General features: G+C 35.4%; 6 protein-coding genes and 1 non-coding gene across 9 annotated transcripts; 3 read left to right on the top strand and 4 right to left on the bottom strand.

Annotated features, from left to right (window-relative positions):
* Positions 1 to 514: 514 nt before the first annotated feature.
* On the bottom strand, positions 515 to 17,007 carry LOC146148659 (potassium voltage-gated channel protein Shal-like). The gene is made up of 7 exons (XM_083386464.1): positions 16,811 to 17,007; positions 9,978 to 11,073; positions 8,981 to 9,143; positions 5,771 to 5,872; positions 5,620 to 5,712; positions 5,247 to 5,521; positions 515 to 2,015 (listed from the first exon to the last, which is right to left on the bottom strand). Exons 1-7 carry the CDS (start codon positions 16,860 to 16,862, stop codon positions 1,283 to 1,285), a joined length of 2,514 nt encoding a protein of 837 aa, XP_083242590.1. The 5' UTR covers positions 16,863 to 17,007; the 3' UTR covers positions 515 to 1,282.
* A 7,364-nt stretch (positions 17,008 to 24,371) lies between these two features.
* LOC146148657 (phosphatidylinositol N-acetylglucosaminyltransferase subunit P-like) lies at positions 24,372 to 32,000 on the top strand. Of its 2 annotated transcripts, none has more exons than XM_083386352.1 (4): positions 24,372 to 24,485; positions 29,898 to 29,970; positions 30,039 to 30,139; positions 31,837 to 32,000. In XM_083386352.1, exons 1-4 carry the CDS (start codon positions 24,374 to 24,376, stop codon positions 31,998 to 32,000), a joined length of 450 nt encoding a protein of 149 aa, XP_083242478.1. In that variant the 5' UTR covers positions 24,372 to 24,373. The 2 variants fall into 2 exon arrangements, with proteins under 2 accessions (XP_083242478.1, XP_083242479.1); XM_083386353.1 differs by lacking the exon at positions 24,372 to 24,485 and adding an exon at positions 28,109 to 28,298.
* Positions 24,647 to 24,721, top strand: Trnaa-ggc (transfer RNA alanine (anticodon GGC)). Its single transcript has one exon. It is a non-coding gene; the product is annotated as a tRNA-Ala (tRNA).
* A 2-nt stretch (positions 32,001 to 32,002) lies between the features above and the next one.
* On the top strand, positions 32,003 to 44,854 carry LOC146148656 (cytosolic endo-beta-N-acetylglucosaminidase-like). The gene is made up of 6 exons (XM_083386350.1): positions 32,003 to 32,274; positions 33,636 to 33,821; positions 39,318 to 39,435; positions 41,916 to 42,064; positions 42,549 to 42,731; positions 42,853 to 44,854. Exons 1-6 carry the CDS (start codon positions 32,003 to 32,005, stop codon positions 43,904 to 43,906), a joined length of 1,962 nt encoding a protein of 653 aa, XP_083242476.1. The 3' UTR covers positions 43,907 to 44,854.
* An 858-nt stretch (positions 44,855 to 45,712) lies between these two features.
* LOC146148655 (creatine kinase M-type-like) lies at positions 45,713 to 52,645 on the bottom strand. The gene is made up of 9 exons (XM_083386351.1): positions 52,603 to 52,645; positions 52,384 to 52,504; positions 51,210 to 51,344; positions 49,959 to 50,163; positions 49,764 to 49,888; positions 49,040 to 49,178; positions 48,273 to 48,437; positions 48,017 to 48,118; positions 45,713 to 46,335 (listed from the first exon to the last, which is right to left on the bottom strand). Exons 1-9 carry the CDS (start codon positions 52,618 to 52,620, stop codon positions 46,218 to 46,220), a joined length of 1,128 nt encoding a protein of 375 aa, XP_083242477.1. The 5' UTR covers positions 52,621 to 52,645; the 3' UTR covers positions 45,713 to 46,217.
* Positions 52,646 to 55,060: 2,415 nt separating this feature from the next.
* LOC146148654 (creatine kinase M-type-like) lies at positions 55,061 to 66,427 on the bottom strand. The gene is made up of 14 exons (XM_083388086.1): positions 64,623 to 66,427; positions 64,470 to 64,491; positions 64,170 to 64,306; positions 63,473 to 63,595; positions 62,804 to 62,961; positions 62,543 to 62,736; positions 62,225 to 62,465; positions 61,914 to 62,041; positions 58,921 to 59,006; positions 58,681 to 58,863; positions 58,241 to 58,358; positions 57,645 to 57,748; positions 55,777 to 55,886; positions 55,061 to 55,207 (listed from the first exon to the last, which is right to left on the bottom strand). The coding sequence occupies exons 1-14, from the start codon at positions 64,645 to 64,647 to the stop codon at positions 55,061 to 55,063; spliced, it is 1,776 nt and encodes a 591-aa protein (XP_083244212.1). The 5' UTR covers positions 64,648 to 66,427.
* An 18,231-nt stretch (positions 66,428 to 84,658) lies between these two features.
* LOC146148653 (L-gulonolactone oxidase-like) lies at positions 84,659 to 100,656 on the bottom strand. 2 transcript variants are annotated; one of them, XM_083387044.1, is made up of 10 exons: positions 100,477 to 100,656; positions 92,400 to 92,529; positions 92,153 to 92,335; positions 91,991 to 92,091; positions 91,803 to 91,926; positions 89,954 to 90,130; positions 89,528 to 89,679; positions 86,765 to 86,865; positions 86,302 to 86,401; positions 84,659 to 85,372 (listed from the first exon to the last, which is right to left on the bottom strand). In XM_083387044.1, the coding sequence occupies exons 1-10, from the start codon at positions 100,612 to 100,614 to the stop codon at positions 85,253 to 85,255; spliced, it is 1,326 nt and encodes a 441-aa protein (XP_083243170.1). In that variant the 5' UTR covers positions 100,615 to 100,656; the 3' UTR covers positions 84,659 to 85,252. The 2 variants fall into 2 exon arrangements, 1 of the variants encoding a protein (XP_083243170.1); XR_014494782.1 differs by having other exon boundaries at positions 85,329 to 85,372; positions 86,302 to 86,450.
* Positions 100,657 to 102,064: the final 1,408 nt, after the last annotated feature.

Genomic DNA, 102,064 nt, shown 5'->3' with positions numbered 1-102,064 from the left:
TCCACGTTTTGAGATTTAGCGCAAATTATATTATATCCCAACCGGAACTTTAGGAACCGGCTTTGAAATAGCGATGGTCGAACCGGAGCTGACAAGGAACTTTTAAATTCCTCCGAACCGAAACCGGAACTGAACAGGATTTCGAATAAATCCTTGAACCCGAACCGAACCTGAACCGGAAAAGTCAAATGGTTCGACTCCCTGCGATACACCTAGTTCTGTAGAGACTTTGATATTTATACCACTATTTCTTGTTTTAAAACGTGTTTTTGATAATTTTTGAGAAAAATTGTTGCATTTATGCAATGTTTTTAAGCCAAACGATGTCAAACAAAAAAAATTTTGCATGTTGTACATTAGTGCTGCATAGCCAATCAAAGATATAATTACCAAACATTTAAGAAAACTACTTTAACCTTGATTTATTACCAATCTCTGTTTTATTTGTACATCTTGTATTATTCGAAAGATATTTCAATAAGTTAACATTTTCACAAAATAATTTCTTCGCACAGTAACGTAATTATGAAAACTACCACCTTGTAATTCAACAAATGTCATAAAACACAAGATTGTGACGAATCCGAAATCCAGCCGAACATTTCGTGTGTAAAATAAATCCAAGAGTTGGTTAAGTAAGACGAGGCATCACGCGAAGAATTATATGAAGAAATATATGAGGAAATAATATTAGTCAGAACATTGCTCTTACTGGTACATACCCAGGGTATCTTGATTTACATACTCAATAGCGCGCTTTAACTTAACAACGTTGATACAAATATTGCACTTATATGTACTCTATTATAGGGTACAACCAACTATCCGGTAAAAACAAGCATATCGACGAACAATCCGTCACTATTATCGATGTCTAGTTTCTAGAAAGAGAGAACAAAGAAAGAGCCACAGTAAGATACTGTGACAACACAAAACACGATTAGTAGTGAATTAAGTTGTTTAGGGAGGTGGCTCTCAAACAGGGGAGTACGGAGTACTTAGGGTCCGCAAAAATATTTAGAATTAATTTTTTACATGTAGCATATCCTTCTCGCAGAGATAATTAAAGATAAACCTTTTCATTATAATAACTAATTTGACAGCTTGTGTCGATTTATAGAAAAATGTTTTGAGAACCACCGATTTAGGGTATTCACTGGTATTGTATTTTCATGATTATTTTTATATGAATTTGTTGAGATATTATAACGTTTTTTTTTCCACAAATGAATATAAGTTCAATGCATGAAAAAATACTTCACAGTTGTGCTTGCTTTAAACATCACAGCGACGATATTTTAACAATCTTAGAGTTCGTTGTATCCGTGTTTATCTCAATGCATTCACCTGGTGGGAAGCTGTTTGCTTTCGTAATGCATTCATTTGATCGCTTTTCAACCTTTTGTTCTACATAGGGCAATTTAGTCGACAACGAGCCTATTGCGGAGGAAGGAAGCTCTCTGGCCTCGACGTATCCAGGTGGTTGTTTGTTCGCGTAATTTCCACTATCGGTAAATGGTTTCGGCAAATCATGATCCAATTTATACATGTCGTTGTATGTTGCACTTTCCTTGCAATCAATTTGATGAGGAAACAAAACATCGTCATCACTTCCTATGAATCTATAGTAGTCGGAGGAGGTAGTTCCACCACTAACACCAGATGTCGATGAAGTAGCATCGGATGACCCCAATGGCGTCATCGGGACACTTAAAGTGCTTACCGGCCCGGTCCTGCTAACGGTTTGGGTTTTGAAATCATACTGAGCCCTTTTGCGGTCTGAACCTAAAGAAGTATTTAGTGAAAGACAATCGCTAGCGACATGAATTGCATTTGCTGGAATCTCGGACGAAAGCTGTTGACGCAGCTCTTCGTCGCTGTCGATGGCCTCATTCATTGAAATATCTTTAGACGAGCTGGTTGTAAATACTATTGACGTGGGGTTTGGATTGTATTCTTGATGATTTGTCTTCCAAGGATGTGGTAAGATACCCAAGGTAACAGGTTGAACATTGCTGTAAAACAGTTAAACATGTGTGCTGTTATCTTTTTTAAAGCGAATTTTATACTCTTATTGTTTTGACTTGTTGCCCTAAATACGTATCCACGGAATCAGGGATGTCACAGTGTATAGCAAAGCGTTGTTTATAGACAGGGAAGTTTCCCTTCCATTGAGGGTAAAAATGTATTAAAATAAAAGGGCCATGATGTTTAAATAGGTTTTACTAGATAATTGTTTAATCAAAATTCCATAGTCTAACCCAGGGTTTCTCAACCGTGGCCCTCGGCCCCCCTGGGGGGCCACGAGCATAAGTCTGTAGCAATGTCGTGGTGTTGCAAAACCCGTGTAATTGTTTTTAATTTTTTTAGCTTGTAGTGTTAAACTTTCTTTGACTAATTGTAACGCATTTCTCTTACACGTTACTACTTGCTATTCGTGATAAGTTTTGCAACAGTCTACGTTAAGCTTGCTATTGTTTATCTGCTCGCCTAATTGCCAATCATTGTTACGTCACATACAACAACATTTGTGTTTTTCTAGTTTACTCAGTTTTTCTTTGTAACGTTTAACCAGCATTTTATGAGTTTGTAAACGACAAGTTGGAATGATAGCAAAATTAATACAAGCAAGTTGAACATTTTTTTCACAAAACGATTGTTGTTGTTCCATTGATTAAATTTGTGGCAAAATTAATTGTGTTAAGTGGTCGAACGAAGGATAGTTGAATTGCATATACTTCCAGAGAAGTGTAGTAATGAAAATACGTTTTTACACGAAGCTTAAACAAGGTTTTGTGTTATTAAATGTCGAAAATACGTCTCTTTTGGCTTAACAAAAGTTAGACGAGACGGTCATGATTGTGTGCAGTGTCTGCAGTGCACTGCTCGCTGGTGATGTCAAATGCGTCATTACGACCCTTAAAACCTAAAAATCGTTGTGATTAAAAGTCAAAGCAAAATACGGTACCCAAACAAAACATGATGCCGCCGATGTTATTTCTGCCAAAATAATACGATTCGACCAGAAGCGACGTTACCTTATTTTGGGGGGCCGAGGGGATCAAAAAGCCTTTCGAAGGGGGCCACGAGGCATGAAAGGTTGAGAACCACTGGTCTAACCAATCTTTCAGTTGAAAATGGGAAACCTCGACCTTTTATTGTTCGTAATTCTCTTTAAACATTTTTTCTTTGTACGGGATTTTGTGTAAGGCGATTCGTTTGGCAGTATGACAGGGCTACCATATTTTCAACACCCAAAAAGAGGACATGTTTTTGCCCGCAAGTAAAACGACAGTAGAATGGTTACGTTTGAGAAAATTGTGCCATATTCACAAGCATTCAGCTTCGAAATTAATACGTCCCTTTCTGAAACAAGAATACTTCTGGCGTATCTCATCAGTAAACAGAGTTTTTTCTCTTCGGCATTATAATTTATAGCTTTGTTTGCTTTATGGTTGTCTATATTTAAAGAATAATAAAGAATAATGAAAGCATCTGCTGAAAACCACCTGTATGCTATATACCAGTGATCCTTTACCTTTTTCAGCCGCGCCCCCTTTGGCAATTTTCCCCTCCCCCATGTGAACCTACGAAAAGCAATTTGGCATTTTCAATTAAACATTACTGAGAAAAATTGAAAATAGTAAAGTTTGTTGTCGGTAAAAAAATTGAGTTTAAATGAGTGAATTGGCGCTAAACTGTAAATTCAGCAGGCTTTTTGCATTGGGCACACAACAAATTGCTCGTGCACGAGCTGATTTTGACAAACGTATTGTGAGGGTATTTACTCCACAGTTGTAAGGCTGTGATGTCGAGTGCAAATAAAAATGTTAAGCGCAAAAATTAAACATTGCGTTATCGTGTTTCAAAATATGTGACGAATGACGACACACAATACAACGGCAATATTGCAAAAACATTATCGATTCGCGCAAAAAAGTTTAAGCCCCCCAGTTGCTAGTCTGTTATCATATATAAAATATGGATAAAAATAGTTCGAACGGTGGATGAAGTTTATCGTTTATCTATAAGTTAGCAAAATTGTAATTAAATATGGCCGTTATACCTCCGACGATATGAAAACACGCAATGGCACTCAAAGAGACTTTGTGCTAAAAAAGTTAGCAAACGTAGAAAACACAAGATTCGCGCGAAGCAGGAAAATTTTTTGCAGTTTCAATATTAAAGTTGGCAAAAAAGAGTTTGTACAGCGCTGTAGGAGTGGTGTACAACCCAAACGAAACCATAGAATCATTGCATAAAATTTAACTTAGAGCTCGCGGCCCCTAAGAATTGCTTGGCACAACACTGATGATATAGGATAGGCTAAGCCTACAAAACTCATAACTTTGCTTTATTAATGGGCGTTTTTAGATGTGAGGTTCTGTTGTCATTTTTCTGGCGCAATGTTTGCAATAACAATTAAGAAGGTAGGGCTGGTAGGGCAATTTGTTGGAAAACCTATTTTAAACCAGCAATTCAGCATATTTCATGGCTACAGTATTTTTTGGAATTAAATACAACGTCTCACCTAAAAGTCTTGTTACAAGTATAGGTAAGTAACTCGAGGACATTTGGACATTTTTAAAGAGGACATATCAATTGAACGTGCTTTATTGTAAAAACTAACTCAGTAACAGATTGAAACAAGATATGTCCCGAAAATAAATTTTCGGCCCATATAACTAAAAATACCAATGTTATAAGTTCTGTGTAAATTAATTATAATAAATCTTTTGAGGTAGTCTACTCGGCTCGATCAGGTAACGAGTATTCTGGTAATCAAGCTCGATCACTTTACCAGTGCTGATTGTATTTGTTAATAGAATGTTGCCTTTGCCAACACTTGCAACTCGTGTTGCTGTGGTTAAATAGATATTAAACTCAAATGTAAACAAATATATTTGATGAATATACTGTTGCTGCCAGGCATTATATAATTATAAAGGGGTTCTTCTGACAATTATTGTGTTTAGCGTCGACGTTCGCGTTCTCCAGTTATTCACGCCTTCCTTTTTTCGCCTCGTTTTGCCACCTTGTGTTTTTGTCTTTTGTTTTTTGTCTTTTGACTCACTTTATATAAACCCTTCTGTATAGTTACTAGTCTTTTGCCCTGAAGAAGATTACCCATTTCGGTAATCGAAAACGTCGGCGTTTAACACAATAATTGTCAGAAGAATCCCTTCATAAATATATTTTGTAACCAAGGCTGCAGTTTTATCTTTCAAATTACATACAGATATTACCAACTGCTGTTGCTTGAATTATTGTTTTTGCTGCGCTCCTGCTCGATATTTTTTGGATGATGGTGAGATTGATTGGCCGTGTTAGAAAGTATCGCCATTGGTGTTTGGTGGTGTTCATCTATCGCCTTCTGGTGGTAAATTCTTTCCAATGTAACCGGCTGATGAGATGAGGCAGATCGTGCTGACATGAGAGAACCAGTTTCGTGGTCGTTGCTCAGACCAACTGGCATTGCAGCGATAGTATTGGACGGGTCGTTTTCGACAATTGCATGGTTCTAATGCAACAGAAAACCAAAAAAGGTAATAAAAAGGTCCTTTAAATACGAGCTTTAACATATGTTTTCTTGTGCGTAAATAGTTAATAAATGTTTACCGTTGTTTTTTCCAAACAGTTAAGAAGATGGAAATGACCTTTCTCAAAACCGTTATTATTGGAATTTCCTGATGTGCTTGTTCCTGTGTCACTCTGCAAAAAATCGATAGTTAAAATTGAATAATAAAAAAATGGTATGTTATGTGTTTACATATTGATTTGGTCGATTCTCGAAGTTTCTATCCACCTTTCTTTGGTAGTATGTGCTATCGCCAGAGTGCTTGCCAGCTTTGATTCGGGCCAATCGTGCTCTCTGTGGAAATAGAATGGGTTATAGAATCACATGCCTTTACCGCGTTGCAGTTTCACATAGATTTTCAAAGGGACAACGATAATTTAAAAAATATGCAGGTTAAAAACATTGCAGAAAAGCACACCAGATATATTTATATGCTCAAAAATGGGGGAATGTGCTCGACATCGACTTAGTTAAATAGCCACAAGGAATTTTTTTTTAAATAAGTATAATAGTAACAATAACGAATAATTGTGGTAATTTATGAAGTTTTGCTCGAGTTTTGTTGAAATCGTGAAATTGACATCGTTACGCAAATCAATAGAACAATCAATTCTACACATGGTAATTAGACCTTGGTTAGTCGTAACCGACCGCCTCGTTTTCCCTTAACAACCATTCCCAAGATCTTCATTTGGTATAAACTTGCTAATGTAAAAAAAGAAATGCCGTATTGACCATTTACTAAGCGACCACATTCTGGTTGTGGTCAATATACTTTGATGTAGAAATAACAATGGAATAATTTGATATCAAGTACCATGTAAAATTTGTCATATTTGATATAAGTCGCCGTGTGGTATTTGTTATACGAAAAATAGACAAGAAAAAACAAAATAAACTAAGAATTTAGCAAAAAAGGGGCAAGAACAACCGTCAGTTTAACAATTGTGTGAATGAAATTTCCTTTAGTGAACCAGTCGTGTTTATGAAGGCACCATTCATAGCTTTAGTCGATCCCGTGTAACATAATATAGAACGTAGGCCATTCGACCACCAAAAACTCATCTTGCAATACTCGACAAACCTCTGTGTAACAACATTTATATAGAATTGAATTTTAATTAACAACATTTTTTTTTCTACAAAACCGAGATAGTATAAAAACAAACATAAAATTACTGCTATAAAATGTCTTGCTAATCTATGATGAGATTAGTTTTTTATTCTTGATAAAATGGGCATTATTCTTGATAAAATGAATTAAATTAATTATTTTGGTTTTTTTCAAGTTACATTGTCAATTTTGTATTGTTTCGTCATTAGCGCAATATACATATTCTTTGGGAAAAAGTCGTAAGGGCGTAAATAACCGTGCGCCTTTAATTTTAAGGGAAACAAAAGCGAGTCACGTAGGCCGACTTATTTTGCAACGCTTACAATGTAAGCGTTTTCAAAGACCCTCGGGTTAGTACCGATTTATCTGTGCGATTTACGTTGTTCAGTACGCCTCTTGAAGAAGTAGATAAAAACGTGAATTAAATTTAGCAATTTATCGAAATTTGCAATTTGCCCTTGCACAATTCTTTAGCGTGTGGAAATTACTTGCGCAACATTCTTGATCTAGAGTAGACTATGATAAGCGAAAGTAATACCCAACACGACATATTTTTGATATATATTACGCAAGTGTTTTGTGGTGAAGCTTTAGTAGAAAACAGAAGCAAACTGTCCATAAAACAAAACATGATCTAAAATAGTACGCTACGAGTATTTTTGCTAATTTGTGGCTTTTCCAAGAAAGTTGCGTTATGGTATGACACCATTTTTTGTAGCCGTAAGAGTAAACTATTATATTTGAGCCATACAGGTTATCCCATGATTAACTATTTGTACAACATCAAGGCTTTCGTCTTTTCGCTGAAAACCGTAAAAGTTTTGTATTTACTTTATTGGTCGCCGGACCAAATTAATTTTGTATTTATTTTCCCAGGTTCAGTATAGCTAAATCAAAGAGAATATATTTAGTACCAAACTAAATGGAATAATAAGAAAAAGATAAAAAATAAAATAAAACGGGAATTAACAAATGGTAAACATGTGAACGTCAAAAATAGTTGAAAACATGTGGTGACCTTTTCTAATCAAGCAGATGAGTTTTCAACTATAAATCAAGCACGGCGACAGCGGCTGTTCCCGTTGGTACCGATAATTCACTAGTAATCGCCCATCGAGACTAGATGTTCGTTAAAGTCGTTAAAAGCATCGTGGAAATTTAATAATGCAAAAGCTTTGTCACGTTCTCCATCTCCGTTCGCTCAATGCAGTCTCCCTCTGCGACCTTCAATTACTTCTAGACGATAGACTATTGCGACATTTTCACGCTAATGAATAAATACGAAGAAACGATTTTGTTCAGACAATACGCATTAAGTCATGGCAAGTTAAGTATTTATTAAATGCCTCAAGCTTACATGATTTGTGCTAATTTGAAATACACCGAGATAGTTTGCATCAGATACAAACAAAGAATACAACAGTTGACAAAACTCAACAAGTTGATCAAACTGAAACAAAAACTACTTGTTGACTTGAACACGTTTTTACAGTTGACCGATGCGTTTTTTAACCGGGGAAAAAATCTGTTTTACTTTGCAGAAACAAGTCAGGGGAGAGTACAACATACTATAAATCCTAAACAAACAACTCAAAGTGAGATAAAAAAGAGAAAAAATGACCTAAATAAATACCCTATTTATAATTGGTCACAAAAACCACTCATAAAAATTAAGACCAAAGAAATATCCATGGCAAAATATACAATAACCGCAACCGCGTCAGTTCCGTATTCTTATTGTACTTATCAGCTTTAAATATTATTTTTAAACATCTTTTGGTGGTTGCATTTGTATGGCTATTTCTATAGATATTTATTTGCTGTAATTTATGTACAGTAGGCCTATATATGTTGTAGATATACCCCAAATATGGATGTCCGATAATATTAGATGGAGCCGATGCCTGATGGTAAGTGGTAGTATCGTACTTGTTCGATATTAATGTGGTTTTAATGCGGATCATATACCAAATTAATATGGAAATTTTAGCCAAGATTTGCGATCAAACGCAGCAAATCACCTTGAAAGTTAAATTTATCAAACAATTGTAGGTTAATAACTTGAGTTAACTTGAAACTCTTTAACGCTAAAGAAATTAACTTAATAACACGAAAAAATCGACTTTAAACTTTTCAATTTTGTCAATTTGTGTTGGCATATTAGCTTAATAATAACGTAATTTGGTATCGGATAGGAGGGCGATCGTTTTTGTCCAAAATAGCGGGTATTGTCATCAAAATAAAATGGCAAGTATCCCTAATCGCAAAGTATTACAAATAAAAGTTACCTTTTGAGCTCGCCGCTTGTCTTGTCGTTGACTTTGGCTGTATATACGACCAAAGTTACTCACAATAACTGGTACAGGTAGTGCAATCACAAGCACTCCGCTCAGGGAGCAAACGCTTCCAAAAATTTTGCCAGCAATAGTTGATGGTACCATGTCTCCATATCTACATTAATTGCATCAGTAAATTATTTATTTTTAATGGTAAAGTTACGTAGCTAGTATATCTAGATATTTTGACAGGGGGACCGGTTGGTGTAGATTCGGTGGTTCCCAATCTTTTTGTTCTTGCGACACCCTTTTCGGTTTAAAAAACTTTCGGGACCTCCATTACTGTATTAAGCCACATATAAACAAGAGTAATTATTAATTCTAAAATTGACAAAAAAACTAAACATTTTTGTACGGATTGTTGCAATTTTCATAAAAATCAAAGGGTGTTTCAGTATTATGCACGACATACTAAAGTTGCGGTTAAGGTCTTCATTCGGGAATTTAAATTTCCCTTAAGTAACATGAACGAAAAATAAAGATTTATTTTCTTCATATTAGTGCTAAGTCAAAAACAAAAGATGTCATTATCTGCTTGTAGTGTTGGCACCACTGGGGTTGCGGTCCACCAGATCTCGTCAACGATTAATAACGATAACTTGAGTCGACATTCCATCAACCGTATTTACCACGAAAAACATTTATTTAAGTATCTTTAAATGCTTATATAAAAATTAATTTGACCGAATGTTGTATGTTCATGTTCGAATTCCCAACGTGTAAAAAAGCATCGATCGTTGACCACACAAGGTTTTAAGTAATTAGCCGGTAATACTTGAATTTGTGGTAGAGACCTCCTAAATGACGCTCTATGACGTAATTTTCGAAAATATAAGCAAGGTATTAAATAGACTCTATTACACATCATGGTAAATGTCGTTAATGTAGTTCTAATATAAAAGAACCATAATGTCATATTTCAATATGGCTATTTTTATACTTATCTCACCCCAGCGTAGTCATAGTTACGATGGTGTACCAGAAAGCTGAAGGGATGCTGATGAAAGTCGTGTTTTCAAGGCCTTTTTCAGCATAAAACATGACTGTAGCAAATATAATAATGGCCATGGTAAGTGAGAAGAGAAGAAAGCCAAGTTCACTGGCACAGCTCTTAAGTGTGTACCCCAAAATGCGTAAACCTTGTGAGTGCCGGGAAAACTTAAATATGCGAAAGACTCGAAATACACGCAGTGTCACAAACGCACCGCTAACATCCTCATTATCAGTTATTATAAGTCCGATATAGTAGGGCAAAATGGCTACCACGTCAATAATGCTCATGACAGAGCGAAGAAATTTGCAGCGGTTTGGTGCTGCAAACAATCTTAAAAAGTATTCGACGGTAAAGATCATCACACAAGCTGTATCTAGACAAAAGAATATTAGCTGATATCGTTCACCACATGGCAATTCCTCCAATGAACCATCTTGCTTTCCACAAGGTACAGTCTCTACAATATTGGCAAAAACTGACACTGCAATAAAGAAGCCTGTTACGTAGTAAAACACGAGAGCCGGAGTACTGGTGTGTGGATTTTCGAAAGCTCGCCACATTCTCTTACGAAGTGATGTCGAAGGTGTGGGGATTAGTTTGCCAGCTGCAGCCAATGTATTACCAGAAGCACCTCCGGGTTCTTGAGCGACAGAATCGTCGAGGAGTCGCTCGTCGTGTTCTCTTTTACGATCCCGATAATCCTCATAGCAACAATCGGCGATCATTTCAGGCATTATACCAAAAAACGACAGTTCGTCTTCAATGGTAGTTATGCATTCAGTTCGAGGAAAGTGCATTTTTCCGGTTCGATAAAAGCATAAAATATGACGAAAGACCTCCGGGTCGCGATCAAAGAAATATTCTTTCTTTTCTTCATTGTAGAAAAAATCCTTCTCTTTTCCGCCAAGCATAGTTTCCGGAAATTTTTCAAGAGTATTCTTCCACGCTTGAAACCTGCGTCCACTGACGTTCAACGTAACGACTTCATCTTTAGTTTTACGGTGACTGAATGGCATCGGAGGTAAGTCATTTGTGGCGACTGGAACCCAGCCTGCAAATTAATAATCACGTTTTTTTTTAAGAAAAGGGTAGCTTTACTGTACTTAGTAATCTAAGAAAGACAAGTTTTCAAGTAATACCACTCGGGGGTTATTTGTTTTAGTAATCACCCTGTGAAGACTTAATGATTGTATACGATTACCTTTAGGTTTCATTGAAAGTTAGTAAAAGTATTGCAAATTTGATATTATTACAGATGCAGTAAGTTTTACTTTCGAGTTAATAATAAAGTGAAAACTTTTTTAAGAGTTTTTTAATTGTTTTTTTGGCTTTCGTAAACACAAGTGAACTTGGGGAACATGGTTTTGAACTTTAAGCTATAGTTAGTGGTTTAAACAGTGTAGTTTTACCTCGAAATCCGGTATCTGACATTAAAAACTTGGATATTGTAATTTTTAAATCTCCCTGTGGAAAACAAAGACTACAACGTATGGTATAAAAGAGGTATGCACAAACTTTTAGCTGTTGACAGCCGCATTGACAATCTTTATTTTTTTTTACGGCAGCCAGTAGATTTATTTTAGATGACGACAGAAAGTTAAGTCACACCGTGACGTCATAAAACAATTAATGTTAAAAAGGTATGTTGTTCTCTAACGTACTCGTGCGCAAATATGCAACTTCAATGTAGTATAAAAAAAACCCAATATTTTTTTAATCGGGTTTAAATTGGCAAGGCGTTTAATTCAAACGAAAAGGGCTTAAACCAGACAGGGGCAACATACGGCCCACGGCTTAATTTTGCTAAAATGTATAAAAGCAAAAACAAGGGCGAGTTTCTACACGTTTGGTCGTACGGTATCTTAAACACTCTTTCCAGACCCTTTCCCGCAAAACTCTTTAGACCATTTTAAATACTAAAAGGGAAATTATTTTCGCGCTCCACGCGAATTTTTTTTTTCTTTGCAGACAAAAAGCGTCCTCCGCATTAGGGTGCTCTCCCCATCGAAAGTTTAACAAACTTATCCTAATATTTATTTATTTTTGCGCTTCGGTCGAATGTATTCCGTCTTTAAATTATGAACTAAATACCAGCCGTTTTCTAAACTCTGAAACATACCGATTTACATGTTGTCAGCCTAATTTAGTTAATGAACCCGATTAATACCGTCTTTGCAATATGGCCGTTTTACCGCAAGTAACCCATCGGTAACTTAAAGCCTCAAAAAGCCAAAAAAAAACATTGAAGTTTTTTGTGAGAAATTTTTATGTGTTTTAATCTTAACTTTTGGGTCAATGCACACCACAACTTGATAAATATCAACATATCAACAAGATACTTAGTCTTTATTTTTATCTGTGCTCAATGCGTCCAGCCCCCTATAAATCTAAATTAAAGTTGGCATTTTTAAACAAATATAGTCGCAATTATTTCTCGCTTTGTGCGACGTCTTCTTTAAATTAAACTTAAATTGCAAATTTTAGCACAACTACAAACGTAATAACAAGTTCGTTAGCTTATTTGTAGAGTATGACCTCATATTGCGTGTATTTGAGATCTTATTTTTGACCTGAACCGCCACAGCATTTTAAGTTTCTCTTGCGACCGGGTTTAAAAATAATTGCCCACCCCTGGCTTAAACACATAAAAATAATCGCCTATTGTTACAAATATGGCAGTTATATTCTAATTTAACAGAAATTGGACTTTAACGATTTTGTTACTCGCTGCTTAACATGCTATAATATGCAAATATCGCTTTAATATAAACTTACTTAAAACGGTTTAAAACCCAATAAAGACAGATAGAAGTTCGCGCGAAGGGCGAAACAAAATTGTATTTACGCATAGTAAAAGTTGGCAAAAAACGTAGCCTAGTTGTTTTGTAGGGTTTATGGCCAGGTGATCCGCCCCTGCTCACAATGCTCTTAAGCAATTGGAGACTGATGTCGGCCTGGCCAATAACATAAAAATCTTGACTAATTATAATCCTGTTTCAAAATCCAATTGCTGCATTAGGTGGACACAAGTTTGTATCAACATACGGCCGCCAACACTTAAATACGTGCAGGCCGTATGTTGATACAAACTTGTGTCCACCTAATGCAGAAATTGGATTTTGAAACGTTCTTAAATACGTGCAGGCCGCAAAACTGTGGCTAAGGTTGTGCGCCCTTGCTATAAAATGAAACTCGTATAGATAGGGATGTTCAAAGTAGAATCATAAAGCATTCTTGAATAATAGGTTTTGATTCTAGAATAACTAATCCCGAATATGGAAAAGTATATATTTAATTAATTAATTATTTACCTTGATTTTTTGGGGTTGATTATTCATATTCCTTTAGTGACGAAAGAGCAATTAATCGCGAAACTATTTGCTAACATACTGTATCAATATCGAAATTTTTACAAATAATTAACGCTCTAAACAACTGATATTTAAAGCATTTGTTCAAATTGTAATGCACAACCACAACAAAACAAAACAAAACATAAAACATGATAGAAACACCTAGCTGTTTCCCAAATTTATATTTTTAGCCATATGAGTGCAATGCAACATAAAGCGATTCAGACCATTTATAAAACTTTGGTGAGTTTTAGTTATACTTTACTAGACACGTGATCTGTTAAAACAGTCAAATAATATGCTACATACGAAAATACAAAGTTATCACTGTCAGTGATGCATTGCTATTACAAGACAGTTATAATTATACGCTGCAACGTAAGCCCGCTGAATATTGACCTACAGTTGACTTTAGTAACCCCCGCAATGTGCTTTGCGCGTTTTACGGCACGAACATGTTAACCGCTCGCACAAAACATTTGATTGACACTTAATGAATTAGGCCAGTGGTTTTCAACCTTTTTTAACGGCGAAACAAATACTGATCGTAATTTTTACACTACAGCGTAGCTTTGGCGACCTAATTATCTTCACTGATATTTTGCAAGCCTAAAGTGAACAAAAGAGAAATAAGACAGCAGCACTAATAAATTTGAATTTAATAAACATGAGTCATGTCTTTGTATTGCTTTCGCAATTTTCTAGAACCAAATATCAATCAATCTAACAATGTAAACTGCAGTTTTAAAAAGGCTCCAAATTCTTTCGACCCAATTTTCGGTCACGACTATACGCTCGAGTAACCGATCGAGTACCAAATGAAGTCATTACCATGCTCAAGCAAAATAGATGAACCTGCAACATTTAAATGTATTTTTTCAGGTCATTACGCCCAAATGGACATAGTGGTTAAGAATAAGGTAAGAGAACCATGTTTTGCATGCTGTACTTTATTCGCCATATAAACATGATGTTCTTGATACGTCTAAACTTTTTATCAAACAAAACCTGTTTTGTATCGCCATGTAACGTTTAAACACAAGGGATGATACCATTGCAGCTGACTTCGTGCAGTTGATAGTAATACTGTCAACGCCTACCCAATTACATTCATAATGTATGTTAAACCAGCGTGGTCCACCTATATTTCGTTGTGGGTCATCGGAAGCAATTAGTTTCATATAGCAAACAAAACAAAAAAATGCATCTTTTAGGTTTCAGTTGGCAAGATGTTTACCTTAAAGGTGTGCTTGACGCATTGGCCGCATATCAAGATTAGCACTTCTTATTTCCACACCTGAATGGCTGCACCGAAATTACGTACGATTTTCGCATAAAAAAGAATACCTTGGTTTTTCTTGATTTTAAAGTTGAATAGGTGTTACTCACGATACAATGGCCATACTGCAAAGCTGTATGAAAAATTACAAGCGGAAATTTGCATTTTGCAGGAAGGGAATTATTTCACATAGCGATTGACTTTGGAAACATAGAAAAGTAGAAAATATTACGGCGCGTATTCATTGGCATGCCATTATGCAAACCATACTAATAGCGCAGAAAATTTGCGCGTATAGTGTGAAAAAAATGTCGTAAAGGAAATAAATGCTGCAATGTGTGGCCTTTTGATTTCATTGTAGGCCAATAAAAAAATTAGCGGGCCAAATTTGTCCCGTGGGCATGTAATTGGACCACGCTGTGTTAAACAATAGTTCCCAAACTATTTTCCAGGTGACTTTGTGCTTTACGCCGTGCAATGTGCGAACTGTAATCATCATAGACATGCGAGATTTGATTAAACTGACCTTATGCTTACAAAAAAGCAATATATTTTTTACAGCAACTACTGTAAATAATGTTTGTTGCTTTTCATGGAATATTATTATTCGGTGTGTTACTACGGCAAAGTCAACATTGTACAGATTACAACTACAAATTTGACTATACTATGATTTCAAAATATCCAAACTTATCTCCAAAGAAATTAATCCGATCCCCGCAAAATCATTTCAAATAGCATTTTTTTCATGCTGAGTTTTACATTGCATGATACAGCATTTAAATGTAATTATGTAGCTTACATTATATTTTGGGTTATTTAGATTTTTGTAACTAAAAAAGTACTTTTTTGTGTGTTTCAAATAAAGGTACAGCCTTTAAAATGCATTCGTAATGCGGCGGAAGCTATAACAAGTAAATGTTTGACCACTTCCATAATGCGTCTTTTTTAAATATGTCTGTTTAGGGTTATTATCTAATTTCTGCATAAATCTGAGACCACAAAAAATAATAAGATGGAATAAAAACAACCGCTTGACGATTGTCGCAAAAATACAAAATTTTAGTAGTTTTACTGGTAAACTGTTAGCGGGATGGCCTTAACAAATCAACGACAAGGTTTTGCTGGCCCTATGTGACTTTTGGAGAAATGTTCCATGTTTTCTCGGTTTGTACGTTTTGTGGTTTCGTTCTGTAGCAATCCCTCCGATTTGAAAACGTTTAAACTTGGATATCCGCAGGGCCTACTCGAGGTTGAGTAGCCTGTTCATTTTTCTATGCACTTTGTAGACCACACTGTTGTTGTAATTAAATATTTATTTGGTTAGTGATGTTATGGTATGACAAGACTTGAATCCTATGGAGGCATATACCAAAATGCAGGTCCCGCCATTATGCAGGTCCCGCCTCAGAGTACGACAGTTTAATTAGCGACCAAGGTTCCTTAAACTTCTATATACGAAGTTATTCAAAAGGACAAACAATTAAACAATCTTCTGTCAGTTATTGCATATTTAGGATTTGAGTAAAAAGCCGAGCTTATGTAAACATTTGCCACGAAACGCAGCAATCGATCTCAAGAAACACGTACTATCACAAACCATTGTTCAATGCACTAAATTATTTAACAATGCTTTAAACCTAATTTCAAGGAACGTTGGCGACACAGTTCTGGCTTTGGAATTGGCTGTATGAGTGAAATATCCTTGCAGTGTATTTTCGATACTATGAAATAGATAACTCAATCACAAAACGGTGTCGAAATGTTATAAACATTGGCTCTCAGCGTTTCCCTGTCAACGAGCCGGGACAATGGCAGAAAAGTTCACGCTATACCAAAGGAGAAGTAATGAATTATTCAAGGTTAATCGACAGCTTAAACGACCTGGGTCGGTCCAAGCGGCAGTGATAATGCGAACTACCTGTACTGTACAAGACATATAGGCCAACATGTACTACATTGGTACAGTAGCCTGTACTGGGCTTTTTTGCAATACATATGATTCCAAAACAACAGAAAGATCTCCACAGTAAACAAGTAAACATAACGCGATTACGCTGGTTTAGAGCAAGCAAAATAAACTCATACCATGCCGGAATTGTGTATTGCTTTTCGTTAATTGTGAAAATATTTCGGAACCAAAGAAAAGCACTTACCGATGGCAGCAGCTCTTGCAAAGGGAAGCCACGCAGCAACTGTAGCACTCATGTTGCCCCTGAGATTTGCAACTGTGTAAAATCGATTTTTCAAGATGCAATTCGATTGATAGACAATACGGGAATGTTTGTAATGACCCAGTTTCTAACGAACGAAACTTAACATCTTCAAGTTACCTAACAAGAATGAGCATAATTGCAACACGTTTCTATGCTAAAAACCGTAAAAATCAGATAAACATCATACATAGAAATGAATTAAATATCACTGTTCTTACTGCAACTTAAAATGTTGAGCAAACGTTCTTGTTTACGAATGTTTTTCTTACTCCGTACTAAAATGTGTAATAAGTATAAAACGCTTTCCCAAATACTAGGCCTACTGTTTCACTCTGCAGCAAAACCTCGGTTGTTCAACAGTTACAAAGCCACACTGCACTCCTCAGTAACTAAGTTTTTGTGAAGGGCTGGAATTTACAAAACGTCGATGGGATTTAATTAGGTTATAATTAGTTCTTTAATAACCTTGGTATCGTTATAAGTAACGTAGTTTCCACCAGTCGCTAGGTTGCATTGCCATTGATCCGAAAAAATTAAAGCGTTTTACAAACTTTGACTTGTTTGTTACTATAGGACAGTCTTTCCCAATGTCTATTAACAACTTGCTTCTTTAACTTTTCTTTGAATTTATAATAAAAGTGGTACAATGTTGTTAGAAGATAATAATAAACAATAATAACAATATTCAAAACGTAAAAAGTTGTTTTATATTGGTAGTATTCTACAAACTAATTAGAAAGTATATTATTATTTTAAAACTGGAAACAAAAACTTGATATGAAATCGTAAAATTGTAAATAACAACTATCTCCGAAATGCAAGTTTAGGAACAATACGTGGAACAAAACGTAAATTGATATTCAATTTTTAAATTATTGACAATCGTTTCTTATCACGACGATATTTTCATTTCTAGTCTAGACGAGTCACATTGTTTCTAAGCGACATACGGCAATTGAAGTAAAAACGAACATCGATTTTATTTTTTAAACTTTTGTTGCACATCGATATTTTTACCTAATTGCCATGATTAGTAAGTAAGCAACTACCAAATTATCAGAAATTATGACTGAAACTTTTCATTACGTTGTCTTCGTCTCTTACTGTCGAAAACATAATGGACGTCGAACTAATCGCACCCTATCGTCTCATTCACAAGTCAATAGTCAAAAAGCATAGCTTGCAGCGGCTGCAATAATAATTCCTCAATCTTTGCGATCGATCGTCGGGGAACGAGCACACGGCCATTCGAACGATCAATGTTGATTGAAATCAAAGAGAGTACCGCTGTTAGAATCATAATGTAAAACACTGTAGACCAAGTGTTTGTGGTTCTCTTATTTTACTAAGAACGACTAAACATAAAACGCGACCTAAACAGTTAACTGCAACTGACCGAGACGTAAAATTTAGAAAAGCCTCTCAGACTAACCGTTACTAAAATCTTTCGCGCTCTAGACGTTGCTAAAATCACACTCCTAGGCACTAATGCCCTACGTACGCCGAGCAACAGGAGGGACGTCTGTCAACTGCGGGGCGCCTGTGCGCGATCAAGCGCTAAGAAGAAAAACGCTCTTTGGCAAACGGTAGACGGCTGCCACACGTGTGCGCACTGATCCTGAACACAATTGCTTGGTTTACTACATATTCACGTTGCTCCCAATTAACTTGATAAAAATCAGAAAAACGCTTTAACATGTTAAAGTTTATACTTTATGTTGGTGCAACAACTCGCAAGCCTACGACCGTCACGCATCCGACTTTTTTTTTAAGTAAACGCTGGTAAAGTTAGACCTCGCAGCAGTCTTAACAATATTTTGAGATCGTAAGGAAGTAAAATTTAATGCAAAGTCGTACTTGAGGCGGAAATTTCAATATTTCAATTAAATTGGGTAGCCGTTTTTTACTTTAAGGGTTACAGCGATTTGTTTTGGGGACACCATTGACGATATAGATTAAGTAATTAATAAATAATAAGTAGGGCGAATATTTTTTGACAAATTTTGACCTTTATTAAAAATACATAATTTGAACAACAAATTGTTGTTTTAAGTATCACTGTATTAGTGTCTTGGCGTCGTAAACCACACATTTTTGTTGTTTACTGACTACCGGTCGAACACAAATCAGTTATTATTTCGGGTTTATGCAAAACTAATGGAAATGCTTTTAGTTGATATTTTAAAAAGATAAAATAGCTATAAAAAGAAAACAAGACGCTAGTTATTGTACAAAGGTGTTTTGTAAACAGTTGAAATACAACATAAAAATTATTGCAGAAAACTAACAATTAAAAGATCTCGAAATAGGAAATGGGATAATTGATAATCACAAGCGCAAACATAGAGCAAATACTGTTCAATGCATTTGTCCAAATCAGAAATACACAACTACAGTATATCAAGCAAAAACGTTGAAAAAGTTCGAGCTGAACCTCATGCGATAGACCAGATCAGGGGTGTCCAACCTTTTAGCTCTTGACGGCCGCATTGACAGTCTTATTTTCCTCACGGCCGCAAGTTAAACTTTTCTAGCAGTGGTTCTCAACCTTTTTTTCACTGCGTACCACCTCGAGCTTCTATGATTTTGGTGCGTACCAACAAATTGTCGAAAAACTTAACTTTAATAAATTTGCATAGATGTTCCGGAAAGATAATAGTTCCTATCGTTAAAGAAGCATAAAACATTTAACTATACAATCATTATAATGAATGTATAGTTTATTACAATAAAAATGCTTAACCTTTTGGTAAAACTGTAATTTTACTTAAAAACATACTGCGTACAGCGTACCACCCAAAATGACTTCGCGTTCCACTAGTGGTACGCGTACCACAGGTTGAGAACCACTGTTTTATAGGGATGAATCAAAAAGTTGTCCGGCATAACATTATTAATCTTAAAAAGACGTTTAGTTGTCTAACGAACTCGTGGAAATAATATTAAACGTAAATGCAGCTTAATCACGCGAAGCGCGAAATAAAATGCGTTTATTAGGGTTTAGATTTGGCTAAACTTTTAATCCAATCGAAATGGGCTTAGGCACATAAAATAATCGCATATTGTTATAAACACAAGCATTTATGTAAGAATTGGATTTTATTAGTAATGCGGCGCAATATGCCATGATATAAATAACACTTTTGATATTAACATATTTACTTCAAAGGGACTAAAATACAATAAAACAGATAGAAGAAGTTCGCGCAAAGTGCGAAAAAAGTGTGTTTGCATTGAATTTTGCCAAAAATAATATTTTTTTGGGGCATGGCCAGGTGCCCCCTCTGGATCCACCCCTGCTCTAATGCTCTTAGCCAATCTAATGACCAGCAATGGTAGACGAATGTCTGGCTGGCCTATAACATAAAAACTTCGTCTAATTTTAGACCTGTCTCAAAGTTCCAAATTCAGCATTTTTTTTTCTATACTCGCATTTGTTTTAAATTTCGTGCAAGTTTTTATTACATTGCAAAAAATAAAAAATAAAAAATAAAAATATATGGCCAATATTTTTGAATACGATTTCCGTTTGTCCGCAACCCATTTGTCAGCCTTCCACTGTTCAACGGTAAAAAAGCGCTGAACTAGTTCAAAAGACAGCCTCAAACCGTAAACGAAGCGGACGTACAAATATCATTCGCGCGAAGCGCGAAAAATTGTACGCACTTACCTATAGTTAGAATATTCAAAAAGTATTTGTAATGGACTCGTGTCTAGTTTGTCCAAAGAGGCCGCGGGCCGGATGAATTACATTGGCGAGCCGATGCGGTCCACGGGCCGTAGGTTGCCTACCCCTGTCAAACATTCATTTCTTTGTGCATCAATCAATCAATGAAATCAAGTTTTTTTAGCGCACCTGCGTGGGAATTCTGTTCACTGAAAATGTAACGAAAGAGCTTAGCTCACTGATTTAACTGCAGTCCCTTAAGTCGTAAAAATTCTAATCTGCATTTAGCATATATGAACTATTAACGCATGCCAGAACGGTCACGGCCGCCAACACATGCTTATTAAAATACGTGTTAACGGCGGCACAATTTTTCATCGACGGCCGTAGGTTGGACACCGTTGGACTAGATAGACCCATTGCTCTAATAAAGATATAATACAGTTTACACTTTAGAATGAAATGTCGTTGAATAAAATTCAAAACTAAAGTTGTATGATCAAATTTTAAGTGAACTCTGACTTGAAAATTTCTTTAAGTGAACTTTGACTTGAAATAATTTTGACAAAATTTTGCCTTTTTTTAGCAGGTACGGAAATAATCTATGTGTATGGCCCCGTGCGTCCAGAAAACTCACGAGGCCATACCATACACTCCCCAAACAATATGTTTACCAACTTTATCTAACTAAATCGGTGGTTCTCGGCCTTGGGGTCTTAAGAGTTTTCAAGGGGCACCGTGTACTATTTGTCAATACAAAAATTGACAAGAAAAAATATAAACTAAATATTTAGCAGTACAATTAGTAAGAACCACCGTCAATCTAACAATTGTACCAATTTTCCTTATTAAATCATTTGTGTTTATGACGTCACAATTACTCTTGTATTCAATAAATGGCCTAAGCTCAAGTTGAATTGCCTTTTCTAATATAAACAAGAACTGTGGTCATTCTTACAGGGGTGCCGCAATCTATTTACGATTTCTGAGGGGTGAATTTAGCCATAAAAGGTTGAGAAACACTGAAAATAGTCTATGTATGAATTTATTTCATCGCTATTTGCGCAAATAAATTGCCTCTTTTAAATATGACCTACCGGTAATATGGAAAGTGTACCGGACCTATTCAGATTACAATAAAAAGCAAACAAAAAACTTTTTAAAAAAATGTGACGTTTACCGTATTTTTATTACAGATTTTTTATGACTATGGATCCTCGTGTACTTTTTCAAAAATACAATTTTAACGTATTTAATAAGGCCATGGCTACGTAATTAATCCTTCTTCAACTGTTCTTTTTTATTTGTGCTTCGCGCCCACTCTGTACGGGATTTCTTTTCAGCCATAATCAAAATCGTCTTGATGTATGCCACTTTATCGAAAAATGTGCACATCTTTGTTTGCACAATACGTCCCCTGCTAAATTAATTGACGGTTCTACACTAAGCCAAAACAAACACGTTTTATTTTTTCCTGTTTTTTTTGAATAATGAAATTTTGTCAATTGCATAAAAATCCACGGTCAATTCCGGGTTTGTAATAAATTTGTTTTGACTCACCAGACCTTATTGAGCTTGGTTTTGTCCCGGCACCGAAAAGCTCTGGTTGTCTATCCTTCCCGCAATTAAGTGATTTTATTAGTGTAATACAAAAACAAACACAAAGCTTTCACTTGCAGTACATTACTAATAACGAACTTGTTTGGATTTCGTTTTGCACTATGCTATGTGCAAGTGGATTGCACTATGCTATGTGCAAGGTTGGATTCAGGACAACTTATTAAAATGGGCCATGGATGCAAACTTTTAGGGATGGCGTCAATTACGTTTTTACGTCACAAAGCAATTGATCATAAAATTACCTGCTGTTCTTAAACAAACCCGCGTGCAAATATAGCTGAAATGAAGCCTAACAAATTGTGTTTTTTGTATTTAAATTGACAAAAATTTTAAACTAAAACAAGGGTGTCAAATTCAAGTCTAACAGTCCGGCGACATGAGCTAATTTGAGTACGTCTAAAAAAATAAACTACCAGCGTTTTATATTCAATAGTGTTATTGAATCCACGCTGTGTTTATTTACATTGTGTTTATTTTACAATATCTTCACGTGGTCTGTGACGCAGCGCAATAATTAGAAATATTACTAAAAACTATTTTTTACTTCTTGCCCCCACTATATACGGGTGCTCATCTAAAGTGGTTTGACAAACCAATTAAATTTAAACAGCAACTTATACTTTCAGTTGGCAGCAATTATATTATACACCAAGAGTTTAATTAAAAACTATATTTTAAGCGATTTGTCCAGAGGCTTTTGACACCTTTTTTGTCGACAATTTTTGGTATGTCTGTCTGAAATGTCTGTGCAGTTCGTATTTTAATCCGAGATGACAAAAGTTGATCAGTCAGCCTTGATCTCTAAGAAGTTTTGGTCAATTTCTTTAAACACACAAATATTCAAGGGTGTAAAAAAACATAAATTATTTTCTAAAATTTTGGTTTTTTTTTTTTTTTTTTTTTTTTTTTTTCTTACAGTTTTACATGTAGGAAAAAGAACCATATGTTCATTCAAAAAATGTGACCAAACCTCAAGTACATGCGTAAATACAACAAGTAAAAACATTTTACTAAATTTCGTATTAATTAACATCTGGACCAGGGGCGGGCAACTTCTTCAGTCGGCGGCCCTGATCTTTGGAGAAGTACTTGGCTGGCCGGATTCCTGATCGGTGTATTAATTGTAGGCCTACTGTCATAGCCTACATGTTTTGTCGCATTGGCGGCTAATGTTGTACTTCTTAAACACGGCAACACTTTCATTGCACAGAAACCATATGGCTTTCCTGCCGACTTGAGTGACAAAGTCTTGGGCATCCTTGGGCATCCAATCCTTCTAAAATTTGCAACTTTACGTTTCTTGGCAAAATCCTAGGGAAAATGTTGATTGTAAATTCTAAATCTAATTTGGGTTCACACAATAAGACCCAAAACGCAACAATGCCTAAAGCAAAAAAATCTATAAAACCATAGTATTAGCCTTGGACCAACGTCATAAGATAGCCAAATACGCAGTAATATCCAGTACAGCATAAGATAAAAATCGTTTGAATTAGTCCTAAATTCATCGGAATAAGTCCTAAATTCATCGGAATAAGGCCCAAGTTCATCGGAATAAGTCCTAAATTTCATCGGAAATATGCAATGTAAAAATAATTGCAGAAAATTAACATAAGAAATTGGATAATTGCAAATCACAAGCGAAAAAAGACAGCAAATACTGTTCAATACATTTGTCAAAATTAGAGCGGCCTCGGTGGGTAATTCTGCTCGCGTATACCCCATTTTGCTCTAATGAGGATATAATTCAGTTAAAATGTCGTTGAATATAAATCAAAACTAAATTGTTTTGATAAGATTGAACGATGACTTTAAAAAAACTAAACGATAATTTCAAAAAGCTGACTATACTTGTTTTTAATTTTGTAAACGATTTATGTACATTTTATTTAATTGTGACTTGAAATAATTTTGACAAATTTTGACCTAACGTGTAAATTTTGACAAAATTTTGAATTTTTTTGACAGATCAAAAAAAATCGCCCTATTTATCAGGTAGGCTACTATCATAAAGGGCGAACATGATGGGTTAAACCAGTTGTCGGCAAACTATGGGCCGCAGAGCAGGGGCGCCCGCAGAAAATTTTCCAGGGGCGGCAATCAGCGGAAAATCAAAAAGGGGGGGGCCTGAATTTTTAACTTAGGGAATTTCCCTATTTTTCGTCTGACTTATTGAATAATGACGTCATAAAACAGTGACAGTATGACGTCATAGAATGGTGATTGCAAGACGTGATAAAAAAACTAATCAGAAACAGCCAAATACGTCCAGCAAAAGCGACCACGTGCGTCGTCGACAATCCTATCAGGCGCCATCTGCGAAACATGGTAACTTCAGGCAAAAAAACAAACCACGATTGAAGGGGATTCACAGTACCATATCAACGATATGGTAATGGTACTGTGAATCCCCTTCATTTGAAGTTGCTTGTACTAACACATTGAGCAAGCATTGGCGTATGGTTGTTTCTCGACTCGTTCCCGTCTGAGCCTGCATAGCTCAGTTGGTAGAGCGACGGTCCCGGCTTGACCGGAGGTCGTGAGTTCGAACCTCACTGCAGGCTAGTTGTTTTTCTAGTCTGCCCTGCTTGCATCATTGATCGACAGATTCGGTGTAGAGTCTGCAATGGCTTTCGGTGTACTAATGATAGGTAAGCCGTAATCGTTGGTCAAAAAGCAGCTTCAGAAGGGCTAGATTTCAGTTGTAAACACACATGTGTGTTCATGTTTCATCAGTTAAACAAATGTCGAATATTAGCGCAGAGACCGAACAGCGAGGAACATACTTACTGCATATAACTCGACGTTTTTTAGTCGAATACTAAACAAATAACAAAAGAGAAAAACTTCCAGCGTTTACGGTCGACCAAACAAAAGACGAAAAACGGCGTTTTGCACTCGATTTTGGTTTCGCATTAGATTAAGATGGGTGACCCAATTACTTTAAAAGCACGCCGCTTCGGACAGTTTGTTAAACCATGACAAAAACGAACAAAATAGGATAATATCACTTACAAAAAGGAGGTAATAACTCCCGCCCTCTGGATACGCCACTGGGGGCAATGGATAATGTATAATGTTTTTAACCGTCATAAGTGATACATATTACACTTATAAATAATACTAATAATCGCATTTTGAAATTCCAGGGGGGGCAAGTGACCCCCCTTGCCCCCCCGTGCGGGCGCCCATGCCGCAGAGCCATTTTTAGTGGGTCGCGAGTTTGAATAGCTTAGTGTTATCACGTAGTTGTAGGCCGCGTGATAGCCGTACATTCATTAGCCTACACTTTATTTTAAAAGTTGGTGTTACAAGGAAATTTTAAATTAGATCAGCCTGGAAAGGCCCAGGTGCCAAATGTGGTCCAGAGAGCCTGTCGAACTATATTTTTTGCCAATGTAACTATAGGCCTATGTAAACAAAAAAAAAAATCGCGCTTAAGGCCCGTTTACACTACAGCTGCACTGAGCTGCGCTGGGCGTAATTTGCATTTAAATTCCATTGTGGCGAGCGTTTCACGCTTTGCTAAACTCAAGCCCCGTGCAGCAGCTGCAGCTAGCTTAAAAATACGCTTTGTAGCGATTTTCACGCTTTGCTAAACTCAAGCCCAGTGCAGTTATAGAAAAACGTTACGTTTGGAGCGATTTTTACGCCAACCGCAGCTGAGTGCAGCTGTAGTGTAAACGGGCCTTTAGCGCGTATATTCTTCGTTATATACTATGTTTTACATTATGAGCAATGATTAGGGCATCAAGGCACTGTGTAATATTTCACCTTAAAATCAAATATCCTGAATCCGACACTAACATTGTACTGGTTTTAGGTAGTGGGCCTTTAATAGCTTGGAAAAGATTACTTTGGGTCGCGACAAAAAAAGTTTGCCAGGTTAAAGCGAAATGGGGGCATTCCCTAAGGTGCGAAATCTTCACATAAGGTTGAAGATTTTACAAAAATGATAAGTTTACATTTGTATATGTTCGCACCAGTTTGTCTTGTTTCGAACCTTTTAAATACTTTGTGATTAGTGTATATTATCATACTATTCCACGACATTTGACTTAAAGTCACTGTTTTAAAATGACTTAACTTCACTATAGACCAAAATGACTTCACTTTGACTTAGTCATTTTGTCAAATACCCTTGGTTAATAAGTGTTTTCATTGAATATTTTTGAAAAAAATTGGGTTATTTGTCCCAATTTTGGGCGCTGGTCTAGAATCCTACCACAGAGTCACTGTGGAAAGTATGGCAAGTGGATCTGCGAGTTTTTTTCAACCTTTTAAAATTGCACAATTTTAGTATGCAAAACAATTTTCATGCTGTATAATGTTCTTTTTAGTTGAGTTGTTAATCATTATCAGACGAATTTACCAATTTTAATAGTGGACTTGCTCTAATAATGACTTGACTCAAAAAAAAATAAAAATGATGATTTGGACAAGTTTGGTATTAAGACTTGACTTGGACTACTTCCAAATTATTAACTGGAGCCAAAGTCATTTTGAAATGACTTGTTTACAACATTGTAAAAACATCTTATTAATTTTTTGTTTTTTTTCTTGTACCCGTTTTAATTAACTTGAATTTTAATCTGGTAATCGCTGATATGTGCAGTTGTGCACCAAACAGTGCACTTTCGAAGTTACACAATCTGCACTGCACCTGAGACTATAAGCTACTAGTGCGCGTTATATATATATTTGAAAACATATATAATTCTGTTGTAAATACGACCACAATCCCCTTTTGCATATTAGTTACAGGACCAGTTATGGAGTTACTTTGTGTTTTACTTTTCAGCTACTCAAACACAAATGTTTATTATTATTTAAAAGATGTAAAAGAAGGCAGTAAAAGAACTGCGGGAACAGATGATAGTTAATACTAGTATCAACTACAAATTAGTGTCTCATCATTTTTTTAAAATCATAACTTAAAAAATAAAGACTGAACATGACATCAGTTTTGAAATTTGTTTTCCTAATTTATAAATTTAGTGTCTTTACAAGGCTTTCTTGCAAGGCTCTTATTTAGGCGGTGCGCAATTGTTTAGAAATAACGTACCGGTCCAAGCAATTTACCAAAACGAGCTGTTCTTGAGCAACTCGTACAAAAATATGCAACTGACATGATAATACATTTTTTTAATTTTACTTTAAACATGGCTTAAAAAGATTTTATGTGTAAAAATGGTATAAAAACATTGTGCGAGCGCAAAAACTTTTTGCTTTACATTAAAAAAAATTTGGTAAAAAAAAGTTTGGTTGGTTGTAGCTGTAACATACCAGTTAAATTTGTTCTTAATCAATGACCTGAAAAAAAAATTTTTTCCCAAGATTTCTCACCATGCCAAAAAGGTTTCTGGTAAGCTGCCCATGGATCACAGAAAAGAATTTAAATTGACTTTGAATAACCTCACATTTTTCAAGGTTTCCCCGAAATATTTTTTCTGTTATTTTAGAAAGATAAATTTCCTAAAGGTCACAACCTGCTAAATAAATTATTGTATTGCACTATTTTATTAGGATGGCATTTAAAATGTTCAGAAAATGCAAAAGACTTCCGCTGTCCTATCCAAAGCAGCCACAATCCTAAAATTAACAAAATTTGTAGACAGTACCTTTTTATTCGGTTTCAAGTATATACACGTTTTTCAACTACGTGGAAGTACCATTTCTGCCAATTTTACTTTTCCATTTTTATTTCAGGCATGATTGCATTCCAGTGTCAAATAATTTGTGTGTGCATTGCGATGACCATCAAATGAAAAAAATAAAAACAACTTGAAACGCTTTGCAATGAAAAATACTCCTTATGGTATAAATCGCAGTTAACTTTGTCATATGATTTCAAAAAAAAGAGTTTAGCAACATATGGAATGTAGGCAGGATATTAGCCACACAGATAGCAATCTTCATTTTTGAATTATTTTTAAAACTTTACTTTAATTGGTAGAAAGTGTTAGGATTTTAAACCAGAAATAAATGTTTTTTTAATTTTTATGTTAACTTTCTTTTACATTTTCTGATATAGAAATATTCAGGAAATAAATTGTTTAATGTCTTTAAATAGCCCAGCACCAACTCCAGAAAGAGCACTATATGGTTATGTTCTATACTTGACAAGCTTTGTTTTGTTTGGTAAGCCATATTATAATTTCCTATTGTTTTGTAAAACAAATTGTTTCTTATATAAACAAAAAAAATAATTCACAATGTTACACGGGTGAATCATTGTTTAAGTTAATTACAGTTTACTTTAGGGCAGTGGTTCTTAAACTGGGGGGTGTGTGAGGTTCACAAGGGTGGCGTGAGAAATTGACAAACCCCGTTATGAATTATGACTAAACATTAAGGCAAAGTGATATTTCCCTGCTACTAATACTCAAATTAAAGATTTGGTATCCAAAAAACAGTTACATCCTTCGCATTAATGTGCAACTAACCTGGAAATAAATTGCTGTTATGCTTATGTTTTTTAATTTTGAAGCTAGGTGGGGCGAGTTTTGTGAAGTTTAAGAACCACTGCTTAGGGGTTGTCCAATAATATTGAATCCGATTCTCATTGCCTTTTTTGGATAACAACCTGGACTTTAAATTTGTCCATTTTAATTTTATCATATTGCTTATGCATTTGCTATTGTATCGCATCAGACTTAATGGCTGATGTTGGCTTTTCGCTAACAGAGGAAGAGGAACTAGCCAACATGGAAGGGGATCCACACTCCACAGTACCATATCATTTATGTTATTGATATGTTACTGCGGATCCCTTTCAATATGAAGTTGCTTGTAGTAACAGATTGAGCAAGCATTGGCGTATGGTTGTTTCTCGACTCGCTCCTCTCTGAGCCTGTATAGCTCTGTGGATCCCTTTCAATATGAAGTTGCTTGTACTAACAGATTGAGCAAGCATTGGCGTATGGTTGTTTCTCGACTCGCTTCTCTCTGAGCCTGTAGAGCTCAGTTGGTAGAGCAACAGTCCTGACTTGACTGGAGGTCGGTTGTGAGTTCGAACCTCACTGCAGGCTAGTTGTTTTTCTAGCCTGCCCTGCTTGCATCATGGATCAACAGATTCGGTTAGTCTACAATGGCTTTCAGTGTACTACGTGCCTAAAACAGACAAAAAAATATAGTTTATCGGAGGAAGCATGGCCTGGTACACCCTGGATCCACCCCTGTCAATGTCATTCTGGTCTTTTGTCTATTTAACCGGAATTGTAATTATTGTGATTGCAATTTTAAGTAAATATGGTAGTACTTAATTAGGCGCTGCCAGTCATAGTAAAACTACAAACACACAACAATCGAAAGACTAATTTTTTTTAATGATAAACCATCTATATGCCTAGCAATGTTTCCCCCACTAAACACTGTACACGCTTCCCAACCTTTTTTGGAGTGTAGAACAAAATTAATTCAATTGCTGTCAATTTTCCTGTGGAATGTTCCCACAATCTACAAAATATATATATTTAAAAAATAATGTAAAACATTATTTATTAAGTAAAATAATTTTTTTCACCAATTTGTTTGGTTTGATTTCTGATTGTTCGGCCAAGTCGCCACCATTCTGACATACTGCTCCACTGCTTGAGATTCTACCTTAAACATCCCTTTTGTAATATACGTAAGTTTTAGTTTCCGCTGAATATATTTCTTAAAATTCAGTAGTAAGAAAATGTTATGCTGTCGCTTTTATCTAACGTTTAATGCAATGACTCTAAACTTTATTTTTAGTGTTTATTCTTTGCTGGGCATACATTCCTGATTTTCTTTTTAAACAAACTGGAATCACCTATTGTCCCCAAAAGTAAGTGCCCAATTAAATCTATATCATTCGTTATAGTAAAACTTAACCTCCTGGATCATGTTTGCTAGGTATTGGGCAATTGCAATTCCAGCCATCTTTACATTTCTATTTGCTTTGGGATTGCTTCTTTACACCTTATTGAATTTTATAAATACATGGGCTTTGACAGGTAGGTGCAAATTTTGTATTGCACAATCCTTTCAATTTCATATAGATATAGGTGTAAAGCATGGTTGTACATATTCTATTTCTTAGCAATACCTGGTTTCTGATCTATAACACATTGTTTAGGATTATGATGTAGACATGTGTTCCCTGTCATTTTTTTTTCAATGTGCGCAGGTGCCCCAAACGTGCACCCAACAAACAGTGTGCAAAAATGCCCAATTTTTAAATGTAAAAGTGCCCAAAACCTGTTGGGCAGCCCATTTGGATATATTTTAAACTTCAAGCAATCATTGGGTATTGAATGTATTTTTTATTATATCCTTTCAAAAGAATATCGTATGGGCTTCGAAAAACGTTTGACATACAAAACTTGTAAAAAATAACATTTTAATTTTATTTCTGTACACAGTTGTAAAACAGTTGTGTGGGTGCCCAGAAATTTGCACAAAAAATCTGCTTAGCATGACACACTGCTGTAGCTACTGTTGTTTGTAACACATAATTATTAAGATACACATGACTACAAATCCTAATAGTAGTTGCAGGGTTAATATAGAATTAAAATTGGACTGGCCCGGATAAAACTACACTTGCCTGAAAATGTAGATACACTGTCTGAATTTCTGCCCTACTTATTTATTTCTTAATTGATTTAAACCACAGTTTTTAGATTGACCATCCTAGATTGTTTTCTTGAATATTGATTGCATAGCACATTTTACTAATTGTGATCACTTGTTTAAATGTTGTAGTCCTGCAAGTGTGCGTTTAAGAGATCCAATAGGTCTGTTATAAAAAAACAATTTTAGGGCACTTGGCCGTTGGCCCTAGTGTCAATCAGCATTTGCCCCGAGGGCGAATCGCACTAGGAGTGCTTCATGCAAAATCTTATGCCTAAAATTGGCAAATAAAATAGAAACCTCAAAGCTAAAAAAACTCAAAAAAAGTCTTTCGTGCACATGTTTTTTTGTATGAATTATTATTATCAACCATTTAAGCATTTTATAAAAACAGAGCAACATGGGGTGTTTTAGGAGGACAAAAATTCAATTTTTGACTATTTTTAGTTTTGAGTACCTAAAAAAGATAGAAAAGAATGTAAATATTTTTCGATTATATGGACAAATTGTAGGTTTGCTTCACATCAAAATTTTTGCACTATCGGAATTAACCTTCTGGAGCAAAAAGATAGAAATTGTGGTGATTTTATTAAATAAACAAACATGCAATATTTTAATGGACAGTGTCAGACACTGTTTATATTTGAGGCAACTTCTCTGACATATTTCCTCCTGTTGGACTCTTTGCAGTTGGTTTGATATTTCGCAGCCCTATAAAAAATTCAAGGATCAGTTGACCCATGTTTCTTGTAGTACACTTGTGCAGTCACGATTCTTTCTAATGTAACAACTTTCCAACTGATGCGAACAAATCGCTGATAGCAGGTAGTACAGCATAATAGAATGTCACAAGAGACATCAAAAAACGCTATATTATCGAAAAATAAAGCATAAATAAAGGCTAATAATGACGCTGCGTTAGAAGAATATATTTTAACTGTACAATATCTCCCTGTTAAAATATAGCAGCACTGCTCCATACCTCCTGAAAATTATACTAGCATCACTATTCCCCCTGGCAAAATATACAACAACTACAAACCCAGTCTCGATAGATAATGATTTTTGATTTTTTTAGATGAAATAAAGGGATATTCTTATGTCAATAAAAGTTGCTATGAAGTATCTGGATACAGAAAAGATATAAAAGCTGGTTCAATACCTCCACTGAAAGATTATAGGATTGAAAATATCAACTGTCACCCTTCAAATTCTGGAATAGTTGTTTATTTTGATAGTTAAACATGGACATCAAATCTTTTACAACTGCTGATATTACTGTTAATGTCGACTTGAAGAGACCAAAACAGTTTATTGGAAAAAGTGTTGAACATGGTTTACCTGTAAGTACCCCACTGGAGTCAATTGAAGATTTACTTTCTTGGGAGAGAGATGACTCAGCTGACAATGGTCAGCTATACAATGTGGCATCAATCTCACACAACCCCAAACAGTCTAAAAATTGTGTAAAAACACTGGTCTGTCATGACATGAAAGGAGGTTACTTGGAAGACAGGTTAGTTAGTAACTAAAGAATATGTTTTGGCACAACCTTGCTGTTTTTGAAGTTAAAGTTTCTGCTTTATTTCCCATAAAGTGTAGAATAAGCGTAAAATTTAAATACATCTAAAAAGGGGTGGGAACAGCTTTGAAAAACATGCACTTAGGCTGAATAGCTTAAATTATAATGTCATAGCATTTATATATTCAACGCCTTTCAGGTTGAATATTATTTTAATAGTAAAACTTGGCCAATAGTATAGTTTGGGAGGGGGCATGGCCTGGTGGCCCTGTGATGCAAAAAAAAATAAGCCAAGATAAAAACTCCAGCCACACTAACTTCTAAAATATAGCAAAGCGACTGTATGGTTATCACTCAGCACACAACCACAGGATAAAACTGTAATATTAAAGAATAGCATGTGGCCCACTATAAGTGGCAGACTACTGTATTAAACCGTCTAATGGTAATTTCTAACTGGCCGGTCACTCATTCATTGTTTATCATGTTCTTCCTCCTGTTTAATAGAATTAAGATGTCAAAATCTTTCACAAGTTTCACATCTATTCCTTTAATGAGGTTTGAAGGCAAGATTAATTGATTGAAATACCTGGCAATAGTTTTACTTAGCCCCTTTCGCTTTTCTACAAGATCGTTCCCTATAATAATACCAATATTTGTTTTTCTAACTTTATAAAACCTCAGAAACAAATCAATATAACTTTGTATATGGGGACTTGATACCTTTAAGAAACAAGTGGCCATACTAAACTGTTAAGAAATTCATATTTTGAAAACTAAAGAAGCTAGAGTTACAAACGTGAACAACATTTTTATGGAAAAAAATATTTTTGACATTTTTTTACTTCATCCTTGGCGTTGTTAGGTTGTTTTAGATTTGTTTTTATGCATTGATTGAATATATTTTATTTAAAAGAACAAGCATTTCTTTTTAATTAATATTTCAAATTAAAATTACACTTGGCTCAAACGGGTTTACATTTTAAAGCAATCATATTCTTGAACAGCTATTTTTAAGAATGTGAATAAGCATTCTACCAGGCAAATATTATTGCAATAAACAAAAAAAGAATAAAAATGGATTATTTAATAATATTTTTAATACGCATATAACAAATCGTTTTATTGCTTTAGCCCAAAACTTATGAAACTGGCACAAGTTGTTGGACTAGCAGTTGACAACCACAATTTTAGCAAACCAAATAAAGCTATTTGTGTACACATAACAGTTAATTATGCAACTTTATCACAATATAGTCAGTATCAAATTTACCATTTTTATCATCAGATCAGTGTTCATTAAGTGTGGTAAACTGTGGAATATTTTATTTCTCCAACTCATACATGTTTTGTAGGTTTTCACAGGGTACTGACCAGCCATTGGGATACTACAACATTTATTGGAGTGGTATTGACATATTTGTTTATTTTTCCCATAACTTTGTCACTATTCCCCCTGTTGGTTGGATAAATGCTGCTCACCAAAATGGGGTGACAATATTGGGAACTTTCATTACAGAATGGGATGTTGGAAAAAAGAGGTGCTTCATATTTTGAGAAATAAATAATAAATATAGTAGTTGGCATACTGGCAGAATCTTGCCCAGCCTTCTGGTGACAAGCATTTTGGGTCCAAATTCTTTATGTTTTTTTGCTCTCGTCCCTAAAGTTGTTTGGTTAAATTGGCAGAAATTTTCAATTTTAAAGAATAAGTGACATATTAGGCACATAACAGAGATTTGTATATTGCTCAAAATAGGGGCCTTTAAAGTCCAGTTTTAATAAAAATTGTTTGCCAAGGTTATGAGTCACACAGCCAATGTTCTCTCTAATTTTTAACCATGTGAACAGCTGCCAAAAATGTTGCACAAGAGCTGAAAATCAGTGTGCAAAGTGCCCAAATTTTATTAAACGTAAAAGTGACCAAATAGGCTCCATTTTTTTTAGTAGATACTAGACGAAATACCCGGCGTTGCCCAGGTTACAAAGAATAGGGTAACACTAATTTACGGAATTGATGAATGGTCGGAACGCTCACAGTAATATTGTTAAAGATAATAACACTTGACCCACCTTCACCCAAACGCTAACCCCCACCCTAACCCAAATATTGTGCGTTGGTTTAATAATTGTTTTAACGGGGTAACACTTAAATTAGTGAGCATTCCTACCATTCCGACCATTCATCATTCCGTAAATTAGTATTACCAAAAAGAATATTTACCGGTTATTCGTAAGATCTTCGTAAATGACATAAATAATGCAAACATATTTTTTTTAAATGTCAAAACAAATTTGCTTATGCCTAAACGTTTGAACTGAGTGTCACTACATAGAAATTTCAAATCATGTGATGTGAAGTCGGTTAACTATAGCGCACAACACTTGGCTAAGCATGCAATACATCTTTTAAGTAACGAAAACCTGTGACGTTTGTCAATTGAGAATAACTCCCAAACGTAAAACTTTTAGATTGCAACAGCAATTGCTTAGACTTGATTAAAAGCGTCATGTTTAAACAAATACGTAATCCCGGTGCTAAACTGCTTTAAACGTCAGAAAAATCCTCATTGAACAAACAAATGCTTACTGTAAACTACTGCAATAAACGCAATATTTCGCGAACTCTGCTAAGTATTGCGTGGGCAAACACGTTGTAAGAAGTCATTAGGCTTTGGCCTCAATCACTATCGCTAACAAACGGCTTAAAAATAAAAATTCAATTCTTCGTAAATTTGCGAACTCTACCTAAATTTTTCGCGTAAACAGGCATCAATAATTTCCTAAACATAATAGTCTTAGTTGGAAACATTACAATTTTACTTTATGAAGGAAATGTACTTATAGTTTTATTTTTTATTTCCCGGCAGGTAAATTAAACTTGGACTATATTTTACTTACTGCGACAACAAACGCGATATTTTGCGAACTCTGCCAAAATTTGGCATTGTTAAACTTAAGTCTTTATTTGGAACGTTGCACACGTTTGTTCGCATAGTTTATAATAGTGGTTCTCAACCGGGGGTCCACAAAAACTTCTCAATATACCTATATTAAATTAACTAACGCTGGGGCTTGGGGATACATGCTTAAACACAATCTTGGTAACATTGTACCATGTTGATAATTGCATTGTAACATTTTATGACGTAACAATGTTATACAACACATTGTAAACAGAAAGTGAAAATTTCAAGAGTGAGGTTTGAACTCACGACCATTGGTTCACGAAACCAGTTCTCTACCACTGAGCTAAAGCGGGGCAATTGCTCGAATTTCATATTATAATCATTACCGACTGTGCGAACATCTTACATGTTACATCTCACAAACTTTCTCTTTTATTATGTGGACATATCCAAAGCGACTCAACAGATTATGGCATCACTGCCTTTAACACAGCATATTGTGTTTCATTTGACCTCATGGGGATTCACCTAACTTGTAAATTCAATAAAAGTTGTTCCCAAACACAAACTAATAACATTGTTTTGGGATACTTCAGTTTTGATTAGCTCCCAAATACAAGATGTATATATTTTTGGCCTGGTTTGTGTATCGGACTGATGAGTTTGTTGCAAAGAAGTAACGGACAATATGCACAGAAGAGCACAAGAGGCGTGGCAATAATATTATTAGAAAGACAGCCATTTTCTCCCAGACATAAAAATTAATCTTTATGTGGAGTGTTAGCTCACTTAGCCAAGTAAAGCGCTGTGCAACCGCCAAACGGTCAGGGCAATTACAGCGCATATTACAGTGTTTTCAGTATTGACTTTTTTCATCAAACGAAAGATAATCACAGATAATTGCATTACTTTTGTTTGAAAAAGTTTAAAGCTATTAAGCAACAAGGTTTTTTCATATATAGCAAAATTTTATAAGAATTTTAGTTTGCCAAGACAAAGAATTCAATAATCTTTCACTGTCAGGCGGTTAACTGCGATAATAATTTATAACCTGTCAGTAGATTAAATGCAATGACTTTATTCTTATGAGGAAGTGGTTCTTTTTAGTGCACCTATTTTATAATTTCTCTTCCTTGCCCTCCTCAGATATTAACAAGGTATTGTAAAAAATTTGTTATTTGTAAGACACCATAAAAAAAACAAATGAAACCTTCTCAAAATTTTTGGTTAAATTAGCTAAAAATTAATGAAGGGCACATGATGCATTAAGCACACAAACAATACACAATGCTTGTTTTTTTGCCTTTCATCAGAATGTGTTGTCTGTTTGAATCCATAGCTTTAAAACATCACGAAAAAAGTTTGCACAAAGAGAAAAAAGTTATATGTTGCGTTTATCAGGTTTGAAACAGCATTACTTAATATGGCAATATTGCAAACATATTATAGATCCACACAGTGTTTTTTTAAGGTGTTTTGGTGGACCGAAACGGTCCCCCAAATTTCTCCAGCGGTTTACCAAATTTTGGACTTGCAACTTTTTGGTATTTAAATGAAACACTTGCGGTCTCTTAAAACTACTTAGCAGTCACCCAAACCAAACCTTAAAAAAAAACCTGGATCCACACATATGGAAAAACACACACCTGGTACTGGTTTGTTGTCAAAGAAAAAAGGTGTAAGATAAATATTACAGGAACATAATATAACTTTCATTAAGTTTGGCCCAAATTGTCATTTGAATAGGGCTGTTATATTCGATGAAGCATTTTCCTATAACACAAAACATACAATGCTCAACACAGAGACTCTAAGCCAGGGGTCGGCAACCTTTTTCTAGACGCGGGCCAAAACCAAACTCGGAAAGATCTCTGCGGGCCGCACAAAATAATAACTAAGAATTGTGTTATTTTGATGTTAAAGCAACCTTGGATCGTAATAACATTTAAGAAGGCTGTAAAGTGTTGGCGCAAAGAGCGAAAAAAAGCATTTGTTTGGTTTAAAATTCGAGTTCACATGTCGTCGTCCATACTACTAACGAAAAGTAATAAAACTACTTTGAGGGAACGGGCTAACATTTAAAGTTAATCTAGCTGAGTGTTGACACACCTGGCGAGCGAAGCTAGCGCGATTTTTGGTATACCGTCATTTCTTTTAAATTTCTTGCAAGTTTTTATTACATTGCCGAAAAATAAAAAAAATGTTAAAAAATGTACGTCCAACATTTTGAATACGTTTTCCGTGACGTAGTTAGCTGCTTTCCACGGCGCAACGATAAAGAAGTGCTGATCTAGTTGAAAAGACACGATCAAAACATAAACAAACCGGATGTAGAGTGTGTGTAAAAATTTTCGCACTTATGTAGTTAAATTAGTCAAAAAGTATGTGAAACGGACTCGTGTCTAAATTGTCAAAGAGGCGGCGGGCCAGATGAAATACATCGTCGGGCCGTAGGTTGCCGACCTCTGTTCTAAGCTAACATATTGTAGCAGTACTGGCGCCCCTCTGATAATTGGCTGGCATTCCATTTATGGAGGCACACCAGTTAAGAACCACTGTTATAAAGCCTTACTTTAATTGTTGGCGGCAAACAACAAGTAGGGATAACCAGTGCCTTTCTGTTTTACAATGTAGACTAGATGTTTTCTGATCACCACAAAGTGCAAAAAACATGACACATGTTACGAAAGTTCTCTCTTCCCAACCACCTACCTCTGATAAAACAAATGTTGGAAATTTTATCCGTGCGTAGCACAGAAACCTAATTTGGGCCTGTTTTTAGTCGCACCTACCTCCAATAAAACTAATTAGGGCTCTTTTTTGATACTTTTTGTTTGTACATAGATCAGATAAAACTTATTAGGGCACTTTTTGTCTGTATACGTAGCTTTGATAAAACTAATTTTGGCAGTTTTTTATCCATACACAGCTCGAATTGCAAAGGAGGTTATGTGAACTACTTATTCACAACACATGGGCCTCATTAACTGAAGCTAATTCTCTCAAAAGTGGTTTAACATTTCAACAGTCCTGCAATTTGTGATCTCCATTTTTATGAAATGATAGTTACCGCAAAACTCTGCTTTAGTAGCTGTGTCGCCAGTGAATGAATAAACCTTGCCTTGCCTTGCTTAAGTGATAAACAAGGGAATAGTTAAGCAATAGTCAACTAGGAGTTAAAATATTTAGATTATTAAAAAGGCAATCAACAAGGAAAGTAGTAAAATTTAAAATTTAAAAGTTGCCCCTTGGCCCTAATTTTTTTGTAACATAAGCAAAAACATAAGGTGGATGCGGAAGTACAACCTGTTAGTGCTCATGTCTGCCACACAAACTCTTACATAGACAATTAAATTGTCTTCTAGCATACTCATGTAAAAACATGCAGCTCACATCCAGTTTAGTTGCACCAAGGGTAAAAAATAGCCTTTATTTGGTTAAATTGGCAAAAAAATAAGACCTGAAACATTAGGCACATAACAAAGATCTCTTATTGATCTAAATAACAACATTAACAGTTTAATAGTTGTTTGTCATGGTTATGAGTCACACAGCACAACATGCCATAGTATGCATAGTGCATTTGAGCTAAATTGATTTTACTTAAAAAACATAATAAAAATGGAGTTAAGGTCACAAGAATCACAAAATAATTTTGCATTTTAGTTTAGGGGTACTGTCCCCTGTTGCCCACCTGCCAATTTCATACTTTTTTCTTTTGTCTATTTAACTGAAATTGCTGCCAGTCAAACTAAAACTGCAAATCCTCAACAATTCTATGATCATGTTTTAGTAGTTTTTAAAACAATAAACGATTGCACTGCCCCTTTTTCCAGTTATTTTTATCTTTTTTCTCAGCGCGTTTTTTATATCGGCATAACAAAAATATTTTCTGCCAATTGTAGTGCGGAATGTTTATATATAATTATTTATGCCCTCGAAAATGCTCACCAGAACATAAATTTGAATCAAAATGAATTTTCTTTTTCTTCTTGATAAGCTCAGCACTTATCAGTCTTTTTTAGCTGCAGGTTAGGAAGAACCTTATTGTCCAACCAATTTTGGTTTAACAAATCAATTCTAAGTTGGTCAGAACTATTCAATAAAACATGTCATTTATTTCTTCAGGTGTAAAGCTTTTCTCTCTTCTGAAGCATTATGGAAAACCACTGCTGACCGCCTCGTTGCCATTTCGCAGTTTTATAGATTTGATGGCTGGCTTATTAATATTGAAAACCAAATTGAGGTCTGTGTTAATTGTGAAAAAAAATATATTAATATGATAAAGTATATATTTACTTTAATGTATATAAACAGGGTTAATAATAAAGCAAATTTTAACTTGCTATCAGCACTCCAAACATATTGCCACACTTGACCATAAAAACAAAACAGTTTTATTCTTACATAAATTAAGTTTGTATGGATTTCTTACATTTTATCTTATCACAGTCACTTTTTGTTGCCACACATGGACAATATTTTGTGTATCATAACTTTACTCCATGCACTATCTGGCAAGTGTTTTTTTATGTAATAGTGTGGTGTCATTGTTTAAGCGCTTTAAGCTTTATATCCCTATCGAGCGGTAAAAAATTTCCCATAAACAGGACTAGTTGGTTTGTATTCCAGTAAGTGGATTTGTACTCAAATAAGCGGTAAAATAATATTATTTTGTTACGTATTTATAGTATTACTGTTACATATTTATGCTTAGTTTTAACCTGAACACTGTTACTAAAATTACACCCGTTTACATCCGTCTGCCCCCTTCGCATCAGTAAAGTCGTAGTAAAAATGATAAACATTTTCGGCCCATATTCGTTTTGACAGCGGAAACAGATCAAGGAAAAGTTTTGGAGTATTTATTAAAGAAGATTTTTGGGGGGCAGGGTTGGTAAGACTGAAACAAATGATCTTTGCATAGTCTTTACAAAAAAAAAAAATAACAGAAAATTTATCCCTTGGTAAACTATCAGCCTTGCATCTGTATAGTCATTGGTGAAGGCAAGAAATTTTCGGCCGATATCAGCTTTTGCTTTCAGAAGCAAATCAAGGGAAAGTGCGACTTAATTTATGCCTTAAAACCAACAAACCAAAGTGTAATATTTATAATAAATTTCAAAGCCAAAAAGGTCGAGTAGATCGACAGCATCTTGATTAAAATGTTTCGATACAACTGGTATCATCTTCAGTTGATAACAATTGCGTCCTACCTTCTATAAATGATGCTTTGATTTGCTTTTCAGCCACACTAACTGAAGATGATACAAGTTCGTATCGAAACGTCTTAATCAAGATGCTGTCGATCTACTCGAACTTTTTGGCTTTGAAATTTATTATTAAGCTACATTACAGATCCGTGCATAGTGTACCAAAGTGTAATAGTTATGTAAAATTACAAGAATTAACCTGGCCAATAACCCTATTTAAAATGATCCAATTACTTAAACCACCCGGAAAAATTCCCTTGGCAAAAATACAACAACTGCAACCCTATCTGATTTGTTTTCTGCTTTGAATTTGTATATAGTTTTACAAATTTTTAAAAAATGCAACAAACCCCCATTTTTACCATACATATTCAATAAAAACAACTTGCAAATTATTTGGGTAACAGGAACCTGATACCTAGGGATGTTCAAAGTAGAATATCGAATCCTTGGATTTGAATCCAGATGGGATTCGAATCCAATTCTGCCGTTTATTTCGGGTAATTGGAACCGATATAATTTATTGTTTTACCGCCGATTGTTGCGCCTAATTGTACAAACGCGTGTGGTAAGTTGGCCTGTCGCTGCGGCGACCAATTTACAGTGCTTGCTTTAAATGTAACCTGGTAGTGCAGTGTCAGCGTTTTTTCGGGCGACCAATTACCGCGTCTCGCGATAACGTTCGTCTAATAATTAAGTGTCAATCAAGCGTTATTGGGCGAGCTACTAACGTGTAATGTCTGGTGTGGAGTTCGCAATTGCCCTAAATGCGTTGCAAAAGTAATATTACGTTGTAAAACGTGCTGGCCATCTACAAAATGCGCTATAGGGTTACTTAAGGTCAACTTTAGGCCAATATTCAGCGAGGCTATGCAGTTATGCACAGCGTAATTGTCAAGAATTCGTTATGTCAATAGTAACTTTGTATTCTTTGCAGTACATTATTTGACTGCATAACAGATCATGTTGGTCAAAAAAGAAGCACTAAAACCCAACAACGCTTTAAAAAACAGGACCGAATTGCTTAAGACTTCTGTGTGCAGTGTTTCATTGTACTATCTATTGGCAAAAATATAAGTTTAGGCAACAACCTGGACAGTTGACATAATACAGTTTACAGAACTGCTTCAAAATAACAGTTGTTAAGAATGTTAAACATATGGGAAATATTTTTATTATATGTACACATGTTAGCAAATTGTTTGGGCGATTTATTGCTGTGATTGTAGGCCCTGTGGGGTAGATTAAGATTAATCCCTTCCCCAAACAAAACCAAGGTTAGATAATTTAATAAAAATATACTACGATTCGCTATTCTGGATTCGTTATTCTAGATTCGAAACCTATTATTCTAGAATACCTTGGAATTCTACTTTGAACATCCCTACTGATACCTTGATTGGCTGGCCCCTGCTCTAGGTGGTATATTTATTTAGTGTTTCATCCCATTTATATATTATTTAGCAGAAAGGATTATTTTACTTTCAGTTAACATATTTTTTGGTTTTTGCAGAAAAGTCGCATTCCTGCTCTGCAGAGTTTTCTGCATTATCTTACCCAGGAAATGCATAAAATTGACCTAAATAGTTTGGTGATTTGGTATGACAGTGTTACTGCGGCTGGAAGCCTGGACTGGCAAAATGAACTTAACGACAAAAACAGGTGTATATTTTAGTGTTTTGAAAAAAGTTAAGGAAAACCCGAGGAAAAGTGTGTTTTTTGACCTTTTTGCACTAGTCTACCATACATGTTGTTTTACATATGTTCGTTATAGATTTATAAGAAATTTATAATTTTAGGTGCGACATTACAGTAGAAATTTGCATTCGATTAAGAGTAACCATTATTCAAAGTTAACTAACTAATATTTTTTTTAACTTCTAAACTTAGGTATCTATTAAAGCACCATGACTAACATAATAAAACACACAAGAACACAAAATCTGTCAAAAATGGTTAAATTTTAATGTCGAAAACAGATTAAAGGGATTAACCTCATCTTGTTTTTCCCAGTCAAAAGACAAAAATAGATTTAAAGACCTCTTGCTGTTCATACTATTTCAATATATGCACTGCTGTTCGACTAATTTCTTATATCTTACCTCTTGCTGTTACATATACTATTTGGAAACTAATTCATTTTTAGATCTTTCTTAGAAGCAACTGATGGTATTTTCTTAAACTATTCTTGGACAATATCACAACTGCAATTATCCAAAGAACAACTTGAGCATCCAAGCAGTATTTACGTTGGAATAGATATATTTGGTCGTGGTTGTTACGGAGGCGGAGGTTTTAATACTGCTCAAGCCCTGGCAGTAGTTAGAAGGCAAGACTTTTCTTATGTTTTCTTTTTTATGTTTTTTTTATTGTGCAGTAATTAATTTAATAGTTGGTGCTGCTCGACTTGTAGATTTATTACTACGTTGCTAAAACGTTTTGTTTTCCAGGGTTGGTCTTTCTGTCGCACTATTTGCTCCTGGGTGGGTGTACGAACAATTTGGTCCGGATCAATTTGAAAAAAAAAACGATCAGTTTTGGAAACTACTTCAGAAGTTTTTACCGTGTTATCCAATACCTGCAAATGTGGGCTTATCCAGTGATTTTTGCCCAGGGTTTTGGTATTTTCGTGATCCAGTGGTTGATCAGGAGAAACGATGGTTCTGTCTTGACCTCCAAGGACCAATGCCTATTTTACCCAGCGACTACGTCAGTATACATCAGAACGAGTCAACTAGTTGTTTAACTATTTCGGCAGTGAGCAACAAAGAGCAAGATTTAGGGTATGATTTACCCGTTCGAACAGATATGCCTGCAGTTCCAATATTCAGCTTTGTTTTACCATCTAGTGAAGACTGTGTCACAATCAGGGTTAACCCATTTTTTGATTCACCCTTGCCGAAGTTTTACGTCATAACTAACCTGGGAAGTTGTAAGGTTGACTTTGCTTTAATCGGTAGTCGTTCAATAGGTGAATTTACTGTTGAAGAGCTTGGCTTGTATAGCAGATGTGTTAAAGCCATAAAGTCCTTTGTCGTGCAAACGATAGCCGTTGCCTTAGATTCCAAAGAAACTAAAATCCAGTTGCTTAGCGTTTATCCTGGTCGCGTCGTTCCTAAAAGCCAACAATTGGTTCCAACCAAAGTAAAATGTTCTCTTTTAGATTGGGGCAAACCAAGTTCGCATAATTCTCTGTGGTTAAGCTGCTCACTTACAGTTGAAGATCTTCCAAGCAAAACTTACCAGAGTGAAATATCCTACCGTTGTTTGTCATCTGGTCTTAACACTTATCCTTCATCTTTTACTATCATTGGCCGCACTTTAACGAAACGCTATCGTATACACGAACTGTTAATCCCCAATCCTGCACTAGAGGGGCCAAACTGCTCCGTTGAGTTTTTATTTCAACATAAATCGTTTGACCGAAGTGTTTTAGGCGCTGGTCGGATTCGGCTCAATTATGCTGAAAATATTATGAAATCGAAACAGCTGTGTGAGTCTTAAAATGTTAAAATTGCAGAAAAATATTCTGTTGTCATTATTAAGGTATCCTTCTACCAATTTCGTCTTTGGCCGCTAATGCAAGAAAGATTAAGAATGAATCCAATATTTTTTTGTACAACCGAAAGCAGGAATGAAGGGCACCTTAAGCGCCGACATGTCCCTGTTGGGCTTCTACATATACATTATCGATTTCGATATATCGTTCAAAAAAAAAAAAAAAAAAAGCAATCTTGTAGTAGTGACGTAATCTGTTTAAATATGAATCTTATCGCTGTATCGTGAACTCGTCGTTGCGCATTTATTCCTTCTTTCTCGCGTGTCTTGCGCCTAACTTGTTAGTCGGACGAGTCGAGCCATGCTACGAGTGACTTTTTGAGTGCTATTAAAACCGGGACTGATAAAACTTTTATATACTATTAAAATTGTTTTTTATTCTCTAGGATCGACCTCTATCTTTATCATATTTTGGACTAAGCGAGACGCTCGCTCTGGCACGCGATAAATCTTTTTCCACAGTTTCCTGTTGGGTTTTCGCGAACATGTCGACCGATTAATCGACACGTCTTGACAAATATGTATTAAGATTATATTTATTGTATCGGAACTAGATGAGTCGTCCGTAGGGCATGTGTTTGACACGTTATTTAGACTTATATTCTCAATTTTTTTAAATTGAAAAAAACAAACTAGAAGCTGGCCCAGCTGGAACATTAAGGTTTCATTTTCTGGAGTTATGTTAAGTTGCTTTTGCTAACAGAATGTGGCAAGCATTGGAGTATGGTTGTTTCTCGACTAGCTCCTCTCTGAGCCTGTGTATCTCAGTTGGTAGAGCGGCAGTGCGATGGCTTTCTTGTTGTCTGCTTTGGCACGCATTTATTGAAGTAATATGGGTTTTGTTTTGCATACCAAACAGAGATAAATAATAATTTTATTAATGTAGCACTTTGTACTCGCAATCCTAGCGTTTTCAGTCGTTTTGCGCAACTAATCGTGGAGCTATCAAAAAATATTTGTTAGTCTGTTTAAAGAGCAGAGTATATCTTTAGCTTAAAAATATGCAGATAATCATACGAAAACAAGTTAAATAACTCACGAAAAACATCTCAAAAATACTGCTTGGTTATAAAAACTGTCCAGTCGCTAAACAAAATAACAGTCGTTGGGAAAAAATGACTTTCATCCTGAATTGATAACACTGCAGCTACAACTATTAAAAATATAACTGTAGAGTGCTGGACTACATTAATGTATAGAGCAGGGGTTCTTTAACCATTTTTGTATGTTTTACCCTTTTAACAATGATGAATATCAGATTTACCCCCAATATATAAAATGTTGTTCTTTTTAAGCCTTAATCATAACTGGACAGTTAAGCCGTACCCCGTGACAAAAATGGCAATCACGTGCATAACCAGCAGTAAAATTTTAAAAGGTGTACAGAAGACCGAACCTTACCGTTATCGCTACTAATTAATAAAGCACACCCGCTTTTGCTCAACTTTCTGGGCCTAAACTGCAATAAACTTAATGAAACACACTGCCTGCTCGCCGCCAATTAGAGAAGCATAACGCTACCGACACTAGACGATAAAGAATCGCTAGGCTAGGTTCGAATAAGTTAATCTGAACTAGGGAAGAAGTAGGCTTCCAAATACCACCTACAACTGGCACAATTTTTATAGCCCGTCAGCATGAAATGGACATTTTGATTGATAGCTATTTATTTTAAAGCAAAAAAACGCCTTTGAGATGAACTCAAAAAGATCTACGTGTAAAAACCTAGCGCTGGATGGCCATTCCCGAGATGACACAACGTTATTTTAGTGGTCTTGTTCTAGTGTTCCATATATTTTGAAAACATTTTTTTTATTTTATAACAATTAACATTATAACAATAATAAATAGACCAGATTATTTTTAGTAATTTTTATTTAAAACCACGCAAAATCTAGTAAAACTTTCTACACATAGATTCAAAATATTGTAAAGGCACAGCAACATACAATTAATCTACTGTAAAAGCAAAAGTGAAATCAATCATTTCAGAAAAGTGCTTGGCAAAGTTGTACAAAAAGGGCAAGCGCAAAAGCTAACTGCAAAAGAAACACAGCACAAAAAATCTCAATAAATCACAAAGTAGTAACACTGTTTTTTTAAATTAAGTTTCTAAAACTTTATCTATCAAAAAAAAGGTAATGGGGCAGATTTGATCGTGAACTTATACGGGGGAAGTAAAAATATTAAGAAATAGTATTAGGGGACCAAATATATTTCAGATAATTCGTAAATGTACAATGTACATTTGAAATAATTATGGTGGTACTAGTGAGTCGATTTCTTCGCCAGCCATCAGTTTCTTTTCCATTTGTATCAAAAGACCAACTCCATCTACTACACATTGTACTTGATCAACTTCAGAGGAACCCAGTCTGCAAAAATAATCATGAATAAAAATGTTTGAATGTAGCATATCAAGTCTTTTGGTCATCACTATGTGTATATTGCTGCCTTTTTTGGTAAAAAAATAAAGATTTTAGATGGTTTCCCTAGCAGGGAGCTATCTCAGGGCTTGTAAAATGATTGATTTCTCGACAATGACCCCCGTAAGTGCTTAAAACAGGAGGTAATGCATATTTGACGGTAAAATTTTTAAACCGCTCTTTAAATGTAACTTCATTTTTAAAAATCCATAACTTCAAACACCGGCGCTGTAGGTTCCAACATTTACACCACGTTTTAAATGTTTAATATAAATCTTTTTTTTTTAAACTAAGTGGCGCGCCCCTGTATTAAACATATATATTTTTTTTCACTTACACACTACACAGTTCTATCAGATGAGTCATTTTCAGGTTCGTATCCAGGAGTGAGGCACCAGGTCATGTCCCCACAAAAAAGCTATATTTTTTGCCAACATGCATTATTATTATTTTTTTAAGTAGTTTTCTGTTAGTTGATATTTTCAATAATCAAAGTTCTTTCGAATAGCAAAATCTGCCTGAATCCGAATAGTGAAAACAAACGATTCTGGTTGCACATCAATTGTTTACAATTGATATTTTCAAGTAATATTTCTTTTAGCTTACCGATAACTGATTTGAATCTAAATTACGTTTGCTTTAAAGAGCAATATTGCAAGTAGAACATGACTGGTATTGTTATGATTGTCGCATTTAATCAATGCGTGTAGCTAGGAAAATATCTTTATTTCAATTTTTGGTTAGGGCAGATAAAAGCTACAACCTGTTCGGCTATACAATCAATTTATTTTATGTTGATGATTGTAGACTAGAACCACTGATAGGCTATTGCAAAGATGCGCTGTTATTGAGATACGATTTAGGGGGAAGTTACGGCCGTCCTATCCGACATCAATTAATTCATGGTCAAATTTGCAATTTTATAAAACTAAAAACGGCAAAGACTCTGATTGGTAATTTACCAATTTGTACATTATATATTTTTCCTATAATAACAATAATTTATTTTGGACAAACCTGTTTCAAAATCGTGAGGTGTGCGCTCCTAAAGTTATACACTCGTTTGCGTAAAACCGGTGTGCACAAAAGCAGGGCATTTTTGCTTTGTTAGACAAAACTCAGCATGACATTTAAATGTTTTTGAGCGAAAGAAGCTGAGTAACATAATATTTGAAATACCGAAATAAAAGTTTTAAAATGCGAACATTAGGGAAGTAATAATTTTATTGCTTTAGTACAGCTCGATTGTTCAGGTCTAAGCATAAATCTTTATCATAATTGACAGTATTATTTATTTGTCAAGTTATTCTCAACAGAAATAACTTTTCGCCCATTGGTTATGATTGAATATATATGCGTTATGATAATTTCGATGTATATTTTTAGACTCGATTGTCGGTCACATAATTTGCTAGAATTTTTGTGTTACTTGGTCCTTTTATGTCCAATTGATCTACGTTCTAACTTCCTTGGGGAGTTTTAATATTGTGAGACGCCCACAATGTGAGGCGAACACTACTACTAAAAAGAGTATTTTTACAAAACTTTTCTCAGGACGCGGATCTTTTGGTCGTTTTATGAGCTTTTCGAAAAATAATTAAAATCCGTGCTACAAATCATTTGAACATACCTGTCTAAATTGGAGATGTCGAAAGTACCGTCATTAGAAGCAGTATCAACTCCTCCTGTACCTCGCTTCTGTAGCCTTAGGCGTTCCAATATGTTGTCAAATCTAGAAGCGACAAGCATGTATTGGCATTAAATTAATAATGATAATCTCAGAGGTTTAGCAGTGCAAAATGCATGGTAATTTAACATTGTTAGCTCAAAAAACAAAAAAATATCACCTTATCTACGCTGTAAACACTGTATGTAAACCACCATACCTTTTGTCCTTACTAAGCTGTGGAAGTTTCACATGAACTCCTCCTCTCAAACCTGTTCCAAGGTTTGAAGGACATGTCAAAATGTAGCCGAGATGGTTGTTGTGCATGAACGATTTACCGTTGGCTTTCAGAGTATCTTCAAATTCTTTAACCCCTCGACAAAACCTATACCAAGTTGGTTTCATTTTAATGAAACTATAGTTATACCGCAAGGACTAAAACATTAAAAAAATCTATATAGCAATAAAAACACATTTCTAGTTTTTAGTCACACAAATATATATCCTTATTACGCTTGTTTATATCTGTAATATCGCCTTTCTGAATGCATAAGGTCACGTCAACAATACACACGTGCTTTAGGGAGAGCTTACAGATTTCAGTTGCCACTAAGGATGTCTAAATTATAGACAAACTAGCTAGCCTCGGGAGAAATATTTACCACCACAGTCTATCGAGCTCATTGCTCTTAGACTTAGAGTCTGCCTATACACCGCAAGCTTAGTGGTGGTGTGGAAGTGAAAAACAAACCGTATCACTGTTGTATCATCAGTCCGGGCAAGTAAATGAACCATTAATAATTATTATACACATAACATATATATATTATATATCTATCCGACATTTTATTTTCGTATTAACCAACGACAACGGAAAGCAATCACAAGCACGAGTGTCAGCCCACCATGGAAATTAATACAGCTTTTATATCAAAAATACGGTTTTTGTTTATATTTTTCGAAGGTCATTTTCAGGATTAGACATACCTTTCAAACACTGCTTTCATGTTTCCGCCCTTTTCCATTGATATCAGGCGCAAATGATCTTCTTCATTAATCCACACAAGGAAATTCTTCTGCTCATTGTGCCATATCCCGCGAGCGTCTGGCCAGTCCCTTGCCATACCTACACAGCCATTAGTAATTTTACTTAAAATACACCCTTCAATTTTACTTAAAATACACCCTTCAATTTGACTTAAAATACACCTTATATTTATTTTTTTCAGTTTTTAATAAATATCAAATTTATGGTATAAATAGTAAAAATGTGTATTTATATACAGTCCGCAACAAGATTTACAAAGACCAAGGTCCTCGACTTTACTTAAAACAAAAAAGTTTAGGGCTCAGTTTTTATAACTTATTCATTTTTTGAATTCCCTCGGCATAGTAAAGCATAGCAAAACAGCTGTACAATTTATTTTGACAAAAAAATCATACTTAACCCTTTGTAAGTCATTGTTACATTGATCCTAAGGTCCTTACCACAGTTAAAAAGCCATTGTTGAAGAGCTATGTTTTAGTAAGTACAGGAAATATTTTTAACTTACTGACGTCACTTTTACTATATTAGTTGTACAATCTAAAGCTTGGTTTAGGGCCTATTCCGACGGGTTATGGTTATATTAACGTAAAGAAACTCGTAAAATGCCATACACAGCAAAACAGTTTACACTTTAAAGTATTGATAACCATAAAGGAACCTTACCAGCACTTGTTAGAAGGGGAGAGACAGGCTTGTCAAAAAGAAAGTGATCTGCAATAAGTTGGTTTTGTTCTTCTTCTGTCATTTCACCCAAAGGGTAGTATTTTCCTTGGAGGTCCCCCGACATTCTTAACAAATATATTGTAATAAATATATATATTAACGATAAGGTTTTCCACAGTAAAAAATATTCAGTACTTTAAAAGTGCGTTTCGCGATAGTTTTTCAACTGATCGTCTTTCGGCTCTTGAGCACCACGGTGGGAGTGATAGTCCTCTGATGCTTCGTCCAGTGCGTACACGACTTGAAATGACGAATTCCTCGTCGAATTCACCACCTCTCAACTTGCTTGCATCCAAATCAGTATTGTGAACCCCGTCATTGGGGTAACCGTTGTGGCGTTCTTAACATTGTAATAATGCAATGAAAGTAGCAACTTATTTTGCGGAAACAAGGTATGACTTTGAGATGAATACTAATACATTTATTTAATGTATGTTCAAAATCGCGTGGGCTAAGTAGTGACCATCGTTTGCAAATGACAAAAACAAAGAAGCAAAACTTGAATTCTTAAAACACTATAAAATGCATTCGAAATTTTGACTGCATCAAAAATCTTAAAAACAGGCGCCGCATACCTTCAAATAAAAAAAATCACTGTATATAATAGCATTTATTAGGAGTAGTTTGACAAACCAGTTATGACGAGCATTTAGAATTAGGAAGATTCGCAGGAGGCGCTAAATTTTTTTGTTTTCAGTTAATGGTGGCTACAAATATAGTTTTGCGGGTCTATATTCCTGTGACAACAAAGTTAAACTTTGACTTAACAAAATTCATCTCTAATGTCAAAAAAGTAACGTTTATTATAGCAAGTAAGCTTATAGATTTAAATTTTAAACGGGCCTACTTTTTTGTCAATAAATAGTAATATCTTTGAATTGGGACACCGCCTCTCGAGACGGTGTTTCCGCTTTCCCAAGGCACAAATTAGTTGAGAAACACTGTTTTTGTGTCAAACAATGTGGAAAATGGGAATAATATAGAATAAGTTGTTGTTCGCGTGACACCCACGAATGACTTTTGTAGCACAGTATGATTGTACAATGTTTTGGATTTTAATACCAACCTCCAAGCCAACATTCCTAATTTGGATCCTAATCCCACCCTCACCCAATATGAAACGTAACCATAAGTACACTATATGAAAAAATTTCACACACATAAGTTGATCTTATTCAAGTGGTAAGATCAAAGCGGCCCAATATAGATCAAAGCAACAAGTGCATGTGATCGTTTGGAACCAACCGACCCTGCAATGTTTCATACAGTGTGCAATGTGGCGACTAAAGTACTTTAAATATTGACCACTGCATTAAAATGAGAGGAGTACACACCTATACATTGAATTGAACACAAATTACAATAACTGTTCTTTTACTAACTTACTTGAAATAATAGGATGAAAAAGTTCTTTAAACACATCGTAACACTGCTCATCTCCGGCAGTGAGACCGACAGTAAAGATAAAAGGGTGTCCAGGATTGTCCACTCCAGTTTGAATGCAACTATCCAAGTCACACCCTACACAAGATAAAATGATAGTTGACCATTATATCCATACACTACTCAAAAGTCGAAACAGGTTCACGTTAAAACCTACTGGGTCGGGGCCGTTAGGCAGTATAATCTGGCCTGACACCAAGTTTACTTTTTTGTTGCGTCAATTTGACCACGCTTTCTTAAAGTTTTTTAAACAGGATTTTTTTAGTAATAAATTTAGCAAGAAACCAAGTGAAAACAAATGTTAATGATTCGGGTAACTTGCTGTAAGAAAAGATTGTACATAAATAACATGTGTAATGTAACTTCAACTTTCTACTACTAGGGTGGATAAATACATGTTATCACACCTCAAATATTATTTTTGTTCGTTTTAACTTTACGTAAATACCGATGGTTTTTACCCTTAGCCTGGTCTTTCTTGCTGCCTTATATAGGGGCCAACAAATAAATGCACCTCAAACTGCTGGTTTTTCCCTTTTTAACGCCCTTTTTTGGCACGAGCCAGGATACTTCAAGGCTGCGAAAACGCTTTTAATTTTTTTCGAAATGACAGTGGTTTAAGTAAGGGTTACCAATTTAGAAAAATCAAATTCCCGGACACATTAGGATAGGTGGGACGCGATCAAATTATTATTCATCTATTTCATTCGTCTCATATTGTGTTTACTTACAAAAAGTGCATTTTAGCAAATTGTATCGCCTAAGCTTCGCTCTGATATCCACGCTTAGAATTTATGTCGCCGCCAAAAAAGGTTGCGCAACATGCTGTAAAGCCACTAACAATGTACTATTTATGTATATGTTGCTTTAATTTATAAAACACCAACTGTCTGTTTCAATTTTTGCCACTAAACTGATTGGTCATGGTAAAAAAACAAGGACACATCACTGAATTCGTCTGGGAAAATACGGAGGTATCGTGACCCTAACTAAATTGCACTTAAGTAGGGTGACTTGACTTAAATTGCACCAAGTCAAGTCCCCTTCCCCTTCTTGTCTTTGACTTAAGACATTACAACACTGGTCATGATCTAGTACTGAATCACAAACATTTTACCGGAAGCAGTCCTTTTATCCTTCAGAAGATTATATATTTCCTTTGTGAGACATTTTGCCATCCAGTTGTTATGGCGCGATAAGTCCGGATAGTTGTCGAACGATTTTGATTTTGCCACCACCTTAAAAAAATATGTGCTGTTTTGTCAAAAAAAAACATATAAGCATAAAAACTAATAAATACCAATTGGCTTTCTTTTAAACAAATAAAACAAGAAACCTGAGTTTGCAACTCCATCGCCGGTTTAACTGCCGAAATTTCAGGCGGTACAAGGTGATCGATAGATTTACTTTCTTCTAAGACCTTTTCCATCTCTATCAATTTTTCAACACCATCAATCACACATTGTACTTGTTCCACTTCTGATGTTCCTAGTCTGTGATGGCAAGGTTAAAACAGATATCTTTATCAGGTCGTTGGTTAACTGCCGTGTAATTTGACTTAAGATTATATTTTTTGTTGACTTTTCAATTAATTTGTTTTGTTTTTCTACATTTTTTTTCTCTTTATAGGTAAACCAGTATACTATTCTTAACCTCCTTACTTTCATCATGCCACTTTTTTCATTAAAATGTGTTTATTTGGTCAATTTACTAAAAATGACGCATTGAAGTAAACAATTGCACATTGCTCGTGCTCAATTTTTTGGCTTTATATGTAAAATGGACAAACATGGTTTAAGGATCATTGACTTCCCAATAGAGCAGGGGTCGGCAACCTACGGCCCTCGGGCTCGGCCCCTAGTAAAAATCATCCAGCCCGCGACCTGTGTTACAAGTTGGACACAAGGCCATGCCTCATATTTTTAACTATGTTAACTATACGAAAATTTTAAAAAAATTTGCGCTCCGCGCCAATCGTTTTTGCGTTTTGAGAGAGGCTTCTCAGATCAAAGACGACGTGCGCATGAATCCTATATAAGATGAAGCCGACACTAGCACCAAACGAAGCCGATTGTACACAGAAGTGAAAGTAGGATAATCGTTTTACCAAAACGATATGGTAAAACGATTATTCGATGCAGTGCACAAATATGAAAGTAAAATCTTAGTTTAAATACATACACGGAAAACAATAGTCCATATATGGAACTGCACTCGCAGTCAGTTTATAACACATAAAATACAAATAAAACCATGAAAATAAAAAAACAAAACCAACCATCAACAAAAATATATAATTTTCCCTTTTAAAAAAAGAATGTAGATGAAAAATAAAATGGAAAAACAATGTATCACTTTGACATTTTTAAATTACCATTTTTTAATTTGAAAAACAAACTTACTATCAATGCAAGTAAAACCGGATAAATCACAAAGCCTAAAAGAAAGACCTTTTTTCACTACATGTACGTGCATAATCAGTTGCGCATGCCAAGGCCTTTTTGAAAGAGAGGTTATAATATAAAGAAACCTTTCACAATAGTTAAAATTTCGCTTGTTGGAATAACGCAATCTCATGAAAAATACACGATAACTAGAAAATGCAGTATTTTTGGAAACTCAACAACTAATAGCTATGAAACAAGTGTTATGGTTTCAACTAAACCTACCTATCTGAGTTGGAAATGTCAAAGGTACCATCGGTAGAAGCTGTGTCCACACCTCCAGTACCACGTTTTTGCAATTTCAAACGTGCTAAAATTGTTTCAAACTTTTTATGTTTGCTGAGATGTGGTATCTTCAAATGGACCCCTAACAATATAATTGTAAGTCAAATATGAATCAAATGAATTAAAATGTAGCCTACCCTTATCCCGATACTAACCTGCTCGAAGGCCTGTTCCTAGATTGGAAGGACAAGTTAAAATGTAGCCCAGGTGTTCATTCCACATAAATGAATGTCCATCGCCTTGGATTGAGTCTTCAACCTAGTGCGTAAAACAAATTTTAAAGTGGTTATATTTTACCCAAAGATGCCGTTAAACTAATTGCAACTCTAAAAAGGTAAGGTATAAACAAAATGCTTGCATGTCAAGACGTGTTTTTGTGTATTTACCTTTTTTAAACCGCTGCAGAATCGTTCAAAGACTGCTTTCATATTTCCACCTTTCTCCATTGAGATTATGCGCATGTGATCTTCTTCATTTACCCATACCAAAAAATCTTTTGCGTCGTTATGCCTTGCAACAGAAGGTATATTTTTAGTGCTTGCGAACATCGATATAATAGATAGGTCACCAATATATTTGGGCATCAAAATTAAGACTTTTCTTTAAAGTATACTAAAATTGTGCCTTGTTTGTCTCTGAGTTTACGTTAACTTTTCGACGCTTCGAAAAAGGTTATATACCGCTTTCAATAGGTATATGACTTTTAATATTGAGTATTTTACACATAATTTCAGTTATGCATTGGTGCACCAAATTCCATAGGCACAATACGTTTCGTTAGGTTTTTGGTAATATGACGTAAATTGGCGCTTATCTAAAAGTATTATTAATATAACTTTTGACAGAGGGGGGCATTTATTGTAAGAGTAAACATAAAAACGGAAGGTTTTGGTAGGATATTAGCCCACTTTTTTTCAAACTACACAGATTTGAGAGTTTAGCTGAACAACAGTAAGCGCAGTTGAAAAAAGTGTACAATTTTTTTCTCTACAGCTATTTACACGGGTTCGTTATTAGGAGAAAGGTTGAATAGCCTCGGTTAAATTTTACGTCTAATAAACTAAACTACCAGATTCCACGTGCATCAGGCCAGTCTCTTGCCATTCCTGAACTAATGAGAAGAGGTGAGACAGGTTTATCAAAAAGAAAGTGGTCGCTGATTAGCTGGTTTTGAGTTTCTTCCGTCATGCCTGGTAGTGGATAATAGGAGCCCTTCAAATTAAAGGCAAAAATTGAATTAGCATTTTACGCTATGTTTTGTAATAAAGCCTAAAAGCCTATACATTAAAGCAGTGGCTTTCAACCTTTTGGTTTTTACTCAAATTAACTTTACATCTTTAAAAAAAAAAAAAATCAAACGTTGCATTAGTTGGCCTATAAAACTAGGTGAAAAAGGCCTAACCCTTAAACTTTTTTTGCTTATTAGTTATCTCGTGTAAGATGCCAATAAATCATAAGGATCAGCGGATATATCATGTCTTACAGACATATTGACGCCATCTATATTACTTTTTATGTGCTCCACACAACAAAGACATCTAATCATTGCTACAACGATAAACTAGTTTGAACACTGGATGGTCAATCGGTCACGGAAGACGTGATAAATGGGGCAAATTTTAAAAGCCAGGAAAAGGAGGTGATACATTGAATAGAAATCCCCAAACCGCAAAATCACTATTAGTGAACTTGTTTTTAGTGATGATATAATTTCGCAATAATAATAATATTTAGCTATAGTAAAACGACGGCTAAAGAACAACCACATGCATTCGAATTACCTTAAGTGGTCCATCAAGAGAGTCTAATGCTTGGGTGATGATTGATTCTACCTTTCGTCTCTCGCCACGAGAGCACCAGGGAGGCAGCGCGAATGTTCGTATGCTTCGTCCTTGAAAATATTTGTAGGATTAGTTTACAGTTCAATGACTGCAAAACTATAAGGTTGACTAGCAGAAGGAGTTAATAATGCAGGGGTTCTTAATTTTTTTTAACGCGGACCCTAAAATTTTTTTTTGCCTCGCATGGACCAGTGTAGGCAAGAAATTTTTAAAAATGACGTCATAAATTTACGTCATAATACAAACAGACTTCAGAAATTTGCTGTTTCCTGTCCTAAATATGTAAAATGAAACGAAGTCTAAATATATTCAGAGCAAAAACATTTTATTTTAAATATAGCCTACTTTTTTTGTTGAACAATTGATTGTCTAAATATACGCTAATAGTTGAATTAGGCCTTCATGGACCCCCTAAAACTAATCCACGAACCCCAAGGGATCCATGGACCCCAGTTTAAGAACCCCTGTTAATGTGTATACTTTAAACTTAAAAATAAAAATGTAAGGTGCTTTGTATCCTTCCATAACAGTTGCTTGTCAACCCTGTAAGCTGGGGGTATCAGGCAATTGGCGGGATCGGCGTATCAGCTGCATCCCACTCTTAGACATTTTACTGCTATTTAAACACTGTCGGTCAATTGCGTTAAAAAGACTACAAAAAAATCAAGACTCCATACAGAACCCGAACCGGATATTTATCGATCGTTTTCGGGCTAATTTTTCCCGAACACGAACTCAACCGAATATTTTAAAATCATCTGAGACTTAAACGAACCGTTAAGTCCTAAAAAAACGATTGTTGTTGAATAAACTCGTGCGCAAGATGTCTTGAAATGCAGTTTCTCCGCACAACGCACGAAAAAAATGTGTTTATTTGGTTAAAATTGGCAAAACATTCTATTTTAAAGCAAACTTGGGGCATCAAAGTACATATGAGAGATTTGCATATTGCCTAAAATAAGGGCCTTTTTGTGTAATTTAACATAATTTACTTTGTAGAATAGATTGCTATTAGGATAAATCAACGTCTTAAACAGAGTAAAACATATTACAAATTTATATATTACTTAAACATTTATATATTAATTCTATACATTTACCGACCAAAGTAGGCTTAGCGCAACTTAAACTGAACATTTGTACACCGGTTTTAAGATAACTATAATAGGTAAAACCAAAATTTAACGGAACATTTAAATTAAAACCAGAAAAAATAGATTTCCAAAAAACTCTTAAACGAACCGAACTTAAACCGGTCAAACAGCTTCGACTCCCTGGTAGAAAGTGCACTAAATAACATTTGTCGAGCTACCACCAAAATGGTTACATTTAGTCTGTTACACCAATATATTTCAAATGGGTATGAGTCATGTATTTCCCAAACATAAAGCAGAAATAAAAAATAATACGATTTACAAAGCAGATGACATAATCCCTCAACTTTAAGAAAATTCTATAAATTGTTTCGATCTAGCTATAAAAAAACATTTAAGGGCAATTTAAAAAGACCCGGTAGCATTTCTAATGCAGAGCTCAGATATATATTACAACTTAAGGAAACTAAGCTTTTTTCAGCCAACATTACTTCAAAAATACCATTGAAGGTTTCTAATTTATTGTCATTTGTTATTGAATCAGACGGGCATACTTTTTAACCAAAATATAGGATATTGCTATTACACCAAAATAGTAAGTATTCATTTAGTTCATCTGGTCTAAAAAGTGTATAAAAAGGAAAAAAAAAACTAGTTGAAACAGCCAAATCATGACTAACGAAAAATTTACTTATGTTCTTTTTTGTCGCTTACCAGTTCGAACCCTTGATGAAAGAACATATTTTGGGTCAAGATTGTCTCCTCCTCGGAGATGACTTGAATCCAAATCCGTCTTGTGCTTATCATTAGGTGCATATCTGAGCCATAAAGAACAGTCCAGAACTTAAAATTGTTTACTTTATTACAATGACTACATTTATCTAGATCAGCGCTTCTCAACTTTTTCAACTCGTTAACCCTTTTTGTTTATTTAAAATAACGGATGCCCACCAATGTTCTAAACAAGGTAAATTAATAAAATCACGAAACATTAAATACTCTACGTGTGCAGAGCGTCATGCAAACGATTGATTTTAGACTCCTAACAACGAAGAGCACACTTTGCGCAGCCGTCGGTCTGACACTATACACTGCTTGTTTTGCGTTCTGCCCTCCTACCCTGATTCGTTACATAAATAAACTGACCCTTTTGTTTCACTTCAGTGCACAATGGAGTTTGCTAATTCAAAAGAAAAAATTAAAATAATTCAATCAAGGCCTAGGCTCTTGGCTTCATTATGACATTCTTACTAACCAACGTGTTCAGTCCTATTGTAAAGAAAACAGGAAAACAAAAAGTTGTCACCTACCCACCATGTCTTCCACTTATAACTAGGTCATAAAGCTCAGAGAATGTGGAATAACTTTCCTCATCTCCCGCCACCATTCCAACTGTCATGATAAAGGGATGACCAGGATTGTCGACACCTGCAGAACAAAAAAGTTGTTTGGTGAGTTAATGTTATCACCAAGAGCTGCAAACTATACTATAAACAAGGATGTTAAGTGTACACACAACCAAACAATAAGTATTACACAACAATTAAAATATTATAAAAAAATCTATAATAAAAATAAAATAGGGCATATTTGAATAAAGGTATAAGCTGTTCTAGGTTAAACAATTCAAATCAATTAGATAAAATAACAATTTATTAGGACGTTTAGATACGAGCTTGTATCATCTTCAGTTAATGTGACTGAGCTACAACCAATTATGTTATCCTAAAAATCACACAACCAAACTCACCAGTTTGGATGGCCATATCCAGGGTAAATCCACTTGGAGTCTTTCTAACCTTTAGCTTGTTGTAAATTTTTGCGGTTAAACATTTTGACATCCAGTTGTTATGAGTGCTGAGATCAGGAAAATTAGTTCCATCACTCGAAACTATGGTTTTGTCGGTTGGTAGCAAGTCTTCTATTTCTTGTGCTACATCAACAGTTACATCGTTCAACAAAAAACATGTTTAATTATAAAAGACATTACCTGCTTCCAAACGCTTCTCCATCTTAATTAACAGATTTACGCCATCAATGACACATTGCACTTGCTCCACTTCAGAAGAACCCAATCTTTTGTAAAAAAGTAAAAACTCCATATTTATTTTGTAAAATATCGTATATATTCATTTGACACGAAGGCATTCCAAATAGATGTTTTTTGTGTCAAATGACAAGAAGAATGAAATTATCATCAAAAATACCATTATTTTGACTATAACATTATTTTATTAGGCAACATGTAGTAAGTTTAGATTAAAATGTCGCCAAGGCTAACAAAAATGTGTGCACAGGTTGAGATTCAACATAGTGGGTGAAGTCTGAAAACTGTTATTTTTTATGCAACAGATGATGGAAATAACCTATGAACAAGTCGAAAATAAGTAATAAAGGCAGAACATAACAAGAAAGCTATAATGAGGTATTTTGTAACACTGGATTGCACTGTAAAAAAAAGGGTATTTGGCAGAAATGGATGATTTGGCTTTAGTAGACAGATTTAAAAAAGTTTTAGTTTTTTGCTTTTTAAGGCATGTTCGCTCTTAATCAAAGCTTATATTTACTGAATTTCAAGTTTTAATGTTTATACAACTCTATCTAGCACAGGGGTTCTTAACCTTTTTTCCCTTATTACCCATTTCTGTCCAGATCAAAGTCCAATTACCCAAAATCTAATTTTATTCATTTTGCTATTTTGCCATACTGAAAATGTAAAAAAAAACAGCGTTATTCAATAAAATATAGCTCGCTGTCTCAACACTAACTCTAAATGTGCACTTAGCTATACTACTCCAAACAACTTTACTAAGAATACCTTGAAAATAAACACTAACAGCAAGGCAGCCATCAAGCTTGCTTATAAACAGTTGTAACTGAACTGATTATGAAAAAATAGGTTGGCTCGCGGATACAAGAAAAATCTTAACGTCACATAAAAATAAAAAACCTAAAACAGGCGACAAAAATGGTCACTATGACGAAATAATTCTAAAATGATAAAATATCACTGTGCTTGTTTGGTTGTTTTCAACGAACCCAAAACATTAAAAAAGTGTAATAGGCCTAAGGCAACTTTACCACTTACAGGTGTCCCATTGTTTGCCACATCTATAATTACAAATATTCTGGTTCAGCTGATTACCCACCTGCTATCCTGAAATTACCCACATGTGGGTAATTACCCATAGGTTAAGAACCGCTGATCTAGCAGATGTTCTTGTACCACATACCACACCACATTCAAGACTTTTTAATTTGACTATATTGTGTAGTAATTTTATTTGAGTATGTTGTGCAGGTTGTCATGTTGTTGTTGGCTTTTCAGTGATAATATAATACTCTATCGGCCAGTAATCAAGAGTATATTTCTGAAAAAAGCTTTCAGAAGCCATTATTTAACAAACACAAAATTCGATTCAGAAGCAGTAAAATATGGCTTTGCTCATTAAATAAAGCAGGTAGCTCATATTAATAGATAAAGTGGCAATAAAACACATCACTACTTTAGTAACGATTTTTCAAAAATATATTTAAATATTACTATATACTGTGGTCCTAAAGTAAGGATTATGAATAGTTAATATTATATAATTTACATTTAGTAACTTTTACACTTTTGCCAGTTGGTATATTTTAGATCTATTACATTTGGGCTAGTTTTCAAGAGGTAGTTGGAAACGTTTCAACTGCTTGAACAAGCTTTGTTGTAAAATTCTGTTTGTTTTAATTTTGTAAAAGGATATGTAAAGAGGGTTTCTTGTAGTACAACTACAAGTCAAGGCAGGGCTACGAAGAATACCCTATCATGAACAGAAACTACATGAAAACACTATGTAATATCTTTAATTTGCCCATGACCATACATCAAAAGCAGTAATACTTTCTTTTGTTTTTATATTGTCTGTAAGCCAATTGTATATTTACATTAAAATGCCTTTTTGTAATGTTGTATTTCTTTATTTAATTTAATTCATTTTATTGCAGGTAAATATCCTGATCATATGAGCTAAAAAACTAGGAGAACAAAGATAAAATTAAACATGGAGCCCCATATCTAAAGACACTTTCAGAAACAATTGATCACCTTCAATATAAAGTTTTATATGTAATGTATTTGTTGACTTCCAAAACAAATGAATAAAATAACAGAATATGTGTGCCTAAGGACCGACAGGACTACATGAAGTTGGCTGGTAAAGTTTATAATAGTTTTTAGATATGGTGATCAAATTAGTGCTTTTTCTTAAAATGGAATTGAACACCCTTAAGGACTGCAGACCTTAAAATTGCTTGTCACCAGAAGTCTGGAAAAATTCTGCCAGCCTGCCATAAGCTAAAAAGTGTTGCAATGTTAAACGCAACTCATTACTCAGGGGAGCTCTATAATGTTGACAGGCTGATTGTTTGTTGACAGGCTGTTGGTAAACAAGATGCATTTGTGTTATTGCTATTAATTCAAAAACACTAGACACCGCACAACTTGTCAAACTTATTTTTTGGTAAAATTTGTTTAAAATAAGATGGTTAAAATGCACTCAGTTATTAGTTTCAAAAACCTGGTAGTGCAGGGTTTTAAACATGTAGGTAAACTATTTTATGTCCAACCATACAGAATACGCTTTGTGAAAAACAAATCGGCTGAAAAAAAAGTCTACGCACATCACCAAATTTATTAAAATTTAGGTAGCATTGCTGAATTCCAGCTTTTGAATAGGATAAATAAGGCTATTAACCAAGATTTAATAAATATGCCAATCTACTTTATTAGAGGAATGGGATAGACCTGGTGCTTCATTTATGACTTACCACAATAAAAATTGTTTTATAAAATATTTCTGTAGTTCCATTTTATACATCAAAAATATTTTTGTCTGAAGACGGAAAAATAAAGTTATAATAGTGTTTTTTATATCCTATCTGGGTACTGAAAAACTGCAATAAAAGGACATTTTAATGACATGGGGATAATAAATATCCTACCTGTCTGAATTGGATATGTCAAAAGTTCCATCAGTAGAGGCAGTATCTACACCCCCAGTGCCTCGTTTTTGAAGATGTAGCATTTCTAAAATGTCACTAAACTTTCCATGTTTTGCCATCAAAGGTATCTGTAATAGTTTGTCAATGATTTATACATTTTACTATAACAAACAAATATATCCCTATGACACTAAATCATTTTTTAAACTGGGTATGTGTTAAAAAAATATTTTTCAGTGGTTTGAGCTCAGCAAATAAAAATACAAAGATACACCATGCAGTTGAAACAAAAATATAAGATTAAACTTTACCTTTAGGTGGACTCCAGCCCGAAGACCAGTTCCCAAATTAGATGGACATGTCAATATGAACCCTAGGTGTTCATTCCACATAAAAGTTGACCCATTTTGTTGTATGGCTGCCTCTACCTTTTTTAGACCTTCACAGAATCGAGAAAAAACCCTTCTTAGGTTACCCCCTTTTTCCATGGAAATTATCCTACTGTGGTCCTCTTCATTTAGCCAAACGAGAAAATTTTTATCCTCGTTGTGCCTAAAAATAAATCAGTCATTTCTGAGATTTACAGATGCTAAAATTTTTAATAGAGATCAACAAAAGTTGATATTCACCAAATTCCACGACTTTCTGGCCAATCCCTTGCCATCCGTGATGCTAACAACAGTGGTGAAACTGGTTTGTCAAAAAGAAAGTGATCATCAATGAGTTTTTCCTGAGTCTCTTCACTCATTCCAGCAAGGGGATAGTACTGTCCCTTGAATGGCCCATCAAGTGAATCCAATGCAGTTGATAGAATATGTTCAACCTAAAATAATTCAACAATACCAATTTAAAAAGAACAGTTTATTGTTTTGTCATTTCATTAACAATACTTCTCTGCGTTCTTCTCGGCTACAACAAGGAGGCAAGGCCAACCCAGATATGCTTCTGCCAGTCCGCACTCGTGATGACAAAACATAGTTTGGATCTAAATTGGCACCACCAACTAAATGTTCAGGATTAAGGTCTGTTTCATGGGAATTGTTTTTGCCTGTTGAAGACAAATAATTTTGCTTTTTAAATAACCTAGAAATAATAAAAAACTTCCAACAAAGTTTTGTTAGAATTGGCAAAATAATGCATTTTTTCTCTTGTTTATTTTAAATTGAATCCTTGTTTAAATGTGACAGTTTATTACTTTATTGGGTATAGTATGAAAGTTGAACTTTATAAAAATGGAAAATCCATTTTTAAATAGAAGATAGTTGCAGCTGTAGCAACATTTGTAGGTTGTTAATTAAGTAATGTTGTGAAGTTTGTCACCAGTTGTAGTGCATATATTCTTCAAATGCACACTGTCAATTTACATAGAGACTATTACAGCTCACAGGTGTATGTTTTTGTGGCTACACAGCAAATGCCCGTTTTATGACATCTGCAGCCAACTAAAGAACTTTCAGCCTGTAAACCACTATAGCAAAACTTTATTTATAAATTTATTCAAAAGATGTTCTATACTTTTTTTGTTTGAAAAAAGTTAAACAAAGTATGAGGTTACTTACCATAACCCCCATGTCGAGCGGCTATGATTTTGTCAAAGAGCGGAGCGAATAGTTGATAGGACTCTTCATCACCAGCGACAGCACCAACAGTCATAATGAAGGGATGGCCAGGATTGTCAACACCTTGTGTAACAATTAAATAAGCAATAAATTTTTAAAGAATGGTGAAATAAAAGTAACACACATTTATAGTTTTACAAACACTTGTTATAATAATGTTTTACATATCCTATATCAGGGGTAGCAAAAATTTGACCATCACATTTCACTTGGTCGATCAAGTTGAATATGTGTTACGTCATTACAGTAGCTATCGCACACAAACAGAACATTTAAATGACCAATTGTTGACTGGATAAGCCTAATAAAGCGTATTTTGACGTAACAAATTAACCTCCATGGCTTGGAATGCAATTAACACTTAAAAGGTTTAATAAGGGTTCTTGTTAGTTTTTTACTGAACCAGTCAATTGTGAGTCTCTAAAAATGTCGATTGAAATCAATATAAGTTGGCTACACCTGTTCTATATTTAAAAAAAGTGTTGATTACAAATGTTTAAAACTGAGGAAATCTTATTATTGAATCTTTATAAATCTTTATTATTAAAATCTATATAACAAGCTATCTAAAATTTCCTATTTAACACTACGTAAATATTAAATACAGATCTTTCAATTAATATGAAGTAAAAAGTACCTGTCTGGATACATTGGTCCAAAGTTACTCCAGCCGAGGTGACTTTTTTAGACAAATCTTTATACATCTTTTCCGTCAAACATTTTGCCATGTGGTTATTGTGCTTTGCCAAGTTTGGATAATTTGATACATTCGGGCTAAAAAATACATGACCTTAAAAAACTATTCACTACAATTAAGTAAATATATAAAAGAGTAATTTAGAAAAACATTGTTTTTTTGTCTTTAACATTGTGCCTGTGATGCAAAGCTAACAAGAAGTATAAAAAATAAAGCATGAAGGAATAAATATTATCTAACCTGGCTTTGACTTGACCATTTTCTGTAACACAAAATAGTTAATTGTATTAGAACATCAATAGTTTATGCAAATTAGGTATTTATTTTAATAAAACAACCAGTAAGGGCAAATAAAAACAATTTTTTAATTCATTATTACAACAATTTTCTCACCATTCTTTGAAGGTACACAACCCATCTTCCTTTGCTTTAATTTTAGTTCTAGTAGCACATAAGCCTAAAAAGTCATCACCTAAAGTTTTAAAGTTATGTTTAGTGATCTTTTCTTCAAAATCAAATTACACTACAACCTGTGTGCTCGGAAAACAATTCTAGTTGTGTTAACGGGTTACTGTGTAACAGAACAATACTTTCTAACATGTTATGTTTTACATTTGCTTTGTAACTAATTGAATATAATACAATACAAGTAACTAATAGTGAATACAATACAACTATAAATATATATTTTGCACTTGCTAATACATGTTGATAATCTCCCTGAAATGAGGTTGTATGCTCAAACTGGATGCAGCAGGAAACAAAGCTATGGTCAACCGACCCAGCGTAGCTCAATCAGTGGAGCGATAAAAGTCCAGAGTTCATACCATATCGCAGACTAGATTTTTCTTACCATGCCTTGGTTGCACTATAATCCTAATTACCCTGACTAATGCCACAATAAAGACACCCCAGGAACTACTTAGACTGGTAATGCCAAAGCGCAAATGTAGCCTACATGCAATAACACAGTGTAAACTTTGCAAATCTGTATTAAACTTTTACTGTTTGTCATGCTCAAATGCCTAAACTGTGTGCTAAATAGAATTAGCAACAAATGTTACAATAGCCAATTTCCGAAAATCAAAGATATAAACCAATGTTTTTAACATTTACCGTAAATTAGAACCCAAAGATGCTTTACTAATATGCTGAAGATCAAAGTAAACTAATAAAGTTTATGTCGAACACAACAACTTTACAGTTGGTAACTGTAACTAAAATGCCACCTATGTATGCCAATATATTCATTTTAAAGTTGGCGAACTATTTGCTAAGGGCTAAGCAGTTGCCATCGGTGACCAAGGCTCTTTTTATAATGTATGATGATATGTTTTCTGAAAGACCCGATATGTTTTCTGAAAGACCCCAAAGAGCAGCAACTACAACTGTTTCTAACAGTCAACAAAGATATACTATGAAGCACTTGAACAACAAAATCAAGCATTGTGCTATATTCAGTTTTATTTAAAGCCTGATGATTACGGCGATTATCACAAACTGTATAAACTCTTATTGCATTAATATATAACCTGCAACTCCATACTTGCATAGTGGACGACTTCCGGTTAATACAGCTGAACAATGTACAACTGTTTCTTTTCCCAATACGCAATATGCACAACACATTCGTCAAAGCTGATTCAAAAAGAAAAGAACAAATTTTGGAACACTGCTCGCTGGAAAGTTGATGTAAGCGGGGTTCACATATCACCATAAACTAGGTCATTAAACGCCTAAAACAGCCTAAAAGTTGGGGGAGACTACAATGTCAAAGTGGTTTATATAGTTACCTGTATGAAATTTAACAAAAAATGTAATTTTGTCTAGACCGGAGAAATCTTTCAGTGCACACTTCAAAAAACAATTCAACAACATTAAAGATTCTCAGCGACAAGAGGCTTTGAGCAAAGCATTATAAAAACGCTTGTCTCCCGTAACGCTAGACTTATTACTCATTTGGGTTTCCTAGTATATCATGTCATAAAGCATGCATGCACTTAACAGTAGGTTACGTACAGACTTCCACATGCTTGGGCTGTTACATATTTTTTGTCAAACATGTTTGCATGAGCCGTAGAAAAGCCTAAGCCTGTAGAACTGTTTGACGGGTTACATTTTCTGGATTTTGTTCATAGTTTAGCCTTCACTTCAAGTGTGTTAATTGTCTTATTTTAACCAATCAAGCATCACGGCGCTTATCTATCATCACATGTTCTAGCGACATAGAACATTAAAAGCTGCAATAAAGAAATTGCTAAAAAAGTAGCTCAGGAATATACCTGCAGTGATCCATAACTCAATCCTGAAATAAATGGAACCGCGTAATATATATTTGGTTGCCCCTAACAACGACAACCTGTTGACCTTCAGCTCTTTTGCACTGCAAGTGGGTAAAAACAATAAGCAAAAAAGGAGTTCTAACAAAGTAATATTTTTGAAAGAAGAGTAGCTTAAAAAATGCGCTTAGTTTTAGGAAATGTGCCTATTTTTTATTTGCGTTTCAGCTTAGCTTCATCCTGTTCGTGTATACAACTTCAGGCGTGATCATTGAACCAGCCGCCATTATGGTATCCTATCATGCGGATGCTTGAAATATTGGAACTAAAAAGTTGTTTTCAATAACTCCCAACCTCATATTAAACACGTCCTGTCTGACAAAACGTTTTATTTTGGTGTACCTGGCTGCATTCAATAATGTTTGGCCGCCAAATCATTTTTGTCCGAAATCCTACGCCAAATTAGAGCGATATAATCCTACGCCAAGAACAGTAATTTTTCTATGTTAATTCACTAGGCTGGCGTTATTTCACGCCAAAAGACTAGGCTTACCACTATAGGGATGTCCGATACATTATTTTTTATTACGATATTGATATTTTTGACAAAAAGTATCGCGATCCCATACCTAATGAAGTCATTGTTATGCTCCACAAGCAATTATAAGTGAAATTAAAAGGTTCAAATGCCCATTTTAGGTGGGTTAGGCTAAAATTTTCGTTCTTAACCTACTACAATTTTCAAAAAATTTACCTTTTTTAGTTTGAATCGCTGCGTTTAATCGCAGATATGGCCGAAATTCCCATGACAATATGTATCGGTGCCGATCCGATCCGATACCATCCTTCCTAGTATTGGACGAGTACCAATGATACCACTTTTGGTATAGGGCAGGGTTTGTTAACCATGGCCCTTGGCCCCCCTGGGGGCCATGGCCAGAATGAAGAGGTTATAAAACACAGACGTCAGACGTTATAAAACACAGACAAATCACAGAGGCTCATTAAGTTTAAAAAGCATTTGCTGCCAAATCTTCCTTCTTACCACTGCAATGAAAGCTGACATATAATAACAAAATGCATGGCTCCAGTTTTTGTTGTCTATCCGAGATTTGTACCCACTACTCAGCAAAAGGCGGTTGTAAAATGTGCGTTTAATTCGCAATATACCTATCTTTGCGAAGCTTGATTTTCTGATCCGGCGTACAAGAAAACGAAATCCAGAATTCGTTTTGGCATATGTAATGACACTCCCTTGGCTCAATACAAAACAGGGCCGAATAAAAAATATCTTGGCGGAAGTACAAAAACAAGCTTTGCGATGACTAACTATATAAGTAAATTTAAAGTAAAATGATAACTGATTTGTTAAATTAATGAGAAAGTAAGTGCATTAATTCGCTAGACTTCGTTTAATGGTTGTATTTGTTATTAACATGGAGTAGTAAACACAAGTAAAAACACATTAAATGCAATGCTAGTTTTTTTATAAGCAGGGGGGAATGAGGGTTAAAGGCTTACCGTACCAAAGGCGGCCACGGAGCATAAAAGATTGAGAACCACTGGGTGCCGGTCCGCGTCAACTTTCCTAGGTGTCCGCCAAATATATTACAATTTTATACCTCAATTGCAAAATGCGAGATGTTGAAGGCTTATTCATCAAATTTAGAACTTTGTTAGTTCCGTAATTTGCAGCATTTTGACGTACCATAGAGTTAGTGGTCTACTTTGGACTTTATCGTACGTCAAAATGCTAGTGTTGTGCCCAACTGCTTTAAAATGGACTACAACTCGTTTAAGTCTTAAACTTTAAGATCAGTTGTATGTCAAAAAATTCAATAGAAGAATGTATAATACGTATGATATCAACAGGACAGCGGCAAACTGCTCATTGATTTGAAGTTTCTATTCTTTGCTTTTGTAGGAGGATGTGGGTCCGATTAATGAGTCTTCATTTATATAATTGCCAAGATGAATCGACCACACTCCTACAAGATTTGAGATGGCCTGTCTTCGTGAGGCCAGACAGGTCCAATTCTTCCTTTAGTTCAGATACATGAACAGTCAATTTTTGCTGTCTTCAGTCAAAGCTGTAAAAGCCTCTCCCTGCACTAGGCAGTACTGGGTGATACTGGTTCAGTCACAAAAGCACTCAAGTTTGCTGTCTGAGTAGAAGCTATAAAAGCCTCTATCTCTCTCTCTCTCTCTTTATATTGATTGAACACGCTATTTATAGACGAGAATCAGTTAAGAAAATTTCTGCGATAAAGAAAGATTTACGTCATTAATTCTTATAATACTTAACAAAATATCACGTGATAACAAGGCGTGGTCTAAACCTTTTTCTCTCGACTCTTATAGACGGAAATAATATTTTTGTCCAAATATGGCTTGAACAAAAGCGCTTCGCTCTACATTGCGACGTAACTGGCGTTCGATTCTAAAATAATGGATTGTTGACAATAAGGCGAATTTCAAAACAAAGCGCTCACATTAAACGGATATACGTCACATCACATACAGCTCTGACGCATAAAAATTGGTGTAACAAGGCATTCGTTGCAAACTCTAGCAAGAGATATCGGCAATGGAATTTAAACAAAAACTTTCATGACGCAACATTAAGGCGATAAAACAAAGAATTAATTTGATGTGCTGACGTGTTGCGACAAATACTCCCTTTGCAAAGGTTTTGCAGTCATTTCGAATATATAGGAATGACATTATTTTCCAATTGTTTTCGTGTGTTGTGTTTCAGCTGTTGTGAAATGCTTATGGAGCATTGGACGCGAAATTGTCCGATCATTCAACGCATTTGCGCAATTGTTTTTGGTTCGATTCCTGATTCCTCGAGAAAATTTTCGTTTGTGCCTGAACTGGCAACGAGGATTTTGATGTCAGCGTTCGCTGGTTGCTTGAAATGTGTTTCATCGACACGCCAGAGCAGTTTGCTGTGGCTTTTTGCTTTTCAGGAAATCTGTGCGGCTTGCAGGAGAAAATCCCTGCACGGTGCGTTGCAATTCTGACGTCACCAGGAAGCCGTTGTTTTGCGCGTTGCATCTCGATCTATCGCTTTGTCCAACGCTTGTTGTGTTTGTTTTCTGAAATTTCAAAATATTTTTCCGGCAGATGTGTGTTCGAAATTATCTGTAGCAACACTCAGTATTCAAGTTATATATATTGGTTATAGACACACATATTTTCTATACTTATATATATATATAGGCGCGACAGGTTACACTTAAAGTTTGAGACAATTAATTACTGCAATTTGTAATTACTCACGTTACATCTTTTGCAATTCAATACAAAATTAAATTCTATTGATTTTTAACATTGAGCAACATTTCCTTAAAAATTTGCATTTTTTTTTAGTTTGCACAATTCGTTCAACGTAAGTTTTAAAATAACGACGCATCACAAGAAAATACGCTTTGAAATTGCTGCTTTTTCACTATTAATTTTAACAAAGGCAGGTAATGGGCTTATCCCTAATTCGTGTTTATAGACTTACACGATTTTGAAGCATATATTTCGCGTGTGGAAAAAATCATTATGCTTTTCTTCGAGGTATTTAGACTCGTGTTTGTTTTTTAACTACCTAACTAAACGCGGCTGCGTATGACGAGAGTTCCCTAAACTAAAACCCAAAAACGTACCAAATGTTTAAAAGAATTCGGAAATTTAACACAAAATTATTTCGTGCACAACAAAATTAAATCATGATTCACAAGTTTAACGCGTTGATTTCAAACTATTGAGCTCCAAGCACAAAATTAAGCTCTTTTAACATTTATCAAAATATCGTGCGATCGATGTTTAAGCTTAGACTTCATAGATATAGACTATACATAATTTGCGAAATGCGATACATAATGGTTTAATAAAAAGTCGCATTAAAACAATTTACAGACCTTTCAGTCGATATTTTTACTTATTATATAAATAATTTTGTTTTTTTGTTTTTAAATGTATAATAGATTTTTCACCTGATAAACTAGGCAGAATCAGTTATTGTGAAATCCATAATTCCGTTTCGTTTTCCATGATTCCAAACGGTGGTGATGTCTTTATCGGCAACGGTTGTTTATATTTAGTGTTCCGTAATCCAAGCAAATGCTTTGCTGACGCTATGGAGCGTCTCTTCACGTATCTTTCGATGAGATTAATTTCTTCTAAAGCTGGCTTCTTGCAAGTTCCAAACATGACAGTTTTTAGGCGGCCGTTTGTAGGTGGTCCATACAGATTAAGGCACATATTTTTTTTTTGAGCTTCGTTTCTTCAGTCTTCTTGGGAAAGTAGTTTGCAGGTGGTTCGTTCGTCACACGCGGGCATCAATTTTGAGGGGATGTGGGTCTGATTAAATGAGTCTTCATTTATATAATTGCCAAGATGAATCGACCACACTCCTACAAGATTTGAGATGGCCTGTCTTCGTGAGGCCATTCAGGTCCAATTCTTTCCTTTAGTTCAGATACATGAACAGTCAATTTTTGCTGTCTTCAGTCAAAGCTGTAAAAGCCTCTCCCTGCACTAGGCAGTACTGGGTGATACTGGTTCAGTCACAAAAGCACTCAAGTTTGCTGTCTGAGTAGAAGCTATAAAAGCCTCTATCTCTCTCTCTCTCTCTTTATATTGATTGAACACGCTATTTATAGACGAGAATCAGTTAAGAAAATTTCTGCGATAAAGAAAGATTTACGTCATTAATTTTTATAATACTTAACAAAATATCACGTGATAACAAGGCGTGGTCTAAACCTTTTTCTCTCGACTCTTATAGACGGAAATAATATTTTTGTCCAAATATGGCTTGAACAAAAGCGCTTCGCTCTACATTGCGACGTAACTGGCGTTCGATTCTAAAATAATGGATTGTTGACAATAAGGCGAATTTCAAAACAAAGCGCTCACATTAAACGGATATACGTCACATCACATACAGCTCTGACGCATAAAAATTGGTGTAACAAGGCATTCGTTGCAAACTCTAGCAAGAGATATCGGCAATGGAATTTAAACAAAAACTTTCATGACGCAACATTAAGGCGATAAAACAAAGAATTAATTTGATGTGCTGACGTGTTGCGACACTTTAAAGTTGCATACTTTTGTCGTAATCGCATTTTGGGTTGATTTAGATTTTTTTTTAAGGTTCACCGGTCCGCAAAATTTGTTTTGAAATTTTACCGGTCCGTCAGCTGGTTGTTGTTGCGGTCTTGCAACATAAAAGTTGTGAACCACTGGTCTAGTAGGAAGAGGTATTATTTTTTACATTGACAATTTATTCAAGCGACGCCATGCTGCAAGCTGTCTGTATGAACTTTATCTCGCGAATTATACACTTCGTTTTAATTGCATATTGGTGCAATAATTAAGTGGTAGCGAAAGGCCCTACCTTTAAGTTATATGTTTGGTGATGTCACCCTCTTAATAGAGGATGAAGGGGCGTCCACGAATAATCAACAAATGTAACAAAGTAACACCATAGGCGTCCGCACAGGGGGGGGGGGGGGGGAGGCAAGGGGGGCACTTGCTCCCCCCCCCCCCTGTAATTTCAAAATGCGATAATTAGTATTATTTATAAGTGTAATATGTATTACTTATGAAGGTTAAAAATATTATACATTATGCATTGCCCCCAGTGGCGTATCCAGGGGGCGGGAGTTCTTACCCCCTTTTTGTAAGTGATATTATCGTTTTGTGTTCGTTTTTGTCATGGTTTAACAAACTGTTCGAAGCGGCGTGCTTTTTAAGTAATTGGGTCACGCGTCTTAATCTAATGAAGTGTTTCCCAACCTTTTTTTCAATAGTGCCCCCTTGTGCTCCATATTATTTCATATGGCACCCATCCCCCCACCCCCCACCATGCTTACAGTAAACCGCGAAAACCTTAATAGTTAATATACCTCAGTGTTTGTTAGTGTTTTTAAATAAGGGTGCACCGGGCAAGCGAAGCGGGCCCGATTGCTTTTTGTATACCGGCATAGGTTCCCGTTCCCCAATTTAAATATACAAACATTTTGCAGCGTATAAAACGGTGAAACGCAACCACAACCAACATTACAAAGCCAATTATTACGCCAGAAACTACTACAAGTTCGCATTACTAAAGTGGCCATTTAAGCTTACGTGATGCATATTACGGTGATGTTTCTACTATTGTAATAAAAAAACTGCGGAAACGTGCTTTTATGTAACGCCCCCTAAATTAGAAAGAGGCCCAAAACGCCCCCTTGTAACTCGCTAACGCCCAAAAGGGGGCGGTACCGCCCACGTTGGGAACCTCTGATCTAATGCGAAACAAAAATCGAGTGCAAAACGCCGTTTTTCGTATTTTGTTTGGTCGACCGTAAACGCTGGAAGTTTTTCTCTTTCGTTATTTGTTTAGGTTGACTGATTAGCAAGTGTTTATTCGACAATTGACAACGCTAAGTCAAACCTTCTTTTTTTCTCGCTGAAAAACGTCGAGTTATACGCCATAGTTGCCATTCTAGATTATTTTAATCTAGATTTAGATGTTTTGGTTTGAATCTAGATGTAGGATTATACAATCTAGATGTTAGATGTTTTTTTAGATTATTATAAAAAAAATATTCTATAATCTAAATTAGTGACAGATTCGCTATACAGTATAAATATTTCAGTAATTTCAAAAATTTAAAATTTTTCCGAAATGAAAAATAAATAATGAGGTATGAAATCAAAATTTCAGTAACTGGTCATGTTCAGTAAAATATTTATTAAAACAGAAAATCTTAAGCTTCAAGCAAGACCCTTTATGCAATTTTATACAGCATTAAGCTTTAAATGTTGATTTTTTTGTCAAAATGTATTAAATATTTTCAAAAATCCTTTTTAGATTATTTTTTAGATTTCTCTATAAAAAATCTAGATGTTTCTAGATTAAATTTATTGTAATTCTAGATGTTTACCCTAAGAAAAAAATGGCAACTATGTTATACGCAGTATGTTCCTCGCTGTTCGGTCTACTCTCTGCGCTAATATCCGATGTTGGTGTAACACCGACATTTGTTTAACTGAAGCAGATTCGTAAAAGGAGGTATAATGGTGACTGTCGTGCGCGTTTCAAAGTCTCCATTTTTAAGTAATGATGGTTAACGCAAAAGTATGCTCTTTAAGCATACTATAAGACCAAGTGCTAAGTGTGAAATGGACACATATTTCCCCTCAACCGCAGCTTGTAATTTAGGTGATTTGGCACACTGCTCGGCGCAGATGTTGCGCTAATCGTGGCATAATAACACCCGGAAAAAACGACCATCGTTTAGTATTGCAGGTGGTGAAAGACGTGCTTGTAATTTAGCGCTCGTGCCGTTCATGGAACTTGAAAACTGCGCTAGTGATAGTCGAATTATGTGTGATTCTACAACAATTAATCACACATATTTCACGGTCTTGGTTTGTTTTTTTGCCTGAAGTTAACGATTGCACACCGTGATTTCGCAGCTGGCGCCTAACAGGATTGTCGACGACGCACGTGGTCGCTTTTGCTGGACGTATTTGGCTGTTTCTGATTAGTTTTTTTATCGCGTCTTGCAATCACCATTCTATTCATTAACGTCAGACGAAAAATAGGGTAATTCCCTAAGCTGAAAATTCAGGACCCCCCTTTTTTGATTTTCTGGTTACGCCCCTGGAAAATTTTCTGCGGGCGCCCCTGAGTAACACATATTCACACCAACTATGTCCTTGCTAAATGCTGTAATCAAAATAACTGCAGTAAACAATAAGCCCTACTGACCACTATAACAGCGTTACACGACATTAAGTTATGTACAGCACAAATATTATTCGAATATCTTTAAGTTACATGTTTGGTGATGTCACTCTCTTAATAGAAAATGAAGGGGCGTCCACGAAAACTTAACACATGTAACAAGTAACTCATACTCACACCAACTATGTCCAAGCAGAAAAACACGTTGCGTTTCGTACAATCAACGCAGTTGCTAAATGCTTTAATCAAAATAACTGCAGTGAACAATAGGCTCTACTGACGCACTATAGCAGCGTTACACGACAATCAGTTATGTACAGCACAAATATTATTCGAAATGGCGTCAATGTTCTTACACAGAGAATATAATAACTTTACTTAGCTATGATAAAATGGCCGCCAGTTAGCCACAGTTTCATACCATAAATTTACAAACAAAACACTAAACATGTTCTTACCGGCAATGTTCAGCCAAGCAGTTTCAGTTTTTATCAGTTTTTTTTACATTAAAAATTTAGGCTATTACTTCCTGGAACATTTAAAGTAAATTTAAACTTTTCCGTTTCCAGAGCAACTCCTAAACCAGGCAAAATAACTGCTCTCCGACAGAACAGTTAACATAACAATGACAAGACGTAAGCAAGGCAATTGTTACGTTTTTTCCCGGCATCCGTACAAAACATAGCTCAGTAAATCAGGGACGAGAGATCTAGCATCCACTCCTACCGAAATGGGAAACGTAAGCGGTTGCGTTCACATTTTTTTCACACAAAACGAGATTCGCGATTCGCGTTTACAACGTCGTGTAGCAGCATTAAATCAATGTTTATGAGGGCCAATTTAGGCCTGTTGCTCGACCCCTGGGATATCTCTCCTTCCGACAGGAACGATGGCGCACAGCTTGGCGATTGGTCTCTTCACGATCCCTCCCGCCGTTTTAATCTCAGCGGTTCTCAAGATCCCGTGCCTGTCACGAAACAGGCTAAGGGCGCGTCCTAGCTGTCATTGCCCTCGCGTATATTGGGTTGGTCAACCAGAAGCGCAACATCTCCGACCGCTTATAGTTTTCTTTTAGATCAGGGGTCGGCAACCTTTCTCTAGTGGAGGGCCAAAACCAAACTCAGAAAGGTCTTTGCGGGCCGCACAAAATGTTAACTAAGAATTGTGTTCTTCTGGTGCAAACGAAGTATAAACCGACGTTTCGTACCTACTCAACAAATTTTAGCCTCAATTGAAGGAGGGCTCTGGAGATTACCCCCCGGTGAAGCTAATCTGGTAAGAGGTAAAGTTATTTCAGGTTTAAAATCCCACAAAACAATCGAACCCAACCTCCAACCGGACGAAAAACAAGCCTTAAAAGAGCTCAAAAATAACACAGGTTTGGTAATTCAACGGGCGGACAAAGGTAATGTTACAGTTGTTATGGATAAATCTGAGTACGATAATAAACTTCACAATATGTTGGCAGACAGGGACACTTACTGTCCTGTTACGGTTAATCCCACTAAAGGTATAGAAAAACAACTTAACAGGTTCATGCAACGGCTGAAGAAAGAAGAGAAGGTGAACAACTATGAATGGAACCTTCTCAAAAGTTCTGATGCTACATCACCATTACTCTATGGGTTACCCAAAATACACAAACCGGAAATCCCGCTTAGGCCTATTGTTTCATTCATTGGGTCCCCCACGTATAACTTAGCTAAACGTATTTCTTTAATTTTATCCCCTCTTTTAGGTCAAACAGAATATCATGTTAAAAACTCGATTGGTTTCGTTGAAGAAATTACAAATTTTCAAATAAAAGAAGATGAAAGCATGGTCTCGTTCGACGTTACCTCCCTGTTCACCAATGTACCCGCTAACCTGGCTATACAAGTAGCTAAAGAACGTCTTAACCAAGACAACACACTGGAAAACAGGACTAAGTTTAATATTAATGACATACTAGAAGGGTTAACTATATGCCTAGAATCTACATACCTTAAATTCAAAGGAAAACATTACAAACAGATATTTGGAACAGCTATGGGATCACCGGTTTCAGTAACGGTGGCAAACTTGGTTATGGAGGACATCGAACAACGGGCCATGAATTCATTCCATACCCCCCCGCGAATGTGGCGAAGATACGTAGATGATACGTTTGTCATAATAAAAACAAACTTGATACAGCAGTTCCTGGACCACTTGAACAGCTTGGAACATACCATTAAATTCACTATGGAAACAGAGAACAAATGCTCAATTTCATTCTTGGATTCATTAATCACTCGTAACCGGTCAGGTAAATTATCTTCCAAGGTATTTAGAAAATTAACACATTCAGATCGCTACTTGAATTTCAGATCAGACCACCCTTTACAACACAAACGCTCGGTTGTGAGTTCCCTGCTACACCGAGCTTCAAAACTTTGCAGTAACTATCAGGACGAAGGCAACGAAATTAAACATGTTAAGAAGGCCATGAGATTAAACGGATATCCCGACTGGTTGTTCAAACCTCGTAACAAAACCAACCATTTAACATCTAAACCAGAATCTAAAGGTCTGGCCATTATTCCCTACATTCCAGGTCTGGGAGAAAAATTAAAACGCATTTTGAAGGGCCACCACATCTCTACAGCTTTTAAACCAGCCAGAAAAATTGGAAATATTTTACCTTCAACTAAAGATCCAGTCAAACCAGAAAAACGTCAAGGGGCAGTTTATGAGATTCCCTGTGGAGGTTGTTCAGCAACATACATAGGGGAAACTAAACGTTCCTTTCATACCAGGAAACTCGAACACATGCGTGATGTCCGCCACGAAAAGGCATCCCGGTCAGCTCTGGCAGAGCATGCGGTTGAACTCCGACACGGAATTGATTGGGATAACTGTAAAATTCTAGACTGGGAACCGCACTATTACAAAAGACGGTTCATTGAATCATTCCGGATTGACAAATCTCCTAACACCATGAATAAAAAGGATTCATGGTATCCGGCAATCTACTCGTCGTTGTAGCTATACGCAATAACTGATAAACGCCCGTTGTCCGACGGCGCAGTACTGCACCGGATGACTCCGGCGCGTCACAGCTTATCGCATACTTCAGCGACGTCTAGAATTATTAATTTTAATCTACATTTTTTACTTCTCAGTATATAAGATGGCTACGCACTCTCGTTTTAATTATTAACCCTGATGAGGTCAGCTGGTATCTGCTGCCGAAACGTCGGTTTATACTTCGTTTACACCAGAAGAGCGATTTGTATTTATTGTTATGTTGCCTGGTGGAGCTAACTCTATTTTTAAGAATTGTGTTATTGAAATGTTAGAAAACTTTGAATCAGGCGGGGCTCGATTATTTTTGCACATAAAAACTTGTTTAATTACATTTACAGAGGCAGTAAAAGTGTTGACACAAAGCGCTAAAAAATACGTTTGTTTGATGTTCACACGTTTGTTATCCATACTACTAATGCAAAGTGTGATAAAACTACTTCGAGGTTAATCTAGCTCAGTGCTTGAAGTTAATCATTTTTTTCGAGGTAAAATCTAGGTCAGTGTCTGTTAACCGTTTTAAGTGAAGGCGCACCTAGCGAGCGAAGCGAGCGCGATTTTTTGGAGGTTTATAGCGGTATTTTTTTTAATTTTTTGCAAGTTTTTATTACATTGCTAAAAATAAAAAAAAATGTTAAAAAATATATGTCCAATATTTTTTAATATGTTTTACGTTTTTCTGTTTCATCGGCGGGCCGGATCCAGCACGCGGGCCGTAAGTTGCCGACCCCTGTTTTAGATCATGCCAGTTCGCTGTATAATCGACCATGGATACTCCTGTATCCATCTCCTCCAGAACTCATCAGCAGCACACTTCACGAGACGAAAGCAGTGTCGAACGTAGCAGTCGGAGTCGGACTTTGACATCGCAATCGGCAGTTATCCCACGTTTGGATTGATCCTCATTAAATGGTTGACTGTGAGAGGAAGTTCATAGCAGGTTCCAAGTAGCCTAAACTTCAGTTAACGGCTTCGAGGAGACGGGGATGCAACCATTTTTTGCCCAATGTGTAAAATGACGGCCTTTAACTCCTCTCTTCTAACTTTGGTCCTCTTACGCTACCACCGACTTTTTCCCCGTCTCCTTACAACTCTCACGACAACTCTTCATACGACTCTTATTCAAACTTTCCCTCAAACTAACTCCAGCTCTTACTCTAACTCCAGCTCAAAAATGTATCAGTATTTTTTAAAGGCAGTTTAAAATAGTTTAAAATGTGCGCATATTTTTGCGCACATTTTGCAAAACAACGCCAAGCCCCTGTTGGCCTGGAGTTCACGATGTTCTCGAACTCAACAAACAGTGTGTGAAGGGAGTCGTCGTCAAGTGGTTTGTTCAGGGGCAGGCGGATCGAACATAGCAAATAAACCGTTCCCACGCTCTTCCGAAATAACAGCTGTTGATGAATTAAAATGCCACTCAATTTCCTTCGATCTTCGACGAATCCGCGGAGAAGTGCAGATGGACGCCAAGTGTTGGGTCAAACATTCACTACTTTAAACTGCGAGTAATTTGTACATCACGCAGTGGATCCAGACTGTCACACCAACTCACACATCTGACCAGAGTTCTGGCCCCACAACTTATTCGTCCCTGTTTATCTTTTGTTGACACTGGTCATGAAAAATAAACAGGGCCTCAAGCACCACAGGGTCGAATAGATTTAGTTATGGATAACATTCCTCTGCGAGTTAAAAGTTCAAAAGGTACCACTGTGTGAATCTGAATTCATCTCCCGGAACACTCCGATAAATTCCCGGGACTCGATCTATTAAATTTTTGTGGCTGGTGTTTAAAATATTCTGCTTCCAGGGGGGGAAACCAGGGGCGTAACCAGAAAATCAAAAAGGGGGTCCTGAATTTTCAACTTGGGGAATTCCCCTATTTTTCGTCTGACGTTAATGAATAATGCCGTCATGAAACAGTGACAGTATGACGTCATAGAATGGTGATTGCAAGACGTTATAAAAAAAACTAATCAGAAACAGCCAAATACGTCCAGCAAAAGCGACCACGTGCGTCATCGACAATCCTGTCGGGCGCCAGCTACGAAATCATGGTGTGCAATCGTTAACTTCAGGCAAAAAAAAAACAAACCAAGACGGTGAAATATGTGTGATTAATTGTGGTAGAATCATACATAATTCGCCTATCAGCAGCGCAGTTTTCAAGTTCCATGAACGGAAAGAGCGCTAAATTATAAGCAAGTCTTTCACCACCTGCAATACTAAACGAAGATCGTTTTTTTTTTCGGGTGTTATTATGCCACGATTAGCGCAACATCTGCGCCGAGCAGTGTGCCAAGTCAGCTAAAATACAAGCTGTGTTTGAAGGAAAATAAGTTGTGTCCATTGAACACTTAGCACGTGGTCTTAGAGTAGTGGTCTCCAACCTGTGGGTCGCGACCCCAAGTGGGGTCGCCTAAAATTTTTCCGGGGTCGCCATAACTTAACATATTTCTGCTGTTTTAGTACGATTTATGTATTTTGTTTTCTTTTCAGTGACGTCCTTATAGTAAACGTGACTGAGTACTTAAAAAAGATAAGATTACAAAATAGGTATTTTAGCTCTTTAAGAGCTGCTATAGGTTATAAAGATTTCAGCAAATAAATATTTACTTTTAGACTTCGTTGCAATTAATTTACCCGACTCTGTCCAATTTTGTACGTTAACTACTCTTTCCGTTTTCAACAAAATGGCTTTATGAAAATCAGCGCACTGAGCATATTAAAAAGGAAACATCGTAAATCGCTTGGAAGTAGAGGATCACATATGCAAAGTGGAGCCGCGTTTTCCAAAACTGGTGGACACTATGCTGGCGTAACCATCATACTAAATGTAATTTGCTAAATTCAAATTTATAATTTAAAAGAAATTTTCCAAAATAAATCATTTTGGTGCACATGTGGCCACAGTTCTTTGGAAACGTATACAATTTACGCATATTTGCTCGTGTTACTTAGTTCCAGCAGTATTATATATGAAAACAAAAATGGGGTCGCAGTGTTAATTCTAATTTAAACTTATTTCAATTGGGGTCGCTTATTAAAAAGGTTGGAGACCACTGTCTTAGAGTATGCTTAAAGAGCATAATTTTGCGTTAACCATCATTGCTTAAAAATGGAGACTTTGAAACGCGCACGACAGTCATCATTATACCTCCTTTTAAAAATCTGCTTCAGTTAAACAAATGTCGATTTTACACCAACATCGGATATTAGCGCAGAGACCGAACAGCGAGGAACATATTGCGTATAAATCGACGTTTTTCAGCGATAAAAAAAGAAAGAAGGTTTGACTTAGCGTTGTCAATTGTCGAAAGACGAAAAACGGCGTTTTGCGCTCGATTTCGGTTTCGCTTTAGATTAAGACGCGTGACCCAATTGCTTAAAAAGCACGCCGCTTCGAACAATTTGTTAAACCATGACAAAAACGATATTATCGCTTACAAAAAGGAGGTAAGAACTCCCGCCACCCCTGGATACGCCACTGGGGGCAATGGATAATGTATAATATTTTTAACCTTCCAAAGTAATACATATTACACTTATAAATAATACTAATAATCGCATTTTGAAATTCCAGGGGGGGCTTGCCCCCCGTGCGGGCGCCCATGGTGGTTGACCTTGCGTGTCGCATAGATCGCGACAAACAAGCTCGAATACAACACTAGCGTCTAGGCCAGGGGTCGGCAACCTTTTTCTAGTCGCGGGCCAAAACCAAACTTAGAAAGGTCTCTGCGGGCCGCACAAAATGATAACTAAGAATTGTGTTATTAAAATGTTATAACAACTGTAAATCAGCAGGCCTCGGATCTTTTTTTGCACTTGAAAACTTGTTTAATTACATTTGAGGAGGCAGTAAAGTGTTGGCGCAAAGCGCGAAAAAAAGCGTTTGTTTGGTTTAAAATTGGAGTTCACACGTCGTCATTCATACTACTAATAAAAAGTTTAATAAAACTACTGATGGAACGCGATAACATTGAAAGTAAATCTAGCTCCGTGTTTGTTAACCGTTTTAAGTCAAGGTGCACCTGGCGAGCGAAGCGAGCTCGATTTTTTTTTGGTATACCGGAATTTCTTTTAATTTTTTTGGCAAGTTTTTATTAAATTTGTTGAAAATAGAAAATGTTAAAAATATATGTCCAATATTTTTAATACATTTTTTAATACACGCAAAAGCTGCATCCAACGTCAGACGAACCCGTAACCAGTGGCGGGATTCAAAATAATTGTCAGTCGGTTCTATCACAAAGGTCACATTTTTCAGCCGGTTCTGTTACAAAATGTTATTTTTCGGCAAATAATTAAAGTAGTTGCAATAACAGGGCGCAACCCCAGATTACAGCGAAAGGTTTGAACCGGCTGAATCCCATCACTGCTTGCAGCCACATTAAAAAGCAGCAGTCGTCTCATGACTATGACGCAACAATGCAATTTTAAGACAAACTATTAAGGAAAATTATTACAATCATAAAAATTTAACACTATGCTACGTGCGAACTTGAGAATTGCACATTTTGAAAAAAACACGTAAACTACTTGGATATTAAAAATCAGTGTATCAGTTTCAGATAAGATGCAAAAATCCATTGGCAGTAAACAGTAATGCTAATCGGTTCGCTAATCTCATAAAATTTCGTGAGACGGTTCTATAGAACCGGTGCGGCTGAAATCCCACCACTGCACGTAACCCGCTCAGACTGCGACAATAAACGCGCTATTTTGTGAACTCTTTCCTAATTGTGCATGGTTAAACATACTGCAAAAAGTTTTAAACTTGAGTCTTAACGTGAATCGTTGCACACGTTCGGCAACAATAAATTTTATAACATGTGATGTGATCTTTTTGCGTTTCCGTGCAGCCTATTGCAAACAACAAAGGCGGTGGTCGTCCCGCTGCTGTTTGTCGCTGATTGTGAAACGGAATAGCTTAATGCTTTCCCACAAAAAGACTATCACCTGTTGAGGATAAGGTCTGTGTGGAAGATTGAATCGACTGGCGTGGTACAAATTATTATCGCTATTATTTGCGTGAGGGTAAAAAACAAATTCAATTCTTCGTCTTGTGAGATTAAATTACTCTTTGTACACAGTATTTTTTTGTACAATGCTTAGCACACAACAAAACAAATTTGCCTCGTGGATAGACCATGACTATGAAAGATGAATGTGACTATTCATATGTACCCAAACAGTGATATTATGGATTTGCCAGAGGGCTAAATAACGTGAAAATATATTTTCAAAAAAAGGCGATGAAGTCAGACTTTTAGATCTCGAGGTCGTAGCAATGCACTAATCGGACCTTTAGGTAAACTTTAGGCATTTCCGACCCTAACCCAAATAATGTGCGTTGATTTAACAATTATTTAAACGCTGGGGGAAAAGCCCAAATGCGGGCGGGCATAAGTTAATTTCTCGACCAGTGTATATAGGATTGTTACATCGCACATTGATGTATTGGGGTCTAATCTAAACCGGTTATATAATTATTAAATCAACGTACGTTATTTCGATTAGGGCGGTGGTTCTTAACCTTTGGTAACCTGTCCAACCCATATGATGTTTTGCAAACGTTCGTCAAACCCCAAATTTTCGCTCAGTATTCGTTTCTTCCTCCTAGCAGCTGTAACTCGGCATATTCAAATTATAAACTTGCATTTATATTGGTTAAACTGGCCAAATTTTCAATTTATAACGTTACATGACACCTGGCACATAAAAGAGATTTCAATTTAGCTTGAAATAACAGCATTTATGTTTCAGAGGACGTAATCACCGAACCCTTGAAACAGCTGCGTCGACCCCAAGGGTTCAATCGAACCCTGGTTAAGAACCAATTTTGAGTTACAGATGCGGAACTTACGACACAATGTCCATAAGCAAAAACGGTATAAATTGGGCAAACACGAAAAATGGCATTAATTAGATTAGGTCGAAAAATGTGGATCAGGATGTTGCAAGAGATTCGGGCCTCATAGTTATGTACTAAGCCTGAGATTAAAACTGTTTCTTATTTTCGAAAGTAAATCTTTTTTATGTGTTTGCAGATCATCTAATAAATGCAGGTTGCAGATTATCCAAAATGTTTTGGAAATACTTCCTAATATATTTACTCACAGCTAAATTCATAAAAAATCATGTAACTCTAATGTTAGGTAATATAGTCAGGGTTACCATCTGCTCAGACCCAAAAATAAGCACGCTACTCCAAAAACAAATAAGCACGCTACTAAAGACTAGGGGCAGCCCAGGATTCCGGGGGTGAAATCCAAGCTTTTAGGAATAACGTCATAAAATAAAAACTTAAAAACACCTATTTCAGTATGCGCAAAACGTAGCTTAATCGCGCGAAGCACGAAAAAATGCTTTTATTTGGTTGAAATTGGCAAGCTAAACACCCTTATTTAATGCAACCTTTGTCAACTTTTTTGCGTCAGAGCGCACCTGTAGGCTACACCTTTTAAACCAGGGGTCGGCAACCTTTTTCTAGTCAGTAAGTTCTTGACGGGCCTTCATAGATTTCATGGAGAATGCGTATCACGAAAGTAGAACAATTACTGCTACCACACGGACCGTAGTTCATACCAGTTACCATACTCTAATTAGGCATCGGGACACTCACAGACTCTGTACAACAACCCTACCCGAGAAAAAAAATTATTAGGCGGCAGCTTTTAACGCTCCTTACAGTGCTTTAACTACGCAAAATTTAGGCAGAACGGAATTTTTTGTATGGTACAGGGATTACGCATTTGCTTGAATATCACGCGATTCGGAACAATTTGCCGTTTGTTAGTGTTTCTCCATCAATATATGTCACGGGTTTTCGTTACGCAAAAATGGGTGAAGTTTTCAGCAAAGTGTTGTGGATTAATTCGTTTCATTTCAATTAACACACAACATTGCAATTCGGTTCCACGTTAAAAACACTTATTAGAGAGCCAGAGATAACAGCTTTGATTATAAAAGACCATGCGCTTTCGCGCCTTCCCTGTGTCATTTCATTTCAGACCAGGGGTGAAAGACAAGTAAAATAATTGTCTTACTGGAACAGATGAAAAATGTCAGAGATGACGTCATAAAGTTACGTCATAACAGGATGTCTAAAATACGTAACCTAGAACACCATTTCTTCAAAAATTACATTTTTGTAGCGCTCTAGTTTGATTAAATTGCATTGCACCGGTACTTTTAGTCTGGAATTGCAATTGTCGTAGGTTTTTCCCAATGCTGCGACCTCGGTTGGCTGACGCTACTGACAGCGCATTCGCGATGCGTTTTAAAGCTATGACCATCTTGGTTATGCGTGAGACAAAAGAACACAGGCGTCCAAAGCGGCAGGAGTTTTGTTGTTTTAAGTTTATTGGGTCAATCGCTTAGTACTTATATAATAATAAAAAACGATTAATCTAGATTTGCACCATCGATTTATCATTGAATCATGGCCTATAATATCAATTTGTGGCAACAGGAAGAAAAAGTTGTTTTTGTGCAACATTCTGGGAAGGCTCCGGTATTATATACATAAAAGTTTTAACAGGACAGCGGAACGTCAAACTGCAAAATTCGTTTTACTGCTGTACATTACAAAAAAACACTTTTTTATGGGACAAACATCTATATTTAACGAGGTCTTAAACAGCAATCGCATTAAGCCATAAAATGAAGAGCATTTTCTTAGTTATGCCAGTTTGAGAAAAGTTTTAAACAATTTAAACATTTATAGTGCACTACACAGTATAAAACCACTTCAAAATTCAAATTATTACGTCAAAATTACAATTTTTTTTAACATTATTTTGATTTTTTTTGTATTATTAAAAACGTAATAGAATAATTGTGTAGCATGGTGGAATAGAAGAAAAACAAGAAAAATAGAAACTCCATTATATCAAACGGTTTTCTAGACCTATCTATTCATTCTTGGTCACACCTAACTTATTATTCATGGTTTATTGCATAATCCTTTGCCAATATTCGTTAATAAACAAGCCTTCTGGGTCTAGGTCCTTTTGTATTTCCATAAAACGATCAAACTGTGGGTACATCTTGCGCAAGTTGGCAGCTTTCATCTAAAAAATAAAATCTTTAGAAAAGATAAAAATCTTGGTTTATTATTTTTTTTATATTTAAGATTAAATGCCACAGAAACATGCAAATATTGTGTAAAGTTCAAATTTATGAACAATATAGTATTTGAGTAACTCTTTCATGAAAATCTTAACTTTTCTTGATTTTGAACGTAAATGTTAAAAAAAGCTAGTGGTTAGGTAAAGTGTTGTGTAGGAGTGATTCTGGCCATTTAGGTCTTATTTTGATTTAGACGGTATTGCGACTCTTAGGCATTATTTCTATTTTGGTTTATTCCGAACTGCGTTTTACTCCGACGTTGATGTTGTTCTTATTTCGGTCTTATGGCTGGGAGTTCCTTTATAGCTATATAAATAACTATGTTGTCTTGGTTTTGGGTATTTTGGGTCTGTCGTTTGTTGGCAAAAACATGCAATAGCGAAACACAAGTTTATTTCGTACACATATATGCTGTAAAAAAATGAAGGCGCTCATTTCAACATTATTAACCAGAGATAACGTTTGCAAAGTGGTTCCAACGACTCCGAAAATGCGACCGCTTGCCCGCCTTTATTCTACGATTAATTTCAAAATAAAGAATCCAAATACTTTTCCTGTATCAATAACTTTTTGCATTTTAGCCTAAAGAAATGGTTTCGTGACTAATGTACAGTGTACACTGCACATGTTGTTCTTTACCTTGTAAAAGCTTTTTATTACCTATCGAGGAAATAAATTTATTCCAACTGCAATACTACACATCCCGGGACAATTCAAGAAATATATATATATATATATATTGCAACAACGTTATCACACTAGTCACTGAAATACAGTTATATTAAATCTTTTTTTTTTACAATTAGGCCCCCGAAACCACTGGCATTGACGACATGTGAATAGCAAAATAATGTTAAAAAATATTTCTCACTTTATGTGCTTTGGCCCAATGGGGTTTTCCACCAAGATCCAACGCAAGATTTTCAAAAAAATTCCACCACTTTGAATGAGGCACGTCTCTACCATAAGGCCTAGAAAATTGGTTTCAGATATGAAAAAGCCTGACAACCGGCTGGACAACTAATAAAAAATAAAAATTGCTAAATGTAACAGGATAGAACACCTTATGTAATCAGATGCCTTTTTACTATGTAAAGGATGACAAATAGCTTCAAATAAATCACTTACATAAAACTGAAACTTAAATAAAATAAAACAGGAATCACAAAAAATAGGTGACATGTTTTTAATAGTTTTATTGTTTCGGGTCTCGTTGCTTAAGTAGTCATACATTAACTGGCCAAGGGAAGGTGATAACAGTCTGCAGTTTATCAAACAAAAATAACTTCATACCAACAGGTGGAAAGCAAATATAAATAAATAATAAAACAGACCTATATGATATGATACCAATGTAAGTGACATCTTCAATTCCAGAGGGAGAAAGCATTATGTCGTCCTTCTTAACAAATCGAACTTCCACAGGAAAATGAGCCTACAACCAGAGGACATAAATTTTATTTTATACATAAATGTTATTTTTAATGGGTCAATGTTCTACCATCTGTATTTTAGTGAAATTAACAGCATCGTTCAGGCTAAAATTAAACTAAGCGGTGATAATCTAGTATGGCGTGTTTATTACTCCATGATAGATTCCTAGACACCTGTATGTGCCTTTTGTTAAGAACCTTAGGTACATTTTCCAGTGTTATGTCTGATATTTCGTTTTTCTTGTTAGGTGAGCAAAGAAAAATAGGACAAGCTCAATTTGGGCAAACAAAAAACTGAAATTTCACCTAGTCCGAGGAAAGCTAACAATTGCAGCTACAACAGAGTGATATTATCTTTGAATATATTCCATATAACTAGGGCAATTATTTTTTGACCTACAAATAAAAATAAAAATTTTGATCTAGAAATAATTTTTTAAATTTACCTTAAATTTTAACCTCAAGGTAAGCATTAGTTAAAACAAGGCATTGTTGTATTGAAGTACGGCATTGTTTTCTTGGTGACATTTGTCACTTGATTTATATTTTTACTGAATATAGGTGGAATACAAATCAGGTATTTTTCAGGTTTATAAATGCTTAGTAGATATTTTTGGCATATCAAAAAGACAAAAAACTATAAAAATGCAAAAGAAAAATGAGATGCTCATTATTTTATAAAATTGTTCAAAAAAACAGTTTATTTTTTTCATCCCTTAAAAGACACAGCAGATATTGTACAAAATAACAATTTTTGTTGTTTTTCGTAATAGATTTTCATGCATTTTGTGTTTAATTTTCACTTGACTTTTAACTTTTTTTGCCAAGGCATAAAATAATTGCCCTACTTATAACGTACTCGGGCAGTTCAAATAGTTGCAAGTAAAATATTATATTATTTACAAGACAAATTACTTTTATCAACAATGCATATTTGAAACTGCAATGGAAATTGTTCCTTCATGCATGATTGCCCAGGGGGTCACCAAACTATGACAGGGTATCAGAAAGTATTGGTGCAATAAAATCTAAAATTAAATTGTGGATTTACCAAATGAAAAGTAAAAAGTTGGCTGCTTTTCTAGCATTCAATTTATTAATTCAGAAGCAAAATAGTTTAGCGTGGACTTGGCGAATCTTTTCTTGGAACACCTCAAAACAATTGTTTCTAAACTGGATCAATAAATTCCCGTTCATAATTACAGTAAGAAATTTAACTGGTTGCAAAATCCATTTGAAGTATCTGTGCTAGAAGTTCAGTCAGAAATAGACTGCATTGCTGAATAGCTGGTTGAACTGCAAACTGTACAGATGTGGAGAGAAAAGTTGTTTGAACTTAATCCTCTGCAAATGTTAAGTGGGTGGAGCCCAACCTCTCCAATCTCTGCTAGCAAGCAGCAACCCTTTTTCAAAAGCGTAGTTGTGCGAAGCTTGTGTTTCAACATTAAAAAACTACCTAACCAACTTTAACCAGAAGACGATGCCAGATATGCAATGGCAAAAAGAGACCCGACTTTGACAAACTGATGAAAAGTTCAGAAACAAGGTTCCTATTAAGTTTTTCAGTGCACATTGGCTTAGTGATGAACTAACTGCTATGGTGCAGAACTAAAAAAATTAAAGGTATTTAAGTTTGTTAATATTTATGCTAATTAAAAACCAGTCCACAGGCAAAAAAGGTTGACAACCACAGGGCTACATTATACAAACCCTATTACATTTGGATATACTTATCATGCTGTTAAACAAAAAATTCTGCAGATATTTTTCTCTATGACACTTGGGTTGTTAAGTTATGTTACTTATCTGACATTTTTTTAAAATTGAATGAATTGCACTATCTCTTCAGGCAAAAATCATTTATATTTTTCAAGATTGAAGCAATCAATAGTTTGAAAAACTGATTATTTCATTACAATTCATGCTGTGCGTCAGCAGTGTATGCTGAGTATTCAATGAAAGTCAGCATTTTCTCAGTAGCATGCCTAACAACATTAGCCAGTCAAAAACTGGAAGACTCAATGATGAAACCTTCCTGAACTTGAAAAGACAAATCAAGAAAAGCAAAATTACAAATTTAATTAAACAACATTTAAACAAATGTGTTTCTCCTACTTATGACATGTAGGCATCTTTTGGGCTAGATCAAATGAAATGCTGCATAAACAACACACCAGAGTAATTGCAAAGTTAACAACAGGCTGTCAGCAATTTATTACAAATTTGTTTCAGTAGGATTTCTATGGACGAGGTACTAAATTTCACTCATATACTATTTCATCACAATCACTTCTGACCCAGTACCACAGGAACACCTTAAAATCTCACACATTTATCATTTCTCTGGTTTAACATTGTTTTCATGAAGTCATTACAAACTTTCATTTAAAAAAAGAACACTGCAAGCATAAATTCTAATAGTCTTGATGAATAAAGTACCCCAAAATCAATTGATGTTATGTTGTTTTCATTTTATATGTTTCTTAAATGACACGGTTCTTGTTCTGATTTAAATTACTTGCAGATACATAGGGATACACAGAACGTTTAATCCATTGTGTGAGTTGGGTGACATTGGCAGCCTGTAGTTAAACTTAGCTAATAACAGAAATAGAAATAACAGGAGTATATAATGATAAACCATAACATACACAACCCATTTACCTTAACTTTCGGGTTAGAACTTAACCAATTCCTCATTTTTAACAACATTTTTGTAGTTTGTTTAAATGGAATCGCCCATTCGGTGACATGTTGCTTAAAGAGACAATCTATGTTAAAAATTTGATCACTTCTTCCTATGCATTCATATGAACCTAAAACAAAAAAATTATGCAAGAAATACAGAGATGAATATACTGTTGCTGCAAGGCATTATATTAATTATAAAGACGGTTCTTCCGACAATTATTTATTCTGTACCGACGTTTCAAACAGGGCATATGCTCCTCAGGGCGTCGGTACAGTATAAATAATTGTCGGAAGAACCCTCTTTATAAATACAGAGATGCAGAAACAAATATAAACATACCACCACCTGCCAATGCTAACATAAAGCAAAACTCAATGAATTTTGTTATTTTTATTTACCTTCGTAAACAAGTTTAAAAAAAACTTTATTTATAACTGGCACCAAAAACGGAACAAATATTGAAATCCAAAGACAGAATTCAAGGAAGTAATACCCAATTAATTTTGACCAAAACCAGCTGTTTCCATCAAAGTAATCCTTATTGGTTCGATCAGCCATAAAGGTAACAACATTATCTACAAAAAAGCAAAAAAAAGTTAGTTCTTATAGTATTTGTGATTATACAAGCAAGTATCAAAATTCTTAATCAAGATGATGCTGATTTACTTGACCGATTTGGCTTTAATATTTATTATTAGTCTACATTATAGATCCATACAAGTGAATCAAGCATCTACAATACATCAATTGCAGGTTATAAAAACGCTTATATAATTAAAAATATAAATTTAAACGGTTCATATTTCATTAGGAAAATATAACGCTTTAAATATTAGTATCAATAGCGGTGGTTGTTAATTTTTTTAGCCTGTGGCACAGTAAAATATTAACAAATATTTATGGTACACTTTAAACTTATAAATAGGGATGTTCAAAGTAGAATATAGAAGCCTTGGATTCGAATCCAATTCTGCCGTTTATTTCGGGTAATTGGAACCGATATAATTTAATGTTTTACCGCCGATTGTTGCGCCTAATTGCACAAACGGGTGTGGTAAGTTGTCCTGTCGCTGCGGCGACCAATTACCGCGTCTCGCAATAACATTCGTCTAATAATTTAGTGTCAATCAAGCATTATTAGGCGAGCGACTAACGTGTAATGTCTGGTGTGGAGTTTGAAATTTCCCTATATGCGTTAAGTTGCAAAAGTAATATTACGTGGTAAAACGTGCTGGCTGTCCACAAAATGCGCTATAGGGTTACTTAAGATCAACTTTAGGCCAATATTCAGCGAGGTTATGCAGTTATGCACAGCGTAACTGTCAAGAATTGTTTATGTCAATAGCAACTTTGTATTCTTTGCAGTACATTATTTGACTGCATAACAGATCATGTTTATCAAAAAAAAAAGCACTAAGACCCAACAATGTTTTAAAAATCAGGACCGAATTGCTTAAGACTTCTGTGTGCAGTGTTTCATTGTACTTACTATTGGCAAAAATATAAGTTTTGGCAACAACCTGGACAGTTGACATATTACAGTTTACAGAACTGCTTTAAATGACAGTTGTTAAGAATGTTAAACATATGGGAGATTTTTTTATTATAATATACACATGTTAGCAAATTGTTTGGGTGATTTATTGCTGTGATTGTGAGCCTTCCTCAAACAAAATCAAGGTTAAATAATTTAATAAAAATATACTAGGTTCGCTATTCTGGATTCGTTATTCTAGATTTGAAACCTATTATTCTAGAATACCTTGGGGTTCTACTTTGAACATCCCTACTTATAAAAAAAAAACAATTTTATAACTTGACAATCAGCCTTACATGGCAAGTCATTATAGGTAAATTAGGTTTGGGATTTTTCACTTGCCGCTCGCCAGTGCGAGTGCAAATTTTTTCGGGCAAGGTTGGCAACAAGTACTACACTTTTATAATTCGGTATAAAATTAAGGCTGATTATATGAAATCTGTGGTAATGTTGGTGAGAACAACTTTTAGTTCAATATCAACAATGTAAATCAGTGGTTTCCAACCTGGGGGCACAAGTGGTTATCTGGTCTTTATTTGTTAAAGAAAATTATCCAAAAAAAAAACATATAAACTAAAAACTTGCCAGTAAAAAAAGAAAACCCACCAAGATAATTAAGTTTTTGTTGTGACTAATCAAAAGTCACAGAAATGCACTCAAACAGCCCAAATTTAATAAGAATAGTTACAATATGAACAACTTTGAAATACCTGTGTGCGGAAACCACAAAAAACGAAAATGTTGTGAACTTGAAGAATAACTGTTCAAATTTTTCAATGTTTCCTCAAGTTTACCAGATTGACGCCTCATATGTAAGGAAAAAGAAGATTCACACTAAAAGAGTATGTTTAAATATTTGATAGTTAATTTTCCAATTTTTTAAGTATTAGATTGTTACCTGAATTTTAGCACTTAAAATTATGCCAAGAACTCCAATGTGACAACGAATAGCTTGGAATAATTCACAGTTTTCATGTTGTGAGCAAGTTATTATGCACCCTAAGAGTATAAAATAAAGAAATCAAACAAAAATACTTAAACATGTTAATATAGTACCTACCATCAGGTTTCATAAATGTAATTTCTAAAATACATGAAGCAAATGATCCGAATGTACGGCCAGTGCCATGTGAACCAGTACCAATAATTCCCCCAATGGTTTGATCACAAACAGAACCTTGATTGATTAAAGACAGGCCATTTATAGGTAACACCCGTTGATTCAGTTCACGAATTGTAACACCTAGTAAAAATTAAACAATAAATACGATATAAAACAGACCAGAATTATTCTATATTATATTTACCCGACTCTACACTTATAATATATTTTTTTGAATCAATGTCTAAAACTTTATTGAAATATTTCATAGATATCATGTAGTCATTTGTACATGCTACATCAGAAGGAGATAAGCCACCACCAACAACTTTTACCTACAAAACACAAAGTAATTCTGTAAAAACACAATAATAAGCTTATTTATGTAACAAAGTTGCCTAAGTATCTTTTCTAGGGTCTGTGTTTTTTTTACATTAAACTTTATCTTTTTCAATAATGGTATAATCAGATTTGTCATTTCACCATATACGCTCATGAGAAAGTTTGGGCTCATACTACAACTTTTAATAATAATATAAACTTCAGAAAATGTGGTGGGCCCAAGGGTTTGGGGTGTATTTTTTTGAAGGGGGTTTAAAAAAACAATTTTAAAAATTTTGAAAAACGTAAAACAAATAATATAATATAAGGCCCTGAAAACTAACCCCTAACAAAATATACGACAACCGCACAGAGGCGTAGCGAGGGTATTTTGCGCCCGGGGACAAACTATAACTTTGGCGCCCCCTCCTCTATGTTTCATCATATTTTCTATTAAATTAACATAATATACCCTACTTCATACGGAAAACAATTCAAATTTTAGTAGAACAATGTAGGTATTTAAAGAAAAAGCGTTATACAAACTACAGCATATGACTCACTCAGTCACTGTCAAACATGAAATGATTTACATAGTCTACAATAGATAGATTTATTGTTCTAGATTTCACTGTCGCAAACTGGTCAATCACGTCATCGAAATCTGTTGTTTCCAATATTTATCTTTCAACGCTAAGAATAGCAAGATCACTGAGAAAATCCCGTCCCATTAATGCACGCAGATACGACGAAATAAGTTTTAATTTGCTGAACGACCGCTCACAACTTGCAATTGAAACTGCTATTGTTAACAGAATTTGTTGTAAAATTTGCAGATTGGGAAATCCGTCATCCCCATAAAACCAATAAACTCTAAAGGACTCCAAAAGGAGTTTCTGGTAGAATTTCAGTTTGATTACCAATAAGCATTCGGCAATCACCAATTTCAATGAAAAGTTCGTTGCTATTGTTGTCCGTGTCGTAGAAATTTGCAAAATCTGCACAATTTCGACGCATACTGCATCCTCGTCTGTGTCAGATAGAAGAGTCTTAACGTCAAGCAAAAATCCAAATTTATTGTTTAGGTATTTTAGTCGTAAAAACGTGTTGACATCTCATGTTGAAGCCAATCAAATAGATTCTTTAAAACGCGCACAATTTCTTCTTCTGATAAAAGTCCTACATCTTTTGCTTTTTCTCCAGGCATTCTCTTACGTCGCCTGTTTCTTCTGTTGAGATAAATACACCAGATCAAGCATTTTGTTTGGGTCTGTTTTACAGCAGCTCGGCTCAAACCATCACAAAACGAGTCTTGGCTTTTGGAGCAGATTTGTCTATTGCAGTTTTACGTATTTTTATTAAAATTGTCGACTATTTTCCATCAAGGATTGTTTTTTGTCAGCGAAGTGCATCGAAGTAACAAACAAAAATATATAATACTTTGTGTTTTTCTATGGTGAAGAATTAACAGTATTTGTGCCTATAAAAGGGTGCCAAGCAATTCTTAAGGGGGGCGCGAGCTCTAATTCATGTTTAACTTTATGTAGTGGTTTTAATGGTTTAGTTTGGTGTTCATTCTATTTTTTTTATGATATACTGTACAATAAAATTACACGTGTAGATGACTGAAGACATTGTTCATGGATTTGCGATTTGCGAGCTTCGCTACTAAATAATTTTTAATAGTTTTTCAGTTGCTGGACTATGATTGCTACATTTTACGACCAATTACGACTATGTTTAGTCGGAACAATGGTATAGTTGTAAGTTGCGCATTTGAGTTGGGCACCACTGCTACGCCTGTACAAACTCTGTTTTTGTACAACTTTACGATTAAAACTTAAAAATGGTCTCTTTTATTTACTTGTTTTTTTTCTTGTTTTGTTGACAATTGTTTTTAGCACAAAGTCTGTGTGAGTACCTTTGCATGTTTTGCGAAGATATAACGTGCATAGAAGATATAATGGTCCTATGCAAATTATAGTTTGGCTAACTTATAGATAAACGATAAATGTTATGCCCCTTTCCAACTATTTTATATATGATAACAGGCTAAAAACATGCACGGAGACACGAGTTTTTAGCTAATTCAACCAAATAAACTGACAGTTTATTTGGTTGAAACTGAATATTTTTCGCTACGCGCGACCAACGATACACTTTACTATTTTTTATGTTGTCTAACTAATATGTAATTCAAACATACCCAATTGGTTGTTGTTGTAGGGGGGCGCAAAGCGTAGACAATTACCAAGGGGGCGCGGTTTAATAAAGGTTAAAAAACACTGAGTTAGACGAAACCAGCTGCACGCAGAATCAGTATCTTGGCTGCTGTGAATGGCTGGCAACAGCATCAGTAAGGGTGGCGTATCAGATGACATCTGCCACAGCCGCTGGAGCGATCTTGCTTATGATCGTTTTTTGCTTGTTGTGAAAATTTTGTAAGCCTCATTTTGGCGCCCCTGTACCTTGGCGCCCGGGGACATATGTACCCCCCTAGCTACGCCTCTGCACCCCATAAAACGATGCAGGAATCATTTTGAAAATATTAAAACAGAAATTACTCACAATATAATTACCTACGATCTATCACACAAGCAAATAGTTGCGCTTTACTCTATAAGTTGCTTTAAATTATGCGACCCACCGGTGAGTCAAATCGCACTGGCTACAATATAGTTTGTGTTGAATGCGATTTGACCCACCGGTGTACAAAAGATTAAACTGTCTGAAAGAACTCCTTAAAGCGTAGAAAACATGTCGACGAAATTTGGTGAGAAACCTCTGGCGGCAGCTAGCGGTACAGAAAGTTAAAGGTAATCGCAACAAAAGAAAACAACGAAAATTTGGTATCGCAGGGAACGTGTTAACTTTTTTTTGAAAATTTATGTTTCCTGCATGATTTCCCAATGTCACAAAAAATATGTTTGGTGAAAACAAAATTGAAACTGGATTGCATCTAAGGGGTCAGCCCCCAAAGTTTTTTCACAACATCTGGGTCCCACTGTTTTTCTCGATTGTCAACTAAAGATGCATTATAAACAAGTTTTCGGTAGTTGGTATAATCTGCTAAGACGGAAAAGAGTTTCCTTCAGGTTTGTCATTTATTTGTAACAGCGTTGTTATGCCTTCACCGCTTAGTTCAAGGCTTTTCTACTATCAAATCTTATAACAGTTGTCAACCGTATTGACTATAAATGATTCTAAAGGTAATGAACTACTTGGTCACACTTTTGACAAACAACAACAAAAGCTGTTGGATTGCAAAACTGCTGCTGGCTTTTGTAGCGACTGTGCAATGTCAGAACAAAAAAATAATTGCTATGTCAGTATAGAATTCTGGTATGTACCGTACTGTGGAGTTATCTTAAAATGATCAAATTCAGATTTTTTTACAGCGTTGGCTGTTCTTAGTTTCTAGACAGTTTACAATTTTAACATTATAAGCTTTCCAAGTTTGGTCTAATATTTTACATAAGGTGTAATTATGTGTATTTTTCTAGAAATTTTCTAATTAATAATCAATGAAAAAAAAATAACTAAAAAAACCTAGGTTTTTATCTGGTGCTAGCTATATTCTAGTTGGTTGTTCCAAACCATCTATTAGTTATGCAGTGCATTCTATATTTAAAAGAAGTTTCCTGTTCAACGTCAAACTCATATCGCAAACTGTAGATCAATTGATTATGTTTTGGAAGTTGGCAGGTAACAAAACAATAACAAAGACCAATGCAACTATGAAGCTCAAAAAATCTTGGGATGCTTGGTTTTCACTGAAAGCTAGCCAAAAAAGATAAAATGACCTAGGTGAAAAGAGAAGTAAATTTAAGAACACCTGGGTTAAATTGTAGGATATTGGTGCACCAAATTGTTTTGATACAATCTGACCGTTTTTGTCAAGTATGAAAAAAGAAGACGACATTGTCTTTTATCATGACCAACAACTGCACAGATTCGGAACCATGAGTGGAAATAAAGTTCTTCGTGCTGAAGTACAACATTGTGCAATTGATGTGCAAAGCGTGAGCGAGTTTTGTAAAGACTGGCAAAAGAGAAAGACAGCAATTCTGATAAAACGCTTTTATTTTCTACAAAAAATGAAACAGAGAGGGCTGGAAGGTTGTCAAGTGGTGCTGGGACCTCTGGAATGCAATTGCAACATACATCACCTCTGAGTGAACATGTGACATTACAATTACAAAGGAATATGCTTGACAGTCCTGAAGTAATAAAAGTATTAGACAAGCTGGAAATTATAGACAACTCAGAAACAATGCTGCTGTCATCTTTCATTTAATCATGTGGAGTGGCTTAAGTGATTTTTATCTAGATCTAGATCAGTGTTTCCCAAACTTTTTTTCCCATACCGCCCCCTAAATAACTTACTGACTATCAAACGCCCCCTTGACAAACAAAAAAAAACAACAAATTAATACAAGTTAATGTTTATTTAATTCTAATCTCTAGTGTGAAGGATGAGCTGGGTGCAATTGTATAAGCTTCTTGATATCCGATTCCATTTTAGTTAGAAACAGTCGTAAATCTTCCCGTCTTACTATGTCCAGGCGGTTTCATTTTTAATCCAGAAGCATTGCGACGGCACTGAAGGCAAGCTCCATAAGTATGAGCTGGGAAATGCAAGAAAAAAAAATTTACCCAATCTCACAGTGAGGATATTTCACTTTAATTTCGCGTTGCAGCCGAAATGATTGATACGAGACACAGAATTTTGGTTTGAGCTCAAAATCATTTTGCAAGGTTATAAGTTCCTCTGCGAGAATCCCTTGCTCAGAAATATTAAAGAACGGGTCGATTATCCAGTCAGGAATTTCCAATTGTAATACATTCTGAAATCGAACTTCCATGTCTTCATGCAATTCCTGAATATGCTTGCTGTATGTCTCAACATCAACAGTAGAAACACTTTGTCGCTGATAGCAAGCTGCAAAACTGGAAGAATTCGCGTCTAGCTAAATTTCGACCATACAACACAGCTTATTTTTGAATCCACACACTGTTGATGCTACCTTGATTAGATTTACCTTGTTGCCCTGTAGAGATGAGTTCAATTAGTTAAATTTGTAAAATATATGTGACAAGTATGCGATATCATTTTTTATGAAATAATTTCTTTGGCAAGGCCGGGTCACAGCTTTCTAAGAATCCCACAACAGTACAGTATCTAACACTGTGTAAAATCTTGTAAGCCAATTCCCCTTGGGAGAGCCATCTTACTTCCGTGTGTAGAAGTAAGCGTTCAAGGGCCTCGTCGTTCTCTTTACACAATTGCTTAAACAAGCGTGTGTTAAGCGTATGAGCTTTAATTTTATTTACTGCCCTGATGGTGTGTAGAAGTAAGCGCTCAAAGGCCTTGTCATTCTCTTTACACAATTGCTTGAACAAGCGTGTGTTAAGCGTATGAGCTTTAATTTTATTTACTGCCCTGATGACAGTCTTCAATGAGAGGTTAAGACGATCACGGATATTCTTGGCCACCAAATGCTGCTGATGAATCATAGAATGAATTGTAAGCCCGTTTGGATTGGCTGCTTTTAGAAATGCCATGAAGCCACTCAATTGCACACGCTATGAAATTGGCAAGTGGAATTTTTTTTTTTCAAAATATGTTTTAACTTTTTGAAATACTGTCTCACCCTAGGTATCTGAATCCAGTGTTAAAGCGAATCCCAACTTTCATGTAAAACTCCATCATTCAAAAACAAACATACCCAAGTAGAAGAGACTCATTTCCTGGCAAAGTTGACTCATCCAGTTGTAAACTGAATTCTGTATTCCTGATGATGCTGCATGTGCTATCTTCTATATCGGTAGCCATCTTGTCTACCTGTCTCAATACAGTATTGTTACTCAGAGGAACAGATTTAATAACTGTAGAAGAGGCCTTGTGGTGCAAAACGTTGTCCAAAACTTCTTTCACTAATGGCAAGATCAATTCTTCGCCGATCGTATGCGGCTTGCCTTTTCTTGCAATCATCAAAGACAAATTGTAGGACGCAAGTAATCCATCATTACTTGTATCGTATGGAGAACGTTTTAAAATATTGTGGTAACAGTTTTCCGTTTTTTGAAATTGTCCCAGAGCATTTGAAAAAATGTTGCACTCTTGCTTACTTTATCTGGGTGAATTTTCGCTAAATGCTCGGAAAGAATGGACGGCTTCATCGCTTCATTAGAAAACAATTTAGAGCACAGCAAACACATCGGCTGTGATTCGGAATTCGGGGCTGGAATAAATCCATACTGGAGATAATAACTATACCTAGGTACTGGCTCACTAACTAAAATCTAAGAATATTGCTATTCACAATCACAGTAACTTCTTTGAAGCCTAAATACCCTTTTGCATCTGCAACATGAAAGAAAATTTTCGCACAATAGTGTTCTAATTAGTCTATTGACGTAACAATAAGAATAGTAAGACAAACAAATGTATTTAATTTTTTGATTAACCCAAAATTTACATACTATGCAACCGAAAACAGAAAAGTAAAAAAAGTAAATCGAAGCATATAACTATTATACAATCAGTGCAAATGTTTACTTTGGCAGTGTTCTTGTTACTGCCCAATTTATTATCAGCGTCCCTTAATCGCCCATTTAGTACCCAACGCCCCCTTAAGAGGTGCCCACTTTGGGAACCACTGATCTAGATCAACAACACATAGGTTAAGGCTTATGAACAGATTCAAAAATCACAAATAATTTCGCACAAAGTTTCTGCAAATCCACCAAAGCATGTTGTAATTCATTGGGATGGGAAGTTGACGCAAGATCACCTTGAAAACAATTTTGAGGCTCTTGCAATATTTGCTTCTAGACAACCTGGTTAAACCAATGGAAAGTTATTAGGTGTTCAACAATTGCAAAGTGCAACAGGTTTTTAAGCAGAAACCACACTTGAAATTATAATGTTACAGAAACTTACTAAAATGTGCGATTATTGGTGTTTGACACTACAGCAAGGTTACCTACCAACTATATAAAAGTAACGATTACACACTAAGGGCTTTGTGGCAGTAGTGTTGATTACACATGTCTTCGCTTTGCGTCTATACAAGTCATTCTCAATATTTTTGTTGTTGCGACTAACTTGGAACTTCAAGAATACAACAAGTAACTTGAACAATATAATAAGAATTGATTTGATTGATTTTTTTAATTTAAAGTATCTTAATAAATATTACTAAGATATTTTTAAGATATGTTTTTAAATATATTTCCTTTTTCTCCAAATTGTACAACTCTGTAAAATGTTGTTTATAAAGTTTTATTGAGTGCTGGAAAACTGGTCTTTGGTGGGTTGCGGTCGGGAACCACTGGTTTAAAGGTTCACTTTTGCCTGACGTTAATTGGTTGTTCCTGATTAGGTTTTTCCTTCACTCCTCGTTAAGAAAGCTATCTTGTCATCAATAAAAAAGCCACATTGACGAACAGTTTAATCTTGGCCAGTATTTACAAAAAGTGTGGTGGTTCAATTTTTCATCTACTTTAGTCGTTCTTTATAAACCACCAAGATATATTTTTTTTTTCTTTTGTTATGTCTTTTTGCTGGGCAAAATCGCTGCTAAGAAAAATTACTAAGCAAATCAGACTACTCCATGAAAACATTCTGATTGTTTATTAAAATATTTAACGCATATGACTTTTATCATGTGCAATGTATTTGATCAATTTCATCTTGTAGCTACATAGGAGTGTATAACAAGCGATTAAATAAAATAATTGACATTTAGTCTTTAAATTTAAAAAAAATTAGAAACGAATAAATAAATTACGACGTTCAGTTGGTCTGAAAACAACAATAAATTTCGGCTTAAAGCACTCATGCGAGTGGGGGTCAATTAGCACTTGCCTGGAGCAAATGGCACTTGGATTAGCAAGCTGGCGAGTGCAAAATCTCAACCCGGACATAAGTTTGAATTAAAGAATAACATACCAACCTTTTTGTTATTATGCGTAGCAAGAGTTAAAATGTTTTGCAATTCATCAATACTCTTTGGTTCAAAAAATAGTGCTGGATATGAATAATGAGTCTTCGACCAATTCGAAAAAACATAGTGAACAGTTTTTTGGCACATTTTCTCAGTTTTAAATACCTATATATTAAAAAATCAGTGTATACTTCTGCAAACAATAATTACAAAATTTAAATCATACATTCAGAATAAAAAATGTTTAAAATCAGGATAAACAGTATTGAGTAGCAAGTTTGATAAATTAGATCTCTGTTAAACACTACCTATTCATCACAGCATACATTTTGACTTCTGTCAAATGCAAGTCACAATAAAGACACCACCACAAACTGTTATTCGGTCAGTGTAAATGATGTAATTTTGTGTGATACTACTTATAATTCTGCTATTTGCAGTGCAGTTTTTTTTAGGAAAAATCTGTAAGACAATCCAGAAATACACTGTTGGCAAAAAGTAGATGTTGTGCATATTTATTACTAGAGAAAATACCACGGGTTGTCTATTAAATCTAACCCGGTGTACATATGTTAAATAGAATATTCTCAGTTAAGTTCTAACACGATTTTGCACAGGTTTAAAGTATTTGCCAGTTTAATTCAAACTGGTAAAAAACTACCTGCATTATAACATGAGGTGGGATGTAAATCAATTACAACTTCAATAAGGATGCTAATTTGTAAAATCGACTTTAACTGGGTTAAACAAATGAAACAACCCAACATTTCTGTTGACTCATTATTGCATGTTATGTAGTAACCTGTTCATGTAAATTTGTTAACTCTTGCTATCCCAATGCTTTTGAAAAATAAATGTGGAAATATACAATACATGTGGGCAGGGGAACACACAAAAAGACCTAAAAAGCAAAAATACCTAAAGCAGAATAATCTATAAAACCATAGTATTAAGACCAACAACATAATACAGCCAAATACGCAGTAATATCCCGTACAGCATAAGATCAAAATCGTCTGAATAAGACCTAAATCTGTCAGAATAAGGTCTAAATTCATCAGAATAAGGCCTAAATTCATCGGAATAAAGCCTAAATTCGTCGGAATTAGTCCTAAATTCATCGGAATAAGGCCTAAATTCATCGGAATAAAGCCTAAATTCGTCGGAATTAGTCCTAAATTCATCGGAATAAGACCTAAATTCATCGGAATAAGTCCTAAATTCATCGGAAGAAGACCTAAATGGCTATAATAACGCCAGAACCTGTGGGTAAAGGGTATGGGACGATCGGGGGCCATCTGTCTGGCATCGGACGTTTTGGTGCCAAGGTTTGGACGCCATAGTCTGACCGGCGCCGTCAGGGCGTCGCTGTTTTGGCAACGGATTTTTGGTCCTGTTTGGGGTTATTGGTGGGTAATGGGTGGGGTTAGAAAATGGGTTAGTGTTGAAATTATTAGGGAAGTTAGTGATGTACTTAGGGGTGGGGTTTGGGGTTAGTTAAAGTGTTGTTTAGGCCTGATTCTGACCATTTAGGTCTTATTCCGACGGATTTATGACTTATTCCGATTTAGACGGTAGCAATATTATTAGGTATTAG

The sequence above is a fragment of the Ascidiella aspersa genome, chromosome 4 (assembly GCF_963924565.1).
Source record: "Ascidiella aspersa chromosome 4, kaAscAspe10.2, whole genome shotgun sequence".
In the NCBI taxonomy this organism is placed as follows: domain Eukaryota; kingdom Metazoa; phylum Chordata; class Ascidiacea; order Phlebobranchia; family Ascidiidae; genus Ascidiella; species Ascidiella aspersa.
The sequence above is the reverse complement of the archived record's forward strand: the minus strand, read 5'-3'. Positions and strand labels throughout refer to the sequence as shown.

Coding starts and splice junctions, on each gene's coding strand:
- LOC146148655 (XM_083386351.1), bottom strand. Junction 49,179..49,763: donor TCCCCTTCTAACAAGTGCTG/GTAAGGTTCCTT, acceptor ATGGCTGTGTAG/GTATGGCAAGGGACTGGCCA. Junction 46,336..48,016: donor GACATCTCCAATTTAGACAG/GTATGTTCAAAT, acceptor TTATTTTTGCAG/ACTGGGTTCCTCTGAAGTTG.
- LOC146148654 (XM_083388086.1), bottom strand. CDS start 64,647: ATGGGTTGTGTACCTTCAAAGAATG. Junction 58,864..58,920: donor GGAGAAGCGTTTGGAAGCAG/GTAATGTCTTTT, acceptor CTGTTGATGTAG/CACAAGAAATAGAAGACTTG. Junction 55,208..55,776: donor CTCTTGATGGACCACTTAAG/GTAATTCGAATG, acceptor TTTAATTTGAAG/GGCTCCTATTATCCACTACC.
- LOC146148657 (XM_083386352.1), top strand. CDS start 24,374: ATGGTGATTGCAAGACGTGATAAAAAAACTAATCAGAAACAGCCAAAT. Junction 24,486..29,897: donor GGCGCCATCTGCGAAACATG/GTAACTTCAGGC, acceptor CTTTATTTTTAG/TGTTTATTCTTTGCTGGGCA. Junction 30,140..31,836: donor AAATACATGGGCTTTGACAG/GTAGGTGCAAAT, acceptor TGATTTTTTTAG/ATGAAATAAAGGGATATTCT.
- LOC146148659 (XM_083386464.1), bottom strand. CDS start 16,862: ATGAGTGCTACAGTTGCTGCGTGGCTTCCCTTTGCAAGAGCTGCTGCC. Junction 9,144..9,977: donor GTAACTATGACTACGCTGGG/GTGAGATAAGTA, acceptor CAATTAATGTAG/ATATGGAGACATGGTACCAT. Junction 5,713..5,770: donor AGAATCGACCAAATCAATAT/GTAAACACATAA, acceptor GATTTTTTGCAG/AGTGACACAGGAACAAGCAC.
- LOC146148656 (XM_083386350.1), top strand. CDS start 32,003: ATGGACATCAAATCTTTTACAACTGCTGATATTACTGTTAATGTCGAC. Junction 32,275..33,635: donor GGAGGTTACTTGGAAGACAG/GTTAGTTAGTAA, acceptor CATGTTTTGTAG/GTTTTCACAGGGTACTGACC. Junction 42,065..42,548: donor GAACTTAACGACAAAAACAG/GTGTATATTTTA, acceptor ATTCATTTTTAG/ATCTTTCTTAGAAGCAACTG.
- LOC146148653 (XM_083387044.1), bottom strand. CDS start 100,614: ATGTGCCAAAAAACTGTTCACTATGTTTTTTCGAATTGGTCGAAGACT. Junction 86,402..86,764: donor ATTGGTATCATATCATATAG/GTCTGTTTTATT, acceptor CCAATTTTCTAG/GCCTTATGGTAGAGACGTGC. Junction 85,373..86,301: donor ATTGGGCCAAAGCACATAAA/GTGAGAAATATT, acceptor TTTATTTTTTAG/ATGAAAGCTGCCAACTTGCG.